The sequence below is a fragment of the Euleptes europaea genome, chromosome 11 (assembly GCF_029931775.1).
Source record: "Euleptes europaea isolate rEulEur1 chromosome 11, rEulEur1.hap1, whole genome shotgun sequence".
NCBI lineage: Eukaryota > Metazoa > Chordata > Lepidosauria > Squamata > Sphaerodactylidae > Euleptes > Euleptes europaea.
In genome coordinates, this window is record NC_079322.1 from 14,796,774 (window position 1) to 14,923,914 (window position 127,141).

Here is a 127,141-nt window from a genome sequence, read left to right on the forward strand (position 1 = left end):
ATGAAGGGTTTCAAAGAGCAGGATGTACTGGACCAGCCAACCTGAGGGCCGAACTAGATACTACCATATCCTTGAGTCCGTAACACCATTTTTCAGCACGGAATTTTCCCTTTCAAAACACCATTGGAGGCCAATCCTGCTTGCTGGGACAGCACAGCAGAAGGATAAGAGAGCCAGTGTGGTGTAGAGGTTAAGAGCAGTGGTTTGGAGCAATGGACTCTAATCTGGAGAACCGGGTTCGATTCCCCACTCCTCCACGTGAGCAGTGGATGCTAATCTGGTGGACCAGGTTGGCTTCCCCACTCCTCCACATGAAGCCAGCTGGGTGACCTTAAGCCAGTCACAGCTCTCTTCGAGCTCTCTCAGCCCCACCTACCTCACAGGGTGTCTGTTGTGGGGAGGGGAAGGGAAGGCGATTGTAAGCCGGTTTGATTCTGCCTTAAGTGGTAAAGAACGTCGGCATATAAAAACCAACTCTTCTTCTTCTTCTTCTTCTTCTTCTTCCTGTCTCTTCCCCACCCCATTTCAAGAGCCAAAGGCCCCTCTGTCATTTCAAATGGCTGTAAAATGGTGCCATGTCCCCATGTTGGACTTGGCATTGTCTCGTGTGGCCCTGGCTTTGCCAGTATTGGTGCGCCACACTTCTAGATCACAGAACCCAGATTTTCTATACAAATGTAGATATATTTATGGTAAGAATCAGAAGTGCTGCAAATGGCAGTATTTACCAGGGATTCTTAAACGTTTGAAAGAGGGAAATGTCAGGAAATTGTGGGATTTCTCAGCATATATCCCCTTCCCAGATGAATTTAAATGGCATCCTCTTTTCTGGAGTAAATGTGTGTGTCTGGGGGGGGTTCATGATACAACTGTCATTGCCAGGTCCCACTGGGCTTCTCTCGAAGTTGTAAATGACCCCCCCCCATTCTAAGTTTCTGGCATATATTCATTTAACTAGATGGTTATACCCCGCTTTTCTCCCCATGGTGGACCTATAGTTGCTGACATCTTTCTCCCTTTCTCCTTTTTTTACTTACCACAACAGCTCTGTGAGGTAGTTTACACTGAAAGAGAGTGCCGGTCCAGGTCACCCAGAGAGCTTTCATGGCAGTGTGGGGATTCAAACATGGGTCTCCCAGATGCTAGTCCAGCACTCTTAACCAATACACCACACAGGCTCTTTATAAGGTACACAGCCCTGCTTATCAATGTGTGCATACGTCTACAAAGACATGAGCCTTATTTTACTTCAGAAGATTATCGGATCAGTGCTGTCGAAAACCATGCCCTCCTTGCTGGTGGGACCTCATGAAGTGACGCTGTTTAAAACCCTCTTTGCAAAATGAATATTTTGTTCCCCTCTATCCAAAGTACACGCGCAAGAACGAGCATCTTAGCTAAAGATTCACCTCCCCTTTTTGTGGCATAAAGGCGGGTTTATATTGTAGCCGAAATAGGATTGCTTCCATGACGCAGATTCTATCCCTGACGTCAACGGCTGTACATAAACGGGCGCCTATCCATCATCTCCGTGGCGGGAAAGAGTGCGTGGACAGACCTACTCTCAGGACCGTCAGTACAGGGGCTGGGCAAAGTCAGGTCCTTGCAGTCATCGCTCGAGAGGCAAGCACTGACAAAGCATCTGGAACAACTCTGGCCCAATGAAACATCTTCAAAGCATTTTACTAAATAAGGAATATGTATAGATCTGTGTGTTCTTTGTTTTTATTGGCATGTCAGCAGCCGCAGTGTCTTTGAGAAATATTGTCCCAGTAGAATTTCTTATGCTATGAGTGAGCCTAGAGGAAATAATGGCCCTTTATAGTTTGACAGACTAATGCACTGTGGACCAGCTGGGGGCTAAGGCAAGCTTTTTCCGTCTCCCACCCTCCATCCCTATTCTTGCTGCCCGGGGGAGGGGGGCACTTAAAGTATTTTAATGTCATTTTGTCTCGAAAGGGCATGATAATCATTTCAGCTGATTTAGGAGTACTGCTCCTCTATTTATTAAAACAAAAATTTCCCAGTTGCATATTGCTCGCAGACCTAGGAGTTGAAATTCTAAACTCTCCAACGCTCCTCAAGGGATCACCTCCTCGGTGACATCAGAGCAGCTAAACCAATGGCAACCCAGGGTCAAAACAACCCCTATGTGACTTCATTGTAAATCAGTCAACAGTTTCATGGGATAATCCAAGAGACCACACTAAGACAACTGCTTCCTATTCAACAGGAGTTTTGGTTAAGTAAACATCTTAACGAAAGTTGTGGCGCCTTTAAATCTACCAGTCTTATGAGAAACTGCTGGGCCTTTTATTTATGTATTTTTTACTTACTTGCTTGCTTGCTCGCTTGCTTACGTACATCATTTATACCCCGCCTTTCTCCCAGTGGGGACCCAAAGCATCATTCTCTCCTCTTCCATTTTATCCTTTCAACAATCTGGTGAGGTAGGTTAGGCTAAGGGTGTGTGACTGGCCCAAGGTCACCCAATAAGCTTCGATGACCGAGCGGGGATTTGAACCGGGGTCTCCCAGATCCTAGTCCGACTCTCCAACCACTACAGTACACTAGCTCTTTTGAGGGGTGGCTGTTCCCACATAGCTCCTTCAGGATGCAATATTTACCTGATATACATTAACAAAATGAATAATATGTGACTGATCAGGGTACATTATTGTAAACTGTCCAGTCTGACTGACAATATTGGGACTTAACCCCCAGCTGACTCTAAATAGGAACCAATAATTATATCATAAAATACAGCGCTGAAATTGGTGCCTGTTAATATAGATTACCTTCCTATGCTATCAAGTATTTAATTTCTTCATATTTACCTCACCCTTCTTCCAAGGAACTCAAGGCAACATACACAATTCTATCCTCTCTTTTATCTTATCCTTACAACAACCCTGTGAAGTAGATCAGGCTGATAGAGAAAGAGACAATAAAGGCTCAGTGTTCACCAGTGAGTTTCATGACAAATGGATTTCAATCTGGCTAGGTCTCCTAGGTCCTAGTCCAATACTCTAAACCAGGGGTGGGGAACCTTTTTCATGCCAAGGGCTATTTGCATATTTATAAAATCATTCAGGGGCCATCCGGCCGTAAATCTCCAGGGGGGGTGCTAGGGTTGCAAGGTATTCTTTGTCAACACTGGGAGGTTTTGGGGGTGGAGCCTGAGGAGGGCAGGGTTTGGGGAGGGACTTCAATGCCATAGAGCCCAATGCCCCAAGGGGCCATTTCCCCAAGGGGAACTGATCTCTGTTGGCTGGAGATCACTTGTAAAAGCAGGAGATCTCCAGCCAGTACCTGGAGGTTGGCAACCTTAGGAGAGGGAGGGAAAGAGGGAAGGAAAAAAGGAAAGGGAGGGAGGGAGGGAGGGAGGGAGGGAGGGAGGGAGGGAAGGAAGGAAGGAAGGAAGAGAGGGAAAGAGAGAAAGAAAAGTAGGGAAAGAAAGAAAAGGATGGAGGGAGACAAAGAAAGACAGAGACAGAAAAAGAGGGAGACAAAGAAAAGGAGAGAGTGACAGAAAAAGAGGAAGAGAGAAAACCCTTCCCCCACAGACACTCACCCGGCCTCGCACCCGAATGGAATGAAGCCTTCCCGCTTCCCCTCCCCCCACCATGGCCCCACCTCTGCCCTCGGCCCACACGGAGAAGTCGGGGTGCACAGAACAGCCCACAGCAAACAGGGCACCGGAAGACCCCCCTTCCGCGGAGGCTCGGCGTCCTGCCCCATTGACAGCTGCCCCCGCCCAGCCGAGCCCAACGCCTGATGCATCCGGCACTTGAAGAGCAGCTCTACTGTGGGGGGGGGAGAATGTGAGACCCTCTCAGAGAGAGGAATTAGAACTGTAACCCCCCCTCCCCAGGGATTCCCAGCGGAGGCTGCCGAGCGGCAGGAAGGGGCCCTTTGCAAAGGCAGCCGGAGGGTACGCCGCGCGGCCCTCGCTAGGCATGAGCCACCGGTTCAGGCTGCCTGGAGGTGGGGAAAGGAGCAGCGGGTTGCCCCGATGGCGCCGAGCTATGCTCCCTGGCCAGCGGCGCCCCGTGGGAACAGCCCCGCTGCCTCCTACGTGCCCGGGGCAAGCAGGAGGAGGAGGAGGATCCCCCTCCCGGCTGGGCCTCGCCGCCGCCTCCCCCACACCCACCCCCTTCAGATGGGCTAGACAGGGGCCCACCAAGCTGGCGGGACTGGCAGCGCGCAGGCCGGCGAGTCCCGGCGGCACCAATCTCGGCCACCCCAGCAGCATTAGTCCGCGGCACAGGGGTGCAGCCGGGGGATTGCCCTGCCACACAGGCAAGCTGGGAGGGGGAGGGAGGTTCAGGGCTGGCATGCACTCCTGCCTCCCAGCAAAGCCTGAGAGGAGGCCCTGGCTAGCGGCAGCTAGCTCCATGGAGCTCCGGCTCAGCGGGCGGGCCGGGGGCCATTTAAAATGAGCTCGCAGGCCGCTTCCGGCCCACAGGCCGGAGGTTCCCCATCCCTGCTCTAAACACTCTACTATATTAACTGTAGTTTAGTTGGACTACATTATAGGGGCTCAAACCCAAATCAGACCAACTAATAAGATCAGTGCCATGACCATTTTCATTGTACAAAATAATATCATGTTGAGTTGGCCTTTATAAGCAGCAACCAAACACCCAGAAAACTAAAAGTCACCTAGAAATTCAAATTTACACTCTAACAGCACATTCCTGACTTCTGGGGATGAGAATCCTCAGGAGGCCAGGAAGGGACTGCACTAGCATTGGGGGGGGCCCATGCTACGCCGCCGTAAGTGGCTCCAGTGCTGGCAGGGAGGCCCAGACAAGGGGTCTCCTGGCGCTGCTGTGGCAGCACCACCCCAGGATGCCAGCAGGACCTTCTGCCGGCGTCTCACAGGAATAAAGGCCCGCACCAGCATTCCGGGGGTGGGGGGCGTCCCAGTATCCCGGGGCATTCTGAGGGGCTGGGCTGCCTGTAGACAGCCTCCTGTCCCCTTTCACCCCAGGTACACCAGCGGGGAGAAGAGCAAGGCTGTGCCTGCTTTTAGGCAGCAGCAGCCTCGCTATTCTCAATGGGGCGAAAAGCTCCGTTTTAAAAGAAAAAGGCTTTAAAAGGCTTTTTTCGAGCTTTCGGCGGATGTGGAACGGTTTAGGAGGCGCCACAGCAGTGCCTCCTTCCCGCTGTCCCTGGCCACCGAAAGCTCAGGAATGGGCTGTAGGGCTGTTGAATTAAAAAAAATTCGGTATAGTTCGGATTCGGCTGAATTCAGCCCGTCTGGATTCGGGATATGCCAAAGTCCAAACTCCCCCACTTCGGGTCCGTGCAATTCGGCGGGAATTCAAAGTTCGGGAAAAAAATTTGGCCGAATAAAGCCATTAAAAACACAACCGCGCCTTTCCGTGGCTCTGGGGGGGCATTTTTGGGGGTAGAGGTCTCAAACTTTCAGCGGAGCTTCAAAGGACCCTTCTTGCCAGTATAGATTAAAGTATAGATTAAAGCCCCCAAAGGGGTCTTACTGTGGCTGTCTTCTGTTCCATCAAGAGGGGCTGGGAGGAGGACTGGGTAATCCAAAACGATTCCATTTAAGCACGGGACGTTTTGCTCTGGAGATGCATACAGGATCGGGTGATCCATTCATCCCAATAGGGAAAAGGGGAAAGCCCATATCTTGGGGTCCCCTGACCCAATGTTTACAAAACTTGGGGGGTCTCTTAAGAAGGCTTGTCTGAAGCTCCACTGAATGTTTGGGGTCTTTACCCCAAAAAATACGCCCCCTGCAGCCACGGAAAGGAGCGAATGTGCACAAGCACCCACACACACACACGAGGATTTCTCTCACTCTCTCTCTCTCCCCGGCCCGGCCACGCAGCAGCTGTTTCCTCCAGTACTCAATCCTGACTGATTGGCCAGAAGAAGACCCTGCTTGGCCACCGATTGGCCGGGGGCGGAGAATGCTGCTTACTGACGGTTATGCTGCTTACTGACGCCCCGAATTTGCCGAATTTATTCGTGAACTCCCAAACTCGCTGAATTCGGCTCCCCCGGTTTCCCGCCATTTTTGAGTTCGATTCGTCCCGAACTAAAAACCACTGAATCAGGGGAAATTTGGCTGTTTTTCGGTTCGTACCGAACCGAATCAACAGCCCTAATGGGCTGTAAAGAGAGTTAATCTAATAATACATATAAAGTCTATTCCTTTTCCCCCGTCTCTCTCTATATATGTATACACAGAGAGAGACATGCAGACATATATATTTGCACTAAGAAGAGTAATTAATGCCTCCTAAAATAGAATGTGAAATAAAGTATTTTTAAACAGCATATGGATAGTCCAGATGCTCTCTTCCACAACCATTTTTTGTGTTTTAAAAATACTTTGGTTTTGTTCTGTTGTTTACTCTTCTCAGTGTTTCAGGAGGGTAGTTTTGTTGGTCTACAGTAGAAGAGCGATTGCATTCCATTAGCACCTTAGAGATCGACAAGATTGTCAGGGTATACGCTTCCCAGAGTCAATGCTCCCTTTGTCATCTGGGATTGCCTCTTCGCCATCGGCAGGAGGTTTTTCGAGAGGAGCCTGAGGAGGGCAGGGTTTGGGGAGGGGAGGGACTTCAATGCCATAGAGTCCAATTGCCAAAGCAGCCATTTTCTCTAGGGGAACTGATTTCTATCGGCTGAAAATCAGTTGTAATAGCAGGAGATCTCCAGCTAGTACCTGGAGGTTGGCAACCCTATTGCCATCTACCAACGGAGTTTTGATTCTCGAAAGCTTATACCCCGAAAATCTTGTTGGTCTCTGAGGTGCTACTGGATTCATATCTACCTCTTCTCAGTGTGACTATATACAGGTAGTATGTTTTTAAAAATTGTGTGCATCATTAGATCTTTGAATGCAATATTCTTACCACAGCTACAGCAGGTTTAGGGGTATTCCTCTTTGTTGAGAGTCACACAAAGGTTGAAAGGAATGAGCACCCCTAGCGTCTGGATTTAATTTAGGAGTATTTATGTATTCTCTTTGTATCCTGCTTGTTAACCCTCAGCACCCAAAGGAGCTCATGGGTACGAAAATGTAATATCAATAACAAAGTTCAATACAAAATGTTTTTCACCATTAAAGGATGGTGGGTGGAAGACCCACTGTAACAACCACCTCTATCTACAAAACATGCTAATGAGTTTTTAAAAGTGTATCCATAAAGAGTGATACTGATTAAGGGTATATATATATATGTACTGTTTTTCTTGTAAAGGTAGTACACATAAAAATGTTCTGAAGTCAAGCTTCCTGATACTGCAGCTGATGATGATATAGGGCATTGCCTGTTATTAGAACTTTACTGTGGTACCATCGGTCTACTCCTATACCCTCAATTTACGAACCATGCTGACTGCAACATGGCATCTGCGTTTGCAGCTGAGTCTACTGAAATTTGACCAACTTTGTAACAATAGTTCCGACACTGGAATCCAGATACCTTTTTCATTCCAGTTCCACTCCATCTCGTCTGATGTTTGGACATTCAGGTCCCTTGGTTCTAAGGACAGCATTTTTTAAGGATCAAAGGGAACCTCTCTTCTTCACAAGAGAAAATGCTGGTTAGATCCAGTACATTAGGAACAGGTGTGTGTTTGAAAATGAATACACAGCCAGGAATGTAAAATAATAAAGTAACAGTTAATTAGGTGTGCCACAAAATACTTTGAGATTAATGTCAAATACATGACAGATATGCTGAAAGATCATCAGGTATGTATGCGTAAAGGATGTAGATTTCATGATCAAGGAAGTGTGTTACCATGGGATGCACTTTTCATCCTTCCAGACGAAAATAGCTTCTTCAAAAGGTGAGACCTGTTCTTCACGGCACACATAAGAAAGTAAACAGCAAGAGTCCAGTAGCACCTTAAAGACTAACAAAATTTCTGGTGGAGTATGAGCTTTTATGAGTCACAGCTCACTTCTTCAGATACAGCTAGAACGAAGAAGTGAGCTGTGATTCACAAAAGCCCATACTCTACCAGAAATTTTGTTAGTCTTTAAGGTGCTACTGGACTCTTGCTCTTTCCTGCTGCTGCAGACAGACCAACACGGCTACCCATCGTGATCTCTCTCATTAAAAAGGAAGGTTTTGAAGCCCTACTTGGTTTACCTGAGAAGTCTGTAATCATGACTGAAGACGTACAACCCATTAAGTACACAAGCATATTTAGCGCTGTAGTCTGAGATCAACAAAGGAATCCATAACACGCCCATTGCAAGTTCAGCATCTTGAGAAAAAACAATCGCCACGTTATGGCAATAAAGGGAAGGGCTGAGACAATCACCAGAAAAACATTATGTTCAAGTGCGCTGTGAAATTGGAGGTACTTGTACAGGAAGCATTCAATCGAAAGAAAACATTGGAAACACTTTGGGACGTGACCTTCGTTCTTTGTCATGACATTCTCCATGTCAAGACTAGCAGCAAAAGATGTCCGAAAATGAGAAGCAAAACATTGCTTCAGTTATTACACATGCTTTGTCCCCAATCCGAGATGAGGACCAAAAGAAGTTGTTACAGCCTATCCATCTTGGAAAAACAATAAAACCCTCCTTCTACTGACTTGGTAATCCAAGGAAAAGTATCACTGGCAGCAGAAAGCCCTCGATATTCTTAATAGTGCAATTCAAAACAAGTGTTACACTTTCTAAGCCCAGTAGACTGAGGAGGGTATAACTGTGCTTAGGATGGCAATGGTATTAGGGTTACCAACCTCCAGGTGGTGGCTGGAGATCTCTTGCTATTACAGCTGATCTCCAGGTGACAGAGATCAGTTCCCCTGGAGAAAATGGCAGCTTTGACACTTGGACTCTATGGCATTGAAATACCTCCCCTCTCTAAGCCCCACCCTCCTCAAGCTCCACCCCTAGAATCTCGAGATATTTCCCACCCCGGAGCTGGAAACCCTAGACGGCAATGTTAATTATCTCAGGCATTGTGCCAGCTATAATTGGGTTGAGGAATGCCAAACTTCACTTCACGAGCAGCGGGATACCCCAAGAGTGAGCAGGCTGTCAGAGGTATAGGACAGTGATGATCTATGTAGTGCCTGAGGGCACAATGGCTCCCAGTGATGGGTTTCCTGTTGCCCATTTGCTTCTCCAACCAAGCATCTCTTCCTCAAAGAGCACTTCCTGGATTACCTCAGTGGAGCAGGAGCTGCTTCAGAAGAACCCAGAAAGCACCATTAACTCTTTGTATTGTAATGCCCAGATATAAGGGCTGGTTTAGAACACTATGTATTCATGTGCACACACATGGAAGCTTTGGGAAGTTGGCATCCGGGAGCCATGAACCAACAAATCATGCTCTCTGTGCTTGGTATGGCCTTTCACCAGTAGAGAGCTCTGAATTACCTTCATCCTTAGGAATGTGGTTTCTAGTGACTAAGATCACAAGACCTAGAACTTGCTTAGAGACACCTTCGGGCAATATCTATAGGTTATGCTAATTAGAGCGAAGTAGACACATAATGTGCATTGGTGCTTTTGTGTATCAATCTGCTTGTCAGCAGCCATGGGCCTGCCCCATGTGAATGCATAAATGATACTGACTTTCCTTTGTTTCTCGGGCGAGTAACTCTGCATCTTATTTGTGGGTTATTTCACCCCCAGGTCTGTGTTTAGCTAAATAAAGAACTGTTGCTCTTTTTAACCTCCTCCTAGTTGTCTTCGTTGGACTCTATAAGACAACATGGCACTTCAGTATCTGAGAGAGCGAGGATCCATTCAGAAGCAGCTGCCTCTACCATAAGAAGTTGCTTGGTTTGCAAGCTCCAGACATTTTGTGATTGGCCCAAGCATCCTGGAGCAGCCATTTTATGTTTGCTGCCTAACAAAAAACAAAAGATGTTTTTTGTTAGGCAGATGATGAGAGGGAGGGCATCTTGGCCATCTTCTGGTCACTAGGTGTGGGGGGGAGGTAGTTGTAAATGTCCTGCATTATGCAGGGGGTTGGACTTGATGACCCTGGTGGTCCCTTCTGTAGTGCCTTAGTAACTTAGTTTATGGGGAAAACATATTTTTCACATATATGTATATTCAGATAGCATAAGACACACATACATATATATTTTATACACAAGTCTAGAATCACTTTGCATTATGGGTAACCTGTATTCTTTGGTCAAGAGACATTTACTACTGGGTCAGCTTGACCCGCAACTGTTTGCAGGCAGCTGACTAAGTGAGATCATCCCCACTTAGTACAGGCAGGTTCCTTAATTAAGCCTGGAGCTTTGATTTAAGACAAGAAGTGTCATCCTGGAATGTAAACTTCTGTTTCCTCATTAACCTTTAGGGAACGCCTTGAAGAGCATTTTCTATTGGATATGAAAATAATTGCTTATACGTCTATAAATGTTTATTGGACAGTTGAGTCTTACGTGTGTATGACGCCTCTGTAACCACCCATTATCAAAGTCTATATACATGCTTGCAATCCTTTGATGTGTGTGGAAATTGCTCTGCGCTTTAGGCAATTTTCACCAGCATTTTGTGTATTGGCCAATAAAAACAAACTGCTTTGAATCTTCAACTTCCAACTGTTTTATTGTGATTGAATATTGATACAATAAGGCAGACATAACACTTCCAACTCTATGATTCTATGATTCTATGAAAAGGGGGAAAGAACTCAACCAGGAAAGTACAGGGTGGGTCAAAGGTTGAGCTGAAAACTATAAAATCTATAACAAAATAATTATATTTATTATATATATGGTTGCCAACCTCCAGGTACTAAGAAGAAGAGTTGGTTATTATATGCCGACTTTCTCTACCACTTAGTGAAGAATCAAACCGGCTTACAATCACCTTCCCTTCCCTCCCCACAACAGACCCCCTGTGAGATAGGTGAGGATGAGAGAGTTCAGAGAGAGCTGTGACTAGGTCACCCAGCTGGCTTCATGTGGAAGAGTGGGGAAATAAATCCAGTTCACCACATTAGCCTCCACTGCTCATATGGAGGAGTGGGGAATCAAACCCGGTTCTCCAGATCAGAGTCCACCGCTCCAGACCACCATCCTTAACCACTACACCACGCAGGCTGGAGATCTCCTGCTATTACAACTGATCTCCAGCCAATAGAGATCAGTTCACCAGGAGAAAATGGCCACTTTGGCCATTGGATTCTACGGCATTGAAGTCCCTCCAATCCCCAAACCCTGTCCTCTTCAGGCTCCACCCCAAAAACCTCCCGCCGGTAGCAAAGAGGGACCCGGCAACCCTAACAATATAGTATACACAATAAGTATGTTAAAAACACTGGGCCTGGAACACAAGCTACATATAAAACCACCAGTATAAACTGTTACAAAGATATCAAAAACAGTTGATGATATCCTCATTATAAATGACCAGTACAAGACCATACACGTTTCAGCCTGTTGGGCCTTCCTCAGTGATCATAAATATGAAACATGATTATTAAAAACACATCCGGAAATATATCTTATACAGGTTGAGTATCCCTTATCTGAAATGCTTGGAACCAGAAGTGTTCCGTATTTCAGATCTTTCCATATTTTGGAATATTTGTATATACATAATAAGATATTTTGGGGATGGTACCCAAGTCTAAACATGAAATTCATTTATGTTTTATATAAACCTTATACACATAGCCAGAAGGTAATTTTATACAATTTTGCTGGTCTTGGACTGTATTAAATAAATTTACATATTTACAATATTTTTAATAATTTTGTGCTTGTGGGGCATCATGGGGAAGCTGCTGTTGGCATGACCAGCCTGCCCACATGCCATTTTATTACCCTTTGTGGGTGCTCGAAATGTTTTGGATTTTGGATCATTTTGGATATCAGGTTATGTGGCCAGATGTAAATGAATAACACAAACCATGGGTCTTGCAGCATGGGAACTTGCCCACACAAGCATCTGGTATAAAATTATCAGTGTTTCCAGACAGATAATACATTTTGTTACTGGTTGATGTTACACACATCCGGAAACACTGATAATTTTATACCAGATGCTTGTGTGAGCAAGTTCCCATACTGCAAGACTAGGGTTGCTGGGTCCCTCTTTGCCACTGGTGGGAGGTTTTTGGGTGGAGCCTGAGGAAGGGGGGGCTTGAGGAGGGGAAGGACTTCAATTTCCAGAGTGGCCATTTTCTCCAGGGGAACTGATCTCTATTGGCTGGAGATCAGTTGTAACAGCGAGAGATCTCCAGCAAGTACCTGGAGGTTGACAACCCTATGCAAGACCCATGGTTTGTGTTATTAGTTTACATCTGGCCACACAAGATATAAGCTTTTCTAATTTCAGATATAAAATACCTTGTAAGGTATATTTCTGGATGTGTTTTTAATAATCATGTTTTGCATTTATGACCACTGGCCAAGAGGCCAAAATGTGTATGGTCATTTATAATGAGTGTATCATCAACTGTGTTTGATATCTTTGTAACAGTTTATAATGGTGGTTTTATATGTAGCTTGCATTCCAAGCCCAGTGTTTTTAACTAACTTATTGTGTACACTATATAATAAATATAATTATTTTGTTATAGATTTTATAGTTTCCAGCTCAGCCTTTGAGCCCCCCTTGTCTTTGTTTAGAGCTTAATCTGTCAAGGCTTGGATAGTCCAGGAAAGGCATTTCCAAACCTTGTAAAACTTAACCTTGCAAAACTGAACGTCTCCATTAAAAAAACCCAACCTATTCCTGCTCATTAACTGTGTATTTATTTTATGCTGTCTACCTCATGAGCTCTCCTGAGAATAGCATGAGTCATCATCCAAATGAAGGCATTTGGTAGAGTAGCAGATTCCACGACTTAGTTATTTCACGGCTTCCAAAAATTGCTTTGAAATTAATGAAGTGCAACCTGAAGATAAAGATGTCAAAAGGACCGTGAGAGCCAGAACAAGGGGTGGTGATAAAACTGCACCCCAAGGCCTTGCCCACTGATGGATGCTAATTAAACTATTTTTAGTTTGCAGGTGCATTTCCGTTCCTAACAGAGATATGATGCTAGAACAGGAATATAATGCTGGAATTGTACATCTCAAATTAAATCCTAGAATCATAGAGTTGGAAGGGACCACCAGGATCATCTAGTCCAACCCCCTGCACAATGCACAATCCTGAAGTTTCTCGCTTATCTATAGTGGCCCTATTCACAGCCCATCTACAAGAATGTGCTGATGTATTGTGAATTTGGGTAGATAACATCTGTGAAGCTTACAAAAAAGAAATTATAGGGTTTCATTATTTGCCCAGATTCCAACTCCACGGTCTTTGGCTCACTGGTAGAGCATCTACTTGGCATGCAGAAAGTCCCCGGGTCAACCCCCGACATCTCCAATTAAAAGGACCAGGGAGTAGATCAGTCATCACCGATAATGGGCAGCATGGTGCCCACTTATTTGTTGCCTACGGCCTCAGAGCAAAGAACCTATCCTGGAATTCCTTCACTTCTTTGGAGCAGGAAGTACTTCAGAAGTGCCAATGAGCCATCACCTTTGTGTCTGTAGGGAGCAATCTATTTGCATCCATCAGAGGAAGATGCTTGCATTGGAACCACTCAATATTTTGTAACTGGTCCCACCCTCCATGGCAGAACCTGTAGGTTCCACCAAGTTGGGGACATCTGAAGCAGGTGATGTGATAGACTGATCAGAATAGACAATACTAACCTTGCCGGACCAACAGTCTGACTTAGTATAAGACAGGTTCATGGAATCACACCACTACCAAACCACATGTCAAACTCTTTAGGAATTTTGAGGGATCTCAGCCCTTGTAAATAAGCAGCTGGAGAAATGCATGGTGATAATTATGCTCCTCCTCCCCATGGTTGTTTAGAGGGTTCAGAGCGGAGCCTACACATCTCCCATCCTGGGAACATTAAGAGATACATGACAATTGGGAGTGCATCTGCAAGAAGAGATGCACCTTTTCTATCACTTTGCAAATCTGGGAAGAAAGCACTACCCACTAATGCCTCCTCTCTTCTTCCCCCTCCCCCATAGAATCATAGAGTTGAAAGGTTATCTAGTCCAGGGTCATCTAGTCCAACCCCTGCACAATGCAGGAAATTCACAGCTACCTTCCCCTCCACACCCCCAGTGACCCCTACTTCATGCCGAGAAGATGGCTTAGATGCCTAGATGCCCTCCCTCTCATGATCTGCCTAAGGTCTTAGAATCAGCATTGCTGACAGATGGCCTCTGCTTAAAAACCTCCAGGGAAGGAGAGCTTACCACCTCCCGAGGAAGCCTATTCCACTGAGGAACCGCTCTAACCGTCTAATGTCTAGATGGAAATTCTTTTGATTTAATTTCAACCCGTTGGTTCTGGTCTGACCTTCTGGGGCAACAGAAAGTCTAGAACACTTTCAACTCAACATATTATCCAGTATGGGCACTTGAACTAACCCTGGTTTGTTGGTTGGTTTGTTTATTCTGAATAGTTCTTGCCTTTTTGATCACAGAACTGACACCAAATCAGTAAAGGCACCCAGCATCTTGTACAAGCATTCAGTTGCATATATACAGTTGAATATATACAGAATATATTCATTTTGTTTTGTTTTTGAAGAAGAAAAATTGCAAAGCTGCATTATGATTAGCAAGGTTTTAAAACCATGTATACTCAATACTCACATAGGGTTTTGCTTGTTAACATAATATTCGAGCTAATGAGGCTTTATAGAATCACATAGTTCATGCAACAGCTGGGGAAATGTATACCCTTAGTTGTTGTTTTCTTCCTCATAAAACCAGAAAGCTCGATTCTAACTCTGGAGCTTGAAATATATATAGTTAAAATGCATCTCTGGCAAAGAGATAACAAAGCTGTAAGATTAGATTTCATGCCTTGGCTTGATTGTCCTTATAAAAGCAGCGATCCTCTGGTGTTGCATTTGAGGTGTAAGCTTAGATGTTCGCACATGCAGTAGTTCCCAGACTTTTCAGGCCACCGCCCCCTTGGTTCCTCAAACTCAACCCCAGTGCTCCCTACCCTATCCAACAACACAGTTGAAGGGGCCCACCTCTAGCACCCCCATTGCCCACTTGCCTCTTAGTGCCCCCCTAGATAATCCCACTGCCCCCCAGGGGATGGTACTGCCCACTTTGGGAACCACTGGAAAGCATCTATTGGATAGATGCTTTGTGTACTGTGCAACTAACAGACTTGAATTGAACTACAAGAAATCTAAAATATTGGTGTTCTAAAGGATGTGGAATCTTCTTAGGTGGGTAATCAGTGGAAATAGAACAGGTCAAACATTTTAAGTATTTAGGAGTATATTTTCAATACGACACTTTTGACTACTCGTCGTAAGTCGGTAATAAATATAACTAAAGGGACCATTGCAGCTATTAAACGCTTTTACTATAACAGAGGGAACCAATATGTTCCTGCTGCACTAAAGATTTTTAATGGCACAGAAAGCTCACAATTACTTTTTGGTATCCCAATATGGATTGGTGCGTTTGATTCCTCTTTAGAACGCATTCAATCTAAATTTGTTCACAAAATTTTGGGAATGCCTAACTGTGTACCCTACTCAGCTCTCTGTTTGGAAACTGGTCAGAGATAACTTGTAATCAGTGCTTGGCTTATAACCATAAAATATTGGCTTCGGCTGTATTATAATTCTGACCCATCCAGTCTTACTTACCAAATGCTTGCAGATTTTAAATTTTCTAATTGGCTATTTTATATCGAGGGGGGAAATAGATTTGTTGGTCTACCTTTCGATTCGCTTCTCATGCTCTTGGCCACAGGTGCATTCCAAATGATAAGACTTAAACTTCTGGAGATTGAACACCAAAATCTTAATAGTGCTGCAAATAAAACTTGTCCCCCCCCCCTTAGCCTGGGGATCTCTTTGGGAGGAGGTCAACTAGCTCCATATTTCTTTGCTCTGCAAGCCCCGCAGCAAGGCAGAGCCTTCTCCCTCACGAGATTCAATGTCCTGCCATCTGCAATTCTGTACGGGAGATTTCAAAATCCACCTCGTTCTGCTAGGACCTGCCCCTATGGGAGGAGCTGCATTGAAACTATCTCACACACCCTATTTTACTGTCCTCACTATGCAAAAACTCAATCAAAATTTGTTACTTCTACCTTGGCAAACAAGTCAGGACTCTCTGATTCTGCTAAGGTGTCCTTTCTCCTGAATAATAGTTCTTCCAGTATAACAGTGAAAGCGGCTAAATTCTTGCAGAGTGCTATAAAATGTGTTTTGATAAAACTCAGAGATGAGGCTGTTCTATAACTGTAATAGTTTGGCTTATGCAATATTTTTATTGTCTGAGTTGTATATTTTATGCCATTAAAGGTTTTGGTATTGGTATTGGTGTAAGCTTAGAAATCAAGCGACAGGAGCACGTGTATAGGGGAACTCCATATCCTTTGATACTCATCCAGCAGAAACACAAAGGGAATTTTCATGTTCAAAGGGACTGAGACACTGGCTTCTTCTGCACAGTTCACACACAGTAATACATCACGAGCACTGGATGGAAATCTTAGAGAACAGTCAGATTTTTGCATGTGCAACAAACAGCTGGTAAGCAGTTCTAGCTTTATTTAATGACAGGAGGTATGAAAACAAATGTTCATGACTAAAAGATCAGTGCTCAAACAGGAACATTTAGCTTCGTGTGTGGCAAATCTGATGCTTACTGTGAGTTAAGGAGTTCTGTCAATGCCGCATTATAATATAGATGCCACTGGCCAAACAGCAGTAAGACTACTGAGTGGAGTTCATTTCCCACCTTTTATGTGTCAGGTCTTTGCCTTTTTTGCTGGAGCAAAGGCTCTTGCCTTGAGTCAGGCCAGGTTCTGGCAACACGTCAAGTCCTTGATTCTCATGCCTATGGACGTCTGTGTACAGTTTCGCTCATCCAGTTTTCTGCAGCTGTGGTAATGTTTAGTCTGTCTTCCTGGGAACCGCTTATCTCGAGGTTGCCTAGCAATGTTTACCTTTTCAGTCTGTAGTGTTTTAAGCATGTAACCTGCCTGTGTTCCCCATTGCTAGCCTCACCTGCCTGTAGGCAGTCAGTCCTTTAATCTGTCTTTTTGCTCCTAATAAAGTATTACTGCTTCAGAGCTACCTGCCTGGATGAGTTTGCTTATGGGATGCTAGGGACAGACGCCTGATACTGACGTTACGTCCGCTCCATCTGGAATGTTCATTTCCAAGGGCCAGGCATGAAAAGTATCTCCATCTACACAAGCTCTGAAAGGCACCTGTACTTAGGGTTGCCGGCTCCGGGTTGGGAAATACCTGGAGATTTTGGGGGTGGAGCTTGAGGAGGGTGGAGGTTGGAGGGCGAGGGACTTCAATGCCACAGAGTCCAATTGCCAAAGTGGCCATTTTCTCCAGGAGAACTGATCTCTATCGCCTGGAGCTCTCCAGCCACCACCTGGAGGTTGGCAACCCTACCTGTACTAACATAGTGGTAGTATTATCTTATTTGATCTGTCACACAAAAACCTTTGGAGTTCAAATAAAATAATGCTGCTAAAATGAACAGTAAAAATGACAGGATTTTCTTTTGTTTGTTTTTAAAGCAAGGCATGTAACAGTTCTTTGGCTACCTTTAATGAACCATTTCATAGCCACCCAATATCCTCTCATTCCTTTCTGGCACGGCAAAAATAAACCCATATCCTTCCTCTTCAGGCTTTCAGCTCCAAGATGTCATCCCTTAAGGGCATTTTTGGTATTTCCTTACACGGAGAAGAGTCCACTCAAAGTCGTGAGTTGATTCACTGTCCATTTGTTGTTCACAGTATTATTAAAATTTGTTTCTCCACGTTTATACACCTCAGAAACAGGAGAAGTAAATGGCGCCCTCCAGCAATACTCATGTAATGTCTCTTTGGCGAGGAAGTCACTAAAGTTCACGCTTACAAGCCTCAATTGTTCACTTTAAGTCCAAAGTAAGTCTTACAGGAACTATGGTGGGTCAGTGTGTGTACCCATCTGCTCTGTAACACACACACACAGCCCTGTTAAAAGTTTTCGTTCAGCCACTGGGTTTCCATCTTGCGTTTCAACAAAACAAACTTCAATTGTCAATAGCAGGTTCAGGTCATGCCTTCAGTTCACTCAATATGGCTTCCATCACAAGAAACCCGGCAATCATCAGCCACTGCGTCCATTGTCAAAATAATATTTATATTGTTGGAGAAGTAATGGCTGTAGGTTGTAGGGGTGTGTGGCGGCAGAAATATTCACACAGGCCCTTATTGCTTACACACATCAGAACTCTGGGCGCAGAAAACATGTAGGGTTTTTTCCCCCCCCTCGTTCTCAAGCAAGAAAGAAAATGAACGGAGCGGTAAGAAAGATTACACCAAAATGTCACTCCTCTTGCTGCACCAAACCACTAGCCCGATCATGGCCACGGTGAGGAGAACAGGTATTAAAATCAGGGTGATGAGAATTTTATCCGGCGGATCTTCCCAATGAATTTTTTCGGCACTACAGTTTGAAAAGAACTGTCTGTGGATCCCAGTGATGTAGCCTTCCGCCAGGGGATTAGGCCAAAAGCACTTTGCCACGGCAGCCTCATGTTCTGTACACAGGGTAAAGTTGTTGTAATATCTGCAAAGAGAAACAGAATGAAAGTCAGGATGAATAATACATTTGGAAAAACCGCTGGCAACTCTTCTCCTCCTTTCACCCCTAAGTGTGGACATTTCTGTTTCAACCAGATATACCAACACCACATAGGGCTGCCAACTCTGAGTTAGGAAATTCCTGGAGATTTTGGGGGTGGAGCCTGGAGAGGGTTTCTTGGGGGGAGGGATAGGGTTGCCAGGTCCCTCTTCGCAACTGATGGGAGGTTTCTGGGGCGGAGCCTGAGGAGGGTGGGGTTTGGGGAGGGACTTCAATGTCATACAGTCCAATTGATAGAACAAGGTTTGATGAGAGTTTTCAGAACTGGCAACACTGAAAAATCACACACAACCCTCCCCTGCCCCAATTCAGAAACTGAATTGCTGAGTGTTGTCATTCCATTCAGATCTTGCCATTAATTTTAAAGACCTGTTTGGTTTCCAACATGTGTTAATCTGAGTTCTAAAAAAACCCAATGCAGCCATTATTGTGTCCCATTGTGCTTTAACTTGAGGAAGGATCTCTAAGCCAGGTTGACAATGGAGTTAGGGTTGCCAACCTCCAGGTGGTATATCCCGCGACGATTATGATAATGAGATCAAACGTCAACTTGATAACACACTATTTTATCAGCGGCTCTCACATTATCCTACAGATGAGATACAGCTCATTATTCAAACAATTATTAATGAAGCGCTAGCATTGGATTATATATCTCAAGAAACAGCAGACTATCTCTATAAAGAACATCCAAAAATCCCCTAGTTCTATGTGCTACCTAAGATCCATAAAGAAACTAGACCACCCATAGGTCGGCCCATTGTTGCTGGGATCTCTTCTATCTTGGAGCCCTTAGCTACATATTTAGAATCCTTTCTTAATGTATACACCTTGCAAACCAGCGCATACATTAAGGATACCGGGCATTTTATTGCACGGGTCGAAAATGTGACTGTCCCTTTAAATACAGTACTATGCACTCTAGATGCAAACGCCCTTTATACGAACGTCCCTACAGATGCCGTACGTAGTGTAATTGCTGATCTACTTAATTCTCGCTCCGATTTGCAACCACCTACCCAATTTCTTTTAAATCTCCTGGACATCGTTATGGAGAAGAATTACTTTATTTTTAATGAGGAATTTTATTTACAGATGCACGGTGTTGCGATGGGTAGCACATGCGCGCCATCGATAGCCAACATTTATATGGTGGCTTTCGAGCATGCACACATATTGCATAACAATCCTTTTCGTGAAAAAAACTTTTTTTATGTTAGATACGTTGATGATGTTTTTTTGGCTATGCACGACTCCCTTAGTTTTGTAGAATTCACTACATGGGAAAATGAATGTGATCCCAATATTAAATTAAGCGGGGAGTGCAATATGGAAGGAATTCCGTTCTTAGACATTTTTGTCTATAAAAAATTAAACGGAAAATTGGGAGTGCGTCCATTTAAGAAAAAAATGGCACGCAATACCTTACTACATTATAAGTCGTTCCATCCGCCCCATTTGAGGGACAATCTCCCATACAGTCAAATGCTTCGTTTAAAAAGGAACTCCACAGAGGAAGAGGATTTTGCAAGGTCAGCTCAACAATTTGAACATGATTTAATACAACGAGGTTATCCTAGGAATGTTATACAGCAGGCTAAATTTAAGACTTAGACTAAACTGAGGAAAGATTTGATAACTCAGACTATTAAACAATCCCCTAAACGTGTCACTTGTGTACTACAATACACCTCAATGTCCCCTCTGATTAAACATGTTTTGCTCAAACATTGGCATCTTGTTCAGCATCTTCCAGGCTGCCAGTTACCACCACGTATGGCTTATAAGCGTACTAGATCTTTCAGGGACTTGTTAGTTAATAGGATACCACGTCCAACAATAACATCTATACTACCTAAAGGAAACTTCAGATGTGGCTCTTGCCAGAGTTGTAGATTCATGTTAACTGTTAAAGAAATCATGAACCCAGTTACAGGTCGCAAATTTAATATAAACAGCTTTAATAATTGTGATTCCAAAAATCTCATTTATGCCGTCAAGTGTGCATGCCAATATTGGTATATTGGTAAGACACAGAGAGCAATAAAATATCGGATTAGCGAACACCGATCCAGGGTTAGGAATTCAGTACTAGAGGCACCTTTAACTCAACATATCTTAGACAAAAATCATAGTGATGGGGAACTTTCATTTTTTGTGCTCTGGCGCTTTATTGCTATAACTAAGTATGACAGGTCTGATATAGACCTTATACTAAGGCGCCAGGAAACAAAGTATATTCTTTTCTTTGATACTCTAACCCCTAAAGGGTTAAATACCTCCATGGATTTGGCATGCTTTCTGTAATAGCTTTTTGCACTAGTTCTATGGTTTTATACAATTGTATCTTTAATTGTTCTCATGACTTTAAAATGTAACTGTATCTTTAAATGTGAAGGCTCTACAAGCAGGAATTTTTCAGGTGATAGCAATGCTTAAATAGAGTGTTATGACTGAGCTACTTTGCCAACGCGCAAGCAAGTTATTAACAGCAAGCGTGTGAGTACTCTCTTTTACTTTATGTATATTATACCTTGTGTTTTTTGTATTCTTTTCCTTATGCCTCTTTGTGTTACATATACTGTATATAATTATTTTGTTATGATTTAGTGGTCCCTGAGGAAGGCTTTGTTACAAGCTGAAACAGATGGTTACCGGACACCTGTAGAAAGAACTCTTACACTCCTCTTGGACAAGAGACAAGCTACACATGCTATTATGCACAGTGTATTTCCAAAAACATTTAACATGTAATAATTCTTGTTATTGACAAGTTGTACACGTTTGTACTTCTGTATATCAGTATACCAAATGTTGTATACAGAACTGATTGTTTATTTACCCTACAGTGGATATGATAAATTAATACCACTTGTATTTTTCGCATATCATTGCTGTTTTGTTTGCTAACCTCCAGGTGGTGGCTGGAGATCTCCTGCTATTACAACTAATCTCCAGTAGAGAGATCAGTTCCCCTGGAGAAAATGGCCGCTTTGGCAATTGGACTCTATGGCATTGAAGTCCCTCCCCTCTCCAAATCCCACCCTCCTCAGGCTCCACCCGCAAAATCTCCAGGTATTTTCCAACCTGGAGCTGGCAACTCTAGATGCAGTGCTTCTACCATTACTTTCCTAATGCAAGGAAGTAGTCCGCCCAACATTTCTAATTGGCAGTTTTCAATAGCTTGCCTGGAGCAAGGCATTCAACATTCCTACTTCCAACAGAGAGTTCTGCAGCAGAACACTGGATTGTTGCTTCAGTACACGTACAAAGGGAACATGGTTTACTTGGCAAAATTGCCTGGAGCGCCCATAAAACAATTACATATTGGGGGGGAGGGAATCCCCTGGGGAGCAAGTCATGAATTATTCGCATCATCAGCCAAGACAAACAGGCAGACACAACATTATGTCACAAGTTGTTCAGAAAAATATTAACGGTGGCCCCTGTGATGCCCTGCTGTGATATACAGAGAAAATTAACTACCAATGTATGTTCGCACTTGGAAAGTGAACACGGAGGAGCAAGCAATTGCCCAATAGTAAAATATGCTGAAAGACTCACAGAACAATCCATAGAAATTTTAAAAAGCTGAATACTTTTCAACCCAAGCTTTGAGGAGAAGTCAGTGTAGGAATACACCACAGGATTCTGAGGCAGTAGAACCCCTGGCTGTGACAGGCTGAATTGTTGTAATGTCACATAATCTTCACAAAACCCTAACTGCTTAGGGAATGAAGCTTAAGAATAGAATGCTCACAAATGTGTTTATTCAAGACATTTTAAAGCTGACAGAAGGCAGGTTAATGATCAAGTTTGTGTGAGATAAAGGGAAAGCTGCAGTTGGCTCGCAGTGTCACACATAGGGTTGCCAGGTCCTTCTTCACCACCAGCGGGAGGTTTTTAGGGCGGAGCCTAGGGAAGGTGGGGTTTGGGGAGGGTCTTCAATGCCATAGAGTCCAATTGTCAAAGAGGCCATTTTCTCCAGGTGAACTGATCTCTATTGGCTGGAGATCAGTTGTAATAGCAGGAGATCTCCAGCTACTACCTGGAGATTTATGGCGATTCAATCAACAGAAATATGATAGGTCTGATGTGGATCTCATATTAAGACGTCAAGAATCTAAATATATCCAAATGTTTGATACTTTGTATCCTAAAGGACTGAATACCTCGATGGATTTAGCATGCAATTTGTAACATATGTAACAGCTGTCTCTTTAATTGATTTCAGTTTTTCTGTAATGTAAAATGTAACTGTCTCTTTAATGGTTGATTCTTACATGTGACTGCACCATTTAAAATTAAGGGCAGTATCTTTGGTAAATTGCCAACGCAGAGAATGTTAATAACAGCCAGCGTGTGAGTATGATGCTCTAACTTCTCTCTATTTTCTCCCTTGTTTAAGCCAATTGCTAGCATATTCATGTTAATTATTTGTTAATTAGTATTATGTACTAATTTATGATATAGTGGTCCCTGAAGAAGGCGCTAATCGCTGAAACAGAAAGATCACCGGGCTTCTGTTGAGAACAACTTCACTACTGAATTGCTACTCTCAAGAAGCATATCTGTGGAAGAAAGGGAGGTTGGCACCCCCTTTCATGGACTTACCTATAATACTGTTATTTGTTTGTAACAAGGCATAGTCCTCTCTTCGGCGTTACTTTTAAGGCAATAATTAACAACACGTTTTTGCCTACATACTATCAGTGGTGGATATGTTATTAAATACCACTACTTTATAATCATTGTGTCCAGCTTTGTGAAGTGCTGTTTCTAGTTTGCTGAGCATCCTACAGCACGCTAACCTTTGTTTACCACACTACCTGGAGATTGGCTGTTGGAAAAAAAAATCGGTAAAATTTGGATTAGGCAAAATTTGGCCCGTTTTAATTCGGAAAATGCCGAAGTCCAAACTCCCCCGATTCGGATCCGTGCAATTAGGCATGAGATTGGGAGTTCGGGAATAAATTCAGCTGAATAAAGCCATTTAAAGCACATTCACGACTTTCCGTGGCTCCGGGGGGGCATTTTGGGGGGTAGAGGTCCCAAACTTTCAGGGTAGCTTGAGGGGACCCTTCTTGCAAGAACCCCCAAGTTTTGTAAAGATTGAGTCAGAGGGTCCCAGGCGTGAGCCCGGCCGTGCGGCCCGGGGAGAGAAAGAAAGCGCATCTGTGCATGTGAGAGAGAGATCCCCGTGGGGGGGAGGTGTGCACATTTTTTTTTATTGGCTTGCCTTTCAGTCATTACCCGGGCTGGGGTAATGGTACGGCCCAACTGCCGAGGCAACCAGACCCCCGGGCCCGGGTAATGGTACGGCCCAACAGTGAGGCTGCACCAGCAAAAAGCTGGTGCAGTAATGCTGTTATTGTAGGTGGTGTTCCCAGCCTGAAAGGGGTCAGGAAGCTGCCTACTGGCAGTTCCATCCACCCTGGAATGCCCCAGGAACACTCCCTGGGATGCTGGTGCGGGGAGTTGCGCTGTTGGGATGCCGGTGGGAGGCCACGCCGGCGGGAGACCACGCCGGCATCCCAGGGCTGTGCCACTGCACCAGCGGGAGAGGCCGGCGTGAGAGGCCCAGTGCCAGCTTCCCTGTCTCTCTCGGTGGCACAAGTGGCCCGGGCACCAGCGCAAGCAGCCCGGGCACTGGTGTGGCCACTTGCGCTCTTCCTGAGCTCTTTTCAGCCAAGAGCTCAGGAATACGCTGCTGTTCTTAAACATGTTTTACCAAAAGATTTTTATACTGTTTTGATCTCATTCTGTTCTTAATTTTTGGTTATATATAGTTTTTTTTTTAAAAAAAAATCAGTTTTCCTGAAATTCTGTAATTGATCGACTATGTATAAAAGATGTTAGTTTTGCCATCATTGCACATTCTGTTAGTTTATCCATCCATTCAATCAGATCTGGGTATTTCTCTGCTTTCCACTTTGCTGCAGGTTATCACTCTTGACGCTATTTGAGCTTTAAGGAACTATTGTCTCTTGGAAGAAAGCACACTTTCTTTCTTGAGTTAATATTGCAACTCAGGAAACAAAACACTCTTACATCATCCCAAATACATTTGGAGCAATGTCACTGGAAGTGCAGGGATGTTTTGCAACATAAAATATAAGGACTGCTGGCCTTCGTTGTTACAAACACATCTGTTCTATTCATTGTGCCTAGCAAACAAACACAGCTGCGAGCAGGACAAAATTTAGAACAAAAAGGAAAAGGGCTTTGGCGGAGTCTAGCGATGATGCCTCTGCCAACAGGCTTGGGGTAAATGAAGTCTTAAGGATCCGGAACAATGCCCCCCCAAGGACACAGGCTTCATGTTTGATAAGCTTTCCTTCCTGGCCTACATCTGTCCCGTTATACACGTTCTGCCTAAAAGGAAAACATATGGAAATCACTTATGTGGTGAGTCAATTCTCCTTTCCAGCCCCCAACCCCCCATTTAAGGAACAACATTAGTCAGATTTTAGAATGGAGCATGACCATTTTACAAATACAGTTTTTCACAGGTTGGGTCTGGGTTCCTTTGACCCAAATCTCATACCATCAGCCTCACATCACACTGCAGGGAATTTATTTCTGTGACACACAGGACTCCAATTCAGGAGTGTGGTGTGAGGAGAACAGGGACTTCAGCCTTCCCTTCTCTGCCATTTTCCTGACCTGAAATAGCCCTGGGAAGCCATTTACCCCTTGGGGAGTTGCACATGTACTGATGGGTGCAGCCCCCCAACTATGTTCTTCAAAAGTTGAGGACAGGTTCCACCTACACATGAGGAAGTCATCATATTTGTTGGGGAGAAAAACTGAGGAGTTTGGCCTTTTCTGCTTGCATTGCTTACCCCAGATTTTCCATGTGGTCGATCCGTGAGGCTTGGAATTGCATTCCACAATTTTTGTCTGCAGACCTCCTTTTGCAACATTGTTTTAAACTTTTAAATTATTCTAATCCTGTCCGCACTGGTTTTCCCCAAAAGTGATGTTTTCTGGTGGGAGGCATCATGTGATTTGTGATGATGATTCTGCTGGACACTCCCCCCACTTCCCCCTAATTTTCTGTGTGATTTTGCACGTGTGCTCTAGCACTGATGCACACTACCATTAGATGGGAAAACACACGTCTCATCCGCCATCATATGCTTTTGGAAATGAGGACTGTTTCAAGACGTTTGCATGTTGGAGGACAGCTGGCTCAGAAATGTAGAAAAAACACTGCGGTAAAAATGCTCGGGAAAACAACAGAGAAAAGTGATGGGAAAACTTTCCAACACCAAACGGAGGAAAAAACATGCAGAAATTAGCTAATTTCAGGTAGTCATTCCCCCTCCCCTTTCCTGATAGTAAAGGACTAATGTGCGGCAGCCATATTTGAACAGTGTATGAGGCTTTAGAGATTTCATACCAGAACTGAAAGAGACACAGTAACTAAAATGATTCACAGGGTCAGAGTACTTCCCAATTAGGGAGTCCAAAAAGTATTCAGACTTTTTAGTTTAGGAAGAAAGGCAACCATTAAAGGGGCCATGATAAAAGCTTAAACAATTACGAATATTAGAGAAAATCAACACAAAGCTATTTTTCTCTATCATTCATCATAACGGAATTCAGGGACACCCAAAGACGTTGATGAACAATAGATTCAGGACAGAAGATTCAGGACAGATAAAAGAAATAGTTCATCACACAGAGCATAATTAATTTATTATATCAGAAGATATAATGAGAGTTGCTAGCTTCAATGATTTTTAATAGGTATCAAAAGTATACCATCAATCATGAGCATTAAATGGTACTTTGGTTTCCAAGGCAGTATATCTCCAGTCTCCAAGTGCCAGAGAAAGGCCCAGAGGTCGGTTCTCATTTTCAAATCCTGCTCAATTTGACAAGCTGTGAGCTCTAGCCCTGCGGCAAACCCATAAACAGATTCCAGCAGATGGCAAGTCCATGAAAGTAGTTTTATTGGTTAACATCGACAGGTTACAGAAGCCATATTCAGAAGGACACTAGTAAGGGGCTAAGGCAAGGTACATGGCATATATGGAAAAGCAAAAGGAGATAACCGGTAGTCCAGGCAACCCCCCTCCCAGAGGCAGGAAGGAGTACTTGGCGATTCCCACACTAAAGGAATCTATGAAGGACTCTATGGTCTAAACACGGAGCACGGGCTGGCCTTGGAGAGAACTGCAAAACAGCACCTGGAAGCACAACCATGAACCGTCTTCATGACCTGCTCCTGACACAAGCCTTGATCTTATTCAGCAAGACAATATTGGGATTGGCTTCAGGTAAGGATCACTGTTTGTGAACTCTACTTGATCCAGCCACTTTCAGACATTACATCCACACGTACAAACTGCGCATAGATCCTCCCAATATGCATGGTCGACATGTTGTCTGAACAAGGGTTACACATATATTTTGCATACACAATCTGACCACTGGCTCTTTCAGGGTCCACCAACCTAAGTAATAACTTCAGACTAGTCAGTTAAGAGCTTGCTACCAACTTCCCTACTTTTATGCAACTCTCTAGCTAACTTCCTGTTCCGGACCTGAAACAAACGCTTGAATAATCTTTTGTTGTTCTTTTATTGCGGTAACAATAAAAGCCATTCTGTGTTTGTTTATGCATGGGTACTTTCACTCACGTTTGTCCCCCGGTCTGTCACGGTTGTTCCTTGGAGTTATGCATGAGTTTTCCCTCCATTAGAGATGACCTCGCTGCCAGCCCTCACAAATCCCAGGACTTCCCATTCCTCTGTTAACCCGATTCTTCCCTCTCCCCTGAGCTCAGCCCAGGTGAAATCCCCATGCATAAGGCAAAGCACGGGATATGCAAGCTTGGTTTCGCTCACAGCCAGTTACAAAGTAGAGTGTAAAGAGATGGGGATTCAAATGTTTCCTGCTTCCTCGAAGCTCTTTCTGAGCAGAAGAAAAGTTTTTTAAAAACCGAGGCTTGTATTTCTCCCCCACTTTCAGATTGCCCCATTTTTTGTTCTCAAAATGCTTTTTTATGCAGCAATTGGGTTTGGGGGGTTCTCACAGTAAGCTCTACAACGTAAGCCACTTACAAAGCAGTATTTAAAGGGGCTGGGACTTGATTTGAGTTTGAAAAGCGTGGGTCCAGTGAGCAACAAACATCAGGTAAAACTCCCATGACCTGTGTGATGCTTTCTGACTTTAGATTAGCTCAAATAGCACTCCACCAACAGGTTCTGAAGGAGTGACGTAGCGTATGATGAACTAAACTCCTTGTAGAAAGGGCAGAACCAAATATGACAAAAATTATTAGTGCATTGGATAGGGCTGATCCTGCATCAGCGTGAGAGGGTTGCCAAAATGATATTAAGAACTGGTATAAAATGACAATGGGGGAGTATTAGGCACACAGCAGATTTTCATCATTATTTCTAATCCTAGTATAATCTTGGATCAGCATCTTATGAAAATGAATCAGAAGACTCTGGAGTGGAGGAACAAGTACAGCAGATAACTTATTTTAATGCTTATATCCCGCCAAGCTTCCTTTGTGGAGCAATATAAGCAACAGTCAACAAGATTTAAAAAAAAACCCACATCACTTTGAAAAACTTAAATAATTCAGGAAGAATAGAAATCAACAAAGCAAAAAAAAATATTTTAAATCCCGTAAAACAGATTGCGGAAATCAAGACACGAATCTCGTTAACCACCAAAATAGTCTCAACTAAGCTTCCCACAGCAAACACTAATCTGGCCTAGAGAGGGAGTTCAACATCCATAGCACCAATGCAGAAAAGTCCCTGCTTCTTGCCGCATCAATCTAGCCACTGACAAAGATGGTTCTCTGAACAGAGCCTCTTCAAAGATGATTTTCAGCAAATGAGGGGCTTCATATACGAAGAAGTATTCTGGCAGATGAAATGAGAGTACAGACGGTGTAACAGGTCTGGTCACCATATCTCAAAATGATACTGAGGAGCTGAAGAAGTGCAGAAGAAGGCAGCCAAGATGATGAAGGGGTTGGAACACCTTTTCTGTGAGGAAAGGCTAAAGAGTCTGGGCCTTTTTAGTTTAGAACAAAAGAGAAAACAGGGCTGCATTTACCTTTAACTGTTGTTCATTGAGTGGTCTTCTGTGCAGGCACACATTGGGACTCGGTGTGCACAGGCCAGCCACAAAAAATATTTCCAAAGCTTTCTAGTAGATTAGGGTTGTTTATGCATGGGTACTTTCACTCACGTTCACCCCCCATCTGTCTCGGTTGTTCCTTGGAGTTATGCTTGAGTTTTCCTTCATTAGAGATTACTTCACTGCCAGCCCTCACAAATCCCGGGACTTCCCATCCCTCTGTTAACCCAATTCTTCCCTCTCCCCTGAGCTCAGATCACTTGAAAGCCCCATGCATAAGACAAAGCGTGGGACACAGAAGCTTGGTTTCTCTCACAGTAAGCAGTTAGCCATTTACAAAGCAGCATGTCAAGGGGCAGAGAGTCAAATACTTCCTGCTTCCTCTGAGTTCTTTCTGAGCAGAAAGCTTTTAAAAACGAGGGTTGGGTTTCTCTCCCTTCTCCCCTTCATCTCAAATAGCTCCGTTTAAATTTTTGTTCTTAAAATGCTCTTAACATACTTTTTAATGCAGCAATTGGGTTTCGGGGGGGGGGGGCTTTTCTCTCACTACAGCCAATTACGAAGCAGCATTTTAAGGGGCGGAGATTCAAATACTTCCTGATTTGAGCTTGGAGACTGCTGGTGCATAGATTCCCAACAGGAAAGTGTGGGTCCAGTGAGCAACAAACCTCAGATAAAACTCCCATGCATAAACGACCTAGGAGTGCCCCCCCTCCCTCTGGCGCTTCCCCACCAAAATGATCTCATGACCAATAGGAGGGGCACTGCCCCTCCATGTTGCCTCCATGCTGTCACCAGAGACCCCAAGAAACTAAGGTTCCAGCGAGTTCACAGCGGGGCAGGAGAGAAGGATGTGAGCCTGCACAGAAGACCACTCGAAGAACAACAGTTACAGGTAAGCACAACCCTGTTTTCATTATCCTGGCTTCTGTACAGACCCATGCTGGGAGATTAGCAAACTCACTGAGTTAAGGAGGTGGGTGTGAAGTTCTCAGAGGAAGAGATCATGGAGGTCTGACTTCCCAACAGCTGTTTAGCATCCCATATTGACATTCTTACAGAACTGTCTTATAAAGAAGCAGGGAGCTTTCTACAAGTGTCCTAACCGAATGACATGCAAGAATGTGGCAAAGAAAAACAGCACTCTGTTGGAGAGAACTGTGATACATAAAGTGGCATTGAACAGCCATGCACTCAAGACAAAGTGTGATAGCTTCTACCAACCCCCAAGGACGGGTTGTGTGAGGATGCTGACCAGTCCTTCCTGGAGCCTGAGAGTCCAATACAAAGTAGTGTTTGGTCCCTAGAAGGCCAAAACCCAAGAAAAGTCACATTCAAAGAATGTAAGGAGTGCACAGATGTTTGGCATCAGAAACAAGTGTTAGGCTAGTGTTGTGAGATACAAGGATTGAGAGACAATCCCTAGTAGCCAGGGCATCAGACATCCTAATCTTGTGAAACTTCATGAATGGAGGAGGCATGTCCTCATTCCACAGTAGGAAGCGCTGCGTACTAAAACAACCTCATTATAAATGAAGCACCAGGGAAGTGCAAAAAATCAAAAGAGGGGTTATACCTCTGTTTGTAATACCTTTGGAAATCCAATAAGGAAGAGGAAAGTTTAGAGAGTTTGAATCCCAACCAGTAGCCAAAACATTAGGGTCCAAACTGTGTTACAGTTTCAGTAGAGACTCTTTCTACTTTGAGGTGCAAGATCTGGCATTGAAGGAGTGGCGCTTGCCACTCAGAAAAATCTGAGGCTCCTGCTACAATGCAGGAAAGGAGCTGATCAAAACTACCAAAGTCATTAGCAAGAGTGAGAATAAGCGGATCCACACCATAATAATGAAAGCAGTGAAACAAGCCTAATTTGGCCAAAGACAAGATGGACAGCATGCACCATAAATGAATTGGACAGCTTGCAGCGCAATCTGCGCCGCAAAACAGCCAGAAAGAGGTATGAGCCATTAACAATGGCAAGCCTCGGCTAACTCATGCCTCCAAGGATTTCACTTGAAAGTGAGGGCAGCCAGAAAAAGGTCCCTTCAGTCAGGAATAGTTAAGCCTTTAAAAGAGGCTCCTAAATCAGGCCACACCTACAGGCTTCTGGCCTCTGATCTTTCAGGCAGGCAGGCAGCAGCCAAAGCCTTAGGAAAGAGCCCTCCTGAATGGGAAGCTCTGTCAAGCCACACCTCAAGGTTTCTTCCCGTTGAGCAAAGCCAAGGAGGGGGGAATGTGCCTTCCTTCAGGCTGGCACCAAAGCCTTTGAAAAAGAGCTCTTTTGAGTCCAGCGCTATCAAATCATGCCTTTACGGTAAATTGGTGACAGAAAGAGCAGGCAGCTCCACTATGTGATCCCCCCAGGCAGACAAGACACAGACAATGATATTCATCAGCACCATTTTAAAGCCACAATCGGCATAATCCAGAGAAGGCCCCTTTGGAGCCATAATGACAAAGTAGAAAGCCAGAAACTTTTCTTCTTTAAATGTACTGTATTCCTCCCTGGAATGACTATTGATGACAAAGACAAAAATAAAAAACTTTTGAGAGAAACAAGTCTCCTCCGTTTCAAGAATGAGGTGAAGGAAAAACAGAACAGTCATGAAGATCCTTTCTTCATGGCGATAAAAAGAGAACAGAGTGAGTAGCGCCCCTCCTCGTCATGTGATCGTTTTGGTGAGAAAGTGCCAGGAGGAGGCAGGGCACTCCTAGTCTACTATATAGGGTTGCCAACCTCCAGGTACTAACTGGAGATATCCTGTTATTACAACTAATCTCTAGCCAATAGAGATCAGTTTACCTGGAGAAAATGGCCACTTTGGCAATTGGACTCTATGGCATTGAAGTCCCTCCCCTCCCCAAACCCTGCCCTCCTCAGGCTCCGCCCCAAAAATCTCCAGGTATTTCTCAACCTGGAGCTGGTAACCCTACTACTAGAAAGCTTTGCAAATCTTTTCCATGGCTGGCTTGCACACACACAGCCCCAATGTGGGACTGCACAGATGTCATGACGATGAACTAAGGGGAGACAGGATAGAGGTTTACAAAATTTGTGCAGGATGGATATAGAGAGAACTTCTCCCTCCCCCATCATACTAGAATTTGAGAAGACACAATGATGTTAGCAAACAATAAATTCAGGACGGACAAAAGAAAATATTTCTTTACTCAACAAGTAGTTAATTATGGAATTCACTGGGCGTAGGGATAGCTTTTAGGTTTAATGGCTTTACAAGGGAATTAGACAGATTAATGAAGGATAAATCCATCAACAGCTACAAACCATGGTGAATGAAGAGAACCTCCACATTAAGAGGCAGTGAACCTCTGAATTTCAGTGCTAGAAGGCAACACTGGGGAAGTGTTGGCCTCTACATTCTGCTTGTTGGCCTGCAAGGGCATCTGATGGCCTTAGAATGAAGGGGGAAACCTGGGGGTTGGTGGGCTATGCATACATAACACCAACCCCTCCCTTAAAAATCTGCAATTCCAAGCAAATTTATATGGAAGTTTCTACTGCTGTGTTATTGTTCCCTGGAATAATTAATGCACCACGTATTTATCCTTAACAACATTATTCCTTTTTCAAAAACCCAATCTCAAATCCAGCTGTCCTCAAAAAGAACATCAGAACAGATGGTGGAAAGCTGCAACTGGAAGGGAAATTAGATCTCCACCCTTAATAACTACTTTGAGCCGGTGTGTTGTGAGACTTTCCGTATCAACACAAAGGACCTAAACGTGTTTGGCTTTATACAGACAGGCAGAGAGTTTGCAGTCAAACAAATTGAGTTTGGCTCAGATCCAGGCCAGAATAATACAGCTGCCAACCAAAGCAGCAACCCTGAAGACACCTGGAATGAATCATCCGTTCAGCGTCACAGAGAGAAAAGCAGAGGAGACGAGAGCTGATTATTAACCCAAGAGAGCTCTCCAATCTTGGCCTTTGGGCTGCCAACCACAAGCTGACATCCAGAGCCCATTTTTCAAAAGGGTCATTAAACTACCATTGTGCTGAGAACTCATCAGGCTTGACCTGTGCCAACAACTTACACTTTACACCCACTGTCCTGCTTCTTACTCACTTTTCCCGACTCAGATACACCTTCAAAGACAGAAGACTCCTCGAATATAGGTCAGACAACTGAACAAGGGTGGCACTTTTGATGTAACTATGAAATGATTTCTCCAGGATTAGAGGAGCATACCTATTATATTAGGTGCTGAGGAACAGGCAGGATACGTGCTGACAGCATAGCGAGTTCATTCAGAACACCTTTACATTATAGATACTTTATACCCCGTGTGTAAGGAATTTTTAGCAAGTCAATGTACTTGGAAGAGAAGATGAACGCATAGAGAGATAATAGACTAATACTTGTTACTCAGTGGTATGTATTGAAATTTGTATCTTTGTATCCTTGCAAGTTCTTTGCCCATTAAAAAATGTTAAAATGTTTCAATCTCAAAAATATAATAACTGTTAAAACTTTACAGTTATATGCAAACATTTATAGCAACGTGGTTGATGGCAGCTTATATGTTTAAAAAGTTATAAATGTTATATATTTATAGAATATTTAAAATTTTAAGAAATATTGAACAACCATCACATTATATTGTCCATGCATTTTTATTAGGCTGAAGAAGCAAAATTATTACGAAAAAGTTGTAATTCTGGAAGGCATTTTCCATTTCGTTATCACTGCACTGCAGAGGGCCATCCTCCCTCCTGTTTACAACTCATTACCATCATTTCGCAAGTGCTTGGACTTTGGAGTTTGAAAGTTCCCCCTTTAGTGAGCAACTTTGTGGAAGTCTATTTAGACTTGGTTTAACATTATTGGAACCAGATTGTTTGATGTTCCTATTTTTTCACTCTATGTAATTGCTTGTTCCCTGTCTTTTGTGATGTAGTTGTAATTGCTTGCACTTGTTTGTGTTGTCTTGACACACCTATTATATATTTTGACAATATTTGAATTGAGCTGTGTGCTGTTTTTTACTTGGTATCTACCTGGACCCCAGCTGTTCCCTCCCTGAAACCAAAGCTAATTAAAGCATTCGCAGTGTCTTGTCAAGTAAATGCTAAAAAACACTAAGTCCGTTTATGGACGGGAGGTTTTGCCTTGGATTTGCCACTCCCTAGATGCACATTTCCCCCATCTAAATTCTCAAAACTCAACAGTAAGCCCCCCTGCAGAGTTTTGAAAATGCAGATGGGCAAAATGTACACCTAGAGCACAGCAAATCCAAGGCAAAACCTCCCGTGCATAAACAGCCTAAGAAAAACCTCTTCGCAGTAAAAGCACAAGGCTGCTTGAAACAGAAGAAAAAAGACCCAAATCAGCTGGTCCAAAATAAAACAAGTAAAAGAAATAATAATAAAAAGGCACAACTCTTTGGAGAGTACAGCAAAACACCACCGCCACCTAGATAACTGGAAACGGAATCCATTAATTCCTGATATGGACATGCCTGTAGCTAATAAGCTACCATTTCTGCTGGTTGGTTGTGATCCAGCTAGCACAGTTCCAGTAGTAGAGGAGGAGGAAGAAGAGGAGGAAGAAGAGGAAGAGGAAGAAGAAGAGTTGGTTTTTATATGCCAATTTTCTCTACCACTTAAGGCAGAATCAAACTGGCTTACAATCACCTTCCCTTCCCCTCTCCACAACAGACACCCTGTGAGTTAGGTGAGGCTGAGAGAGCGTGACTTGCCCAAGGTCACCAAGCTGGCTTCGTGTGTAGGAGTGGGGAAACAAATCCACTTCACCAGATTAGCCTCCACTGCTCATGTGGAGCAGTGGGGAATCAAACCCGGTTCTCCAGATGAGACTCCACCGCTCCAAACCACTGCTCTTAACCACTACACCACGCTGGCTCTGAATTGAAGACACACAAGGAGAATTTAAATAATATATATATAATTAAATAAATTGCATAAAATAAAATACTTTAAAAAATTCTGCCCCACATTTCAGTGTGGTTAGCTCACAGCCTTTTGGCTAGGAGCTGTACCATTAAAGGAAGGAAGGATTAGTGCCATAAATCTCCTTTTTGTAATTTTTTTTAAAATAAATTTTTTATTATTTTTATAATTTTATACTGATAGGTAACTTTTCAGCAACACATTCATTTCAAATATAAAATAAAGAAAAATTTAACAGTGTCGTTGAAAAGCATTTCATCCATTAATAAAATGATATTAAAATAAAAGACTTCCCCCTCAACTTCCTCCACCTTGCTATAAATTTATGTACTCTTTTGTATTAAAATTCTAATCCAAAAATATACATCAAACTTAAAACTAAATTAATTCTGAATTGTCTAAATCATTACAGTTGTTACATATTGTTAATTTAATATATAGTAAAAATATTACAAAAATATTCCTTAAGCAAAAGAATTAGATCAATAATAACAAAATTCACTAGTTATCATTTAATTTCTTATTTAACCCTCCGTATCTCTCTATCACCCATGAACTGCATGCTTCCTTTTAACTTTATTCTTGTTATGAGCTTTAGTTTTTCCAACACTTTTTGTAATTTCTGTCACAAACATCACGAGATTTTAGCAGCTTTCTGGAAATTTTTTAATTTTTGGCAGCTTTCTGGAAATTTTTTATTTTTTGGCCAAAAAATTAGTTGATAGAAGTGACTGAGGTAATTGTTAGATATGCGAAACAAGACCTCCAAGTGGGGAAGAAAAGAAAAAATACCCTAAATATTGAAATTAACAAATATTATTACACAACGCTTACAAATTAACATATGTATGTAAAGTAATACAAATAACATATATTGTTTAGGCTTCGCAATATTACCGAGTTAAACAATGGTTACAGAACATGTTTTAAATAAAGACATTGCAGTTACAAAAGTAATATCACTGGCATCGAAATGTGGACTTTTTTTAGTTATGCCGCGGTTTCAAAGCAATTTAACAGCTGTGACCTTGTTCCAGTTAGCTGTATCTACAAATAATCTTGTTTCTCCTCTTCTCTCTTCACAAGTACCCAGGTTCAAGACTTGTTTCATCAAAAACTTCATCGCAAGTCTTACAATAAAGCTACAATTCTATAATCAAATGAACATATCATTTTATTATGGTCAATACTAGCCCACGCTACGCTATTGTAGTTCAGAAAAAAAATAGTTCAGAAAGAAATAATACTTTCTGGGACCTTGAAGATTACTGCCAAATTTTTGAATGGTATCTCTCAGTCCTCAAAGTTACTCTGTAATTACAGTTGTGTAATTCAGCACACAGACATATAAATTTACCAAAATAAAGTATCTTAAAAATTACCCAGTAGTGTCAGCTATGTATATTAGTGTCTAGGCTATGCTGCAATTCCCTCTTGTAGAGCTGCTAGAGCATTTCTGCCTCCTGTTCCTGTTGTGCTAATGATGCTATCCTAAAAAGGTTAGCCTAAACACACTCAGCTGAGACAGCTGATAGTTTACCAAGTGTAAACTATCTAATTCAGTCAGTCAGTTTACTTTATCTCTTACTCATAAGTAGCACAATAAATTGAAAGAGGAATTGAGTCCCCATGGTTCCAGGCTTTTCCATTTAAAAATAAATTTAATGTCTAACTGATGTATTACTGTCCCCCTTGTTATCAACCTTTGCCAATATTTGAAAAGTTAAGTAGTTTTCTGTATGATTATTATCTAAATAATGAGATACTAACAGAGCTTCCCCTAACTGGGGCCTCCTGGAATTACAGCTGATCTCTAGACTGTAGAGAGAGCTCCCTGGAGAACATGGCTTCTTTGGAGGTTGGACTCTATGGCATTATATGCCACTGAGATCCCTCCCCTCTCCAAACCCTGCCCTCCCCAGGCTCCACCCCCAAATCTCCAGGAATATCCCAACCCAGAGTTGGCTACCCTACCTTCTAGGGTTGCCAGGTCCCTCTTCGCCACCAGCAGAAGGTTTTTGGGGCAGAACCTGAGGAGAGCGGGGTTTGGACAGGGGAGGGACTTCAATGCCATAGAGTCCAATTGTCAAAGTGGCCATTTTTTCCAGGTGAACATATCTCTATTGGCTGGGGATCAGTTGTAATAGCAGATCTCCACCTAGTACCTGGCAACCCTACTACCTTCCCTTATTAAATTTGCACCCCTAAGTTCCCATTTCAGTTTAAAAACATCAAGAAATTGCTTTTGTATCTGGTTAAGCTTGGCCCTCACTACGAATTTGTTCCTGTGTTTTCGATTCTCAGGCTTATAAGAGGATTGGAACACCTTTGCTCACTGTGAATCTTTTTTAGAAAAATCTAAACAACTGCCCAGCCTTGAGTAGAAATTTCTGTCCTGTGTGGGGTTGCTGCACTATTTATTTATATCAGTACTGTTTATTAATGGGGTTGCCAACCTCCATTTGGTGGCTGGAGATCTCCTGGGATTACAACTCAGAGATCAGTTCACCTGGAGAAAATGGTCGCTTTAGAAGGTGGACTCTATGGCATTATACCCCACTGAAGTCCCTCTCCTCCCCAAAACCCTCCTCCTCAGGCTCCACCCCCAGAATCTCCAGGTATTTCCCAACCCGGACCTGGCAACCCTATTTATTGAGTATATTTTTTTTATCTCACCCTTCCTCCAAGGAGCTCAATGTGGCCTCCATCTGCCTTCCCTCTCCACTGCATCCTCACAACAACCCTGTGAGGTAGGTGAGGTTGACAGAGAATTAACTGGCCAAGGTCTCCCAACAAGCTTCCACAACTGGGTGAAGATTAAAACCTGGGTCTCTCAGATCCAAGTCTAAGGTCATTTATGCATGGGAGTTTTACCTGAGGTTCGTTGCTTGCTGGACTCACGTTTTTCTTTAGAAGCTATGCACCAGCAGTCTCCAAGCTCAAAACAAGCCCACCCCTTGAAATGCCACTTTGCGATTGGCTGTAGTTCTTTCTGAGAGAGAGAAGTCCCCACTCCCGCAGAAATCCGAGTGCCCAGCCAAAATGCATTTAAAAGACAAAAACAAAACGGAGCACCCTAAAAGGAATTGGGGGGGGGGGACCCAAGCCTCATTTTAAAAGTCAGTTCTTCTGCCCAGAAAGAACTCCCAGGAAGCAGGAAGTATTTGAATCCCTATCTCTTTACACACTGCTTTGTAATGGGCTGTAAGAGAAACCAAGCTTGCATGCCCTGCACTTTGCCTTATGCACGGGGATTTCCCCCTGGCTGAGCTCAGGGGAGAGGGAAGAATCGGGTTAACAGAGGAATGGGAAGGTCCAGGATCTATGAGGGCTGGCAGCAAGGTCATCTCTAACGGACAGAAACCTCATGCACAATTCCAAGGAACAATCGAGTCAGACTGGGGGCGAACGTGAGTGAAAGTACCCATGCATAAACGATCTAAAACTCTAACCAAATTACCCTCCTGCCTCTTTGGCACTAAGAAAGAGCTTTATTGAGGATGCTCGCAAGGACAGTTTGTTGTTTTACCCTAAAGGTTAGAACATAATTGATCATATTTTTTTATTGCTGTGAGCCTTGTTCATTCATTATATCCTGCTCAAAGGCCCTTAGGGCAAGCCATGACAATGAAAGAAAAGCAATATCAAAATGGCCAACTTTCCTCAAAGCGATACCCTTGAAAAAGCAAAATAAAAATGCCACAGTCCAAAGAAAACTGTTAAAACAAGGTGGGGGGGGGAGCATTTTCATTTCCAACACTTATCCCACTTCGCTCTCCTTCGTCAGTCTCATTTTGCCTGCAGGACACAGGACCTATTTTGTTATTGCTTGGCCGGAGTGCCACAGAATGATTAAGCCAAGAGCTCCTTTGGGCAACTGGAGTACGTCTCTTACACTTGCAGGCTGTTACTTGTAATATAAGCACAGCATAGAGCTAGCTCAAAGGGAATTACATCCTGCTCTTGGGCAGATAAAACATTATTAAATCAGGAAAGATCATACTCAATCCAGTACTCTGATATGTCTCTCCAACCGGAATCAACGCACATTAGCCGCTGGGCTTCTCTCTTTGAAGAACATTTGGCTTGATTGTCGGTGTCTAGTATATTAAGAGAATATGGAAATAATGATAGGTTCTGAAAGAATGAGTGAGTTAGTATGTAAGATGGTGTACTTCGGATGCTCTTACGCATGCTAAAATGTATTATTCATCACTCCTATTACACCTGATGATAAATCCTAATTATCCCAGAAGTCAAGGTAAAAGTGAAAATACAATTTCAGCTCAGTTCCACTAAAGCATACCCATGTACCCAGAGAAGATATGAGGGAACTGTTCCCTCTCTTTTGTATTATTAACAAATACTTGAGGCCACCCAACAAATGGATTGGCAGCAAGTACAGGACTCTTCATCAGAGTGTACAATTATTCTGCTCTGGTTAGACCTCACCTAGAGTACTGTGTTCAGTTTTGGGCACCACAACTTAAGAAAGATGTAGACAAGCTGGAACATGTCCAGAGAGCAACGAGAATGGTGAGGGGTCTGGAGACCAAGTCCTATGAGGAAAGATCGAAGGAGCTCGGTATGTTTAGCCTGAAGAGCAGAAGACTGAGAGGTGATATGATAACCACCTTCAAGTACTTGAAAGGCTGTCACATAGAGGATGGTGCGGAGTTGTTCTCTGTTGCCCCAGAAGGTCGGACCAGAATCAACGGGTTGAAATTACATGGCTAAACATTATGAAGAACTTTCTGACAGTGAGAGCAGTTCGTCAGTGGAACAGGCTTCCTCGGGAGGTGGTGGCCTCTCCTTCTTTGGAGGTTTTTAAGCAGAGGCTAGATGGCCATCTGTAAGCAAAGCTGATTCTATGACCTTAGGTAGATCATGAGAGGGAGGGCAGGAAGGGTTGCACGAGTGTTTGGCTTTCATGGCCCTTCCTTGCACACCCAGGGAAATGCTGATCACCACTTGGGGGTCCGGAAGCGACTTTCTCCCAGGCCAGATTATCCAGGGATCGTGGTGTTTTTGTTTGTTTGTTTGTTATTGCCAACTTCTGGGCATGTAGTAGGGGGTCAGTGGGGGTGTGGGGGGAGGTAATTGTGAATTTCTTGCATTGTGCAGGGGGTTGGACTAGATGACCCTGGTGGTGTAATGCCTGAAATCATTATTTACGATGGGAAATGTATTAGAAATGTATTCTTTGATTTGAAATATATTCTTTGTAATTAATAAAGTATAATCTGCACTTATGAATATGCCATACTCAATATATAAGAGTTGGCATCTATGATTAAAGTTGCACCAAGCACATATATGTTAAAGGCCTTGAGGATAAGAGGCCCAGCTTTGCTTGTTAGAAGTTAATTAAAGAATCCATAGAAGGCCCCAGTGTGCTTTCATGAGCTGGCTCCCCACACATAGGGGCCAGCTAGGAACACTCCCTTAGGTAGCCTTGGCAAATGCCAGGATCCAAGATAAGAACTTCAGTAGCTTAAGATCAAACATAGCAGCACCTGACACTGTAGAATCTTTCTCTGTAACCGCCTTCAAGTTGGGATAGGGTATTCTAATTTAGACTGTCCCAAGTATTGGGCAGTTGAGTCTTACGTGTGTATTACACCTCTGTAACCACCCATTATCAAAGTCTATATTCATGCTTGTAACCCTTTGATGTTGGTGTGAATTGTCTTGAACTTCAGGCAATTTTCACCAGGCTTTTTGTGTATTGGCCAATAAAACAAACTGCTTTGAATCATTCAACTTCCTACTGTTTTATTGTGATTGAATATTGATACGATAAGACAGGCTTATCAGTGGTCACTTCCTACTCTATGATTCTATGGAATTCAAAATATTGTCGAAGGCTTTCACGGTCAGAGTTCATTGGTTCTTGTAGGTTATCCGGGCTGTGTAACCGTGGTCTTGGAATTTTCTTTCCTGACGTTTCGCCAGCAACTGTGGCAGGCATCTTCAGAGTAGTAACACTGAAGGACAGTGTCTCTCAGTGTCAAGGGTGTAGGAACCCTTGACACTGAGAGACACTGTCCTTCAGTGTTACTACTCTGAAGATGCCTGCCACAGTTGCTGGCGAAACGTCAGGAAAGAAAATTCCAAGACCACGGTTACACAGCCCGGATAACCTACAAGAATCTATGGAATTCGTTACTCAAAGATGTGTGGCGGTAATGCTCCAGTTTTGGTGGCTTTCAAACAATTGGGCAAGGAAAGAGAGCCAGTGGGTGTAGTGGTTAAGAGTGGTGGACTCAAATCTGGAGAACCAGGTTTGATTCTCCACTCCTACACATGAGCGATGGAGACTATTCTGGTAACTAGATTTGTTTCCCCACTCCTACACATGGAACCAGGTGGGTGACCTTGGGCTAATCACAGCTCTCTTAGAGCTCTCTCAGCCCCACCTACCTCAAGGGTGTCTCTTGTGGGGAGGGGAAGGGAAGGTGATTGTAAGCTGGTTTGAGTCTTCCTTAAGTGGCAGAGAAAGTCGGCATATAAAAACCAACTGTTCTTCTTCTTCATGCAGGATGGGCCTATTTAAATCCATGTTTGAGCAATGGATGCCTTAAGCAAATATTAAGGGATTGTCTCTGTCATACTTGTAAGCTTCCAGAGGTATCAGGTTGGTTATGGTTGGAGCTGGAATGATGAAAGTAGATAATGGCCAGCAAAGGTAGTGTTTGTGTGTTTTGTTCTTATGGCATAACCCATGTGAAAACCCATTTGATGTTGCAAGAGGTGCACATGGAAGGTATGTGCAGAACAGCAGAGCAACATGCAACGATCCCACACACTGAAAAGGGAGAAAAGAACAAAAGTTGCATTGTATCCTGGCTTCCTATTATCGATAAAGCAACCATTTGCCAAGATTACAAAGTTTAATAATAATTTTAATCACACCACCTATGGCCACAGCATTCCAACTCAAAACAGTACTTAAATATATATTACTCTCCCTGTATCAATTGCATAGTCACTTTCCCTTAAGAGGGGCCATCATTACTGTCACAATCATCATTACAACACTAATCGAAAACCAATTTCTACCCAAGAGAACAGATAAATCATTACACTCAAGAGTTAGGAGGAAATTACTATCTCACAAACATTTTCAGTTTCTTTCAGCTAATCCTCAAATACATGAACAGAGTTGTTTGGGAAAGCTGAAATCCGAACATTGCATGTAGAACCGCTTCTGCAGACCTCTGTTATAGCTCCAATATTGTTGTAAATGTGATCCAATACTGCCAGATGATTTAAGTCATGTAATGCCCACACAGGTTGGGTAGATGTGGTTAAGAATAAAATACAACTTCACGCTTCTCCCCCTTAGCAATATGCCATCTAGGGTTATCGGGAGCTAAAGAAATACTTAAACAACGGATCTGGGATACAGCTCTTCAGGCTGATAGAGCTCACGCACATATGTATCTGTTGTTGGTGAACTACCTTCACACTTAAAATTCTCAAATACCGCAGAGCTTTCACCCTAGCCCATTTTAACTGCCTGTCCTCAGCGCTATTGGAATGGAGAGACTTGCCTATCCCCTATTCTCAATGTCTGTGTTCCTGCCAACTGAACACAGTTGAAACAATGGAACATGTGTTATTATAGTGTCCATTTTATAAGGACAAAAAGGTGCACAGCACCAGAGGTTGCAAGACTTTTTAATAACAAATTTTTGGTACTAGGAGAACATACAAAATAGTTGTAAGAATCCCAATGTTACAGTCCGAAGAAGAGATATGGAAACGGGACATTGGCTGGCATACCGTCACTGTTGTAGTTTTGTGTAATATTACGAATGCTTTTGTTTTTGCTGCAATTTGTACTGCAATACATGTCTCATAATTTCTTTGAACTTTTGTTACCACTATTTTGCATGTTCTTGTAGTAGCTACAATATAAACACGTCTTGCAACCTCTGGTGCTGTGCACCTTTTTTTCTTCTCACATCAGAGGTTTTTCCCTCCTCTTTTTTTCTTTTATAAGGACATCCATTCCACATATCTCACCCCTACTCTATCTTAGGGCCCATTCCTGAAAACTGGGCCCAAAGCCCTTAGGAGGCCGACTACGGCTTCTGGCACAGGGCCCCACACCGCCGGCGCCCGGAAGGCACACGCTGGCGTTAGTGGCCCCAGCGGCGGCATGCAGGGCCGGGCGCCACTCCCTGACCGCCAGCCTCCAGCACAGGCCATGGCGGTGAGCCGGGAGGAGTTACGCCCCGGGAGGCATTCCCGGGGCATAACGGCGCTGGCCGCGGGGTGGGGCTGACATTAGTCGGTTTCCCAAGCACTTTCGGCTCGGGAACGCCCCTTTTTATTTTTGTAAAGATACGCCAGTTTTTAGCTTTTTTAGCTCATTAGGAGGCAACACCACCAGTTTGCCTCCTAAGCCTGGCACAGGCATTCCTTTCAGGAATGCGCTGTTAGTTCCCAGGTAGATCTGGAAAATTCTACACTCATCTCTTCCTTGCAGACTGCTCCAGACCACCTCTCAGGTGGCCAAATTCTGTGCTGAGACTTGGTCCATAAGAAAGCAAATGTTTTAATAACTTGTGTGTATAATTAATTACAGCATAATAACGGTTATGAATTTTAATCTCTGTACATTAATTAATTTTATGCTTCTATGTAAATTGTGCTGTTAAATTTAAGTTGACTGATCTCTTGATCTTAATAAATGTTGATGGATGGAATGGATGTTTACTAAGAAGCTTCTATGGCTTCATTGTTCCCAACAGGGAGTTAGAGGGGGAAAAGAAAGACTTTGCAAGCAATTTGTAAAAAGTTTTTTTTTCTTTCCCTTCTTTATCTCCATTTAGTAACTTGTATTTGCCCAGACTTCTGGAACATGGACTACTCTCAGGAAATAAAGGAAGAGAGATACGTGTGTATATCTGGGAAAGAATTATGGTTTGTTATTACTTTTAACCTAATTTTTGGCATTCCAGCAGGAAACATAATCAGACACATGTCCACATTTCAGGATTGTACTGCTTCTCAGCACAATACCAGTCATCCCAAAAACAAATTCCCCTTCTCTCCCGAAGTAATTTCAATCTTCAATTTTTTTTTGTCCAGAAGAAGCATGAAGCACAGCTTCCCCATTATCCAAGAATTTAATGGAAAGAAATGAAATCTAATCTAGCATTTCTGGCTGTTTTCTCCTTTTCTCCTGTGAAATGAGATAAGTTCATCCAGCAGGTCTACACAATGCAAGACAAAACAGAAAATGATTTGAACCTACTGAAGCTGAAAGTGATTTTTTCCCCCTCGGTACCATTAAAAACAAGAACACCTTATCATTTTAAGAGTGAATGACCAATAAATCTTCTTACTGCCATGTAATTTAACATCTTCCCTACCTTGCTTTTCCTTGTGAGTTCAAATTAGATGGTCTACAACAGAATCTCAGTTCTGTTATTTGACCTTTACAAATCATAGATGTTTTTTCCCTCCTGTTGAGATGGAGGTCGAATTAATCAAGTAATTTGCTCAAAACGAAGAAAAAGCACAAGAAAGATCTCCTTATGTTCACCACACTGAGAGCCTGATTGTTTAAGCCAAATTAATTAAGCCCTTAACTCTGCCTAGTTTGAATGCCAAAGATAAAAGAAATTCACTATCTGTGAAGGACACCGTTCTGTTCTTCTCCTGTAAACTGGCTTCCTGCCTTATGGCCATATATCTCTGCCTGCGCACATTGCAAACAATCGCACTAGACCTTGACTGCCATGTCAGAAAAGACCAACACAGAAAATACCACAAGAGCAGATTCATTCACTTTTTGAACGGGACTTTTCAGCCAGAGGATGTGGTTTGACAAAAGCTCCCTTCCCCAATGCTGATCAACAGGCACGAGAAGCCACTGGTTGAGATCCTGGGAGGAGGGCACATCTTCACTCACTACTAATCTCACACCCATCTTGGTCTCACTTCTCATTGCCGTGGTTTGCCACAGTTAGGAGAGTGGATGTCAAAAAACTTACTAATGTTGGATTTAGCAACCACAAATCTATTATAAGGAGGTATCTTATAAGGATTAGCAGCACCATTTGGAGCAGAAGTGACATTATAATAATGATGCACTAGAAGTGACATTATAATAATGATGCACTCTGGCTGCATTTTGATTCAGCTGAGCTGAGCTGGGGACTACAGGCAGGGGTGTGTTTAAACTTTGCCTTTTTTAAAACGCTGGGAAACCTAACTAAACTGAGAATTTAATTGAGGTTTGCTGGGAGAGGGTTGTGATTGTTGTGCCAGTGGGTGATTAAGGTTGATTGCTGCCTGAAAGCTTGATTGTTACCTTGTTAAGTGGGGTTGTTGTGATTGGAGCTTGTGTGAGAGAGGTTAAGGCTGAGAGCATTTAAATTCCAAGGCTCCTGCTGGACAGAAGTCGTGGGTGTGTGCTCGGTGCGGGGAGCTCCTGGCTCTCAGGAAGCGAGTTCACTTCCTTGAGGCCAAGGTAGCTCAACTGGATAAGTTGAGGCAGGCAGAGAGAGAGGTGACTAAGGACTCCGGGGATGAAATAGTCACATCCCAGTCCCAAGGTGACGGCAACCTGCCAGTCACGGATGATGGAGCCCTTGGGGAAGGAGGCCATCTCACTGAGGTAAGGGGATGTGGTACCTTAGAAGGGACCTCTTCCTTGGTGGATTAACAGATATCCTCAGAGGGGAGGGTTTTTTTCTTGTAGTGGGGGGTTCAATCCTTAGGAATGTAGATAGCTGGGTTTCTGGTGGGTGTATGGGCCGCATGGTGACTTGCCTGCCTGGTGCGAAGGTTGCAGACATTACCCGTCATATAGGTAGTCTGGTAGATAGTGCTGGAGAGGAACCAGTGTTTGTGGTGCATGTTGGCACCAACGATGTGGGGAAATGTAGTCTGGAGGTCTTGGAATCCAAATTTAGGTTGCTAGGCAGGAGACTAAAAGCCAGGACCTCCAAGGTAGCTTTCTCAGAAATGCTACCTGTTCCACGTGCAGGACCAGCTAGGCAGGCACAGTTGGTGAGTCTCAATGCGTGGATGAGACGGTGGTGCAGGGAAGAGGGCTTTAGATTTGTAAGGAACTGGGCAACATTTTGGGACAAGCTGGGCCTATACAAAAGGGATGGGCTCCACTTGAACCAGGATGGAACCAGACTGCTGGCACGTAATATAAAAAAGGTGGCAGAGCAGCTTTTAAACTGAACCTGCGGGGAAAGCCGACAGGAGCTGAGAAGCATCCGGTTCGGGCAAACTCAGTGCATACGGACAAAGGGAAAATTGCTTCAGATTGCCCACATAGGAATTCTTTAGACATGAAAGGGAATGGGGAAAAAATGATGGATAGCCACTTAAAGATGCCCAAAGGCACATACCAGGCAAGTCAAAAGAGAGAAACAGTGTGGAGGTGTTCCTATGCTAATGCTAGAAGCCTCCAAGCAAAAATGGGGGAATTAGAGTGCATGGTTTTAAGAGAAAACATAGATATAGTGAGCATTACAGAAACCTGGTGGAGGGGAGAGAACCAGTGGGATACAGTCATCCATGGTTATAAACTGTATAGAAATGACAGGGAAGGCGTATTGGAGGGGGTGTTGCTATGTATATCAAGGAAGGCATAGTGTCTAATAAGCTAGAGACCATAAAAAGGGCAGACTCGTCCACAGAATCCTTATGGGTGACAATTCCGGGCCCCAAAGGAGATTTAGTACTGGGGCCGTTCTATCGGCCCCCTGACCAAATGGCTCAGGGTGATTTTGAGATGGAAAATGAAATTAGGGAAGCATGTAAAGGTAATGAAGCAGTAAGAATGGGAGACTTCAACTTCCCTCATATTGATTGGATAAATGTATGCTCCAGTCAAGCCAAAGAGATAAAATTTTTAGACATCCTAATGACTGTGCCCTCGAAGAGTTGGTCATAGACCCAACCAGAGGGGAGGCAATCCTGGATTTAATACTCTGTGGTGCTGCCAGTGACTTAGTCCAGGATGTGGATATAGTTGAGCCAGTTGGCAATAGTGATCACAATGGCATCAAATTTAATTTATATGTAAGTGTCAGGAGCAGGCCATGAGGATGGTATGCGATAGTGCAATTGTGCTGCTTCCAGGTGCTGTTGTGCTATTCTGTCCAAGGCCAGTCTATGCCCCGTGTTTAGTCTTCATAGATTCCCATACTGTGGGAATTGCCAAGTACTCCTTCCTGCCTCCTGGAGGGGGGAGGGGTTCCCTGGGTAACCGGTTATCTCCTTTTGCTCTTCCATATATGCTCTGTACCTTGCCTTTGACCCTTACTAGTATCCTTTTGAATATGGCTTCTGAAACCTGTCGATTCTACCCAATAAAACTGCTTTTGTGGATTGGTTGTCTGCTGAAGTCTGTTTAATGGGACAGCAGGACTAGAGCCCACATTACGACACTAGTCTTATCCTTACTTGCTGACCTTGGCTGGAGCCCTGGAGGGTTTGCCTGGACACTCATCTCCTCGGCTTGGGGTACAGGACGAGCTCCCCGAGGACCCTGACTTTCTGTGCGCCATCTTGGAGGAGGCGCAGCGGACTTACACGGAGTCCACCCGGCTGGTTGGGCTGGTGATTGATCAGTGGCGTCGCCTGGCAGCAGCAACCCCCTGGAGGACTCAGGACGCTGACCTTTTGGGACTGGATACTTTGCTGGAGGAGTCCCAGTTAGCGCAGGAGGACTTTGCTCTGCTAACTCGGTTATTGGTTCTTATGCTCCGTGGGATGCAACAGGAGTCGGCGGCCCCAATCCAGGGGCTCGAGTTCTGTTTCCCAATGGCAGGGGCTCGGGAGGGAGATGTTCCGCAAACTGTTCTGGATCCCACCCTATGCCGCCGGGAAGCACAGAGCACTGCCGCCAGGACAGTCCTGGCCCTCATGGACTTACTGCCAACCACGGCAATGGCGGCTGATGTTGAGAAGGTACTAAAATCTGAGATCGGTCCTTCCTCTGCGGATCTTGCTCAACAGGTCCAACCGCTGTTGGGCCAACACAAGAAGATCCAAATGCTCTTGGAACAAGCGGCCAAACCAATTGTGACGGCCGCCGCAGTCGCCAAACTCAAGGCGGACCGAGCGCTCGCTGACCAGAGGCAGGCGGAGGAGCAACTGTTAGTGGAAGCGGCCGTCGCTCCGGCGCGAGCGACAGCAGGAACTGGAGCGCGGTTGAAAGTTAGTGGGGGACTGGACTGGATTTTCTTTGGGCTCCGCGGAACCTGGCTTGCCCCGGGAGATAGCGCGCAGGCAACAGCTCACCTTTGCTCCTGATGTGCAAGAATATTCAGAGGTGGACTTGTATGCAGAGGAGGGCGACTGGAATATGAACTACCGAGTCAGCCAAGCCCGACGGACTGCGGGGGCTGAGGAGGAGATCCATGCCTTGAGATTTCAAAACCGAGAGCTGTTGGATCGTATGGCCCATATGCAGGACCAAATGGACGTGCTGATGAATGACTACGGTCGCCTACAGCGAGCTCAAGCAGCACCTGCGCCGGCACCAGTCCCAGGCCAACAACCCCCTGGCCAGCAGCTTCCGCTACAGCCGACTCCGGTGCAACCACCTCCGGGGAAGCTGGCCCCGGTACAACCGGCTCCCGGGCAGCCGGCCCCAGGACACCCCATCCCTGGACAACTGCCAGCGGGGCCGCCAGTGGGACCAATACAGCCTGTGGTCCTGGTCATGCAGTGGAAGCAACCCTGTTTGCGAGTGACCTTTGATGGCTCCGCGGATGCGTTGCCCTGTTTTCTGCATCAAGTGGACAGTTACATGAGAGAACAAGGGCATACCTTTCCCACAGAAGACAGCCAAGTGAGATTTGTTTCCTCGCTCTTGGCTGGAAAGGCTGCAGAATGGATGGTTCTCCAGTTTGATACCCGGGCTCGCTCCATACTGTCGCTAAATGAATTCATGTGAGTGTTAAGGAGAAGTTTCGAGGATCCGTTTCAAGGGGAGAAGGCTTAAGCGGCCCTCCTACAACTCCGTCAAGGATCCTCCTCAGTCCAAGAGTTTGCGGATGAGTTCCAAAGACTCGCTAATAAAATAGTAGATTGGACTGAAGCTACCCGGGTGCATTACTTCAGAGCAGTGTTGCATCCTGAGATTCTAAACTGGGCATACATGCAGCAAGACCCAGTCACCTTGGAAGAGTGGATTTTACTGGCGGAGGAAGTGGAAAGCCGCCGCCAGTTTATTTCCCTTGCCCGACGGCAGGCCAGGGAGGGAGGAAGCCAGAAAAACCCTCCCAAACCTGCCGCTCCTCAGGCCCTGCGGAGGCCGGCTCTACCTCTGCAAGACCGAGCGTTGCAGTTTCAAAGGGGAGCCTGCCTTGTTTGCGGTGCTATGGGTCACTTCACTGCCACTTGTCCATCACGTCCAGGACTGTCGAGTCCCACTCCCCAGCCAGAGGGGACTCCTCGCGGGAGAGGACGCGCTCGGGGGAGGAGTACCACAGCCAAGCAGGGCATCGCTCCAAGATGAAAAGCGCCCCCAGCTCTGCACGCCAGAGAAGTGACGACGGACCTTTCACCAGAGGACCCGTCGGGGTCCTGAATTACAGTTACTACTCCTGGGGAGAGTAGCTTCACGTCTTCAGAGGAGGGTGACCACTGGAACTCCCCAGCCCTTAACTTGGAGTCTCCCCTCGGACAGCCAAAAAACGGACTGGGTCTGCGGTAGAGGGAGTGATACTGCAGACCTCTGCAGGTGTTCCTGTGAAACCCGAGGCTCCTGTCATGGTAAATGAAGTAGAAGAGACTGTGTATGTAGATGTGATATTACAACATTATAGAAAAGGTCCTCAATTACAAGTTAAAGCCTTAATAGACTCTGGATGTGCCCGCTCGTTAATTAACTAAACCACCTTTAAGGCACTCCAAGTGAAGTAAGTCCTTTTGCCGGCACCTGTTCAATTTGCTCAAATGGATGGCAGTGATTTCAGGGGGGGGGCAGTCGACCGTCGCACTGGCGGAGTGGCAATGGGAATTGGCCACCATTGGGAACAAATCAATTTCACTATTGTGCCCAATGTTCGATATGCTGTGGTATTAGGAGCAAATTGGCTCAAAGGACACAGCCCCACCATAGACTGGGAAGCTGAGACTTTAACGCTCAATAGCCCGCTATGTGAGTTACACCGATATGAAGTGGCCGTTAAAACCGTAATCAAACCAACTCCTGTCCTGGCCTCGGACACCTCCAGTCCAACCCAATTGCCACCCGACTATCAGGACTTTGCAGACGTATTTAACGTGCAGGAGTGTGATGTGTTACCCCCACACACACCGCCGGACGGACTGTGCTATTGAGGTGGTGGGGGGTGGAAAACTGCCAAAGAGTAAGATCTACCCAATGAGTCCTACGGAATGGACGGTACTCCGCGAATTCTTAGACAAGAACTTGGCTCGAGATTTCATCCGACCCTATTCGGCACTGGCTTTCTTCGTGCGTAAGAAAACAGGAGATTTACATTTGTGTATTGACTTTCGAAAACTCAATGCTGTTACTCAAACGAATGCTTATCCCATCCCCCTCATTTCTGATCTCTTGGGACAATTGAAGGAGGCACACATTTTCAGTAAATTGGACTTAGTCGAGGCTTATTACAGAGTCAGAATCCAGGAGGGGGATGAATCTCTGACAGCCTTTTCCAGTTGCTTTGGGATGTTTGAATTTATGGTGGTGCCTTTTGGATTAAAAGGGGCCCCAGGGTCTTCATGCAACTCATTAATGAGATCCTCCATGATCTACTGTTCAAAGGAGTGGTGGTTTATTTAGATGACATTCTCATTTACTCTAAAACCATGGATGAGCATGTTGCCTTGGTTCGAGAGGTGTTGCAACGTCTCAGAGACAATCAGCTGTATGCTAAAGTGTCTAAATGTGAGTTCCATAAGAAGCAGTTGACTTTCCTAGGATATATTATCTCACACCAGGGACTGACTATGGATCCTGAAAAGGTGCAAGCGGTGCTCAGTTGGGAACCACCCTCTACTCGTAAACAGGTCCAAAGATTTCTCGGGTTCGCAAATTTTTACAGGGCGTTCCTCCCACATTTTGCTCAGATTACACTACCCATCATGAACCTCCTTAAGACTAAGGGAAAAGAGAATACCGCCACCTTACCCAATGCCCGGGTGCAGTAGACCCCCCCAGTGTTTTGCAGCCTGTTTTGCAATGCCTTTTGAAGTGTGGTCTGATCACAAAAACCTAGAGACCCTAACTGGGGCTCGCAAGCTGTCCATGAAGCACGTGCGCTGGGCGGACTTCTTTGCCCAATTTCGATTCGTTCTGAAATATGTACCAGGGAAGCAAAACCTTCTGGCTGACGCTTTATCCAGACTTCCCCAATATCCCACAAAGGTTGATCGGCCCACAGAGTCGCTCTTCACCCCTACCCAATGAGGTCTATTGCCCATTTTGGCCGTACAAACCCGTTCTCACACCCGATCCCCATCGCCGCCTCTTTCGGTGGGAGGGGAAGCCCCACGCCCGGCTGAACCGGCAGCGCCGCCCGCCTCGCTTCCTCCTCCCCCTGAGCGACTGACAGCCACGGTTTCTGAGGTGCGGGGACCCGAGCGCCCCATTCAGTCGCTCCCTGCACCCGTCTCAACTCCGTCCCCAGTCAAGCTGCCCGCTGGCACAACTCTGGAGGGGTGGACGGACTGATTCCTTTAAGGAGACTCTCCTCCGCAGTTATCAAGCAGAACTTTCCTCGCAGGCTCTTCCAGCTACTCTAATTAAACGCGGGGAGTTTTGGTACAAAGATTCTAAATTGTATGTTCCGGAAGTGTTGCAGGGGGAGGTTTTAGGTTTGGTTCATGGAGCCAAGACCGCCAGACATTTCGGTTTTCTCAAGACATTGCATTTGCTACGGAGACAGTTTTGGTGGGTGGGCATGCGATCAGATGTGGACTCCTTCATCCGCAGCTGCCCCATATGTGCAGCGGCCAAACGATCACAGGGCAAACCGCCCGGACTTTTACAACCGTTAGAGATGCCCTCAACACCGTGGGAAGTAATTGCAATGGACTTCATGACTGACCTACCCCCTAGTGGGGGAAAGACAGTTCTTTGGGTAATTACTGATCTGTTTTCGAAACAGGTGCATCTTGTACCCTGTGCAGGTATCCCTTCCACCCGGAAATTGGCCCGGCTCTTTGTGTCACATGTCTTCCGTCTCCATTCCTTTCCACGCAAAATAGTCACGGACAGGGGTTCAAATTTCGTGGCCAAATTTTGGAAGGCTTTTCTCAGATTAGTCGGAGTAGAACAAGGACTGTCTAGTGCCTTCCATCCCCAAACAGATGGTCAAACCGAACGGGTGAATGCGGTGTTGGAATGCTATTTACTCTGTTACGTTAATTACCATCAAGATGATTGGGTAGACCTGTTGCCTTTTGCTGAATATGCTTATAATAATGCAGTTCACCAATCCACAGGGTTCAGTCCTTTCCAGGTTGTCCATGGTAAAGAGTTTGGCCCCACTGGTCATGTTGATGTTTCTGAGGAGGAGGGGGGAGCTGTCGGGGCCAGATGGGTATGTTCAATTCAAACAACCTGGCCATGGCTGGTTAAAAATCTGGAGCGAGCCAAATGGCGTTACAAGGCTCAGGCTGACAAATATCGTTCCCCCAGTAAGGAATGCAAAGTGGGGGACCTTGTCTAACTGTCCACCAAGAACCTACGATCCACCCGCCCATGCGACAAACTCAGTGCCAAGTATGTGGGTCCGTTCCCCATTTCCCAGATTATTAATCCAGTGGCTGTGGAACTCTCCTTGCCCAAGTCCCTACGAAGAATTCATCCTGTGTTCCATGTCAGTCTTTTAAAACCGTATGTACCTTCCCAAAAATGGCATCCTGAGCCACAACCCAAAGTGCCTGAAATGGTGGGGGGGGGAGGAGCATTTTGAAGTAGGTAAAATACTGGATTTTCGCATTCGCTACGGTTCCCTTCAGTACCTGGCCCTCTGGAAACATTTTAGTCCTGCCCAGGATGAATGGGTGCATGCCTATGATGTCTCCGCCCCCCCCCCACTTAATACAAGAATTCCATGCCGCCTACCCTCACAAACCCACGGTGGGAGGGTGAAGGGGGGTCTTTAGGGGGGCAGAATGTCAGGAGTAGGCCATAAGGATGGTATGTGATAGTGAAATTGTGCTGCTTCCAGGTGCTGTTGTGCTATTCTGTCCAAGGCCAGTCTATGCCCCGTGTTTAGTCTTCATAGATTCCCATACTGTGGGAATCGCCAAGTATTCCTTCCTGCCTCCTGGAGGGGGGGGTTGCCTGGGTAACCGGTTATCTCCTTTTGCTCTTCCATATATGCTGTGTACCTTGCCTTTGACCCTTACTAGTGTCCTTTTGAATATGGCTTCTGAAACATGTCGATTCTACCCAATAAAACTGCTTTTGTGGATTGGTTGTCTGCTGAAGTCTGTCTAATGGGGCCGCAGGACTAGAGCCCACAGTAAGTGGGAAAGTGACTTTGACTTTAAAAGAGGGAACGTCTCTAAAATGAGAAAACTGGTAAAGAAGAAGTTGAAAGGAACAGTTAGGAGGGTTAAATCTCTTGAAAAGGCTTGGGGGTTACTCAAGTCCACATTACTAGAGGCTCAGCTAGCTTGTATACCGCAGGTCATGAAAGGTAGTAATAAATCCAAGAAGTCACCACCACGGCTAACGGGTAAGGTGAAGGAAGCAATTAGAGGGGGGGAAGTCTTCCTTCAGAGACTGGAAGGTTTGCCCAAACGAGGCGAACAGAAGCAAACACAAACTTGCACAAAGGAAATGCAAGCAGATAATTAGAGATGCAAAAAAAGATTTTGAGGGGCATATTGCTAAACACATCAAAACAAACAATAAGAAATTCTTTACGTATATTAGGAGTAGGAAACCAGCTAGGGAAACGGTTGGACCATTGGATGACAATGGGAGTAAAGGCAGTCTAAGGCAGGATAAAGCGATTGCTGAAAAACTAAATGAATTGTTCTCATCTGTCTTCACTGTTGAAGATACAGGGCAGATTCCTTCTCCTGAACAGAGATTTTGGAGAGGGGAAAATGAGGAACTGAGGCAAATAGTGGTAACAAGGTAGGAAGTCCTAGAACGTCTAGACAAACTGCAAACTAACAAGTCACAGGGACCAGACGGTATTCATCCTAGAGTTCTTCAAGAACTCAAATGGGAAATTGCAGAACGTCTCACAAAGATATGTAATATGTCCCTTCAATCAGCCTCTGTACCAGAGGACTGGAGAATGGCCAATGTAACACCCATTTATAAAAAAAAGGTTCCAGGGGGGACCCAGGAAATTACAGGTCAGTTAGCTTAACGTCTGTTCCGGGTAAATTAGTGGAAAGCATTATTAAAGATAGAATTGTCAAGCATATAGAAGGGCAAGGTCTGCTGGGCAAAACCCAACATGGCTTCTGTAAGGGTAGGTGCTGTCTCACTGACCTATTAGAGTTTTTTGAAAGCGTCAATAAGCATGTGGACAGGAATGAGCCTGTGGATATTGTGTATTTGGATTTCCAAAAAGCTTTTGACAAAGTCCCCCACCAAAGACTGCTAAGCAAACTTCATAGTCATGGGATAAGAGGACAAGTCCTCTTATGGATTGAGAGCTGGTTGAAAAATAGGAAGCAGAGAGTAGGAATCAATGGTCAGTTCTCCCAATCACGGGATGTGAGCAGTGGGGTGCTTCAGGGATCTGTGTTGGGACCGGTGCTTTTCAACCTGTTCATCAATGACCTGGAGTTGGGGTTAAACAGTGAAGTAGCCAAGTTTGCAGATGACACCAAATTATTTAGGGTGGTTAAAACAAAATTGGACTGTGAAGAGCTCCAGAAGGATCTCAGCATACTGGAAGAATGGGCATTAAAATGGCAAATGAGATTCAATGTGAGTAAGTGTAAAGTGATGCATATTGGGGCAAAAAATCCCAACTTCACATATACACTGATGGGATCTGTGCTGGCAGTGACAGACCAAGAAAGGGATCTTGGGGTGGTAGTGGATAGCTCAATGAAGATGCCAACCCAGTGTGCGGCTGCTGTAAAAAAGGCAAATTCCATGCTGGCCATAATTAGACAAGGAATAGAGAATAAAACTGCTGATATCATACTGCCCTTGTACAAATCTATGGTGAGACCACACTTGGAATACTGGGTACATACGTTTACTGTGTAATACTTTTTTAGGTCACCACACCTAAAAAAGGATATTACAGAGCTTGGGAAGGTAAAGAAAAGAGCAACCAAAATGATTAGGGGACTAGAGCAACTGTCCTATGGGGAGCGGTTAAGACGCTTAGGGCTGTTTAGCTTGGAAAGAAGGCGGCTGAGGGGAGACATGATAGAGGTCTATAAAATTATGCTTGGTTTGGAGAGAGTGGACAGGGAGACGTTTTTCTCCCTCTCCCATAATACTAGAACACGAGGTCATCTGCTAGAGCTGGAGGGTGAGAGATTCAAAACAGATAAAAGGAAGTATTTTTTCACACAACGCATAGTTAAATTATGGAACTCCCTACCCCAGGATGTGGTGAGTTTCCCAAGACTATTAAATTCCGCATCTCAAATAATGAAACGGATTATGATGGGCCTGGAACCAAAATATATCAATAGCTATCTGGGATATGACATTGGTAGAGGAATTGAAGCATAAGAACATCTGGTCTCTGAAAGTGGACAAATGCCAATGAATCCTAGAATTTTTCACAACTGGACATTTTGGACCTGAACTGTATCTGGAGGTAGATGTTGTAGCAACCTTGGCTGGGCTTATTGCCTAAATAAGGGATCACCTGGGATCACCTACGACCACTTGGGATCTCTGTGCATGCTCTCTTGAGCTCCCTGGAGAGGTGGGACATAAACAATGTGTGTATGTACAGTGCTGTCAAGTCACAGCCGACTTCCGGCGACCCCAGCAAGGGGCTTTCAAGGCAAGTGAGAAGCAGAGGTGGTTGGCCATTCCCTTCCTCTGTAGAGTTTTCCTTGGAGAGCTCCTTTCCAAGTACTGACCCTGCTTAGCTTCCAAGATATGTCAAGATCAGCCTATACCATGCTTCCTTCTCTCCTGGACACAATCAATACATACCGCTGTTTCAGCAAAATATTTTGTAGCTAGAAGTACTCTCCTTTCCTGTGTTGTATGCTGTCTTTTGCTCCAGTTAGTCATCTGGTGCCCTTTTTTCATTTGTTTTGCACTTCTGAACACAAATATTCTTCAATAAAAGTGTCTTTATCATTTCAGTACTTAGCAAAATAAAGGAACTTGATCAGCCAACCAGTAAAATGCTCCCATGCAGTCTCGGTCTAGTGGGACAATTTGGAACTTCAGCCGTTATGCATCTTTAGTGGAGGCACATAAATCAAATGGCCAGATGACTTGCTCTGTTATCTACAATCAACTTCCCGACTCCAAATTTTTGTGCCTAAAACGCTTTCCTGTTTCATATCAGCAAGTTTTTTATTTCCCTGGACTCAGTCATATTTCAGTTCTTCTACCTATCTGAGCTTTTGAGGATTCAGGCCAGCCAAGTAGAAAACACTGATACTTTCTCTTTCTTTCCCCACAGATGTATCAGACCATCAGAAAACACAGAGCAGTTGCCCAACTGGATCATTCTGCGTCAACTGAAAGGCTCACATTTAGCCCAGGCAGATAGAGAACACCTTTGGTTTAGCATCAACACATCTGCACTTAGAAATGAGAAGCAGAGAAATGTGTGAACTTGTTGAAACCCATCAAAGGTTCAACAGAGGTTAGCATCTGAGTGTAGCAGAACCCTCTCAAACTTCTTTGAAGCATGCTTGCTGTTGAACTACCAAGGGCCAAATTGAACATCATGGTGCCTCCTGGGCCAGCAGCAAGGATTTTCAGTCACACACTGTGGCCTTTTATACAGGGACGGTTCCCCGTGGTCACCCCTGCCGACTGCTTTGGGGCTTCCTTTTGATTATGCATGCCTTTTCTGCCTGTAAGAGGTTGCCTTGCTTTCTGGCCAAAACAGCATCTGGAAAACACGGGCAAAATGTGCAGGGAGAGCAAGACGACCTCTGATGGGCGGGAAAGGCATGCATAATCAAAAGGAAGCCCCAAAGCAGTCAGCGGGGGTGACTGGGGGGAAACGTTCCTGCATAAAAGGCCTATGTTTTAAGTTCCCTACTGAGAACACAACTCCAAGGTGCACAGGGCAACAGTTCTCTGGGGTAATTTAAGATCAGAATAACAGGGGGAGGGTCTTAAACCCCCTGTCTCTTGGGGTCATAATTTGACTCTGAATTGGAGCATTTTATGGGAGGAGGTGAATTCCTATCAGGGGATTTTGCAGGTCAATCTTGATCCTCTCTCTATCTTTGATTAAAACTCGATCTATAAGAGATCCAGTGAGCAATCAGAGAGGGATTCACATTTTGGGGGTGTTTTTGTCTCCTCAGTGTCTGTATAGATGGTGAACACTGGAAGAGGGGGGATTACTGATAAAGTCCCTCATATACAAACATTTGAAATGCCAGGTTTCAGAAATGCCATGAAAAACACATCTGTGTGCTGAAAACCATTAAAAAATGAGGGGAAAAATGAAAGTAGTCTATGGTGAAACCTTTTTTAAAAAAGGTTTTTTTGTTGTTATTTATTTTATTTAGCCCATGACAGCTTCCAACTCATTACAACCAATTTATCAGCATAACACAGTAAATAATAAAAAATCACTTTTAATTATATAATTAATCCAATTAAAATTCTGGCATTTTGCTCACTCGTCATAACAGTGTGGTGCCCCCAATATTGTTTAAATTTTGACTACAGAAGAGATAAGAATGAGAGACCCCAAAAATGAATAACTTGGGCCATATCTATTATATATTCATGGGTCCAACAAGGAAAGGATAAGGGGAGGAAGAAGGGGGAAAGGTGGGGTGGGAAGGGAGAAAAGGAAAGAGAGAAGGGAAGGAAAAGGGGGAATGGGAGAAAGGAAAGAGGAGAAAAGGGAGGGAGACCAGGTTTTGTATGGATCATCACTGACCTCAACCATAGGCCTGGTCATTTTGCTGTCATCAGGTTGATCCTGCAACACAATGGTGCACTTTCCCCATGACTCCAGTTTTGGGAGTTATGGAAGTGAACATCTCATAGGACATCATTTTTTTCCTCCTTGTCCATGATACCCACCAGGGAAATGGGGAAATGAATTCTCTCTTTGATCCTTGGGTCCTGATTCTCAAAGTTCTACTAAATTTAGCAGGAAATCATCAGATAAACCCCCGGACGCAGTGAATCCTAACCAGGATGGAGCGAGAAGGAACCCTGCCCCCAACCCTAGGTTTTTTCCCTCCTGTGGGGCCAGTAATAGCTGTCACAACCAATAGATACAGCTGCCTGGAGGCTTCTGAAAATGTGTACTGGGGACAGATGAGTCATTTCCCCCACTTATCGAAATAAAGCCACCCAATTAAATGCAATCTGACAGTTTCCTGCAAGCCAGAATGTTCAGCACAGCTTTAAATACATTTTTTATCGGAGTTGTGCAACTGCCGAGCAGGGAAAGAGATAAGAAGCTGACAGCTTGAAAAAAGGAATGAAACCTTGCCATAAATTGACAATCCTTTGTGGGGGGGGGGGTGGAATAAACAGGTGACACTAAGCCAATAAAGTTAGCATCTAGCAAACAGTAGACTTAGCTGGAACAGTTCAAACGTGATAGATTCTTAAAAAGCAGCTTGAGATTGGATCCATCAATCAGAATCTTGGATAAAACTCTACTGGCAGATGAAGAATGGAAAGGAGGAATGATTGGTTTCACTGGAGGGCATTATTACTCAAGACAGAAACAGCATATGATGTAAAGAGCTCTTGACACCCGCTGAACTTTGACTTTTAGATATAGATCATTACCACAACTTAGAGATCTGCTGCTTTCTTATGAGCCCAACGTATTACAGTTGGAAACAGAGAGCTTTAAAGGAGAGCTTTGCTTGAAAGATCATAGGTTCCATGTTCCTACCTTGAAACTGAGATAGCGTTGATACAAGACAGAGGGTAACAAAAGATGGAAAAACAGATCAGCAACTTCCCTGAACCGCTTGGTGGCCATTGGACTTATTCAGTGTTTGGGGACCCTAAATACAAATGCTCAGCAGTGCAATGTATGTGTTTATATGGGTGTTTAGGAAAGAAGAATCCTACTTGGGCGGATACGCACGTGAACACACGTGGCGCTGCCTTATACTGAACCAAATCATTGGTCTCTCAAGCTCAGCATTGTCTGGCAGAAGCTCAGAATTGACTGGCAGAAGCTTTCCAGAGTCTCAGGCGGAGGCCTTTCACATCACCTACTGATCCTTAAATGGAAGTGCTGGGGATTGAACCTGGGACCCTCTGCATGCAAAGCAGAGGCTCTTCCAATGAGCCACAGCCCTTCCCCGCAGCAACAGAGACATTTACAGTACAATCCTTAGCAGAGTTACACCCCTCTGAGTCCATTTGATTTAGAAGGGTGTACATCTGTTTAGGATTGTATTGATAGTATTGTATTTTAAAGCAGGGATCCCCAACGTGGTGCCTATGGGTACCATGGCACCTGCCAACATCTTTTCTGGTGCCTTCCAAGTGTCTTTAGAAAGTGGGTAGAGCTATTTGGGGCTCCTACCCAGCAGGGCTTCTGTTTGGCCATTGGAGATCCAACGGGCTATGCAAGCTAAAATAACATTTTTCGGCAGCAACTGCTATTACAGTGTTGGTTTTATTCTCTCTCTCATTCCTTTTTCTCAGCACATTATTTAAAATTGCTCCTCTTGTACCCTGCACTTGGGCTTCCTCTGTGTGTGGCTCCTCCTCCAGCAGCAGCCATTTTGTGATTGTGCCCACCACCACATGTCAGAATTGTACAGGTGCCCACAGGCTCTAAGGTCAGACACCCCTCTTTTAAAATACTCATGGCTGCGAAGTAGCCCAGAAATTGTGTAATACAGAGCCATTCTGGAGCACATAACAGCACATATATGGTGTCCACGGGTAGCATGATGCCCGCTGACAACTTTCCTGGTGCCCACAGAATGTTTTCAGAAAAATGGGCACGGCCAGGTGGGGCTTTTGCCCAGCAAGGCTTCTGATGGGCCATTGGAGCTTCAAATGGCTGTGCAGATTTAAAAAAAAAAAACTGCTATGGCAGCAGCTACCAACACAACACAAGGATCTTCGCTGTGTGACTGAAGGCAAGCTGTGGCAGCCCTTTTGTGACTGTGCCCACTATGTTATGTCAGAATTCCAAAGGTGCCTACAGGCTCAAAAAGGTTGGGGAGCCTTGACATATACAATCCACTGGGCACTGTAGTGGTTTTGCTTATAAACTCTAAAGCTGGAAAACATTCCTTATAGTTTATATATATATACACACACATACACACACACATATTTAAATGATGTAGCTTACAGGATAAATTCTGTTAAGTTGCACCATTTCCGAGAATCCACTTTGCGCATCATCTCTTCAAAGGATTTCCCACACACTGGCAACTTTTGTAACATGAGGGATTCATTGCAGACAATCCGCTGTTGTGCACCTAGAACAAACAAAAAACGAACATGCATAGTCAGTCTCTCTCCAGAGAGCAGTAAGAGATTTGACAGTTTGAAAATACTCATGAACAGCAGATAACCCAACTGAAAAAAAAAGAACATTGTTTAGCCTATTTCTAGTGCAGTCCTAAACAGAGTTAGACTCTTCTAAGCCTATTGATTTAAATGGAATTAGGATGGCACAGTTTGTATCTCAAGGATGATTGAGGCACTCCAATGATTGTATGCACAAAAAACTGTAAAGCAGACTGCTGGACTCGATGGCCCTTGGTCTGATCCAGCATGGCTTTTCTTATGTTCTAAGCAAAGCTCACAGATCAGTGCTCATATAGTAGATGTAGTGTACCTTGATTTCAGTAAAGCCTTTGATAAAGTCCCTCATGATCTTCTTGAAACAAAGCTAGTAAAATGTGGGCTGGACACTGCTACTGTTAGGTGGATTGGGAATTGGTTGACCTACCGAACCCAAAGGGTGCTCATTAATGGCACAACTTCATCCTGTGGGGTGCCACAGGGGTCTGTCCTGGGACCGGTACTATTTAATATTTTTATAAATGACTTGGATGATGGAATAGAGGACATGATAATCAGATTTGCAGATGACACCAAGTTAGGAGGGGTAGTTAAACCCCGGAGGATAGGGTCAGAGTTCAGAATGACCTTGATAGACTGGAGAGCTGGGCCATAAGCAATAAAATGGATTTCAATAGGGAGAAGTGTAAGGTACTTCACCTAGGCAGAAACAACATAAGGCACAGGTACAGGATGGGAGATAGCTGGCTTGACAACAGTACATGTGAAAGAGATCTGGGAGTCTTAGTGGACCACAAACTGAATATGAGTCAACAGTGTGCTATGGTGACTAAGAAGGCCAATGCAATTCTGGGCTGCATCAATAGGAGTATTGTGTCTAGGAGGCCTAACACACTAAGCATAAACAACGTTTAAACAAGCGTCTTATCTTTGTCTGATCGCACTCTATGGTCCTGGAAATGATTTGAAAGCGCCAAATGTCCGTGCTTTCAACATACGCTTACAGCACGATGTTTCCACTTACTCCGTTTCAGGGAAGTTTCCCCCCTGAGGAACGTATACCTTTAAAATGTTGCATATCTCTCCCACCGCTCTGTAGTCAGCTGTGTAGCTCTCCTCCCCTCCCAATCCCCCCCCCTCCACAGAAATAAAGGGAATAAAATTCCGTTGCATTTAGCAGGGCTGTGTTTCCTAAAGTTGCACACACCCCCGCTTCTCTACCCCACTCCTCTGAAGCTTTGCTCCAAACAGCCACGTTAGTGCGTTCGATCCTGGCTGAATCCTGGCTGGAACAGGGAAGAAAGGAGGCTAAAGCGACTGTGCATTTTCGCCCCATGGGTAAAGGAAAGAATTGACACTCTAAAGCCGATCATGCTCCTGCCTCTCTCAAGGGAAGGGGGAAGGGCATAATGTTTTACAGCAACAATACAATGCTGGCTCTTTGCACCAGCACCCCTTTTCTTTGCGCAGGGGGGCAGTCACCAGAAGATCAACTTAAAAGGGGGATTTAAGAGTGGGGAGGAGGGAAGCTTATCGCACTTGCATGATGTCATGGATTATGAGACACTCCCCACGGAGAAACGCAGACCGGCACAGTTAAAATACAGCGAGGGAAAAGTCAAGATGCGGAGGGGAAATTTGAAAGTGCGGCCAAACCGTGCAATTCGAGCACGGCGATAATGTGTAGTAGGTAACAGAAGCGTTAAGGCTGTAGATCGAGGGAAGTCATACTACCACTGTATTCTGCATTGGTCAGACCTCACTTGGAATACCATCTGTCGGGAGCGCTTTGATTGTGGGATCCTGCATGGCAGGGGGCTGGACTGGATGGCCCTTGTGGTCTCTTCCAACCTTGTGTGGTTTTGTGATTACAGCCCTTCTTACATTCAACCACTTTAGCTTATAGGTGGGGAATTTGTATTTCCAGAATTTTTTTTTTTAAATTAGCACAGCAGAGGCAAATGTCCGAGTCTAGCTCCAAGGTACTGATTTTATTAGAAATATTGTCCATGGTAAAACTTTTGCCTGAGCATTCAAAGCACTTCAGTTCTCTCTACATAAATTGTGCATGCAGTGATTTTTTTAATGTGGGGGAACATTCAAAACTGCAGCTGCTGCATGCAGACCTAGGAGTTTGCTGAAGGAGCAGTCCTAAGTCTAGGTCTGTATTGCTAAGGAACACACATCATTACCTCCCAATTCAAATCATACTGGGGGGCGGCAAGAAGGAGAAGAATTGGTTTTTATATGCCGACTTTCTCTAGCTTTTAAGGAGAATCAAAGCTGCTTACAATCTCCTTCCCTTCCTCTCCCCACAACAGACACCTTGTGAGGGAGGTGAGGCTGAGAGAGCTCGGAGAGAACTGTAACTAGCCCAAGGTCACCCAGCTGGCTTCATGCGTAGGAAGAGTGGGAAATCAAACCCGGTTCTCCAGATTAGAGTCCACCACTCCTAACCACTACACCACGCTGTCAAGACCCTAGTGACCTGTCATTTCTTGACACAAGCATTGAGCATTTACTACCTTTATTGTTTTCTATGTTAAAGTTATGCCCAACTACAGGGCTGGTGTCAGCATACCCTGAGGTGGGGCACCTACTGGGGCCCATGGCTTCTGGGGGGAGGGCACTGGCACTGACCAAAGCCCTCTCCTGTTGCCCACCCACTTGCCTGCAAGCACTCTGCCAGCTGTGTTCCCAGCCGTATGCAATGCCCACCATCATCAGGGAAGGGGCATGTGGGTGGGGCAGGAATCTGTGAGTGAAGGGGTGGAAGAAGGATGCACAGGATTGAGGGTAAGGAGATAGGAAGGGAGTCATGAGAAAGGGGCCCAGTGATAGGCTGTCTGAACAGGGACAATGCACATACTTTGCATGAGCGCACAGCTTTGATACACATGAACCAACCACTGGGTTTTCCAAGGTTCTGTTTTCCACATACAAAAGTTGCATGTGTGTTGCCCCTGTTCAGACAGTATATTGACCGTGTGCATCAGGATTTCTGAGAGTAAAACATGCTCCCAATATGCACAGCCTAGGCTTCCGGTATGCGTGGTGGACATAATGTCTGAGAAGGGATAACGTTACTGTGGAGAGGAGAGCCAGTCTCACCTCATAATATGTCGTCTGGGTGTCAAAGTAACATATGTTTCATCTAAGTATTTTTGCAGGCCTACAAGATTTGTTTCCAAAGAAAGCAGAAAGGGAGTAGCGAATCCACTGTGGCTAACTCTGGGCAATGATGTAGGCCAAGAGAGAATCTGACAAGCTGTAACAGATGCATTACATTATAAACTCCAAAGTTTGGCCATAGCAATAAATATGGATTCTTTTAAAAGCCAGGAACCACTGCATACTGCATCTGAGCAGCCTTTAAAAAAAAACCAGTTGTCAGCTAATCAAGAATGGGAGAAACGGGATTGCTAGTTGTATGTATGGTTTTTCACATTAACTGGCTCAATAGCAATTGTTTGGCTTTAGCTAGCACTGATTCCACAGATGTGACATCTGAGAAGGGAAGAAGAATGCAAACCACGATTTTGACCACAGTTTGAAAATCAAGTACAATAGTGGGTGCCATTCCGCCTTACCAAAAATCACAGTCTTTAGTGATTTGAGCTTTCAAGACACTTGGCAAGTATAGTCAGTTAATATGTGCTAGTTGTGCATTGCTTTGGTAGCAATCCTAGGCACACTTACTTGGGAGTTATTTTGAAATCAGTGGGACTTATTTTCAAGTAAATGGGTTGGAGCCAGACAGCATTTCCACTCAATCTCACCTATTTTTCCTCTGTACTGCAGTCCCAGCCCCATGTGGCTTTTGTACTTGCACAAGCCAATGAGGTCCTTTCCCTGCTAAACCTATACACTTCCTGTCCAAATAGATTTGCTCATCATGCACAGATCTATTTGCACTGGAAGTAGATTCCAAAACCACCTACCCTCCATGCAACTTTCTGGATGAGTTGATGAAGTCCATGTAGGGGGGTAAAAGCATACAGTCATGTGTGAAGCATGCCAGGGCTATTTTTTTTAACATAGTTTCCCAATCGGCATTCTTAGAGCAAAGTAAAACGATCACACTACTTCACACGGGTTGGTGTACACAGTTTCTCCCACAGTTAGGCTTGCCAGCTCCAGGTTGGGAAATACCTGGAGATTCTGGGGGTGGAGCCTGAGGAGGGCGTAATTTGGAAAGAGGAGGGATTTCAATGCCATACAGTCCAATTGCCAACACAGCCATTTTCTCCAGGGGAACTGACCTCTTTCGCTTGGAGATCAGTTGTAATAGCAGGAGATCTCCAGCCACCACCTGGAGGCTGGCAACCCTACCCATAGTCTTTCTTTCTCAGTAGGGAAAAAATTAACGTGCAAAGCAGCCCTTACAAACATTTTGGCTTTAGCCAGGGAGCTAGACCTGGTTTTCATCCTCCAGTGTAATCACTTCAGAATATCCCAGGCAGCTGTTTTCCTGTACCAGCTGCTCATTCAAAATACTGCCATGGGACCAATAATGTATCTATGAACAGCATCTTAAAAAAAAAAAAAAAAAACTAACATGAGAAGAAACTGGCCAATTAGAAATCATTCGTTTCTTACCTGCTAATCCAATGGTCATTAGGCCATTCACTGGGGAGAAAAAGAAGGTAGTTGTTACAGTGTCGTTATTCCATAATGATTAAAATTATATTAATGAGCAATATAACATATAAACTGGGTTAATCATATAGCGATTTGGCAAATGGCCTGAAGAACTCCTCTGACCTGATTATGCTTTTATACTGTTTTATATCATTCAAAAGGAAGAATTCAGGAGCAGTAATATCGTAACACTGATTTTACATCAGTTTTTAAAACATATGTTAAAAAGTGACTGCTTCAGCATATAAAGAAACCCCTCAAAGAACCCCCATGCACATGTTTTGCAGCATTTTCTTCTATTTTCCTTCTCAGGAATCTCCTGAAATTCCCTCATGGGATAACTGCTGGTCCGCAGACCACAGTTTAAGAATGGCAGATCTATAAAGAACACATTACAGCGGGTATATTATAATGTAATTATTGTGCAGTTGAATTCCCACCGGTTCAAAACATTTTCTGAAATTTAGAAAGAAGGATAACCCCAACTGTATTTATTTGCTTCATGTATACCCCACCTTTTCACCCCAGCTTACATTGTTCTCCTCTCCTCCTTTTGGTCCTGTTAATTAAGTTAGGCTGAGATTGGGCAACTGGCACAAGGCAAGAGGGGTTCCAACCTGGGTTTGCTAGACCCTAGTCTGATGTTCTAACCACTACGCCACACTATTTCTCACTGTATGTCAGGCCTGTATCTCAGTTGCTTTCGTTTTCCCACTGACCAGACTCAAGGACTGTTATGCATACCTAAACTCTTTTGAAGCTGTGGGAACCACAGCGCTGTTTGTGTTTTGTAATCTCTTGCTTTCTTCATGCTTTTATATTACCAAGTGCAAGCCAGCAAGCTCCATTGCTGTCACCTTTTTCTTTGTGCTCTGTTAACCTATATGACCAGTAAAAACCAACTTCCTTGGACCTGACTGTCTCTGATGTGGTTTCTGGTTCAGATTGGGCCAAGGGTTCACACTGTAAAAGGAGCAGTGGTAAGCAAACTGCGTGGGACCCCCACAAGGCCGAGAGCTCCCAACCTGCTCGCTTATGTTGCTTATGGTTGCACCCATCTGACCTTTGATCTTCAGGACTGTTGCTATAACACGTTATAGCGAACCAGGAAGAATAACCTGCTTTGTTGGAACCTGCTATTACAACGGATCTCCAGCCGATAGAGATCAGTTCACCTGGAGAAAATGGCTGCTTTAGCAATTGGACTCTATGGCATTGAAGTCCCTTTCCTCTCCAAACCCTGCCCTCCGCATGCTCTGCCCCAAAAACCTCCTGCCGGTTGAGAAGAGGGACCTGGCAACTCTGTTGTGGTGCTGCCTCTCAGTTTGATTCCCAGTTTGATTCTCAGTTTGATTCTACTTGAAACTGCTAAGGGAAATTGTTCAAAAATGCGGAGGCCTTTTATGCTGGGACGTTTCCCCCGAGGTCACCCCTGACAATTGCTTCATGGCTTCCTTTTGATTGCACATGCCTTTCCCCCATGTCAGAGGTCGCCTCGTTCTCCCAGCACGTTCTGCCCGTGTTTTCCAGATGCTGTTTTAGCAAGACGCGTGGGGAGAGCGAGGCGACATCTGACGGGCAGATAAGATATGCGTAATCAAAAGGAAACCCCGAAGCGGTCAACGGGGGTGACCACAGGGAAACATCACTGCATAAAAGGCCTAAGTGAAATGTCCCTCCATACACGCAACTCTTTTGCATCACAAAGAGGGGAAGGACTTCAATGCCATAGAGTCCAACTGCCAAAGGGGCCATTTTCTTCAGGGGAACTGATCTCTGTTGCCGGGAGATCGGTTGTAATAGTGGGAGGTCTCCAGCCACCACCAGGACGCTGGCAACCTTAATAATGTGGCCAGAGTTACCCATACCTTTTTCGCATCCGAGTTGGAGTACTATAATGCTGTCTATGTGGGGTTCTGGATACAGCAGGAAGCAGTCTCTGGCTTCTCCACTTAAAGAGCCGCTCAGATTGCATGACTGGGAAAGATTTCTGCTTAAGACCTCTGAGGGCTTCCACGAGCCCGAGCAGATAAAACTGGCCCATCGACGAATAGCATTGATAGAGGAGAACGCAAAGCAGCTTCGGAGTTTCACAATTGGAATGTGTGTGGACAAATCTCTTAAGCAAATAAGGATGAGATATGTGTCAAGAACAAATATCACTGTAGTTGGTTGGCTATTTGAACTTAATTTTATTGCCATCATTTTAGTGTTCTGATTTTATAGTAGCTTCATGGACTTTAACATTAAATATTCTAGTTTTTATTGATAAGTTAATCTTGGAAGCCTGGTGAGAAATAAAAGACTTTTAAAAAAGAACTCACTGTACGTCAAGTTACGTATGATACTAAAAGACACATCTTGAAGAATGTTATAAAAATGCATACAAATAAATGCAAGAGGTTTGTTTAACACATTCTCAAAGATCAATAAATATTGAGTTCAAAGTTAATTCTCCTAATAGCTAAGGATGGGAACAATCTATAAGGTCAGCGTTGGAGCTCCTGTTGATTTTTCACTGAGAGCAATTTCAATCTCTCTTTAACATTATTACAGAACTTAAATCCCCCCTTGACTACAATTGTGAACTGTGGACAATTTTATCAAGTATTCTTAGAATGGCAATGCCGTAATAAAAATCTGTTCTGTTCTGAATCCCCCCTTGAGAATATCCTGCCTAAAAATCCATGCCTGATTTCTAGGGTTGCCAACCTCCAGGTACTAGCTGTTACAACTGATCTCCAGCCGATAGAGTTCACCTAGAGAAAATGGCCACTTTGGCAATCAGACTCTATAGCATTGAAGTCCCTCCCCAAACCCCACCCTCCTCAGGCTCCACCCCAAAAACCTCCCACAGGTGGCAAAGAGGGACCTGGCAACCCTACTGATTTCTGCATTCTTAGTATCCAGGAGAGGCTTAAGCCCTGCAACAACAATGACATTCTCTCACTCAGTTATTCACATACACACACCCGTCAGCTTGGCATCAGTTAGAGTTAGAAGGATATTTAGGTATTTATTTATTTACTTCATTTATACCTTAAGGACCTAAAGCGGCTTACTTTCGTCCTCTCTCCTCCATTTTTTCGTCATAACCTGTGAGGTAGGTTGGGCAGGGAGAGTGTGTGTGACCAGGCCAAGGTCATCTGGAGAGGTTCCATGGCAGAGTGGGGGTTTGATCATGGGTCTCCTAGATCCTAGTCCAACAACCTAACAACTTCGCCACTCTAGCTTTAGGACATTAAATAAAACATATAAATACAGATACATACAAACATAGAGGAGCGGTAATAAGTTATTGAGAGAACACAAAACAAAACTGTAGTGTCTTCACTTGCTGACAGAACACAACAATACAGGGAGCTAGATGAATCTCCCAGAGGACTTAAGAGAGAGTCAGAGAAATAGACCAAGAAATAGACTAGAGGAGAGAGTCAGAGAAATAGACCAAGAAATAGACTAGAGGAGAGAGTCAGAGGGGTCAAGGCACTGGGCATCCTTTCTGTACTGCTCTGACACTATTCCTTTGAAGATGAGGAGGAGGAGGAGACGAAATAGAAGAAGACTTGGTTTTTATATGCCAATTTTCTCTACCGAAAGGAGTCTCAAACCGGCTTACAATCACCTTCCATTCCTGTCCCCACAACAGACACTTTGTGTGGCAGGTGGGGCTGGGAGAGTTAGGAGAGAACCGTGGCTAGCCCAAGGTCACCCAGCAGGCTTCATGTGGAGGAGTGGGAAAACCAACATGGTTCACCAGATTAGCATCCGCCACTCATGTAGAGGAGTGCGGATTCAAATCCGGTTGTCTAGATTAGAGTCTTTGGCCACTACACCACACTGGCTCTCTGTAGACTGATACTCTCAGGGAAGCTTCCTTCCTTCCTGCTTTCACACCTCCACATGCATGCACACTTCTCCATCGTGCCACCATGAGGGAGGGACGTAGGTCCTGTATCTCCTTAGTTAATTCTATATTAGGAAACTATATCAACCCTGTACTACCTAGAAATAGAGTTCCTATAATAAAGCAAGCATATTAGTTAGAATAGAAAAAGAGGCTGTGAGGGCGATCTGGCTGCGACATCTGTCACCCTATTGATTGCCAGGGTTGATTCGGCTGATCTGGCTGGCTAGGCAGGTGTCCCCTGCCTCCCTCACCGCTCCATGCGTGTTCCTCCCGGAGCTGCGCACTTGGTGGAAGAGGATGACCATCCCAGATGGAAAGAGTGTACTGTTCTTCGGTCAAGGGTACTTTGTTCTTAGTACAGCACACAGACCAGATGGGCTTTGATGCGCACAATAGCCTTTAAGCCCTCTGCTAAATTCAGGTTTTGTACAAGATACAAAAACCAACAGGGAGTTCCAACGTTTCTGTGCCATGACCAAGAAGCCCTTTCTTGGGTTGCCATCCATCTATCCTCAGATTCATTTGGAAGTGCCTACCTGGGCAGAGAACAAGTTCAGCAAACCTAGGCTATCCTTTAATTAAGTGCTGGCTGCTACCTTAAAGATGCTTTTTCTCTCTCTTCCCCATCTCGCTCGTAAGATCATGATTTAGCACACTGTACTTCCCTCAAACAGAGCTGCCACCATGTAACATTTAATAACCTCATACACTTAGGACAAAAATCCTCCTTGCCAATCACCGCTGACTTTCTTTGCTACAAATGAAGTGCCGCGTCGACTGCCTACGAGCAGAATAGCTGAAGGTGGGAGTTTCATTCTGATCAAAATCTGCTGCGACGCGAGTGGAAGATTTCTTCCCTATAATTATGAGCATTAAGTAATTATACATCCGGGCTCCGGTACATTTACCACTTTTGAGTCGTTTTAGCAATTTATACAACCATCAAAACTCCTAGATTGAAACGTGGGTTTTATTTGGCATCTGCCACATTTTGTAAGATGACAAAGGTGCCTGGTCTTTTAAGAAAGCTGGGAAAAGGCACACACACAAAAAATCCACAGAGTCTCCAGGGTTAAAAAAGGTGCACACCAAATGTTGCCTTGCTTCACAGCTCATAAAGCAGTTGTCCCCAACCTTTTCATACCTGTGGGCACCTTTGGAATTCTGACAAAGGGCAGTGGGCACAATCACAAAATGACTCCAACAGGAGATGAAGCCATTCACAAAATGTCTGGGATTGAGGTTATATACAACTCTAATAGTAACTCTTCAACATTTCAGGCACAATCTCTGTTTAACAGGATACCTTTCAATCTGCACAGCGGGTTAGTATTGCTACTTATGGAATGGTTCCCTCGCTTTGGGTTGAGCAGAACATTTATCAATGGATCCTTTTAAATTTAAATAGATAATTCCAAAATAGGAAATCCAAGAGATAAACTGTGAGAATGAAACAGGGATCACGAAGAGGAGACAGAAATAAGGAGGAACAAAAAACAAAATGAGGCCAGGAACTGGATCCTTAACTGGGGGAAAAGCAAAGTCAGAGGAAGAAGGAGGAAGAAGAAGAAGAAGAAGAAGAAGAAGAAGAAGAAGAAGAAGAAGAAGAAGAAGAAGAAGAACTAGAAGAAGAAGAGCTGTTTTTTATACCCCGATTTTTTCTACCACTTAAGGAAGAATCAAACTGGTTTACAACCTATTTCCCTTCTCCTCCCCACAACAGACACCTTGTGAAGTAGGTGGGGCTGAGAGAGTTCAGAGAGAACTGTCACTAACCCAAGGTCACCCAGGTGGCTTCATGTATAGGAGTGGGGAAACAAACCAGGTTCACCAGATTAGAGTCTGCCGTTCATGTGGAGGAGTGGGGAATCAAACCCGGTTCTTCAGATTAGAGTTCACCGCTCTCTTAACTACTGCTCTTAGCCACTACACTACGCTGGCTGTGACAAGCAATTCACCCCAGAACTATGCTTTTACTCCGCATCTCTGTCCTTCCTCTTTGCACACACTAACTTCCTCCCTACCAAAATATATCGGGTTGGTTCTTGCAGATCTGTTCCTCCAGCAGATTCAGCTTGTACCGGGAGAAGGCTCCTTTCCACAGCAGGAAAACCCCTCTGCCAGTACATGAGCCAACCCCACCCTCTCCAGACTCCACCTTCAAATCTCCAAGAATTTCCCAACCCACAACTGGCAACCCTTATCCAACCCAATATATTTTGTTGCTTCAATCGTTCATTGCCGTTTTTAACTATTTAGCGAGCTAAAGGCCAAGACAACTTCCCAGCTCATACTATTAGCCTCAAATTACACATGATGTTTTCCTGTGATTCTTTTAAAAGACTTGCCCCCCCCCCTTTTCCAAATGTAGCTGCTGGAGATGCTTTTTCCAAGACCGAGAAACACAGAGAGTTTTTTAAATCCTTCCCTTAAAGGTAAATGACCCATTACTGACCCATGGGGTGACATCACAACGTTTACTAGGTAGACTATGTTTACACGGTGGTTTGCCATGGCCTTCCCCAGTCGTCTATACTTTACCCTCAGCAAGCTGGGTACTTGTTTTATTGACCTCAGAAGGATGGAAGGCTGAGTCAACCTTGAGCCTTACTCACGTTCAAAAAAGCCACCATGGCAGGTTCTACCTCTGATGGATGAAAATGGCTACCTTTATTCTTATTCCCCAGCATAGCTTCAGGTTAGTTTTTTCCAGTGTGGAGAAAGGCAAAGGAGGAAAAGGTTAATAATAATTTTAAAAAACTTTCTCCTTCTAAGCTGTTCTCCCCATTGAAAAAGTGGTCCCAGCCAACCCATTTGGAAAAGGGAAAAAAAATCTTTTCAAATCACTGGAGAAAATGCAACCTCGATTGAGCTTTATCTGAGGCAAGTGACATTGGACAATCAACTCAACACAAAGCACACTCGCTGTCCAAAGGGCCCAGAAGATATGGTGGAAGATATTGAGATAAGACACCTGATAGTTCAGCTATGTTTACTATTATATTAAATATTAGTCTTTCACATGTAAAACAAAAGTTGGTGCTAGCAGCGATTAGGACAACTGTGTTCATTTTTCGTGAAGAAACTCCCTCCTGAGGTGTGTGGGAAATGGCCAAATGTAAGTCAAGTTACTCTAAAGAAAAAGATAATATCGACGCTCTTGTACAAAAGAACACAAAGGGGGGAAAGAATTTGTTTTAACACAGAGCCAAAAGATTTGCCCGCTTCTTTAGGCAAACCATATGGTTGTGTCCTGTTTCGAAGGTTCTCTTTTGTTCTGGTAATAATTCCCCATTATATGATTTGATTGGCCTAAGGCCAAACAACCTGTTGCGGGAAAAGAGGGAGAACAATCAGAATTGTTGCAAAAAGAATGAAGGAAATGATGCAAGAGATGTTGGACAATCAACTCCACACAAAGCAAGGATATGAGGTGTAAATGGAAGGCTTCTTAAATATACTGCAGTAAAGAAATAGGGCTGGCACAGTCAAGAACAGTTAAGATGTTCACCCAAGCAAGGGTGCATTAACAGGAGGAGGCCCCTGTGAGGAGAGAGAAAAATCGGCACTGGAGCAACATATGAATAAGACCTCAGCGCATGCAATAACGTCCTAAGAATGAAAGAAAGTTGTATCAGCCACAGAATTTAACTTACCAAGAATCTCAGCATGAATTTCAAAGAAAGGTCAGCCATTCACACACCAAGAAAGCTCTGCTAAAACAGCTCCAAGTGAATCAGGATGCAGCAAGTCGGGGGAAGCATCCCAATAAAAGTAAATTCACTTCACTTACAGCGCATTCCTGAGCTGCTGGCGGCTGGGAACGGCAGGGAGGAGGCGCCTCTGTGGTGCCTCCTAAGCCATTCCATGGCCGTCAGCAGCTCAAAAAAAAAAAGCCCTTGAAAGGCTTTTTTCTCTTAAAATGGGGCTTTTCGCCCCATTGAGAAAAGCGAGGCTGCACCTGCTAAATAACAGGTGCAGCCTCGCTTTTCTCACCGCCAGCGTACCCAGGGCGAAAGGGGACAGGAGGCTGCCTAACAGTATCTTCTCCCCCCGCCCCGGGAATGCCTCCTGGGACACTGAACGCCCCCCCCCCCTGGAATGCTAACACAGGCCTTTACAATGGTGGGATGCCGGCAGCAGACAGCACCTAGAGACCAGCGTCCGGCCCTCCCCACCAGCATTGGGGCTACTAAAGCTGGTGTAAGTAGCCCAGATGCCGGCATGGGGAGGCCCAACACCAGCACGGCCTCCTAAGGCCCTTCCTGGCCTCCTAAGGGCTTTCGCCCTCGAAGGTCATGAATGCACGGTAATAGCCATAATATGCCACAATCATCAAGTTAGAACAGAAAACACTGAATCGACTCCATATTACATATCACAATGACAACTGATTTCTTGCACTTAAGGGTGAACTTTTGACATTTAAATCTGGGGGTATCCTCAGAAGTCTGACTAGCTGTGAAGTCCATAATGAAATTCAAAACATCTTAACATTAAATTTGCAACGGACTCTAAAACTACGCTGTTAGGAATTGTCTCAACTGCCATCAAGAAATCATCAAAAGAGTTATTTAGATATATGACCACGGCCACAAAGGGTGATCGCTTCAAGGAGGAAGACAGAAGAATGCCCTGGTGTAAAAGAATGGAAAGAGAAATGAGCAGAATACGCAGTGACAGCCAAGTTGACAAATCAAGTGCAGATGAGACCCAGGGAAGAGTTTCAAAATAACTGGAAACTGTATTATTTATATGAGACGTGAAAGAGGTATTAATTGTGAAAGGGGCGAAAATGAAACATGTGTACTTAGTGTGGAAATTGGCCAGAAAAGTAATCAATAGAAAGTATTGATTATAATAGTTAACAGTAAGAGAATCCAATAGTTTCAAAATAACTGGAAACTGTATTATTTATATGAGACGTGAAAGAGGTATTAATTGTGAAAGGGGCGAAAATGAAACATGTATACTTAGTGTGGAAATTGGCCAGAAAAGTAATCAATAGAAAGTATTGATTATAATAGTTAACAGTAAGAGAATCCAATAGACAAGTTCATGAAGAGCTTACAAAATAATAGCATTTTAGAGAAATGATAAGTAAATAAGTTGAATATTCAATGACCAAAGTTAGAATAGTATAATAATGACAAAATATTAGTATCAGCTTTACCCAGGTACAGATTGAAATTGTTTTTTTCTTGTTGTTTAGTTGTTAGGCTTCAGTAGCGTCTTTCGTTAATGTTGATTTTGTAAGTTTGTAGTATATCTGTTTTATTTTTGAAAAACTAAATAAAAATTTATGGGGGGGGGGGTGACGGATAAGGGTTTAATCTGCAGCAAGAGCTGACAGACCGAGAGTGGCCGGAGCCAGGGAGCTGGCACTCAGAGCTCTGAGAGACAGAAAGCGTTCGAAGCGTCGGGGCCCAGCCTGGATAGGAGGCTGTGAAAAGAGTCGAAGCGTCGGGACCAGCCAGAGAGGGCTGAGATAGAGGGGAAGCTCGGTCGCGAGACCGAGCGGAAGCCACACTGTCCTTTGTGAACCTGATGGGTTCTGCAAAAGCCAAAGCTATTGACACACACACAACCTGTGGGAGCGACAGGAGTGAGAACTGGGTTAGAGACTGAGGGCCCATTCTCAGGCCACAAAGGGGAATTAGTCTCTGAGGCAGAGCTATTCCGGTAGTGGAAGGTGTGGAGGATTACAGCCACCGGTGTGGGGTAGTCAGGAAGAGAGCTAGGCCGGGGACAGAGTCTGAGGCCATTTATTCATGGAAGGTTTTGCATTGGATTTGTCACTCTATAGATGCACATTTTCCCCATCTGAATTCTCAAAACTCTGCATGGGGGCTTATTGTTGAGTTTTGAGAATATGGATGGGGGGAAGTGCATCTAAAAAGTGGCAAATCCAATGCAAAACCTTCCATGAATAAACGGCCTGAGAGTCTGCATCTGAATAACAGTTCTGAGGGACAGAAGTAAGCTTGAAACTAAAAACAAAAGGAACTTGAGTGAAGAAAACATCTAAGCTATCTCTGAAGTAATCTTATGTAGATAAGCCTGACTTTGAGCTTTCCCGCCAAATTCTGCCTTTTCCTTGAAAGCCAATCTCTGTGAAATCTGTTCAATAAACTTCCCTGTTTTGTCTCTAAGTTAAAAAGCCTTTTGTGTCCTATTTCTCACTGAGGTAAACACTGGTGTGGGACTGGAGGAGAAGGAAAATAATCTCCTCACAAATATACTCAGGCCAACGCTTTTCCCTCAGCATATACAGGCGGGCTGAGAGAGTGGGATATTTGAGTGGTTGAGAGTAAGGTGCGTCGTCCGAGGGGGAAAGAAGTCTGCCTAGCCTGAACTTCTCAGAGCTTGGAAGTTAGGCAGGGTTAGCCATAGTTAGTACTTGTATGGGAGACCACCACTGAACAATGGGGTTGCTGTGTAGAGGAAGGCAATGGCAAACCACCTCTGCTCCCCTCTTGCCTCAAAACCCCCAGGGTACTGGGGTCGCCATGACTCAGTGGCGACTTCACGGCACACAATTATTCTAGCAACACAGACATTTGCAAAGATGGCTATGCCACAGATTGCCAGGAATCCTTTAACAGCCAGATCCATTACCTTGCAACCATCAAAGTTTGGATGTTTGCAAGCAGATCAACGAGTCCAAAAACCTCTGCATATAACCAGGCAGATGGCCCAGAAAAGTTTGCCATGGATGAGGCAAAGACTTTTGGACACAATATTGTCGAAGGCTTTCACGGTCAGAGTTCATTGGTTCTTGTCCTTCAGTGTTACTCCTCTGAAGATGCCTGCCACAGCTGCTGGCGAAACGTCAGGAAAGAAAATACCAAGACCACGGTTACACAACCCGGATAACCTACAAGAACCAACTTTTGGACACGTTTGCCAATTTGTACAATAGCTTCGGGGCATTAATGCCCACGTATGGGCTTGCTTTTTGAAAAAAAGTTGAGACAGAGGGTTCCGGAGGAGTGATTGGAGTTCTGGATCTCTTCATTCTTCAGTTTAGATGTTTCTACCTTATGGAAATATTTTGCACAATTGTTATACGTCCCTTGTAAGAACGGAATAAGCTTTCTACTTGAATCATGATGGCTACGTCACTCAAGGCCTGATCCCACCATTCAGCAAATGGTTTAGCACAACTCGTTGCCACAAACATCATAACACTTACTCAGTCTTCTTCCAGCATGTATTTGTTTGGCTGAAAAGATAGGTGACAACTTTTTGTATTGGAGTTCGGGGAAATTGTCCTTTTTGGTCTTTCCCCATAAGGAAGCTATTTCAGCTGCTTGATCATCTTATTTTGTTCTTTCTTGCACCTTTTCCAGTTGCATGGTGATGTAACCAGATATCTACAGTGGTTACACCAGTTTTTCCCCTATCTTTTTTCTAGTCCCTAGCATAGAATTTGATTCACCTGTTGCTGCTGAACATTGAGTTTACATTTTTGCTGAGATACCCTAGCCCAGGGGTCTGCAAACTGCGGCTCCCGAGCTGCATGCGGCTCTTTGGCCGTTTGAGTGCGGCTCTCCGAACTTGGTTCAGAGCCCCTGCTCTTGCGCCCACTCGTGCCGGCAGCCGGGCTGCGGAGCTGGCGCGCCTGAGAGAGAGAGAGAGCAGGAGCGCTGTCTCTCCCCACCCCCCGCCGTGGAGAATGGCCGGGTCCCCCTTTCTCTTGCCCTCAATGGTTGGGAGGCTAAAGCCTCCCCTCCCCTCTAGCCGCGCAATTGCTGGGCGAGCGGCTCGGCGGTTCCTGCCCCCTCCCCGCCTATCAGCTGTTGGGCAGGGCGGGCTTCCTTTTCTAGACCTGGCCTCCGGCTGAGTCCCATTGGGAGGCCATGTCTACCCACTGGCTTTCTTGGAGGTAGACCTGGACTCCGAGAAGGGGAAAAAGTCCCCCTTCAGAGGCCTCTATGGGCCTCCGGAGGCCAGGTCTACTGCCAAGAAAGCCAATGGGTAGACCTGGCCTCCCAATGGGACTCAGCCAGAGGCCAGGTCTACCAATAGGCTTTTATGGCGGTAGACCAGGCCTCCAGATGGGGAGGGGGAAATGGCAGGGACTTACAATTTATTTTTTATCAATAAATAAGATCACTATTAAGTATGATATCAAGCTTTATTCAGTGTACCTATAGTTTAATTAAGACTTAAAACTTTAATTAAAGTTTATTAAGTTAATAAACAGTGTACCTACCTATATAGTTTAAGTTTAAGAAATTTGGCTCTCAAAAGAAATCTCAATAGTTGTACAGTTGATATTTGGCTCTTTTGACTAATGAGTTTGCCGAACCCTGCCCTAGCCATATCCTCAAAATTTGTTTCTTTGTCAGGTCAGACTCCCATCAACATACACCACATTTTTTAAAAATTGCCCCAATGTGTACACTTTCTTACATTGACTCTCATTGTAGCCCACTCACCAAGTTTGGAAAGAACACTTAGGGCAATTTAGCTTGGAAAGAAGGCAATTAAGGGAACATATGATAAGAGGTCTATAAATTATACATGGTATGGAGATAATGGACAGGGAGAAGCTTTTCTCCCTCTCTCATAATACTAGAACGTGGGGTCATCTGATGAAGCTGGAGGGTGAGAGATTCAAGACAGATAAAAGGAAGCATTTCTTTTTTTCTTCTTTTAAAATAATTTTTATTAAGTTTTAGGGTACAGAATAAAAGGGAAAGTGGGAAGGGAATTGGGAAAAAAGAGAAAAATTGGTTTCTGTGTCCAAGCATACTCCATACATTTTTTACCATTGAAAATATTAACACTTGTAACAACTAGAGTAGTCAATCTTATCCATACTTAAACTAATATATACTATAGCTTTGTCGCAATCACGCATATAACTTTAACATTTCTGAGTCTGATTTACAATCTCATAGGGCAGTTGATGTGAATATTTAATTACATCCTTATTTATATTTATCATAAAAGGGTTTCCATTTCCCCAAAAATCATCTAGTGGTTGTTTTTTTATCAAACAAGTTAGTTTTTTCCATTGAAGCAAAATCAAATAGTTTTTGAATCCATTTGCTTTTTGTTGGAATCTTGGGGGTTTTTCAATAAGTAAAGGAAGCATTTCTTCATATATTAGATAGTTAAAATGTGGAACTCCCTGCCCCAGGATGTGGTGATGGCTGCCAATTTGGAAGGCTTTAAGAGGGGAGTTGACATGTTCATGGAGGAGAGGGGTATTCATGGCTGCTAGTAAAAATGGATACTAGTCATGATGCATTCCTGTTATCTCCAGGATCAGAGGAGCAGGCCTATTTTATTAGGTGCTTTGGAATACAGGCAGAATAATGCTGCTGCAGTTGTCTTGTTTGTGGGCTTCCAGGAAGCACTTAGTAGGCCACTGTGTGAACAGACTGCTGGACTTGATGGGCCTTGGTCTGATCCAGCATGGCTTTTCTTATGTTCTTATCTCTTCCCTCTCTGCTTTGGTTCATTATCCTCTATAATGTAGTATAATCTGCAAACCTTCCTCCCCACCCCCCTTGAGGCTGGACAATCAGCTAAATAGAGGTCGCCGTAATATCTGCTCTCCCTACAGGGGGTTATATTGTCGCCATAGACACATTGATAAAAAAATGAAATTTAGTTCAGCACGTTAAAATATTTCAATTATATATGATTGGATGATTTTAATGTATATGGAAATGGGTATTGACCTAATGTTAGCTACCTTGAGCCTGGCGTTGCCGGGGGAGGTCGGGATATAAATAAAATATTATTATCATCATCATTATTATTATTAACCTAGCAACTTTACTGTTCACCCCCATCCCCAGATCAACAGCCCTTGTCTTGATGCATATGGCTATGGGACCCTGCCACTTACTTCCAGCCATTGTGAGAATTATCCATTTCCCCTACTCTGTGCTTCCTAAGCATTTCTGGAGGAACACTCAAGAAACATCTCTGCCAAGGTGTATTTTTTAAAAGTCATCTATCCATCTGCTCGCACAGAGAATTGTTCCTACGAAACTAGGACAGCACAAGGCACTTGGATGGTATTCAGTAGACTATTAGTGTCAGGAGAAAAGCACTTTTAGCCTATTAAGGCAACCAAGCTAAGTGCTCATTAGGAAAAAGTGCTTCTCCCGAGGAAAAAAAAATTGCTGGGTTGCGCAACACAGATTTACACTGCAAAAGGAAACCTGTCAACAAGACATTATCTTATTTATAAAGTAGACCATCTCCAACATAGCCATGTCCTCTTTAACAATATGATATTATTCACAAGAACGGCCTGAACAAATACAAAATTTAAAAATACCATGCATTTTCATGTCACCATGGCACCGTTAAGATGTAATGGGCAAACCAGTTTGCCATTAAGCTTGGATTCTTGGACCTACATTCTGTTTTCCCCTTATAAATAGTCAGCTAATTTGAGATTATTGCTTTTGTAGTGGGATCCTAGTTTACCAAGCCAGCAGTTTACAGTTTGCAGAACAAAATTCGAGTCTAGTAGCAACAAATCTTTCCAGGGTATAAGCTCTCTCTGGCTCACGAAAACTTATACCTGAAAAAAATTGTTGGTCTTTATGGCGCTGCTGGACTTCATCAACAACCTGCCTGTAAATCTTGGTTTGAAAACAGGCAACCAGGCATGAATGATGTTTCTCCATTCACGTATCATATTTAGGAAAGGTAGCTGGGGTCTGCGCCAGAGACAAGCTGGCTCGGTACAGAACCAATCATGGCCCATTAAAACAAGTCAATGGATAGGTGGGATGCCGGAATCACCACTATGAGAAGGAGAATAGCAGGCGAAAGTTCTTATAGGACTAAGGGGGTTCCAATAAATACTTTCCAGAGAGGGAAAAGTATGAACAATATGTGGATTTATGCCAGTACATTAAAATAATCACACAGAGTGCTCCAGTGTGTATTTGTAACTTCTTTTGAAACCTCATTCAAGGCAATTCCCAGTAAAGGACTTGCAACAACCAGCATTTGATCTGCAGACAAGTTTATGGATTATTAATCGACATGTCAAATAACAGTAATGTTAAATTGTATGTTTCGTTTATTCAAATGGGTTCTTTTATACTAGGTTTTTGTTGCTCTGAATTTTGACGCCATTTGGCTCTTTAATACTAAACTTTTGCTGTCCCCTGAATTAATGGGTTGGATACAGTGGAGGATTTCCTCAAACAGAAGATAGGCTATGTTCACTAATTTCCTCCTTTCTACTGCAAAATTCTGACTCCCCCCCACACGCTGTTCTTCAGGGGTCCCCTGTCCCCCAGGACAGCAATAGCTGGGGCATTTAGAGCTGCAGCGAGAAGGGGAGGAGGTAGAAAAGTCCTATTCTGCTGATGGAAACCCCCTCCATCAGCAAAAATGTTTAATGGGACCTAAATCAAAGTACACCAGAACAGACATGGCTCCTGATTTTGTCTACCATTGTATAGAACTTACGTGACAGATAGAGTTGCCAGCTCTGGGTTGGGAAATACCTGGAGATTTTGGGGGCGGAGCCTGAGGAAGGCAGGGTTTAGAGAGGGGAGGGACTTCAATGCCATAGAGTCCGATTGCCAAAGTGGTCATTTGCTCCAGGGGAACTGATCTCTATCGGCTGGAGATCCGTTGTAATAGCAGGAGATCTCCAGCCACCACCTCAAGGTTGGCAACCCTAGTGACAGAAGAATTTTAAATTCTCATATGCCATTGTTACTTATTTCACCACACAGAGAATTAGTGCTGTCACCAAACAACTTCACTTGCCAGATGGCATTAATACTTTAGGAAACAAATTCTTCCCAAACATCACCCTAATCTGGAGTTCCAGAATGTGGAACACTGAGACAATGTTCCCTGTACAATATTTGCACATTTTAGGGGAGGAAAAAAGAGGAATGAAATATGGGCAGTAACTATTTAGAAGTATATATTCAGTTTTCAAAATGGAACAATTGTTTTGAGGATAGTAAAACAAAGCAAATAAAGCTAACTATACTCACTAAGGATTGTTCCCAGGTCAAGCTGCCATACAATTGATGCCTCAGCCAATTAAAAAATCATCTATTCACAACTTTTGGCTAACTACAAATGTACCCACGATCAACATTTTTTTTTAATAAACAGGTCAGCTTTTTTAATAGGACTTACAAAAGTTTCATCAGTAAGCATCCTCTGAGAAGAGGCCTTCCCTGGTCAACGTCAAATTTCAGGGAATGGCTCTTCTAATAAGACAGTATGGTCATTTATGCATGGGAGTTTTACCTGAGGTTCGTTGCTTGCTAGTCAAGTCCTGACCCTTTAAATGCTGCCTTGTAATTGGCTTACTTGTAGTGCTTACCGTGAGAGAAAATTTTCTCCCAACCCAATTGCCACATAAAAAAGCATTTTAAGATCAACAACAAAAAATGGAGCAATCTGAAAGGAGTGGGGAAGAAATCCAAGCCTCAGTTATAAAAAGCCTTTCTTGTGCTCAGAAAGTGCTTTGAGGAAGCAGGAAGTATTTGAATCCCTGCCTCTGGACATGCTGCTTTGTAATTGGCTGCGAGCGAAACCAAGCTTGTGTATCCTGCGCTTGCCTTATGTATGGGGATTTTGTCAGAGTAACAAGTTGCCCATAATAATCTGACAGAGACAGCTGACAGGTAGCTGTCAGATCAGAGGCATCTAGGATGATGCAAGAGGCAGCAATAGCCTTGCAGGTTCTAGGGTGAACTGCAACTAACCGGTTTGAAGCAGTAAGGATGATGTAATGCTGTGGCCAGGTCTACAGGTGGCCTTATTGGTTTCCGGATGGAGTTCTGTATATAAGCCTATGTAACTGTAACTCTGTGTTGGGAAGTTTGGTGGAGAGAAGTGTATGTGACTGTTTGTCTTTTGTATCTGTGCACTGTAAATTAAACAACACTGTTTTCTATAAAGCAAGGAGTTCTGGTGGTGTGTCCTGGATAACTGCTAATCCGCCTGCTTCCACGTCAGATTTTGCATGAGCTTCGCTCAGGGAAGGTGGAAGAATCGGGTTAACAGAGGAATGGGAAGACCCAGACATTGCAAGGGCTGGTGGCAAGGTCATCTCTAACAGATGTAAAATTCATGCATAACTCCAAGGAACAACCAATTCAGACCAGGGGCAAACGTGAGTGAAAGTACCCATGCATGAACAACCTATGTGTCAAGACATAAAATGTACCATTTAAAAACAAAGCGTTCTTTTTTCTGCATAACTAATGGATTGGATCTGAAAATATTCATATAGGAGTGGAAGACATGTACGTCACTTTTATGAGGGGAAGGCCTCTGATGTTTGCTAATTGTCCCTTCTGGCTGTAGCTTCTTGGGTACCTTTCTACCCTGTCCCAAGGTCTCAAGACTGGCTGGGGAGGGGCTGCTGCCTTTTGGGAGATGGGACAAAGATTTAATGAGCCGAACTCTGCTCACAGAAGTAACAATCCAAACTGTGGTTAAACATAATTGTTCTGATCTGATAGGTGAATGGCTTTCGCTCATACAGTTCACTTACTGATTTTCACCCCTCAGACAAAACAGGCTTCCCAGAGCTAGAAATGATTGTGTCAGGAGAGGCACAAAGTCCTTGCTATCTAGCCAGCTGAAGACAACCAGGGTAATGACAGATTTATCTGTTCTCTTACAGGGCTACACCATCGCAAAAGTAAGATTCCACTTCTTTCAATGAATAAGAACATACTAACATTACCTGCAATTATTTAAATTATTTTAGAATATCAGTGGTGTGTATTTGGGGGAGTATGTAATTAATTCTCTTTATTACCCTTTACTCTACAATCATAGAATGTCATGGAATTTTTTTGGGAACAGTGGTTTTCACCTAAAGGGTTTGCCTTATGTGAGCTGTCTATTTCAAATATAATCCATCTATGAGCTAATAACACTTCAGTCTTTCTGGTTTGTTTTAACTGATCAATTTACGAACAATTATAATCTACATTTAAAAATAATAATAAACTCAATTACTTTAAATTTCTAGATTTGGGATCGTTGTATTGCATCTATAAAACCATTACCTGTTCAAAATGTAAATTTGTGAGGTAGATTACTTAAATCAATTCAGCCTGTAATGTTATGATGACTGTTGGGTTGTGAAGGAAACTAAAAATGAATTAAAGTAACAGCACCCTATGAAACTCTAGGTTATTTCTATAAACCAGTGTTACACTTTTCCATGTACATAATATCCAGGGAGATGGCAAAGCTAAGCATGCTTTCAGTGACAAACTGCCTTGAGACAGCCCTATCTGATATGTTAAGCAGTGAGGATACATATTAAGAAACCTTATTCTCGGTCATATAACCCTCCCAACTATATTCTTAGCACTCCTACCTTCTTCTAAGGAACAAAAGACATTTTACACGAGGACGATCCCATTTTTTCCTCACAAAATCTGCATGAGGCAAATCAGATTGAGTGGTTTAGCATAACACGGCACCACGGACAACATACTGCCCACTTTTTCATGAGAGCCAGAGTGGTGTAGTGGTTAAGGGCGGCAGACACTGGTCACCCAGCTAGCTTCCACAGCACAAGTGGGGATCTGAACCTGGGTTCCCCAGATCCTAGTCCGATACTCTTAACCACCACGCTGGCTCTCTCTGCTAGAGTTATTTTTTGGTGGGGAAGAATTGTAGTCCCTTTTACGAAGGGATGTTTCCTCACGGTCACCCCCGCCGACTGCTTCAGGACTTCTTTTTGATTATGCACACCTTATCCGCCCGTAAGAGGTTGCCTTGTGCTCCCAGCGCATTTTGCCCCCATTTTCTAGATTCTGGCTAAAACAGCGTCTGGAAAACACGGGTAAAACACACAGGGAGAGTGAGGTGACCTCTGGCGGGCGGAAAAGGCTTGCATAATCAAAAGGAAGCCCAGAAGCAGTCGGTGGGGGTAACTGCGGGGGAAAGTCCCTGCATAAAAGGCTTAAATGTACCATTTAGATTACTTTTAAAGAAGACATCCACCTTTCTCAATTATCTCTACCCCACCCCCCATTTTTATCCTGATTTCTCCCTCTTCTCTTCCAGCATTTTTTATCGTCATAAAAAAAACAGAGAAGGGAAGACAGAACACCAATAGTGCAGCCTACTTTAGGTCACAGCAGGGTGCTCTTGTGGGTTCCAAAATCACCAGCAGAAGGACAGTGCGCTTCACCCGGTTAGTGAAGTCATGCTCAGTATGAACTGTTGGGAAAAGGTCCTATGGTCTTTTATGCATGGCTGTTTCCCTCGCAGTCACCCCTCCAGTGACTTCAGGTCTTTGTGTTGGTTATGCATGCCATTTCCGATCATCGGAGGTTGCCTCACTCTCCCCCTACCTTTCCCTGCATTTTGCCTGCATTTTTAGGGAGTTGTTTTATCTCAAATTTGAAAAAGCAGGCAAAACGCGGGGAAACGCAGGGAGAGAGCGAGGCACTCTCCAACTGTCGGAAACGGCATGCATAATCCAAATAAAGGCCCGATGTCATTGGAGGGGTGATGGCAAGTGAAACAGCCATGCATAAAAGACCTATGAATGGGACCCTAGACAGGACCATCGGTATGAAATGGAGTGTTAACTTTTGTCCACCACATCAGCCTTTGTTTCCACACATGAAAAAAACACTTCGGACCTATTAAAAGTACAGGGAAAATAAAATAAAAGCAGAGCTATTGAGTTAGGTGCTTCACCGAAAATCTTTTAATACTCTGGGAGCGAATATAGGAAAGATGTTCCCTCTGTTGCAGTTTTCCCCTGACTGTGTGGCCTTTGCCTTTCTGCTCAATTTTAATCTCTTTCATCCATGATCTTCAACTTTTATTCAGGCAACAAAGACAGTTTAAAGAAATGAAATGTGGGAAAGGGCATGACAAGAATCTAGGAACTGCCAAACCTAGCCTGAACACATTAATTTGGAGCACTGGCTGCAGAGCACGCAGAGTATGCTCCTTGTACTATCTGGGCCTCCCCATTCCAACGATTCTACCTGCTCTTTGTAAAATTTTAACTGTTCCCAAATACACAGTGCTTTTCTCCAAGGCCAGATTAAATGCAATGCCACTGTGGGGGTTAGCAGGCAGGTTTTTGGGGGTTCCCTTATCTGAGCAATTTTGTGATTGTGGATCATTAAGAAATTGGTCACATAAACTTGCAGAATATGCAGTGATGGCCAAGCTCATGAATATTGTCAACAAAAGAACCAGAGAAGAATTTCTAAAGAACTGGAAATTGTATTTTGAATATACTGATAAGTGATAGAGAAACAAATTATTAAAAAGTTCTATAACAGTGATGATTAGAACTAGTAACTAATAACTGATCTTAGCTTGTTATTAACTATGTGCATTAAATATATATTTTAGGAGTGATTACATAAGATGTTATTATAACAATAAATCTCTTTTCAATAAGCTGATACAAAATGACCGCATTCGAATTTTAAACATATTAGTAAGTTGTTTTACTGTTTTAGTATTATCACTGTCTTTAGATGTAATAGTTTAACTATTATGAAAACTATATGGTATAACAGATAAAAAAGTATTAGGCTTACTTAGCGGTTATATATTCACTTCGCATAACTAGTCTATGATATCAGAATAATGGAAGCCAGACTGACTGCAGACCCACCCCAGATCCCTATATAGAATTGTCTTGTCTATGTATTGTAGCATATGAGTATATATGTTAGGTTATGTGTTCTGTATTGTTCTTTTTGTGTTTTGTATTGTGTGAAATATTAAATAAATATTATTTTAAAAAGGTTTTCGGGGGTTCCCTTTTCTGAGCAATTTTGTGATTGTGGATCAGGGAGTTTGGACACCGTCTGGCATTTTTTGTTGATTGTAGAAAGCATGATCTCACCAGAGATAAATGTGGATCACAGTATACATTCAAAGGGGGGGACCTAGCTTAAAGCAAGAGATAGTTGCAAAGCTATTGGCTGATTCTGATCCAAATGTAACCCTCGCCGTTACAAAATTTTTATCTATGCCTTTTAATTATACTTCATTTTTAACTGTACTCCTCAGATTTTGTATTTCTGTATCTTTGGTTATTTCTGTATTATTGAATTTATTGAATTTGTTTTGCTCATGACCTGTTGGTCCGCGAGCATAAAGAATAGAAAAGAAAGAAGTTGGGCTCAAGGCAATTCCAGAAACCGGGGAGAGGGAAGAATGGGGAAAATGAAAGGAAGTGTTAAAGATCTTGTGGGCAACCTAATATAACATCCCCTCCACTTATATATATATAAGGTGGCCAATATTAATGCAAAGGCAAAATGCAGTATTAACTTGTAGAATGAGCACAAAATGTGCTGATGCTGGCACATGACTTTAAAAAGACTTAAGACAAAAACAGGGAATGGCCAAACTGTCAGCAATTGAGTTTGTTCCTGACTCTCCCTCCCTTCTTGGGAATACGCAGCTGTGGAAGCTGCAATCTAAAGCCAGAAACCAACAGAGGGAATTTTTTTTTACCCCACCTCTGGCTGCTTCCCATTACAAAATCACACACCCTCCAGCTACTTTTCCCCGTGTGCATGCAATTTTCAATGGCAACCACTGGGATGGAGAACTGGTAACTCCTACACACACACCCCCGGGGGGAGGGCACAGATCTTGTGCTTTAATTGCAGCCTTTTGCACCTGTATTTGTAAAGGAACAAAAAATCGAGACAAATTTGCATGCATCTAAGCATATAATATAGTTTGGCCCCTGGCCATCAAAGCACTAATGCTGGGCGCCGGGTAGAGGGGAAGGAATCCTTACTGTAATCACTTTAAATCATTGGGTCTTTTCTGTGATCAGCATGGATAAGCAGTCACAGTTCAGCTTGCCCCATCCATCAGGGCTGCAAGATAGAGCCTGGCTTTCTAAGCAATAGCGATGCCGCGGGGATTCTTCTTTCTCTATCAGCTGTAGTATAAGCTGTAGCAGGGAATACCCGTTTGTCCCTCTTCCTTCCCTAAGGTTATTATCGTACAGTAACCCATATGCTGTAATCCACTTCCAGTCTCAGTGAGAAAGGCAGACAATAACGCACGTAAATAAAATACAATAAAACAAAATAGTAGCAATATGGGGGAAACCACTGAGGCATCACATGATGTGGTGGTGATGTACACTCGCTTTGATGGCTTTAATGCATCTTAACTGGCCTCCTCAGCCCCCAGTATTAGTGCTTTGAGGGCCAGCGTGGTGAAGTGGTTAAGAGCTGTGGTTTGGAGCAGTGGAGTCTGATCTGGAGAACAGGGTTTGATTCCCCACTCCTCCACACGAAGCCAGCTGGGTGACCTTGGGCTAGTCACAGCTCTCTTAGAACTCTCTCAGCCTCACCTACTTCACAGGGTGTCTGTTGTGGGCAGGGGAAGGAGATTGTAAGCTGGTTTGATTCTTCCTTAAGTGGTAGAGAACGTCGGCATATAAAAACCAGCTCTTCTTCTTCTCCCTTCTTCCCTCATTTCCTTTCCTTTTCGATCCCTTCCCTCTCCCCTTTTTTCCTTTTCTTTCCTCTTCTGTCTTCATCCCTCCAAAGTACTGCTGCTGGTCATTGGCCTTCCTTTCACTATTTGTGGAAATGTTTTCTCCCTAAGGTGTAACAATACATTCAAGGTGTCATCAGTATATAGTGTATTAATTTAGGTTTTATGGTTTTACTTAGGCTTTTAAAATGCGTGTGTGTGTGGGTAGATGGATCGATTGTTGTTAGCTGCCTTGAGCCCGGCTTTGCCAGGAAGGGCGAGGTACAAATCAAATCAAAACATAAATAAATAAAAGGAGATGAATTTGAAGGAGGATAGGTTTACCAATGGCTATTTGCCACAATGAGTAAATGGCACTTCTATGTTCAGAAGCAATAAACCTCTGAGGAAGCAACAACAGCTGGGGCATGCAAGTGTATTGCAAATGGAGCTGAAAGATACCTCGACAAGTTAAGCCACAGTGTTGGTCTACCACGCTGGGGAGAAAATAAAACATAGCTGCTGGATCAGTCAGGCCTCTGGTTCCTACAGTGGCCAACAAATGCTTCTGGACTCAGTTGGGAGACTGATGGAGTGCCTTCTAAGGCAACATTTGCTACTCATGGGTTTACAAGTTCCCCTCCTCTGCCCCACCATTCTCAGTTTACACTCCTCACTTCAGGGAAGGATTGCTAACTTTTTAACTGGTCCCTCTGTCCCTTCAATATTAGTTTGCGCTTCAGCAATTATCCAGTGATGTTATCTACCTCCATGCCACAAAAAACCGTCAATTGCCCATTTCTGCATGTTGAACCTCTATTAAAGAGGCAATTGGCAACCTTACCAGTGCCAATTTCTGCCCAATCTACTGAGGCCAAAGGGAAGATTTAACTGCTTGATTTCTTCTGATGGCCTTCAGCCAGGCAAGGGGAAGAGGTGTGTGTGTGTGTGTGTGTGTGTGTGTGTGTGTGTGTGTGTGTGTGTGTGTGTGTGTAAAGTGCCATCAAATCGCAGCCGACTTACGGCAACCCCATAGGGTTTTTAGGGCAAGAGTCTAACAGAGGTATGTTGCCACTGCCTTCCTCTGCATAGATACCCACGAATTCCTTGGTGGTTTCCTGTACATATGCTAACCGGGGCCAAACCTGGTTAGCTTCTGTGATCTGATGTGATCAGGATAGCTTGGCCTATCCAGGTAGGGGGAAGGGGAAGTTAAACAGCTACATATACTTCCTTTGTAAGGAATTTTATTATTAGGAAAGCTCTAGGCCAGGTAGAGAAAATGAGGAGGGGATATACATCAGGGTTGTGTGTGTGTGTGTAAAGTGCCGTCAAGTCGCAGCCGACTTATGGCGACCCCTTTTGGGGTTTTCATGGCAAGAGACTAACAGAGGTGGTTTGCCAGTGCCTTCCTCTGCACAGCAACCCTGGTATTCCTTGGTGGTCTCCGATCCAAATACTAACCAGGGCTGACCCTGCTTTGCTTCTGAGATCTGACGAGAGCAGGCTAGCCTGGGCCATCCAGGTCAGGGCCACTGTAGCAAATCAAACTGTTATTGGAGGAGGGGATCAAAAAGGTTTAATGAAGCCCAAAGAAAAATCTACGGCTACATAATGTCTATAAACTGATCGCCGAGGCCTCTCTTAAAATACAACATGAGTTAATGTCTTTTTGACCTCCTGATCTTAAGAATTCTTCATTTTCATTTTGTTTTTTAACCACACTTGAGAACAAACTCGGGATCATTTCATCCCCTCCATGGCAGCAAACCCAGGTTCATTTGTTTATTACGTTTAAATTTTCTTCAGGGAATCCAAACGGATGTTTACCACTTAACCATACACATGGCAAAGATTTGAAATTTACACTGGTACAGCTACCCACATTATGCATGTTCCATGAACAAAACTGAGGGGGGGAATCTCTTCTCTGGTTCTTTGCCAGACAATATCTTCATTGAGGAAATGCTTCAGATCTCAATAGGATACAGTCTGTAATAAAAGGAGCCCCGATGACTGTTTGCACACCAATAAGACCATAATGAATGTGCTCTCCTTGAAGCAATTAACCTGAAAACCTAAATCTGAACTCAGTTCTCCCCTTCATATTATAAAAACCAAGCCAAGCGTGAAGTTTTTTGTGCCAAAAACTGAAATCCAACAAAATTACGAAGTGCCACATTCACCTAGATTTAACAAACTTTGAATCCACTTACATCGTAACTGAACATGTTCACGGTTTTTCACGATTCCCTGGAACTGTAGACTAAACCATGTAATTCTGTGTGTGCTTTAAGAAGAGATCATTGCTAACCTGTTTCTCATTTAATCCCTTTTTTGCACAAAGTCAAAATAAAGCAGGAAAAACTGCTGGTACTTAAAAATGACCATGATGAAGTCTTATTAATGATAAAGTCCATAAAAAGTTTAGAAAAACAAGTATTTAGGAAATTTCTTTAAATTACTATACACCCCTTAAACACAAGAGAGCCAGCGTGGTGTAGTGGTTTAGAGCGGCGGACTCTAAGCTGGTGAACCATGTTGGTTTCCCCACTCCTACACATGAAGCCTGCTGGGTGACCTTGGGCTAGTCACAGTTCTCTTCGAGCTCTCTCAGCCCGGTCTACCTCATAAAGTGTCTGTTGTGGGGAGAGGAAGGAAAGGAGATTGTAAGCTAGTTTGATTCTTCCTTAAAAAGGTAGAGAAAATTGGCATATAAAAACCAACTCTTCATCTTTTAGGGCTTAATTTCTCACAGGGATGGGAATCACCATAACACTGCCTGTTTGGGAAGATCTTCTCCTAATACCTGATATGTGGAGACCCTAGCCAGTTATTCAAATGGTAAGGGAAAAAATCTCTATGTATGCTCAGAGGCACTTTAGTCGAACATTCCAAAAACTGCACCCCGGCAATGAAAACAGTTGTCAGTCCTGGAGAACCATAGCCCAGTTTAAGACCTGCTTATAAATTAAATCCAAAGTAAACATGCCGGCACAAACCATGATACTCTAAGCATCAGTTTCATAGGGGAACTGTGGCTATTATACAGAAGGGAGCCAACTGGCCATAAGGAAAGAAAGTGGCATTCCAGCCCTTTATTTATTTATTTATTTATTTATTTATTTATTTGAAATTATTAAATTTAAAACAGTTTACACAGCATATCGAAAATAAATCTGGGCTTAATACAAGTGACATAATTTTCCTAATAATCTGCAGCTACCTTGAATAACTTCAGACAGATAATGAATTAGGTTAAAGTGGACTATAATATTTGCTTGGCTTCAGGAACAGTATAGTTAGTTACATCACAAAATGCTTTTTAATATACCAAAGATACAAAAACTTGCAAGTAGGCATATTAAACATGACTAATTTACAGCTACAAAGTTCTACTCTTAATAGCATTTACCTTTTAGAGGGTGGGAGTGGCAGGGGGAGGAAAAGGAGAGGGGAAAGTAGTATCCCAATCTTCAAAAGGATAAAAGCAGAGAGCAGAATCAGGATATCATATGTACTGAGGTCCGTATTGTAAAGGTTATAAAGATTCATTGCACACCACAAAGCTGCATCCTTCACATTGCACAAAAGTAGTCACGTTATTTATGTCGTGTATCTCTTGGTCCACTGTCTGGCTGTCCTGTCATGCTCTGCTCTGGTGGTCAGGTACCAAGTGGCTATGCTTCCCACCAGAGGATCAGCCTGACTGCAGTATGTCAACAGGGAACAAATAGGCAGCAAAACCTTTGACATGTATGCCTGTGATTCCACGTAATGTGTGATTTCTGCTCATGGTGTAACGGAACAACACATATGGGGAGGGTTGTCACCCTCCAGGTGGTGGCTGGAGATCTCCCGCTATTACAACTGATCTCCAGCCAATAGAGATCAGTTCCCCTGGAGAAAGTGGCCGCTTTGGCCATTGGACTCTATGGCATTGAAGTCCGTCCCCTCCCTAAACTCCGCCCTCCTCAGGCTCTGCCCCAAAAATCTCTAGGTATTTCCCAATCCAGAGCTGACAACCCTAGTGGACAGAATGGTTTAAAATGCACCAGTTCAGACTACCTGATAACCTTCTGGGGAAGGCAGTTTGGGTGCCCATCTGTTTAACGTGCTTCGCTTGCTCGAGCTCTCTATTCTACAGGTCCACGTTTAGCTTCTGGTGCACCATGGCCTTTGCAGCTCAAGGTTTGGACTCTGGAGACCCCAGAGTCAAACTGAACCCACTGTGGAGGATCATGACCCCCACCCCACCCCGGTTGCCAACCCTGAGGCAAAACCAATGATCAGAGAGAACAGCTGCTGTTGGGGGACTTGCTGGCAATCCTAGAGAGCATAAAGAGAAGAAAGCCAGCTCCACGCTGCATGCATCAGCCAAAGCTGCACTCTCATACAACTATTTCCTGACTAAAGTTGTAGAAAAGCTGCAACGGAAATGGGGATGCGATGGGCATTTGTGCTCTATCAGAGATCCTGCATTTGGGACAGGTAGTTGGATATGCCTCTGGGATGCTTTTGGGACTATCATTCTACATTTTTGTTATTTGGTGTGATTAAGCTGTAATGGTTGACTAGCATAGGGGTCTACAACCTATGGCCCCAGAGCCAAATTCGGATCAATATGGAACCAAATATGGCTCTTTTAAAAAGAAAATGAAATATTTAAGCTAAGGTTTAAGCCCATCAGGGGACATGACAGTGGAAGAGGGTGGGATATTTTCCAGGGTTGTTTCTGCTTCCCAGTCTGCTCCTACTCCCTCCCCCACCCCAGCCCCAGAAACCAAGGTTTGGAAGGCTTTGCAATATTGTTGTGGTTGCCTAGCAACCCCCCAACCACCAGTGAGAATTCAGTTGGCATTCTTTACTTAAAGCTACAGGCATTATTTCTGTAATTTTGGGGACTTGTAATCCCCCCTTTTCTTCTTTTTTCGATTTCAGATACTTCTGCAACCCTGGGGCTTTCTTCAGATTTCTAGAGAAATCCCCCCTCTGTCCCTAACTCCATGTTACAGTTCTAACGTGCATATCCTCTATGATACGGTTCAGAAACAGCTATACTGCTATTAAATTGTATAGTTTCAGTAATGTGAATGAGCTCTCTTATATAGGCTCTTTACCGATCTCTTGCTCTGACTTTTGACATAACCTGGTTCTTCAACTATAAAAGACTGAAGACCCCTGGCCTAGAGGGCCATTCCACACATTACATGGCAGCAATCTTGGTTTCCTGAGCGTTGACTTGTAAGCAAGCTGCAGTCCATCTTGGCAGTCTGATGATAAGGGTTGCCAACTTTTAAAATGGCCCCTCGACCCTTCTCTTTAATATCAGTTTCATCTATAAGCAGCTATCAGGTGGTGGTATTCAACTTCATATCATAAAAAGCGTCAATTACGCATTTTCATTCATTAAACCCCTAATAGTAGGACAGGACATCCCCCACCCACCCTGGACAGTTGGCAACATTATTGGCATTACATGTTGTTTCCAAGCATTTTTCTTTGCTCTGTGTTATTAAATTTTTCAGATTTGTGCCTAAGATTTTTTTAAATGTGCGAAATGACCCTAAGAAAAGACTAGTCGATTCATTACTTCTGAGAGTAAGAAGCTAACCTCAAATATTATCAAAACAATGCATATTTATTATCTCAATTAAAATATGTTCAAATAAAAAGGGGGGAAAAACAGAGTCCTAACATACACACACTGAAATTATGTTTGCAGTCTTCGTAAGGATATACTTGGCTCTATTTTTTAAAATTCTTTTTCAGCTTTGTGTCTCCAGCCATCTGCTGTGCTGCAGGGGAGCCTGTTTTATGTTTCTTACAGCACTACCAAGCTCTTAAGTCAAATATTTCACATTGCAACTAACTGATAATGGGGGAGGGAGAAAATAAATGGGGGAAACCCAAAGTGAACAAAGTCTCTTTTCCCAAGAGATACTGGTCTAATGCTCGGAACAGATGTTTTCTATTGCAAGGAAGGGGGAGTTGTAAATCCTGTCCTTGGACAGATAACCCACTGCTTTTTTAAAAAGGCATATAATTTTTACTAATTTTCATTTGCAATATAAATATATATAGAACTCACTTAACTAAGGGATGGAATTTTCATCAAAGATGAAACTAAGGCCTTTTAATCATAGCTGTTTCCTTCACCGTCACCCCTCTGACGACTGTCTTTTGATTATGCATGCCGTTTCCGGCCATCAGAGATCGCCTTGCTTTCCCCCTGTGTTTCCCTGATTCTGCCCACGTTTCCAGGGACCTGTTTTATCTCAAATTTGAAAACGTGGAGGAAAAGCGAGGCAATGCCGGTGGAGAGCGCATTGACGTCTGACGTCTGGAAAAAGGCATGCATAATCAAAACAAAGACCTAAAGCCATCAGAGGGGTGACAGCGAGGGAAACAGCCACACATAAAAGGCCACAGATCAGAAGCAAAGGAAAAAAGTAACCGTAGCTGCAAAGCAGAGTTGCCCACATACAAAAAAAAGAAAGGAAAAACAAGAAAAAAACTTGGTGGTGGAAAGTGCTGTCCTGTTGCAGCCAACTTATGGCAACCCTGTAGGGTTTTCAAAGTAGGAGATTTCAGAGATGGTTTGCCATTGCCTGTCTCTGCATAGCGACCCTGGACTTCCTTGGTGGTCTCCCATCCAGACACTTAGCAGGGCTGACCCTGCTTAGCTTCTGAGATTTGAGAACATCGGGCTATCCAGATCAGATTAACAGCACAATACAGGCAGTGTAATGTTTGTATGGGATACCTAACTCTAGCTTTTCATTGCACGAGAACAGTAAATGACAGAATCCATCTTCTGTATTTTTATCTTACACTACAAAAATAGGATCGACCTCACAGAACTAATAGGAGTCCCACTTCTTCCATCCATATCTTTTATCATCGGCTATGGAGGGTTTCCAGCATACAGTTTTGCACTGGATACGAACACTGGCCGTCTAACAAGGACTCTGATACCTCAGCGGTTCTCCAGAGATTTTGCTATCGCTTTCACAGTCAAACCAAACAGTGACCGTGGAGGGACCTTCTGTGCAGCAACCCCTGGACTTCCTTGGTGGTCTCCCATACGAGTATTAACCAGGGCTGACCCTGCTTTGGGTTCCGAGATCAAGCTAGCCTGGGCCATCCAGGTCCGGGCAGAATTTGGGTCACCTGGCTTTTTCACTTATGAGGAAAGATACCCGTGGGCCGCTGACAGCCAGGAACAAGTTGAGCCAAATGCCCCCTGGAGAGCTGGCAGCGAAGAGGGTGCATTCGGCTCAGACCCAGGCCACTGCCACAATAGGATGGGCGAACCTGTGCCCATTGGCATTGCTGTCTAAGCCCAGGGCAGTATCAAGCGAACCACATGATACTTCCACCACCCCAGGCTCTGCTTACACTACTTGGCTACACTTACTCCAGGGCTGTTTTACCACCCTAATCTATCCCTGACAGAAATAGTTACGAGGGCAGTGGTCCAAGTTTCTGATTTAAATATAAAATATACAAACATAAGATCCATGGTGTTCCACCTACCACAGATGCTCCAAGGAAGTCACTGGAAAACAAGCAGATAATGCTTAATGTGAACATGGGTTCAAGCTCCACCCATGAGGAAAGACTTCCCCACGTTACACGTCTGAAAACAGACGCCTAAAACTAATCTCGTCAGATCTCAGAAGCTAAGCAGGGTCAGCCCTGGTTAGTATTTGGATGGGAGACCACCGAGGAAGTCCAGGGTTGCTGTGCAGAGGAAGGCGCTGGCAAACCACCTCTGTTAGTCTCTTGCCATGAAAACCCAAAAGGGGTCGCCATAAGTCGGCTGCGACTTGACGGCACTTTACACACACAAGACTAACTAGTACGTGAATACAACGCCAGCATCGCACAAGTACGCTTACTGAGGAGCTGCAACTGGTGTAGTAGTTCCCCTTTCAGAAAGCCAGCATGATATAGTGGTTAAGAGCGGCAGACTCTAATCTGGAGAACCAAGTTTGATTCCCCACTCCTCCACATGAGTGGCAGACTCTAATCTGGTGAACTGGGTTTGATTCCCCACTCCTCCAAGTGAAGCCTACTGGGTGACCTTGGGCCAGTCACAGTTCTCTTTGAACTCTCTCAACCTCACCTACCTCACAAAGTGCCTGTTTGGGGGTGGGGGAGAAGGTGATTGTTAAGCCACTTTGAAATTCCTTTCGGTAGAGAATAGTGGGATATGAAAACCTGCTTCTTCTTCCTTTTGGTACCCCCTCCCCCATGATGAGCTTGGGTTTGTTTCTCTGTATTGTTGAAATGGCCCTTACTGGGTGACCTGAGCGAAGTTTGCAGGCACTGCCTCGCTGGTCCAAGCCGCTTTACAGGATAGGAGAACACCCTACATCACAGGACTGGTACAAGTTTAAACGAAATGGATGTTGTAAAGCTCAGTGGTCGGTCCAAAGTGTACAGGATGAATGGTTTCCATGCCTGTAATAACAGAAAAGAGCTACGTAGATCAGGAAGCAGAGGATGAAATCCAGTGCCTTGAACCCTTCCACAAGCATCACATCCTCCTATAAACACAGCTGCTGCTACATACAGGGGCCAGTGGGTGGTTGTGTTTATCTACAAACTTTACTATCCCCCCCCCCCTTTTCTTCTGGTATGTAATAAAAAAAAATCTTTATCAAGCCTGCTTTCCGGACCTGCCTTGGTTCTCCAAACTAAGATCGCATCACGGCCAGGAAGGAATTGAATGCCAGAGATGTTCAACTTCGCAAAACTCCTTTTGTCTTTGCCAGCAGAACCTATCCGCTGCCCAGCCATGCCCTCCTAATACAAGGTTTAGAGGCGAATCGTATGCATACCTTAAATTTTTAAAAATCCACCCATGCAGGACAACGGCAGAACATGCATACTGCTTGCACGGACACTGGCTTGGAACCAGTCTGCGACCAGCAAGGCAATGGACTTACCCCACAGTGCGAAGAGGAAAAGTTGCACCAACCACAAAGCATGACTCTCCATCCTGAGTCTTTCTCGAGCAGTAAATGCAGCTGGGAGTTTGGGAGAAAAGCAGCTCGCCTGGGCACCCCCGAAGCAAGCCCAGACCCTCATCCGCTGCGCTCTCCGCCAGGCAGCCGGTTCTTCCTTCTGCAGCATCAAGTCGCCAGCAGCAGCTTGGGGAGGGCGGTGGGCTTTCGCCAGCCCCAAATCCCACCCTCCTGCCCCTCCCTGCACGGACAGCCCCTCCGCCCCCTCCAACAGCCAGCTCGGCATGCCATTTCCTCTCGGGAGCCTCCTTCCCCCACCCCACCCCACCCTCTGCCTTGGGAAGGAGGATGAGGATGTGGGGGGCTATTCTAGGATCCTCCAAGGGAAGGGAAGCACAGCTGGAAGCCACCCACCGGCCGCTGCCAGAAGGGGTCCCGCTCACCCGCACAAAAGTCGGCTGTGAACGGGGAGAGGGAGAGAAAGGAGGACATCAGTCTCGTGGAAGGTTTTGCATTGGATTTGCCACTCTTTAGATGCACTTTTCCCCCCCATCCATATTCTCAAAACTCAACAATAAGCCGCCATGCAGAGTTTTGAGAATGCAGATGGGGGAAATGGGCATCTAGAGAGTGACAAATCCAATGCAAAACCTTCCATGAATAAATGGCCCAAGTCTCTGTGCGCTCTTTTGTGCCTGGTTCATCCCGTAGTTTCTTTCTGGTATCTGAAAATGGGATTTTATCAAACCGACTGCTCAGTTCAGCTGTCGGGAGGAATGCAAATATTCTAAAATACGGAAAGATCCAAAATATGCACCACTTCTGATCCCAAGCAGTCCAGATAAAGGAACTCAGCCTGTACCAGTATTTCTTAAGGCATCAGCTCCAATTGTTCCTGTTTGCTGGAGTTTTTGTTTTCTGGAGGTTGCCTTTTAAAAAAAAATAGTGACAAAAATAGTGACAAAAATTTGCCACCGACGCAAAACAGCGTCGAAAGAGAAGCAAATCTCCGTGAAGAATACCTCTGGCTGTTCGTCTTATTCTCAGATCATCTCCTTCTGTGCTGGAGGTAGGGAGTTAATTCACACATGGAAGCAAGCTGTTCACACACATGACAGATAGACAGACACTTACCCAGCTACTTACCCAGCCCAAATGATGCACTTTCGATCCACTTTCACTGCCCCTTAACGATCGTTTGCAAGGGGATTTTGCCAGTTCACACAATAAAATCCACCTTCAACGTGCATTGAAAGTGCATGACTTGGGCTGTGTAAATAGCACCTTAGCTGCCTGCAGCCAGTTAACAGTATTGCCACATTCCTCAGACACAACCTTGACATGTCATTTGCCAAGATAAAAAGAGGGGGACAGTCCTGACAGCAAAAGGGACTCATTTCAACAGGCGAAAAAGAGGGGAGCCAGTTTTGTGGAAAAAAACCTTTCGGGGGGGGGGGGGTTTGACGGTGACCACCTCAATCAGAAGGGGGAAGGAAGGCACATTTGGACCAGGATCCTTCACCAAAAACAGTTTCATTCCCTTCACGAGCAACCGCATCCTGAGGGGAAGAATGAGACATCTGCTCTTTGAACCCGTTTGTCAAAATGGAACTTTGGTCCAGTAGCGACAATTAAATTAGATTTTTTTCCCCCAGCAGGACATATCCGAGACAGCCAGGAAGGGCCCTTTTCGGGGATTAAAGAGCAGCTGAGTATACTAACTGATTTCACTTCAATAAAACTGAACAATGACCCGGCTTCACTGAAGTCCTGCTTAAGATAGAATGACACGTTACGTGCAATTTCTTGATCGTATTAAAAGATGCTTTTTCTTTGACAGACTGCAGCCTCTGAGGTTTTGATTTCATGGCCAGGAGTGGGGGGGTTGATTCTTCCCTTGCGCTGTTTATCACCTCAACAAAAGTTGCTGTTACCCCTTCTGCAGAAAAAGATAGTTATATATCTCCTCCCCACACACAAATACATTGAGTTACAGCGTGAAGGTGGCAGTTTTCAGGGGGATAACATGGGAAGAGTGGGGTTGTAAAGTCCCTATTCCTTCCTACTACCCCAATCAGTTTGTACTAGCCTAGTGAAGTTTTTCCCCCCATTTTTTGCACAGCTTGTTTAGCAGAGGGAGCTAAGAGTAGGGTTGCCAACCCTGGGTTGGGAAATTCCTGGAGATTTAGGGGGTGCATCCTAGGGAGGGTGGGGTTTGGGGAGGGGAAGGAAGTCATCAGGCTATAATGCCTTAGAGTCCACCCTCCAAAGCAGCCATTTTCTACAGGGGAACTGATCCCTGTGGTCTAGAGATCTGTTGTAATTCTAGGAGATCTCCAGGCCCAACCAGAAGGTTGGCAACCCTAGTTAACAATGGCCTGAGGAGGGAAGGTGTTCCTATTTGGCAAACCAAGGAAGTGACATATGATACCACATATGATAAGTGTTTGTGAGAAGAGTTAATAAAGAGTTAATAAAGGAGTTCTGGATCTAACACCAGCTGCCACTGCCCATACAGCTGTTGCTACTACAGTATGTCAGGTCAGAGGCAAATAAGACTACTGGCACCAAAGTCTCAATGACCAGGTGCCCACCATATGTGTTGCTGCTGTATTCACCTTTCTGAACCCAACCCCCCTGCCTAGTGACTCTCCTGGCTGAGCTGACAAAGATTGTCTCAGACAAAGGCCTGTCCTTTGTCCAAAGTATGGGTACTGTGGGACTTCAATTATCTTTTCTGACAGGTTCCTCCAAGCCATGGTGGCACAATGGTGGGGATTTCATACATTCCTCACAGGCACATGAGCACTCGATCGAGTCATCAGCTACCCATATAGTGGGATTTGTGGAACGTGTACATCCCAGTTGATGCACCTTTGACCCAGAACCCCTGCTTCCGTAGGCTCAGTGTGCACCTAACTGTGCAATAAGGACTTCTCACAACTGTATGCGCAAACCTGCTGTGGCATATGTATGATCATATTCTATATGCTAATTCTTTATGCATATTCTAATTCTGCCTAGGAATGAAGATCACAAGGAGAGGCCCCTCCTGATTGTCCCACTAATGAAAGAAGCTTGTTTGGTGGATACACGAGAGAGGGCCTTTTCAGTGGCAGCCCCACGATTATAGAACAACCTCCCCAGGGAGGTGTACCTGGCCCCCTCACTTTTGAACTTCAGGAGGCAGTTGAAGAGGGTTTTATTTAGAACTGCATTTGACTAATTTAGTTTTTATTTATTGGCAATCCTAATGGGAGATTTTAAATTGGGGTCTTTTATGTGTTTTTATAATAGCTGTTTTATTTATGTTATAAGCTGCTTTGAGTTCCACAAGGTAGAAAGGAAGGTAAGGAACAAACAAATGGCAGGAGAAGGGTGGAACTTGAAACGCAGCCTATGGGATTTGGGTCAATCCTTGGCAAAGATGTGAATAATTTGTTGCATTTTGTGTTAATGTTTTTAAAATCACTCTTTAATGTATTTATTACACACGTTTATTTTCTTTATAGGTTTTCATTTCCACTAGTTCCAGTGGGAAACCTATTATCCCTCATCCAACTGAATTCCAATTTTCAAGAATTGCAGCCCTTTCCCAAATGATCCTCACAAATTTCAAGTGATGGGGGGGGGGAAACATCCCCATTTAATATGCAATTAAATTTCTCAGCTGTACAGTCAGAGACATTCCTCTGGCAACCTTATTTCCTTGAGTTTCCAGAAACAACATCAATCTGAATCGTTCTGAGGGGCTTTTGTCGCCGTGACCTAAAATTCTTCCTGAGAGGGCTGGCAACTGTTTTACTGATGATGCTGATATATTTTCAATCCACCATGTCTTTAAGGTTCTTATGAGAGGATTTCGATTATATTGTTGGAAGCTGCCTTGTGTTTTGTCCCAGGAGAAAGGCAGGTTATAAATCCTGTTAATAAAGAAAGGTTCTTCTTTACATGTCCTCACCATTTATTTATTTATTTTTGGTATTTAAACTGGGCTTTAATCCCCAATGGGGAGCCAAAGTTGTTGACAACATCATTCTCCTTCCCCTCAATGTCATCCTCACAACCACCCTGTGAAAGTGGTTAGGCTGAGAATGAGTGGTTGGCCTAAAGCCACCCAGAGAGCGTCTGTAGGAGAGTGGGGATTCAAACCTGGGAGGTCCCAGATCTCAATCCAATACTCTAACCTCCACAACATTTTCAAGCACAGTTACAACATCTGCAACAGCACCAACTCCGTCACAGAACAGGACTTCGGAGACCTGAAACCTTTTGGCAAAGGGGGCTTCTTCTTTCAGATACAGCTTACTCCAAACTCCCCTGGCTCACAAGCTTCACCAGGATGGTTAAGAGCGGTGGACTCTTAATCTGGAGAACCGGGTTGGTTTCCCCACTCCTACACTTGAAGCCAGCTGGGTGAGCTTGACGTAGTCACAGTTCTCTCTGAACTCTCTCAGCCACACCTACTTCACAAGATGTCTGTTGTGGGGAGAGGAAGGGAAGGATTGTAAGGTGGTTCGATCTCCTTAAAAGGTAGAGAAAAATCCGCATATAAAAACCAACTCTTCTTCTTCTTCTCCTGAGTTATATGTTATAAAAGGCCTCTGAATTGGAGCTCAGTTACCTCACTGGCATCTCCTTACAAGTCTTGAGTGATTGCACAAGACCTGTATTGTTTCTCTCTAGGCATCCCCATTTTTTATATTCTGGTTCCAAACAAGCTGCCTTAACCACTTGTCACAATCGAGTTGGGTACAGGTGAGGATGGGAGAGAGGCTGCTTCAATTCATCACCAATTATATTCTCCCAATTATACCGGCTCTCATCCACCAAAAGCAGACACCTTATGCCCATGTGCATCCCTACTCAATCACCCCACACATACAGCACTGCCACCACCTGCCTGGCAGGAAGTCTTACTGGGAAAGCACAAATCTGCTTCCTTTGTCATAACATACATACAACCATAAAACCAGCTCCCCATAAAAAAGGCAAGTCACAGGGGCATTGCCTGACAGGCTGTTATGAGTAACCACCCCTTTGTACCCCGGCCTTATAGTTTTGGGCCCCTTTCAAACTGACCTTATAATCTAGTTGAACAGTGGATTGATAAATGATGTTTTGTGTCAATTCAGACACAACTGGTTTGGCTGCAAATAGGGTTGTTGTTTTTTTACCTATCCAGACAACACTGCTTGCGTCCCATTGGCATCACAGGGCTCTGCCACTTTTTATGAAAACTTCTTCCATTCTCGCTCTGAGGAGGAGGGCATCTTGAAGCTTGGGTGATGCCCACTCTCTGCTTACGGAAGCAGGACTGAACTTGCAGCTTCCTGTCTCTCGGGTGGGACTCTCCCTCTCTTAAGTTTACTTCTTGCCTCACTAGGGAGAGCAGCAAAGAAGCAAAGCTCTGCAGCTATTTAGATAGAAACTTAGGGGAAATCCATTTTTCCTTTCTAGCTCCTTTTTCACCACTGTCTCTTCTGTTTGAGAACTCCTTCTTATCCTTTACTTATCTCCACCGTTACACTCTACAGTTTTGCCTCTTTCTCCCCCCCCCTTTTTTTTCTCTTCCCTCCAACTTTCTGGCCTGCAGAAGGAGACTTAATGGCGGCCGGCCTTGAGGGAAGCTCTGACGGCTATCTCTCAGAGGAAGACTAGGTCCCGGGTCTTCTCATCTCACGTGCACAAAAAGTCGGAGGCAGCAGCCGCAATTGCAGTGAAACAGAAAGGGAAGGCAGGGGCAACAGCTGCAGAAGACGAAGTGGCAAGCCACAGCTGGGGGAAAAGACACAAAAATGGCACCATTACAAGAGTCGGCCCTATTAGGCACTGCAGAAGTGATGGTACTGAATGCCTCCCTGACAACAGCTCTGCCGCGCAATCACACCCAGAGGAGCTACCATCAAGGGGCAATGTACTCCCCCCTCCTCCTGTTCAGCCCAGGTTAGTGCAGTCCAGTTTCTAAACGGAGCTTGCAGAAATGGTCAGGAACACCTTCAAAGAGAAGAAGAAGAAGAGTTGGTTTTTGTATGCTGACTTTCTCCACCATTTAAGGGAGACTCAAACCGGCTTACAATCTCCTTCGCTTCCCCTCCCACAACAGACACCCTGGGAGGTAGGTGGGGCTGAGAGAGTGTGACTAGCCCAAGGTCACCCAGCTGGCTTTGTGTGGAGGAGTGGGGAAACAAATCCAGTTCACCAGATTAGCCTCCGCCGCTCATGTGGAGAAATGGGGAATCAAAACCGGTTCTCCAGATCAGACTCCACCGCTCCAAACCACCGCTCTTAACCACTACGCCATGCAAATGCTCCAGATGCCTTCTCCAGCTACATCTCTTAGGGGATCACAGGGCTCCTACCCACGCTTTCCCCATGGTGAAACAATGCCTCAGGTTAACATTGGTGAAGCACATGCACCTAGTTCCAGGAAAGGTCACAGACAGTGACCCACAAAAGCCATGATAAAGGCAGTCCCTATGGATTGGAGTCCAAAACAACATCAGGGTGAAGTTCTTCCCCTGCAGGGACTCTGCAACCTCCCTGAAGGAGCCAGGGTTCTCTGTCTGCATAGAGGCACTTCAACCCCCTGCCAACAAAACAAAAAAGTGAAACAGTAAGTACATACAAATACACTGGAAACCCATTCCCATCCACTCATGAAGATGCCTTGGTGCTTTCAATGCACTGTTATCCGCTCAGACTGGCAGTGACTCTTTGCGTGAATAGGGAGGGATCTTTCACATCCCTTACCACCTCATCCTTTCACCCGTCCTTAGCACAGATTGAGCCAGAAACCTTCTGCATGCAAAGTAGAAGCTTTACCGCTGAACCATGTTCCCCTCCCCCACACAAATTCCCTGCAGCTGGATGCTTACCACGTGCAGCAGCTCCCTGGTGAGGTTGTGCTCCTAGTGGCCCACCTGCAAGGAAGGACAGTAAGGTCAACCTAAGAGGCTGGCAAATGACCACTTTTGTTTTCGCTGGCTGCCCCATCCACCAGATGAATGACTATTCACACACCTTAGAATCATAGAATTGGAAGGGACCACCAGGGTCATCTAGTCCAACCCCCTGCACAATGCAGGAAATTAAAGACTACCTCCCCCCACATCCCCAGTGACCCCAACCCTCCCCCTGCCATGCAGGATCCCACAATCAAAGCACTCCCGACAGATGGCCATCCAGCCTCTGTTTAAAGACCTCCACCCTCCGAGGCAGCACATTCCACCGTTGAACAGCTCTTGCCGTCAGAAGGTTCTTCCTAATGTTTAGGTGGAATCGCTTTTCTATTAGTTTAAATCCATTACTTGTGTCCTAGTCTCTGGAGCAACAGAGAACAAGCTAGTTCCCTCATCAACATGACATCCCTTCAAATATTTAAACATGGCTATCATGTCTCCCCTCAACCTTCTCTACTCCAAACTAAACAAACCCAACTCCCTAAGTCTCTCCTCATAGGGCATGGATTCCAGACCTTTGACCATTTTGGTCGCCCTTCTCTGGACACATTCCAACTTGTCAACATCCTTCTTAAATTGTGGAGCCCTAAACTGGACACAGTATTCCAAGTGAGGTCTGACCAATGCAGAATACAGTGGTATTACTTCCCTTGATCTAGACACAATACTCCTATTGATGCCGCCCAGAATTGCATTGGCCTTCTTAGCCGCCATATCACACTGTTGACTCATGTTCAGTTTGTGGACCACTAAGACTCCCAGATCTCTTTCACATGTACTGTTGTCAAGCCAACTCTCTCCCATCCTGTACCTGTGCCTTATGTTGTTTCTGCCTAGGTGAAGTACTTTACACTTCTTCCTATTGAAATCCATTTTATTGCTTATGGCCCAGCTCTCCAGTCTATCGAGGTCATTCTGAAATCTGTCCCTACCCTCCGGGATATTAATTACCCCTCCTAACTTGGTGTCATCTGCAAATCTGATTAGCATGCTCTCTATTCCATCATCCAAGTCATTTATAAAAATATTAAATAGTACCGGTCCCAGGACAGACCCCTGTGGTACCCCACTGGTCACTCCTCTCCAGGATGAAGTTGTGCCATTAATGAGCACCCTTTGGGTTCGGTTGGTCAACCAATTCCCAATCCACCTAACAGTGCCAAGGGTGTCTCCTGTTCTGCAGGAGGGTGCCCTGCCACCCTGGGCCCTCCTTCTGCATCTTCTCCTATGGTAGCAGCGACTCCTCTTCCAGTGCTTGTTTCTCCTCCTCCTCCTCCAGAGGATGTGCCTGCCTGGCAGGGTGCCTTTGATGCAGGGCTGCTGCAAGGATTACAGTTTTTAAAAGCAGATTAGCGCACAGGAGTCACAACCTTTGCAATGCCCTGTACTAATGGGTGGACATGACATGCTGAACTCCCCCAAAGTACTGCAGAGAACTAAGGATGCTCACCTCCAGGTGGAGCCTGCAGTAATTAAAGCTCCTCTCCAGACTGCAGAGATCAGTTCCCTTGGAGAACATGGATGCTTTGGAGGGTGGGATCGATGGCATTGTACCCCACGGAGGACCCTGCCATCCCCCAAGCTGCATCCCCATATCTCCAGGAGTTCCCCAAACTGGATCTGGCAATCCTGCCCCCCTCCCAAACAGTTAATGGAAGAGGGAGGAAGAACTGAAGAACTAATGTTCACAGGCATTTCAACTTTCCTCCCAGCTTGGGTGACCACCCTGCTCTCAAAGGCGCCTCAGGCTGTCAAAAAAGGGTGGCCACGAATGAGTGGGAGGGAAGCCCCCCCACATCTCTAAAGCCTCAAAAAAGTCACCTTTACAGATCTTGAATTTCAATCGGCATTGCTCTGCCAATCGGTTGTACAGCCTGCCCTCGAGGGATATCAATACCCTCCTGAAGAAGGTCAGGTTTTCAAGGTGTGCGCTCCACATCACTCTCGATCCCTATCCCTCCTACAGGGGTATGTGAAGCATCACCTCAGCCTTCTCGCCACTCCAAAAGAGGCCCCTGCACCCGGCAGCGGCCACCTCAATGGACACGTTGCCTGAGCAGGCAAAAAAGGCGCCCAAACACTGATGCGTTGTATTGGCAGCCTTTGCAGCATGATCTGAGTGGCTGGTTCAAAACGCCAACCCAGGAGGAGGAGCCCAGCCCAGAATGATACCACCATGACTACTGATGCTTCACTCCTTGCCTGGGGGGGCTCATTAAAAAGGTTATTCTGTGCGAGGTACAATGTTTCCCTCTGACAGGAGGTTACATACTAACATGTTAGAGCTGAGAGCTATACAGTATGCCCTTAGCTCATTTGCAGATATCCTAAGTGGGTAGACCATCCTGATTCAGGCAACTCATCCGTCATGCGTTATTTGAACAAACAGGGTGGAATGGGCTCCAGTTGCCTGTCCCTTGAGGCTACTGCAGTGTGGCACTGGGTGATTAAGTATCAAGTTGTTCTTCAGAGTATTTACATTGCAGGACCACTGAATGTACAGGTAGATTTGCTCAGCAGACAATGTCTCCCCCAATTACAAATGGTCACTCAGAGAGCAGTACATATACCATGTGTTCTACTATTGGGGTTTTCTAGATATAGACCTTCTTGTAACACGAGGATGCAAAATAGTTTTGTTCCAGGATAAGCAGTGACCCCCTGTAGTGGTGCTTTCCAAATATCATGGGAAGGTGCATTTTTAATGTGTACCCATTTCTTATCCTAACCAGGATGTTGGCAAAAATAATGACGGTACAGACTGTATCCTCATAGCTCCTTTCTGGCCCCACCAGGTTTAATTCTCTACCTTCATGACTTCAGCCAACGGGAATTATATTTGATTACTAAAGGCTCACAACTTATTGTTGGTGGGCCCTGTACTCCATCACAACAACATCCCCAACTTACTTAACGTCACAGCATAGAGGGTACGGTCCAAGAATTAGAGTTTTCCTCTGAAGTCCAACAGGTGCTGTTGCAGTCTTTGAAACGGTCAACATGGTGTTCATATGAGTGCAAAATTAATCATGTTTTGATCTGGGCTAAGGCCCAAGGGGCTTCTCTCCCTAAACTTTGACTACCTGTTATCGCTGACAGAAGGAAGACTTATGCATTCCTCAATGTGTGTTTACCTCGCTGCTATTTTGGCCTGCTATCTCCCAGCCTAAGCAGTTCTTTCTTGAAGGGCCTACTTAATATTTATCCCCCTAAGGCGCCACTTTTTCCACAGCGGTTGCTGTCATTAGTACTCTACAAATGGATGTTTACACCCTTTGGCTACTTCCTCTTTAGCTCTACTATCCATGAAAGTGTATTTTTTATTGCAATTACTTCTGCCAGAACAGCGTGTGAACTTGTGAATGGATACTCCCTTTCTCAAAATTTATAACGAGAGGGTTGTCTTAAGAACTAGTCTCCAGTTTGTACCTAAAGAAGTCTCAAAGTTTCACCTAGCGCAGGAACACTGCTTAGTTCAGATTAAAGAACAGCTTTATTGTTTTATTTGAAAAGGACACAGCTCGTCCAGGTAGGACACTACCTCGTTTAGGTAAATAGATTCCACAATTAAACTCTGTTTCACCCAAGCTGATCTGCCTTGTCCTTTGTTAGTATGTACACAGTCTACGAGAGCTCAGGCCTGTTCCGCTGCCCTCCTCAGAAGAGTTCCCCTCCTGGAAATCTGCAGAGCCGCAACCTGGACCTTTTCCACATGCACAGCTTACCACAGATTTCCCCCGTGGTCAAATTGTGTCGCATGGAAACGCTTTCTGGGAAATCATTCTGCACCCCTGCTTTCCCCCCATAGTTTTGGAGGTTTTCCCCCCCTTGTCATTTCAGTTGTATTTATTCTGCACAGTACTGCAAAAAAAGAAAAAGAAGAAGAGTACGGTAGTATTCCTGGTGAGGGTGGGACATCACCCATGACAGGGCGGGTGACAGAGCAAGACAATTCTTCTTTTCTTTTTGCCCAGGTGCTCCACAGCAAAAGCTGCCATTACATTGAGGGACACCTACATGTGGTCAACAACCCCCCTTCAAAAGTCATTACATAAAGAAGAAAGGAAACCGCTGCAAGTTGCAAAGGCCCATAAACATAGGTAAATATTTATTACAGGACTGCACAATCTATGCAGTCTGAATACAGGGCACTCAGCTACCCAGTTTCACCACCACCCCCATGCATCTCCTAAGATTTCCTTCCCTTGAAAAAAAAAAACAGAGACAGTTGGACTGTATTCACAAAGATACGATAGTTTGCTGGTGATATCAGTGCATTGGCCACTACTCCCCCCCCCTTTTTGGATGTCTGTAGTGCACTGTTCTGCATCCCTCCTAAAAATGTCACACCGTTCCCTCTTTATTCCAGTGTTAAACTAGCATCTCTGCAGACTTTGAAGGACACTGTGGGTCAAGATTTTTATGTTGGTGGGTTATCCTCATCGCCCTGCAGCGGCTCCTCTCAATGCCTGCCTGGCCACGAGGTAGCCTCGGACCTGCCTCAGGGGCTCAGGCCAATGGCCAAGCACTGAGACACAATCTGCAGGAACGTCTCCATCCTGCAAGGCATCTCCGTGCCAAAGCAGGCTTAAGGGGAGGCGGCACAGCCACGGCTCGCCGCCAGCAGCCATCTCCACAGCCCAGCCATGAGCACCGGGCAAAGCCACCGAGGTGCAGCAACAATGCCAGGTAGTCACCGCTCCCGACTCCACTCACTTCGCCCCTGCCTGGCCGGCTGCAGGTGAAGCATCTCTCCACCCGCTGGCTTTGCCTTCTTCCCAGGGGCTATCTGGGCAGCTCCGCCCACTGGTTTCTCCCTCTCTGGGCTCTCAACCTGCCCTTCTCCTTTTGAAGGTTTAAGTAACTGTCTGCTTCACTACCTGTAGGAAAATACCAAATACTTTTCCCACTTCCTAGCGCCTGGCAGCACTGGACCACGCACAAGTGAACACACATGAAGCTGCCTCATACCTGAATCAGACCCTCAGTCCATCGAAGTCAGTATAGTCTACTCAGACCGGCAGCAGCTCTCCAGAGACTCAGGCAGAGGCCTTTCACATCACCTACTTGCCTGGCCCCTTTAACTGGAGATGCTGGGGATTGAACCTGGGACCTTCTGCATGCCAAGCAGATGCTCTACCATTGAGCCACGGTCCCTACCCAAAATGAACACATGAAGCTGCCTTATACTGAATCAGACCCTTGGTCACAGCTCACTACATGCTGGGTGTTAACTTGTTCCAGCGGTTTGTTGCTAAATTTATCATTAATTTTTTTTAGAAAATTAGCAAGGTAAATGGGTGGAGGGGTGGGAGGGCAACTGAAAACAGGGGTGTGGTCAAGGGCCAGGTATTTGGTGGGGCGGAGAAAAAAGTTTGCAGAATTTCACTTGCATAATGAAAGCCAGCTCCAAAATGGATTTTAAAACCCTCGCAGTTAAAGTGCTCGGGGAAAACGTGGAGAAAAAACAAAGAGAAAATGTTCTGAAAACCAAACTGGAAAATGTGAAGAAGTGAAAAAACAACACGAGGCATTTGACTGCATGAAATGATGAAGCCACTCATGCTGAGGAGGCATTGGTTTTCCGCTGATACCTTACTTTAAACCAGCATGCAACAGAAGAAATACAAGTTGGCAAAGCAGTTCTTCACTTGCTATTCTAGTCATCCACTCCAGGAGAGCTCTACCCCACCTCCTTGGTGAGTAGCTTACCAAAATCACAATGTGGTACTGCACAGAAGAAAGTAGATGAAAACAGGGTTGGACTTACCTGTAGCTGTTGGTCATTGAGTGTCTTCTGTACATTCCCTCCTTCCTGCCCTGCTGTGAGCTCTCCTTTCTTATAGGTAGGTCTTTTGAGAGTTTACGATGGCTCGACAGAAAACTGAGAGAAGGGACAGCCACTCCCTCCAAGCTCATTACGTTTCAGGTGGGGAAATGCCATTGCGTTTGCTGAGAGAAGTGCCCCCTCAAGTCTTCTTTCGTTCAAAAATGCTATCCATGACTGGCCTGCACATGCACAGTCCCAGTGTGTGCCTGCACAGAAGACACGTCTGTGAATAGTTACCGATAAGCACAACCCTGTTTTCATTGGGGAATGGATGCATATTTTCTGTAATAAGCAAATAGGAACATGTGAGGTTGAGCAGATGCTATGTAACATACATCTTCTCTGTTAACATTCTACAGTTGCTCAAATATAATTTCAGTTGCAGATAAACTGTTTTAATTTTTTTTTTTTTTTAGTATATCTAAGGAAAGAACAAACACCCTTCCAATGTTTAAATTAGTGACTGACTATATCTCGGAATAGAGTGTATAGCAGAACCAACATGCGGGGGGGAGTAATTATCCTTAATACAAAGATGGGATGATAGAAGCATTTCCCTATTTCAGGTTGTGAAATGTTGATGGGTACAGTCTTTATAGGACTGATGTGTTAAATTCAGCCCTATATATCACAAGTTCACACAAGGTTGGAAAAGACCACAAGGGCCATCCAGTCCAACCCCCTGCTATGCAGGATCCCACAATCAAAGCACTCCCGACAGATGGCCATCCAGCCTCTGCTTAAAGACTTCCAAAGACGGGGACTCCACCACCCTCCGAGGCAGCGCAATACAATCACAAGTATAAAATATATATGAAGTGATGCATTTATTAAACCGGTTCTTGACTAAGCATATTCAATAGCTATACTAGCTCCCTATCAATGGAGAGGAATCGAAAGAATTTACAAGTAAATTAGTGAATCTGCTCACCTGATCTGTCAGCAGGCAGAGAGGGGAAAGGAAACAGTACCTGGATGGCTGTTATGTGCTGTATACATTTGTAGAAACTAATTTGTTTTATAATTTTGCCAATGCATATTTAGACCATATGATTATTACATGCCTATTGCATTATCTTCTATATATGGATAATTTGATCGACGCTTGTTTTTATTGGAGTATATGGCAGAAGTTTATCCTGTATAATGTTTATTTTCATTTTGGTATAGATTATCTTATTCATACAAATATTTGTGAGGAAAAGTATGCTTCAAAATGGTTACACACTCCATCCCAAAGCTGTTGTGAAAGTATTTTTTTGCCATCAAATCACAGCTTACTTATGGCAACCCTGGTGGGGTTTTCAAGGCAAAGGACATTCAAGGGTGGTTTGCCATTGCCTGTCTACACATCACAACCCTGGTATTCTTTGGAGGTCTCCCATGCTTAGCTTTTGAGAGCTGATGAGATCAGGCTAGCCTGGGCTGTCCAGGTCAGGGTATAAAATAAAATTGAGAAGGGGGAGAGAAAACCACATTAGACACCCTGAGCTCCTCTGAAAAGAGCAAAAAAAATCTCCTTTCAACTAGTAAACTACTTAGATGGAATAATTCCCACTTCTTAAAGCCAACTCATGCCAACCCATTAACCACAAAATTATCCCAAGTGACTGGGTGTTTTCCTGGTTCTGCAAGAAGATCCATAATGGAGATGTGGGCAGGTATCAAATTAACAGATGTGCCTCTTCACTGCTGGAACAATGGACGCGCACAGTAGAAGAGGTTCAGGCCAAAAGTACCCATTTCAGCCGCAGCTTGAATCTACATAAAATAGTCTCCAGATACTGGGAACATCGGCAATCCATCCAATCACTCAAGGTGTATCTGGAGCAACAGAGTTAGGACCAGAAGTTATACATTTTGGTATCATTATCATTCAGCAAGAGGCAAGGCAACTGCCTCAGCTAATAAAATTATCTTAATGTTCTAGATCAGTGGCCAGCAAACCGCGGCTCGCGAGCCGCATGCGGCTCTTTGGACCCTTGAGTTCGGCTCTTGAGTGCGGGCTCCCGAGCCACTGCGCTCCTGCCCCGGCGCAGGGCAGTTCTCGCCTCTCCGTCCGGCTGGGCGCCTCTCGCCGCGCCTGGGCTCCTCCCACCGCTGGGACCCACCTGCACCCCAGCTGCCCATGGTGGGAGGCTCCGGAGCCCTCTCGGCCGCTCCCCGGGTGTTCCAGCGGAGTGCGGGGCCGGTGGAAGGCCGCGGCGCTTGCCCATTGACTCGGCCTCGTCCCGAGCCGTGCCAGGTCTGCAGCGCTGCCAAGTGACACCAAGCTGTCCCGGCCGCGGCCCCCACCCCCTCCCTCCCGTGAAGCCGCTGGCCGTGTTTGCCCGGCAGGAAGCGCCCTCCGCGTGCTCAGGGACTCAGGGCTCTTCCCCAGGCGCCGCTGACTCGTGCACCCTGCTGCGCCCGGTCCGTGGCAGAGAGAGGGGCTCATGGGGCAGCATAACGGCCGGAGGCCCCGGCCGTCACCTCCGTTTCCCCCCCCTTGTGCACATGGGGCATTCAGGCCTGGAACTGTTTGCCGAAATGTCCATGCAATCAGCAAGCCCCATTCTCTCAGTTTGAAGGCCTTTTTTTTAGGTGGTGGTGGAGCATCTTTATCTATTGGCTCTCAAAAGAAATCTCAATCATTGTACTGTTGATATTTGGCTCTGTTGACTAATGAGTTTGCCGACCGCTGTTCTAGATCAATGTCTAAGGATGCAGGTGAGAAAACACTCATGCCCTTCAGTTTCTTAGAATCACGTTTTTTCTCCCTCACACACGCACAGGCTGCAACCGTAAGCACTTACCTGGGAGTAAGCCCAATTGAAAAAGTAGGACTTGCTTTTTGAGTAAATATAGTTAGGACAGCATTGACAGAGCAATTCACAACACGTGTAGTACTATTTACAATTTATTATTTACAAAAAGTAAATTGTGCCTTTGTTATAATCTGCATCAAAGGATACGAAGACAGAAGGGGAAATAAAAGCCAAGACTGCCACCTTCTGGAGTTTCCCATTCTAAATGTCTTTTTAAGTATTCAAAACAGATTTGAACGTTAGCAGAGAAGAGCTGAATACTTGTTTGAGGGCGACAGGGGAGTACACAGGCAGTGCTAGTAAATAAAAAGCAGGATGTATATTCCACAGATCTCTGAAGAGCATTGTAGCTGGTTAAACAGACCAATTGAATTGGAAGAAATTAAATGAATAATAACAAATTTAAAAGTTGGTAAATTTCCTGGACCTGATGGATTATGAGCAAGTTTTATAAGATGTTTATTGAGGAATTAGTTCCCTGTTTACTGAAACTGCAACAAAATATGTTTTATAGAAGAAAGAGTAAGCAAATCATGGTCAGATTCTTCTATCTCACTGATCCCTAAGGCAGGGAAGGATATAACAAAATTGTCAGCATATGACCAAAATCTTTACTCAAGTCAACCATACAATATTATCCTCAGTATTAGCTAACCGATTTTCATTTTCTTCTTCTCAACTGTTTCAGCAGCATAAAGTTCAGGGGGGAAATGCTCCCAAACTGTTGTGAAATAGCCTCAGATGTATCTAACTTCCTTCCTGAGCTCATAAGAATCTGCAGTCATTCATAAGACGTAGTACTCACTCTGAGGAGTAGGAGGGCATCTTTAGATTGGGCGATTTCCCTTCAGTTGTTTCTGGAGGGAGAAACAAAACTTCAAATTCCTGTCTCCTGAGGGAATCGACCCCCCTTCTCCTCAGTTCTTTTCCTGACTTGCTACGGGAGAGCAGCCTTTTTAGCAGCTCTCTGCTACTAGACTCAGGAAAGTTCCAATTCAGTGTTTTTCTTCCTTATTCTACTCTGTACTTAAGACTATCTATCTTAACACTACTCTGCCTAAAAGATCATGTTTTCTTACTCTGTTCTAATTCTAAAGCCAAGACTTTATTCCCACCAAAACAAAATGGTGGACGTTCGCCCTGACAACAACCAGGGGATTTAGAACTAGGCTTACTGGTGGCTATGCCAATGCCCCAAGATCAACCCTATGGCAACCATTGTTCTAAGAGGAAGAACAAGCAAGCAGAAGCAGGGAACCGCAAAAGAAAAAGTTGGCTCAACTCACGGCGATAAAGGCACCAAGAAACCAATCATGCCAGCTGCTTCCAGTCAGCTTGTTATTGCCATGGGGGCCCCAAACAACAGCCCAAGTCGCAGGCTCGGTGACTGCAGCGGCAAGCAGCACCCCTCTGTCGCAACCTATCGGTCCAGAGAATGCAATGGCCGGTACGGTACTTTCTCCCTTCCCCCCATGACTTTAGCGGTGTTAATAACTTTATTCCGTTGGTGAGTCCAAGCAGCATTGTACTGGAAGTGGATCCCAAGGTATTTGAAAACTTTCACCTGTTCTAAAGAATGACCCCTGATTTTCCAGTCAAAAAGCTTCCAAGTCTTAGAGAAGACCATTATTTTGGATTTTTTATAATTTAACTCTAGGTGATTGGTCTCACAGTAATCACAGCAACGTTGTAATAGGCCCACACGAGAAAAAGATAAAAGGGCCACATCATCAGCATAGCGTAATAAAGGAATATGTACGGAACCTAATTTGGGACTGTGACCATCTATTGAGGACAAATAAGGGGCCAAATCATTTTAAAAAAGGTTAAAAAGAAGCGGCGCCAATACACAACCCTGTTTAACCCCTTTATTAGTTAAAATCATAGGGGTAATTCTTCCAGAGGAAGGGCATCTAACTTGACACGATGCGTCCGAATATAAACTCTTTACAAGGAAAATTAATCTCTTGTCAGGGATCAACTGGTCCAGTTTCTTCCCAAGTATAGTTCTTGAAACTGAATCAAAAGCCCCTTTTAGATCTAAAAATGGAACAAAAAGTTGGGGTTTTTTTTTCTTTTTGACATATTTATTTATAAGGTGAGAAAGAAGAATGCAATGATCAAGAGTTGATTTGCTTTGACTGAAGCCAATTTGTTGAGGGTAAAATTTTAAGGGATGAAATCCAATTGATAAATTTAAATTGGAGCACTTTGGCATGTAATTTCCCAATTATGGATAATAAACTTATAGGTCTGTAATTAGATGGATTGTGAAGAGGGCCTTTTTTATGTATAGGACCAATAGTCGCATTACACAAAGCACCTGGAATTTGACCTGTTTTATTTACCAGAGTAAATAAAGAAGCAAGGGGAAGGGCCCACTATTCTGGGTCAGCTTTTAGAACCTCAGGTATAATACCGTCAGGGCCTGGGGCTTTGTTTGTTTTTAATTGATCTATTAAACTGATGATTTCTTCCGGGGAGACCGGAGGCCACTCCGGAATGGCATTCCCTCTAGAGCAGTGGTTCCCAACCTTTTTTTGACCAGGGACCACTAGGACTTTTTTGTTCGGTGCAGGGACCCAAAGGTTCAAAATAAAAATTCTGAGAATTTGAAAATAAACTTTAATCATAACTGTTAGTTAAACATTAAACTTAGAATAATATTTGAATATATATTTTATAATAGAGAACTTTTAATTGAAAATATTAATTTATTATGGGTTTATAACTTTGTTTCGCGGACCTTAATTTAGTTCTCGTGGACCCCTGGGGGTCCACGGACCCCCGGTTGGGAACCAGTGCTCTAGAGATTGTACCAGATTGTTTTCTATCATTAATATGGGCAAAATGGGAAAATCCAGTGGCTAGTCAGCAGTTCCCAGTAACCACTAAGAAATTATATAATCTGGCTAGCAACATTGCAAAAATACTTCAGGCCCCCCTTGTGGAAAATCCTGTAACTGCACTCCATTCATTTGATTTGGTTACAGAGGACGGTCTGGCCATGATTAAAGATCCTGTAGACAGAAAAGCAGACCTAGCCTGCAAAAAGTCTCATGAGGCCTCTGCCTGGGCGGTGAGCCCACCTCTTTGTGTCACATGTCTTCTGTCTCCATTCCTTTTCGCGCAAGATAGTGACGGAAAGGGGGCTAACATTTGTGGCTAAATTCTGGAAGGCTTTTCTCAGATTGGTTGGGGTGGAACAAGGGCTATCTAGCGCCTTCCATCCCCAAACGGACGGTCAGACCGAACGGGTAAATGCAGTGTTGGAATGCTATTTACGCTGTTATGTTAATCACCATCAAGATGATTGGGTAGACCTGTTGCCATTTGCTGAATATGCTTATAATAATACAGTTCACCAATCCACAGGGTTCAGTCCTTTCCAAGTTGTCCATGGTAGAGTTTGTCCCCGCAGGGACTTCCGGTGGTGACGCTGGGTTGAGTGCCACGTCCTCCCAGGGGCTCCTGGGGGGAATCCAAGTTTGCGCCTAATTTGGGGTGACATAAGGCACCCCAACCCGACCCTTGCAAGTGGGTCGGGAAGCAGGAACTCCCTGCAGCCCTCTATGAGGTCTGATCTCCTAAATTCTCCGAGGGAGCTTCTCAAGCCCCCCGGAGATTTAGATGCCGGTCCCGCGGGCACCAAGGGAATAAAATCGCCAGGACGCAACTTTGGCATTAGACTCTACCCTCCACCACCCTATAACCAACATAAGGACTATAACAAGATCAGCAACAGCTAAACAATTTGAACAGATGACAACACAGATGGCGCAATTGACTTCAATGGTGATTACTCTTGACCAATCTACACAAGCTATCAATCAGAAGATGGATGCTGTCACGCAAGATATAAAAGACGTCAAGACCCAAATGATGACTATGAAGATGGAAAAAGATGTCAAGGATCAAATGATGATCATCAATACAGACAAGCAAGTAATGGATTCTTCTGTCAAAAAAGCTATGGAAGCACATGAGGATATAACAAAGAAGATAGAAGAACAAGAACGCAACTTGCTTGTGATGATGAAAACAGATATACAACTGATGGACTTTTTAGTTAAAAGAGCTGTGGAGGGTCATAAAGAAACAAATAAAAAGACAGAAAGACAAGAAAAACAGACTGAAGCAACACAAACCAACCAGAATACAGTCAAGACGAAGGTCAGAGAAAGTTGCCGAGAGAACAAAGAGATCTGGCTTTTACATCTGACTGATCCACTACAGATCAGGAAGGAAATATTAGATCATGGCTAAAGGTCTGGTTTGAATATAAATGGGTGGCATGGCTATTTACGGTATAAAATTGAGATTTGGACGTTATAAAATAAAATGGATTATACAGGAACTTTTTTAAAATATTGAAGATGATGATATTTAGTATGATTCTCAATGGCATTTAAACCTAAAGGATTTTTTTTAATTCATGTTATAATGGCTGCAAAATTGTTAGATGCGGCCAAAGGGAAAGGGATGGATGTTCCAGAAAAAAGGGGATTAGATTAAAATGTTAGAACTGGAGGAGATGGAGACTAATTCTTGGGATAATGGGAGATTTGGATGAATTATAGTGAACATATATAATATCTGGGAAAAATGGAAGGTTACCTTTTACTCTGATCCAAAATGTAAAATTTTATTTGATATGAAATCTTAGTATGAGATTAATATTAGGATCAGAACATATTAACGATGGACAGTTATACTTTATTAAGAGGTAGAAGGAGGTGGGGGGAAGTCTATTTGTTTTATGTTTATTTCTAATCAAGACAACAATTGATGTATTTGTGACATTGATATTGTTTTTGAATTGTTGTTGATACTATGAAGAATTTATAGTTTTAAAAAACCAATAAAATTTATTTTTTTAAAAAAGAGAGAGAGTTTGGCCCCGCTGGTCATATTGAGGTTTCTGAGGAGGAGGGGGGAGCTGATGTGGCCGAATGGGTACGTTCAATTCAAACAACCTGGCCATGGCTGGTTAAAAATCTAGAGCGGGCCAAACGGCGTTACAAGGCTCAGGCTGACAAACATCCCTCCCCCGGTGTGGAATGCAAAGTGGGGGATCTTGTCTATCTGTCCACCAAGAACCTACGTTCCACCCGTCCGTGTGATAAACTCAGTGCCAAGTATGTGGGTCCGTTCCCCAATTCCTGGATTATTAATCCAGTGGCTGTGGAACTCTCCTTGCCCAACTCCCTACGAAGGATTCATCCAGTGTTCCATGTCAGTCTTTTAAAACCATTTGTTCCTTCCCAAAAATGGCATCCTGAACCACAACCCAAAGTGCCTGAAATGGTGGGGTGGGGGAGAGCATTTTGAAGTAGCTAAAATACTGGATTCTCGCATTCGCTATGGTACCCTTCAGTACCTGGTCCGCTGGAAACATTTTGGCCCTGCCCAGGATGAATGGGTGCGCGCCCGTGATGTCTCCGCCCGTTTAGTACAAGAATTCCATGCTGCCTACCCTCACAAACCCACGTTGGGGGGGTAAGGTTTTTTTTTTTAGGGGGGCAGAATGTCAGGAGCATGCCATGAGGATGGTATGCGGTAGTGCAATTGAGCTGCCTCCAAGTGCTGTTGTGTTGTTCTGTCCAAGGCCAGTCTGTACCCCGTGTTTAGTCTTCATAGATTCCCATAGTGTGGGAAAGAGCCTTGGCTACTTACCGTGAAGGCTTCTTCTGCTCAGAGGGACGAAGGGCATCTTCAAAGTGGGTGTTTCCTTTTCCTCTTAGCTCGGGAGGCAGGATTTAATATTTAAATTTTTTCTTTGACTTCAGAGGGTAAACGCCCCCTAGAGCCAGTTAAAAAACTTTCCAAGCCTTATAGAAGTGACTGAGAAAAATCTTGCAACAATTAGTTAACAGTAAACTGAAAACAGGTATCAGTAATAACATGGAAAAAACTTGGAAAAGAGTAATCAGTAAAGAGACTACTATATTGAGACATAACTGATAACATTAACTTATGGAATGAATAGATACTAAGGTTAGAACGGACGTCTGGGCGGGCAAGATGCCCTTCGTCCCTCTGAGCAGAAGAAGCCTTCACGGTAAGTAGCCAAGGCTCTTTCTCGGCTCAGAGGGACAAAGGGCATCTTCAAAGTGGGACATACAAGAGCAGTCCCCGCCCAGGGTGGGTCAGACGTCCTTTAATATGCTTTGCAACACTCGTCTGCCGAATGCTGCGTCTGCTGAAGAAAATAGATTTAATTTGTAGTGTCGAACGAAAGTCGACACCGACGACCATGTGGCTGCCTTACAAATTTCATCTATGGGAGCCTGTCTGTCGAAGGCGGTAGAAGTGGCCGCACTCCTGACCGAGTGTGCAGTTATGCCCCCTGGTACTGGTAATTTGCTTTCCATGTAAGCTGTTTTAATGCACATGGAGATTGTGCGGCTGATCGATGCCCTTGACATTGGTTTTCCTAATCTAGGTTGTGAGATGTTAATGAACAGGGCTTCTGATGTTCTGATACTCTCTGTTCTGTATATGTAAATGTGAATGGCCCTCCTTACGTCTAGTGAGTGCCAAGTCTTCTCCTTTGGTGTCTTTGGATTGGGGCAGAATGAAGGTAGGACTATGTCCTGCTCTCTGTGGAATTTTGTATTACACTTAGGTAGAAAGGAGTGATCATGTCTGAGGACTACCTTGTCCTTGTGAAAGGTGATAAGACCTGGGCGGACCGATAAGGCTCCTATTTCAGATACTCTACGCGCTGATGTTATTGCAGTCAAAAATAACACTTTCATCCTAAGCCATTTGAACCCTACTTTGGTGAGAGGTTCAAAAGGAGGTTTGGTGAGTGCGGTTAGGACTGTGTGTAGGCTCCAGGTAGGGAACCTGTGTCTTACCGGTGGGTTGATGATGTTTAACCCTCTAAAGAATAATTTGATGTGTGGGTGATTGGATAACTTATAACCTGCCACCCTTGGAACGATGGTGGCTACAGAAGCTAGTTGTCTGTGCAATGTAGATGTGGCTAAACCCAACCTTTGACCCTCCTGCAAGAAGGATAATATACCCAGTGTAGTCGGTTTGAGTGGGTTAAAACCTTTACGCCTGCACCACCTAGTAAAGGCCCTCCAAGTTGAATTATAGATTCTTTGGGTGGAAGGTTTGCGTGCAGCTTGTATAGTATTAACTATTTCCTCGCTATAACCTAAGTTGTAGAGTCTCCTCCGTTCAATGCCCATACGGTCATTTTGTACCATCCTGGATTGGGATGGCACACGGGACCCTGTAACAGTAGGTCTTGCCTGTCTGGAATCCTCCAGAAGTTGTTGTGAGACATTTGTACTAGTGTCGGGAACCAGGGTCTCCTGGGCCAATAGGGAGCTACGAAAATCACGTGTGCCTTCAATGTTTGTATTCTCCTCAGTACTCTTGGTATGAGAGGTAGAGGAGGGAAGGCATATAGCATCCCCTTGGGCCATGGAGCCGTTAGGGCATCCGTCTGTTCCGCCCCTTGTTGTGCAAACCTGGAATAAAACCGAGGTAGATGGTGATTCAGATTGGAGGCAAATAGGTCTATTGCTGGAGTTCCGAATCGTTGTGTGATGGTCTGGAATATGTCTGGGTGGAGGGACCACTCTGCTTCGCTGATGGTCTCCCTGCTGAGCCAATCTGCTTGGACATTCGTGACTCCCTGAATGTGTTCTGCTTGAAGAGAGGTTAGGTTGGACTCTGCCCAGTTTAATATTTTTAGGGCCTCCTTGTGTAGGGTTGATGATTGTGACCCTCCCTGTTTGTTTAAATGTGCCTTTGCGGCCACATTGTCTGTTCTTATTAGAATGTCTTTCCCTTGAATCAGTGTCGTGAAACTTTGGAGAGCTCTGAATATTGCTCTTATTTCTAGTGCGTTTATGTGTAATTTTTGTTCCTGGTGAGTCCAACTGCCTTGCGCTATGTGTTCGTGAAGGGTTGCTCCCCACCCAGTTGTGCATGCGTCTGTGTAAATTTGTTCTGGTATTGGGAGGATAAATCTGAGACCTTTTGAGAGATTGTCCCTTTGTGACCACCACAGTAGGCTGTGTTTGACTTCTTTGGGAAGTAGAGTGTTTAGGTCTCGCTTCCTTTGAATGTCCCTCTGATAGGGTCTGAGAAACCACTGTAGGGGTCTCGAGTGTAGACGGGCCCATTGTATGGTGGGGATGCAAGCTACCATGTGTCCCTGCAGTTTGGCAAGAAACATGAGTTTGGATTGATGTGAATTGTATGCTTTCTTGGCCAGAGAAGAAATAAGGTTGACCTTTTCCTCCGTCAGGAATAGTTTGTTGTGCTGTGTGTCTATGACTACTCCTAGATGTTGTAGGTGTTGTGAAGGGTTTAACTTGCTCTTTTTGTAATTCACTATGAAGCCGTGTTTTGTCAGTTTGTCTAGTACTTGTCGTGTGTGTTGTAGACTTTGTTGTAGAGAGTCTGCACATACCAGGATGTCGTCTAAGTAAGGATGAATGCGTATGCCCTCTTTGCGCAGTTCTGCCACCAATGTAACTAGTACTTTGGTGAATACCCTTGGGGCAGATGTTAACCCGAAGGGGAGGGCCCTGAATTGGTAGTGCGTCCCCTGAAAGAGGAACCTCAGGAAGCGTCGATGTTGTGGGTATATGAGTATATGCATGTAGGCTTCTGTGAGGTCTATGGATGTTAGGAAGTCCATTGGTCTCAGTGCCTCTGAGACTGACTTCAGTGTCTCCATTCTGAAGCGCTTCAGTGGGATAAATCTGTTCAGAAACTTCAGATCTAATATGGCTCGCCAGCCGCCATCCCTTTTGGGAACGGTGAAGAATACTGAATAGATTCCCAATGAGCGTTCCGATAGAGGCACTGTCTCTATCGCTTTGATATCTATTAGGTGTTGTATTGCCTCTGAGGTTCTTTGCAATTTGTCCTTGTTTTTGGGGGTTGGGGATGTCAATAGTCTGTTTGCAGGTATGTGAGAGAACTCTATTTGATATCCCTGCGCTATTATGTTTTGTACCCACAAGTCTACATGAGGGGTTGACCATTGTGGGAGAAAATGACTGAGCCTGCCCCCTACAGGCTGAAGATCGGCGTCACTGTTTTGATTGTTGGCCGGATTTGTTTCCTTTATCACCTTGGAATGAGGAGAACTTTGAATTCCTATTAAATCTACCTCCTCTCCGAAAGGAATGACGGTTCTGGCGCCATTGGTTATTTTGACCCCATTGGTTTCTACGCTGTTCGGGTCTAAATTTATGTAGGGTATGGTAGGAACGAAAAGAGGAGGGGTTGGAGGAGGTCTTAAAATCTTTGTGAAGAGACTTGGGCAGTGCTTGCTTTTTGTCCTTAGTCTCCACTAAGATGGTATCCAATTTCTCTCCAAATAAGCGTTTGCCCTGATAAGGGTAGCCCATTAAAACTGATTTTGACCTGTGTTCTACCTGCCAGGGGCGGAGCCATAAGACCCTTCTAGCCGCTGCTGCGGTAGCTAGAGCTCTAGCTGCATAAGCCATGGAGTCTAGGGTAGAATCGGCTAGGAAAGACACAGCCCTTAGAATTCTAGAGACACCTTCACAGGCCTGTCTTTCTTCCTGTGGAATAATTTGAGTTAACTTTCTGGCCCATATAATTGCTGCTCTCGAGACCAGAGCAGATGTAATTGAGGCCTTGATAGCCAAGGCGGAAGCCTCATGTGATTTTTTGCAGGCCAGCTCTGCCTTTCTATCTGCAGGATCTCTGATTAAGGCCTGGCCTTCTTCTGTGACTGTGTCTGAGATGTGCAGTGTAGTTACTGGTGTCTCCACCGGGGGTACCCTGAGCATCTCAGAAGCGGCCTGATCTAAATTGTAAAATTTCTTTGATGTTATTGGGAACTGTTTGGAAGCCATTGGCTTGTCCCATTCTGACTTAATGAGAGAAATAAAATAATCTGGTACAGGTATCACTTTGTCTGGAATGTCATGTATATGAAAGAATTCTTTCATCCCCTTTTTTGTTTGAGTGACTGAGGAATCAGTGTCATCAGAAAGATCAAGTGCTGCTAGAGTTTTAGAAAGCAGTAGAGGAAATTCCTCTGCATTGAACACTCTAGATTGTTTAGGCTGTTCAATTATGTCTTCCCCATCCGAACTGAACTCGCCCTCCTCTCTTTCAGCTTTCTCGTCAGCTGAAGATATTGATTCATCTCCCTCCTCCCCTTGCATAATTTGCTGCCCTGAGGAGTCTTTAAGGGCCGCCTTTGTGGGCCATCTACCGTCCCCAACGTAAGTATAGCCAGCATTAGCTTGCTTTGGGCGCGCTCCCAAGGACTCATAGTCCTGCAAAGCCTGGGTTTGCCTGGCTGAAGAGGGGGGTGGATATATTGGTGGAGGAGGGGTTTGGACTGCTCTCAAGCCTTCAGTGAAGGCGTCCTTAATGAGAGCCGAGAGCTCCGCTCGAAGAAAGGCTAACCCGCCATCTTGGGAGAGGGGGGGGGAATCCTACCAGAAGTTGATGTCTCCGTCGACGCTTCACGTCCTTGAGAGAAAGGCGAGCCGCCAGAGGACGGAGCGTTAATAGGCAAAGGCGAGCCGCCAGCCTGCTGGATCTCACTTTGCATTTGCTGAGGAGGAGCGGCAAGAGCCGCTGTATCCCCCGCGGCGCTAACCGTAGCGAGAGCCCATCCGCTTCTTTTTGGCGCGCCTGCAAGTCGGGCGGCGTCTATGAGGCGTTTAGCGCGCTTGCCGCCAGCCGAGACGACCCTCTTGCGCTTGCCGCCGCCTCCGCCGCTTGTGCCGTTTTTCTTTTTTGATTTAACCCTCGAGTCAATAGATTGACTGGTGGAGGGTATGTTAGGATCCGGCACGGCCTTCAGTAGGCTAGGATCTAAATCGGCTGACGCTATATAGCCGTCTTCTTGCCGATCCGCCATCTTGTTTTGGCGGGAAGGAGCTCCCTGAACACTTTTTGCCCTTTGTCTACTAAGGTAGATAAGGGAAGACAGATAAAAAGAATATATATATAAGAAGAAAAATAGCAATATAGGTAAGAAATGTAGAATTAGGATAGAGTAGTTAAGAAAGGCAAGGATAAAAGATTCGTTTTCCTTGAAGCTGAGAGCTGCGAAAGGCTGCTCTCCCGATAAGGCAGGAAATAGAACTGGCTCTAGGGGGCGTTTACCCTCTGAAGTCAAAGAAAAAATTTAAATATTAAATCCTGCCTCCCGAGCTAAGAGGAAAAGGAAACACCCACTTTGAAGATGCCCTTTGTCCCTCTGAGCCGAGAATCGCCAAGTGCCCCTTCCTGCCAAGTGCTCCTTCCTGCCTCTGGGAGGGGGGTTGCCTAGGATACCAGTTATCTCCTTTTGCTTCTCCATATATGCTATGTGCCTTGCCTTTTGCCCTTACTAGTGTTCTTCTGAATATGGCTTCTGAAACCTGTCGATGTTAACCAATAAAACTGCTTTCGCGGATTTGCCATCTGCTGGAATCTGTTTATGGTTTGCCGCAGGGCTAGAGCTCACACAAGGCTCGTTTTATTCAAACTGGTTTTCCAGACTCTCCCTTTCTGCAATGAGCCCCCACAAAAATGATCTTGTGATGTGGGTTCTGCAAAGTGGTTAACCTGAAGGGACTTTTGAATATGCTGGTTGGCTTCTGTGGTTGTGCGATATTGGTGCAGCAAAGGGTTAGCTGCAGCAAGGAGCCATAGTAGAACTCAACTGCTGGGGAAAGGTTCCACAAAAAGATTCCCCTGATGAAGCTTAAAAAGTAAAACAGGCTGTGCATGACAATAAAGCTGTCACCAGTCACCTTGCTTCTCCCCCCCCCTTTTTTTGGCTTGCTGACACTTTGCTTGGTGCAGCCCTAGTTTTCTTCTCAGCAGGGAAGCAACAACCCTTTCCTAGCGCTTTAGCAGCTCTTCAGCACATCTATCGCCCTTATACTATGGCCACCAACTGTATGGACCTTTTTTGGAGGGACAGGGAGGTTGAGGTTATGCCGGCCATCGTCCTGGAGGCGGCACAGAGGACATGAGTAATGAGAAGCATGCATTTGGAGAGCCTGTCCCTCTTCAGGAGGGGGGTCATTAGCCTGTTGTGGGTTCCAACATAAGGCCGAGGAACACCGCTGGAAATTCAAGGGGATTAAGTCTGCCTTCTTTGATGCGCTGGAGGCATGAGGCCACCCTTTTTTGACTCAAGGCCACCCTGTTTTGATCACCTGCAGAGGCTGAGGGAAGAGGGTGGCCATCTAAGCTGGGAGAACTGGTGGCACGCTCATAAGAACGATATTCATTATGCAACAACTCATTACACTACAATACCCTCCTCCTAGTCCTCCTCCTAAGCTCAGTTGGCACCAGACAAGTAATTTCTTCGCTAGGGAACCACCCCTGCACCAATTCAGCAACACCTGGGAACCCAGGCATAAACTATGGGGGGGGTGAGGGGATCGAGCCCCCCGAACATGGCTGGGGGGCTGAGCCCCTCCCCGGACAACCAGTGCCCACCTGAGGGGTTCAGTTACAATGGCAGCTGACGCACAGTCCTGTCTTACCTTTCTGTTGTATTTGACAATTTCCATGATTCTTTGGGGCTTTGTTCCTGTTTGTTAGTATGTATTTGTGTGTTTATTAAGAATTTATACATTGCCTTAAAAGACCTGTTCCTGTGTCCCAAAGGATCTTGCCAGCCACTGAAATCTGCAGGTTTTTTCTCACCCACAACTACTTCAGGTTTGGTGAGGAGTTAATACCTTCAAATCAGTGTCACAGCCGTGGGCATCTGCATAGCTTCGCAGTATGCAACAATTTCATGGAGGATCTAGAACAGTGTTTTCTGAACTCCTACCCACTGGCACCTCTCCTTTACTTGAGATTCATTGATGACATTTTCTTTGTCTAGACTCATGGCGAAGAAGCCCTTAAAAGGTTTCACCAGGCTTTCAGTAACTTCCACCCCACCATCAATCTAACTATGAATTTCTCTGAAAAAGAAATAAGCTTCCTGGACACCACAGTATGAATACACGAGGGGCACAAAAGCACCACATTATACTGGAAACCAACAGATCAGCAAACATATCTACATGCCTCCAGGTACCACCCAAACCATATCAAACAATCCATTGTCTATAGCCAAGCCCTACGCAATAGTTGCATCTGCTCCAATCCCTCAGACAGAGATACTCACTTGAAGGAGCTACAGCGAGCATTTCTGCAACTACAATATCCTGCTGATATGGTAAAAAAAGGCCAGAATGATACCCAGGCACAGCTTGCTACAAGACAAACCCAAAGAAAATGAGCACACAGCTCCGTCTGCTTGTCCACGTAGCCTGGAAAGTTGGGCACAGGTGGTGACTGAACTTAGCGGTCCTCTGGTATTTATGGTTAATAACAGGTTAGTGGTGACTCATTTTTCATATCATCAGTGACATGGGTCTTCTTCCCTGATTAACTTTCCTGGAGCTTTCCTCTCCCGCTTAAATACATCCTGGCCCACATGCATTTTCACCCTACATGACTGTTTCTTTCTCCACAGATAATGGATGGCTTCGCGAGGCTCAGGTTCCCACACTGCATTGGTGCCGCTGATGGATCTCACATAGCCATTAGAGTGCCAGGAAGAAAACTTAGCAAGTATGGGAACAGAAAAAACTTCTGCTCCATCTTGCTAATGGCCACCGTTTATCACACCCGAAAGTTCATTAACTCTGATGTGGGCTACAGCGGCAGGAACCACGATGCCTTCCCATTTGCCAACTCTGACTTCTGTGGCGCCATGGACCATGGTGCCGCTGTTCTGGGGAACCCGACATTGACCTTGGATGGCATCACAGTGCCACCCATTGTTATTGCAGATGATGCTTTCCCAATGAGAAGGTGGCTCATGAAACCATACTTCCCATGCACCACCAGGAGACAGAGGAACTTCAACTACCGCCTGAGTTGGTTAAGAAACGTGGAGTGCGCCTTTGGGCGGCTAAAGGCAAGGTGGAGGTGCCTTGGTGGGACACTTGCGGTGTTTGAGGAGAATGCAACTTCTCTTATCACTGCCGTTCTGGATGGGGGGTAGAGGGTGGTGTCACCCTTGCCCCAAGTCCACCACCAGAATCTTTGGAGGTGCACCTGGAGCAATACATCCAGTATAACCCAGGGGGCACGCACCATCTTGATGAGGAAAAGGTGGTGAGAGACGAGCTTGCGAAATTCATGGAGTCCACCATGAGGATGTAAGAAGTGACCTGGACAATCAGGGAGACTTATGTGTGGCCCACAGGTTGTTAATTGGATTGCTTAACCATCTGGGGGTTGGCAACCCTATTTACCACTGAGCCACAGATGCTTCCTTCCCTCCACCCCTCAACTGAACTGAACTGACAACAAAGAGCTCAATTCAGGCATGAAGCCCTGTTTCCTTACAGCTTGCCAAGGAATTGTGCTTCTAATTACAAGTGGATAATCTTTCAGCAAGTTGATGCTCACAGCCAGGTGAAGCAAGAAGTTGCATGGGGGTGCGGGGAAGAGTGCAAAATATTTTTTTATTTTGGCAACAAAATCAAAACAACAAACTTTGGGATCAAGTACAGCTTAACACACATACGCGAGCAGAAACGCATGGTCCTACAGGCAGCATCACTGCTCCAGGCAGGCAGATGCAAAAAGAGGCTGGGTTCAGTGCTCAACCGAGTAAAAATACTTTTAAAAGAACGTAGCCCAGAGGGGGGGGGGGGGACCCTGAAAGGCCTCAATGCACAGGGAGCATAGTAAAAGCAAAAATCTAGGGCCCAGATTTCAAGGTTCTGCAATTTTATGTCCTCAACCAGTGTTTGTGCGGGATGGAAAACTTCTCAGGCAGATGAAATATAGTAGAATAAGGAATTACAGAAACACAGGAATGGGGGCAGAGAAAGAATCGGTTGCTTTTCCAAGCCAGGGAGATACCTACACAGGAACAGGCATCTTTGCTGTGTCCAATCCACTCTTCCTCTCTATTCTCTGCCGGAGGGGAAATGGGTGGTCTGAAGGAAAAGTGTCCACAGAGAGCTCAATGGATAGACACTATACTACAGCAATAACATTAACAGGAAATGGTAACTGATCAAGCAAATATTGAGACCAGCCTTTGTGACCTGCCGTGGGCTGCATTTAGCACCAGAACATTAGCTTGTAATTTTTATGTATCTTTTTTTTTAAGCCAGAGGTG

At 44.6% G+C, this 127,141-nt stretch overlaps 1 protein-coding gene across 1 annotated transcript; it reads right to left on the reverse strand.

The window, feature by feature from the left end:
- Nucleotides 1-18,367: 18,367 nt before the first annotated feature.
- On the reverse strand, nucleotides 18,368-96,413 carry RAMP3 (receptor activity modifying protein 3). The gene is made up of 4 exons (XM_056857811.1): nucleotides 96,362-96,413; nucleotides 64,985-65,014; nucleotides 60,207-60,336; nucleotides 18,368-18,623 (listed from the first exon to the last, which is right to left on the reverse strand). Exons 1-4 carry the CDS (start codon nucleotides 96,411-96,413, stop codon nucleotides 18,368-18,370), a joined length of 468 nt encoding a protein of 155 aa, XP_056713789.1.
- Between the last annotated feature and the right edge of the window lie 30,728 nt (nucleotides 96,414-127,141).

What these genes read in the sequence shown, in the direction of transcription:
- RAMP3 (XM_056857811.1), bottom strand. Translation starts at nt 96,413, where the DNA reads ATGGAGAGTCATGCTTTGTGGTTGGTGCAACTTTTCCTCTTCGCACTG. An exon ending in TTTCCTCTTCGCACTGTGGG is followed by an intron (nt 65,015 to 96,361) that starts GTAAGTCCATTG and finishes TTTTCTCCCCAG; the next exon opens with TGAATGGCCTAATGACCATT. An exon ending in AACTTAACAGAATTTATCCT is followed by an intron (nt 18,624 to 60,206) that starts GTAAGCTACATC and finishes TTCTCTTTGCAG; the next exon opens with ATATTACAACAACTTTACCC.